We start from the raw sequence: 117092 nt of genomic DNA, 5'->3' as shown, positions 1-117092 counted from the left end.
GTTGCAGCCTCAAGGATCTCACTGGGCCCTGAACACTGCAGATGGTGATCCTGAAGCTGAGTGTGACTTATTCATGAGATAGATAAAGAGGATCCCGAGCCATCTATCTGCCAGCATACTATACAGCAGTTTTTCAAAGGTGGAAGTGCAGAAAGAAGACTTGTAAATGAGTTTAATGCTTTCTGTCACCCTTTGTTTGTCTCGGGAGCACAAAGTGCCTTTAAATTGCAACAATTTGTATGTCAAAAACAGAGGGAGGTTGGGGAGCTTGATATAGAAGAATTTCTCAGCTGTTTCAGATAGCAGCTGGGTTACTTTGGCTTTGTCCACATGAAAATTTGCAGACCAAAGGAAATGATCTTCACCTGCACTTCAGGCTTACAGCGTGCTTCTGTGTTTGCACATCCCTAGCACATCCCACCAGCACAAGGCAGTGTGAGGATACCTGTGCCGTAAATTATAACCTGTGTATTGCCAGTGAACACCAAAGATCCATCACCAAGGTCAACATGCCAGCTCCCTTCATGCAAGGGGCAGCAGACTAAGCCTACTGATAGCACACAGCTGTTGCTGGGGAGAAAGTAAAAAACAGGAATGGGAAGACAACTTTCCAAGCTGCACAGGAGGGTTGCAGAGGGTGCTTCCTCCTAACCAGGGCACTTATACTTTCATCTGAGGTCTAGCAACATACTTTTTATAATTTCTTTTACAACTTTCTAGAGCAGGTGTCTTCTCATCCAAGCACTGTGAGCAGTGTCAACTGAACAGCATGAGAAGCCTGGTATATACTGAAAAAAAACAGCCTTCTTTGAACAAGAAAAAAATACTAGTGTTACTCATACTGTCTGGCTACCTTTGATACTGGTGATCTGATCCTAGTATCAATGTCCTGGAGGTTAAAGTGCAAACCTGTCATGTTTTTCATGCTTATGGATTTTCCATCATTTAACCCTTTGTTTAGGAGAAGAAAACAGAGGCACAGACACACCAGAAGCGTTGCCCAAGCTCACAAATGGCAGTCAGGAACAGCATCCAGAATTCATCAGTTTTGGTTCAGCTTCTGAACCAGCTTTCCCTGTTGTGGTCTCTTGAACAGCTCACAAGAGTTTTAGAAGCCAGGCTATTGAAAGGATTAGCATCCTGTTCAAATCCTCATGATTTTTCAGGGTTTTGTCAGCATTTGGGGTAGAGCTGCTTAAGGGCACCTCAAACATTCCTTTACTGGACAGGTTTTAATTTGTAATTATTTATACTTCTCTTTGTACATGATGTCTAGAGAAGATTTATTTTTGGATGATGAACCTTTATTAATATTTTTTTTAAAAATACCGTTTTCAAATGCCTTCCCTCTAGAAACAGAGTCCTCAGCAAACTCAGATGCTTGGTAATGAATGCCCTCTTCTGTTTAAATCCAGCATTGCTGCTGTAGAGGAACACCCGTACTCAACCGCAGGACTGCAGAATTCTTTAAGACATGTTTTACAAATGCCGTCTTGCCCTTCTTTCCAAGTAAAAGCAATCATTCTTAGGAGAAACCAGTTGCAGAATCTAGGCAGTCCTCCTGGAGATGCCTTGACACGGACAGAACTGCAATTTCGTTTAAAAGATACTCTCTGACATGTTCCCTTTGTTTTAAGTTGTTGACTCCTAGAGATACGGCACTCTAGTCTCATAACCAATTTTGTTAACAGCTTGATTTTTTTATAGGCTCTACGATTTCCATCAGAATTCTGAGACCGGTAACACTGGGACTTGTGGTTCATTCTTCTTTCATTTATCATGGGCGACTCCTGTTTCTTCAAAGGCCTCTCCTTTTTTACTTGATTTAAACCACTTTATCAAAGCAACCATAGAAAGAGCTGTCCCTTAATTCAATTTAATGACAAATTTTCAAGACACTGGGTGGCATAAGAAGGGCTCTGACCTGTACAAACTGCTGTTTAAAAATGGCAGCCCTGATGGATTGAATATACTGAATAGTACTGTATCTCTCAGCTCCTTAATAAGCCTGGAGACTTGTGTAGCATGAGTAAGCCTAATTAAGGATGAAATAAGCCTTTTCTCTTCTAAATATTCACCCTGATACACCCTGCCTTATGTGCAGAGAAAGCCTCAAAGGGACTTAGCAGCCACCAGCCACTTCACTGTCATTATTCTTGTCCCTGCTTTCTACCACCCTCCTGCAGGTGCCCAGCTCAGCACTTGTCTCCTGTTTCCTCACCTCTTTTGGGTGTGACCTACCACCTTGGATATGATCTACAGATGTTTATAGCACCCTCTTTTCTCAGAGAGACCCCAACTTCCTGCCCTCTCTCCCCAGGAGAAGCCCCAGTTCAGCTTACTCCCCTTTTATCTACTGCCTTTGCCCTCATCACTCTCTAAGCCCTTTCCCTGCCATCTTGTTTAATGCCCTCCCAAATCAGTGATTGAAATCCCACTCCCTCCTCGCCTGTGATAGCCACTTACCTGCTGCTGGGCTCCCTGGCTCCAGTGGAGAGGGAATAGTATAGGAATGTGCAGAACCACACAGAGGGAGGGTAAATGACAGCAACATCATTCCTCCTTAGTTGAATTAGCTGCTGGAAGCTCACAGTTGAGCAGACAATTGCTGAAGTCCAGCAGTTTTAGTGTGAAGCTAAATAACAGCAAACCAGCATGTTTTGGTCAAGGCCAATTTGCTTTGTCGAACTTTGCATTTGGTAATCGGAAGAGGAATAAAGGTGAGCAACCACAGCAGCCCCTTTCACCAGTGGTGGGTTTTGTGGCACCAACCAAAAGCATTCAGCAAGGGACCTTGAAGCACAGATTGAAGCACAGCTTAGCAGTCAAGTTCTCCTTTATAGTGCCTAATTGACTCCAGTTTACTAAAGAATAACTCAGATGTATGGAGACTGACCTGCATTGCTATATTGGGTCTTGGAAGGGTTTATGTGAGGACCCAAATACTCAAGGTCAAGATGATACTCAAGATGACTCAAGGTCATCTTCCCCATCTTCCCTTTCTGAGCAAACATGGCTGGGCGCTTGCTGCCCTAATACCTGACTGTACACACCTTTTCACTTTTTTTTTTTTTTTTCCCCAATTCTAGATCTTCTGCACACCCCTTCTGACGTTATAACCGCACAGGCAGCAACAATATTCAGTAATGGCTTTCCATGAAGGGGGCAAAAACAGCCTTTACCTTTTCTCTCCAGGCAGCGGATGGCTCCCTCCCTTTCACATGAACTGTCTTCTAAATCCTGGTGTCAGCACTTGCTTTTCTACAGTAAAATCTACTCAGCATTACAGATGACCTGATAGATGAAGATTCCTCCCTGGAGAGCAGTCCAACAAGGTTATCACTGTAGCGTACCTCTGGGTATCATCTGAATAATGCCTGTGTTCTTGCTTTAAATCCTCTCTGTTCCACTGCTGGGTTTTATCTGACATTTTCATTGCATCTCCTATAGCATGACTGTGTCATTGGTCCCTTGCATGAGTAAGATCTTCCTGTCCAGGAAGATAGGTAACCATTGCTGACAGCTGTACAGCTGTGCTGCAGGGGTGCTGAGGACAGACTGAGTTCTGCTTGGAGTGTAATGGCACCACATAATATATGAAAGCTGCATGGCACAGTGCTGCCCTGAACTGTGGAATGCCATGAGCAGGCACCATCTTGGCTTGTAGGGGCACCTCTCACTGTGTCAAATCAGTATCTCACAGCCACCTTGCTTGTCTCCAGTGCCCAGTTACCCCCTTCTTCAGCTTCTCCCAGCTTTTCCTGTCCCCCACCTCAGGAGAGCATTCAGTTAATTTTCCACACTGCAGCTACTTCCAGCTTTGTTTTCAGTAGCTTACCTTGAAGGCACTTCCTGCATGGGTTACTCACAGCTTCTCTACTGCAGTCTCTTTTATAGGTAAACTTCCCCCCTGCATTAGAGAGGCAGTGGTTCTCCTCAGCCCTTCCAAACGAGCTCTGCTCACTGCCATTGTGCCAACTCTCTGCCCCCTTCCTCTTACTTCCACCACCAGCCCACCCAAATGTGGATGCCTTCCACTCTCAATGTGCCCACTTCAGATTATTTTTCCCTTGAGCTTTTATTGTTGAATATGGGTATGGAACTGAAGGCTATTCTATATTAAACCAAAAGCCATCCCACTGCAGTGTAATGCTAGACTGTACCAACCTACAACCAGAAATACCTAATGACACTGGGTTTTGTAGGATGGGAAAGCAGAATTTGAGCTGATGCTTCTTTTATTTCTATCAGCTTAAGCAGGGAGTGTGAACATCACTTACAACATGTCATGGTTGTTATTGTAAAAAATTACAGGTTGTTTTCACTAAGGAAATATCAGGGCTACAAAACAGCACATACTAGGCATAGCACATACTAGGAAACTATCCCAATAATGTTTTCATGTTTTCACTTTTATCCTAGCAATTTACCATCTCATCTTTTCATGTACCTGAATCATACTGTTCACCAATACTTTTAAACACTGCAAACTGTTTTAAGCTCTGGAAGGGGACTGTACTTCTGCTACATAACTGCTCTCCATTTGCAGGTGTTTATTGAAGGACAGAACACCAATGAAGTGAAAATGGATGTTAATTGTACTTCCCAGTTTCTCCCAGTATAACTGCTTTGCTACAAAGACTACAGCACAGGACAAGTGGTGTGGCTATTTTATACTTTAAGCTGATTCTCTGGATGCTGCCCCACAAACCTCTGCCTTATTCCCATCTTTTCCCACAGAGGTTTCACAGTTTCCCTGGGGACAACTCTTTTCAAGCAATCTGTGAAAGTCTCAGTTGTTGCCCATTATACTGCAGTATCCTAGAGAGATCGAAGGAAGTTCTCAATAGGAAAATCCATGGTATTCTTTCCCTTATGCAACTAAGGCAGGAAAAGGACCTGCCATAAATGATCATTAATGGAATGTAGTGCATTGCTCATGTCCCCCACTTACACAGAGCTCTTTCTAATAAATCACAATACCTGATGAGGCAATATCATACAGTTAATTACAGTATATGTAAAGCAAGCTTGATAAATTTCCGGTGAGGGGACAAGAAACAGCTATTTTGAAAGACAACTTTATTTTTTTAATCAATATGCAATCTTCAAAATGTTATTACAAGATCATCAGCATGGTCTGTTTATACTTATACTGACAAAAGACCCAAATAAAATTAGATTTTCCATTACAAATAACAGCACTGTTTCAGAGTTATCAAAATTACAGCTAAGAACTACTAAGTGAAGTAGTTAATTACTGTGTTTAGTCAACAAAAAGACAAATAAATGTAAAATAGAGGTGTGGGCACCAATCCTGCAGCTAAGAAGTTCATCAAGCAAAATAAATGCAACTAAAAGCAACACATGGAAACATGTTTTTAGATGTAGAGTACTTTTGGAAGATTAATATGGAATCTGGAAAAAAAAGTGAGCACAAAGGATGTCAGTGGTGTGCGAGTCACCTTCAATGAAGTGCACCATCATCCTCATTTTTCTAGAGATGCTACACAAGGGCAGCCAGACCCATTGTTCCCAATCACTGCAAAGCTTCAGCTTTGACACTCAAAAACTTTTCCTCTATTTTGTGCTCTTCTCTGGTTGGAATAAGCAAGCACTGCAGGCTGCTTACTTATTAGCATCAAGAATCTTCCACAGAGGTTTTTTTCCTGCCCATTACCACAATTCCTTCTCTTTTTTTGCTTCTCCTTTATTCTTAGAGACTTTGATACAGATTCTATTTTGTCAGTTAAAAGACTTCCATTTACTTCAATGGGTGTTTGAATATAAATTACATCAAGTACCATTTACCTATAGTAATATAATTAGTATGAGAAAGATGAACTCAGTTTGTCAGTTTCAGCAAATATGACACTTTGTAAATAAGGCAAACACACTAAGAAATTAGCTGTTCTCATTGACTTCTGTTTAAAATATAAAATATCCCAAAACCTGCTGGTCCTTTGTGAAGGAAACATGGATAATATCTAAATACTACCCTGTAATAAATGTTAGCAAAGCATCAACAGCTTAAGTGACCCAAGCAGCTGGAAGCATTTCAGGGACTGCAGGCACTAGCTGTGGGCAAAGAGAGATCAGATATGTGTGAAACCTGGTTTCTCACACAATGCCAATACACCTCATGGGTTATTTAAAGCACTAGTCCTTCTGCTAGCTGCACACTGAGCATCACGACAGCTTATAGCAACCGTTTGTCATCTCCATTCCCCTCCCCTACTACAGTTAGGCTGCTTACAGCCCTGATTTCTAAAGAATCAAAGCCAGTATGCTTACTCACTATCACCTGCTGTAGCCTTCACAGAAAATTGAGAGTATTTGTTCAGTAGGTTGTACCCAAAGGACATCAGAGAATGCAGAAGAAATATTAGAAAGGGAAAGGCAGGATGTTTCTGCTTTAGCACATTGCAGTAGAATAGGAAGTTAAAATTTGGTGGGGGAAAAACATCATACAATCTTTCATTAAACTGCAGCCTATTTTTAAATGTTCTGAGAGCAATGCATACAAACATAATCTTGAGACTGAACAGGGTAATTATTCAGCCTTAGGCTGCACTAATTGTCAGGTTTAAACTGAAAGACATGCATTAAACAGAGTAACTTTCTGTCAGTGTGGCAATATTTCTGTGGAATGAATTCCCTGTGATCCTAATCCAATTCCGATTAAAGTTAATGGCGAGTCTTGCAGGCCTCAGATGGAAATCCAAGAGTCTGCAACACAGATAAAGCTGTAGCTTGACCTTTTTACATTAATGAGTTCAGTAAGGCTGAATGATCATTTGCACCGTACCAGATATAATACAGATTCACTAGCAGGAAAGAAGACTTGTAATGTGGCTGTTCATCACTTAGGCCATTCAAAACAGTATCTCATCTCTTGAAGGGTCAGGATAAAACACTTCAGCACTACATGGGCTTCTTGAACACATCCCAAGACACAGCAGATGCCTGACAGAAGAAAAGCAGCCCTTGCTTCTGCAGGACCCCTAACACCACCAGGTACTGAATGCCCCGGACAAAGAGTCCCAGAACAGCCTGGCTGTCCCTCCTTCTTAAAAACAGAAAAGCAGGGTCAGGCAAGACAGGCTTTGGACAACAACCGCTGCTAACAGATTTATGGAGTTGATGTCAGTCTAAACAAATCACCTTCAGACAAAGGTTAGTGCAGGAATCTGCAACACATCTTTCACAACCTTTATCGAGCAAAATGATTCACAGATACATAGCTCTCTGCCCACGGACTTCAGCAAACTACAGAGCTTTGACAAGATGCCAGGTATAAACATTTTGCCATAGTGTACACTGCGCCCCGTGGTTCAGCTGAGAAGTACATAAACCAAATTTGAATATGAATAAAATAAACCAAACATAACTTGAAGGTGCTCATGGCTTCACAAGTCAAAACATGGATGGAGAATGCAACAGCTAAGATGTATCTGGATCACTGCTACGCTCAAACGCTTGCTTAGATTGATGATAATATAATCCACTAATAAAAAGGGATATACAGAGAAGCCAAAACACTATAATAAACTATTTGGGGCTTTGGCAATGCAGTACCCATAAAAAAACCTGCCCTAAGGACTTAGTATATAATCTATTACCCATTTCATTCTCAGCTTCCAAATGGGGGGAAAAGTTTATTGTGATGAACTAGGTTCATTTTATGGCCTTCTGTTTCCTCAGACTGGTGATTTTCTCAGTGCATATCCCACATATTTCTACTTTTGGGGAATAACATTTATCTGTATTTTTACACAGTGTTCATATAAACAGTTACAAGCTGTGACAAAATATAAACTTAGTGCATTACTGTATTTTTGTTCTCCACTAATTTCAGTTTGAATTCAGGATAATCTTAGGAAAACTGCAGAAAAAAAAATAAAATTAAAAAGTATCACGAGCATTTTTTTTTTAATTTATCAGATTTTTTCAGACCTGAAATTGCAGCCTGCAGAAAAGGACAAAGGGGATAATGACTGAGGGGAATCAGCAGAACCTTTCCCTAAATGCCAGTAACTTTTCAAAACACAGTTAACACACTTGTACAGGGTTAGTAGCTCAAGCTGTCTGCTGAAGTGTCACAGCTTCACTTCTCTTGTGATAGTCCATTCCTGCATTGTTTCCCCACAGAAAACACTTTTAGAGCCAGTAGCATGAAAATATCTCCTTTCCCATGCATGGAAAGACCATCTTTACAGTTATTCAAAGCAATAGCTCCTGCAGTTTCAAACCAACATCTGGAACTTGCATCTTAAAGGAGACTCAGAGCAAACGGTAGCAACCAGCCATTTCTTCAGTTTGTGGAGAAAACCCTTGGCTGGTGTAAATTCTCAAAGCTTCATTAAATGAAATGCGCCTGGACTGATTTATGCTTGCTGAGGATGAGCCCCTTGTCTCACTTGCTGCAGCAGTGAAAAACATTTGTCTAATGCTGGCACAGAAATTTCAATCACATCTGCCATATGTTTTTTTACCCAAGAGATTACTTTGAGTGAACCTATAAAGTGCTGGGGAGGAAATGCTTGCAGCCACAGAAAAATGAAAAAAAAAAAAAAATTCCCATTTTACCAATTAAATCAACCAGTTTCCAACTCACTAATTGAGATTCTTATTGAGTTTAATATTACAACCTGATCTGTTTGTGTATATCAAGGAGTGCAGAAACATGGGGGACTTAGATTTTCAAATACCACTAAAAAACATGATAAAACATGTAAAGGTCTCCTGCAGGACCTTACACAGATGCTGGTCTGCCCATAAGTGCTCTGGCAGCTTTTATTGCTGAATATTATATGTCCAAGTGACACGAACTCTTTGAGTAGTGCCATTAGGTTTCAGTATGGAGTATGAGATCATTCCCAAGTCATAGATACGCAACAGGAAAATAATGTATTACAATCAGTCAATTAAGTGCTCACATCCTGCAACTCTTTACAAGGAAACCCTATTCTTACCAGTATTCCTGTGACAGGAAGTTTACTTGAACACAGGCCAGTCAAACCAGTACTGATCTGCAGAATCAAAACTAAAAGCACTAAAAAAAAAAAAAAAAAAGACCATGTTTATCCTAAACTAGGTCACTGCTCTCCTCCTAAAAATAGAATTTGCTATGTAAATTGATTCCCACTAATATCCCATGACGATGCCTCCTGTCCTCTTTTACTGCATTAGGCAGTTGCCAGCCTTATCTGGATCCTCTCCATCAAGCCTAATCCACTTCTTTTCAATTTCAACCTGTAGTTATAAAAAACAAACAAACAACAAAAAAAAACCACACAGGTAGAATTAGCGATTAATTGGGCACTGAAAGTGTGAAGTGCAGCAGCAGCACAGATAAAAGCTTTGACACAGAATCAAAACACTTCCAGAGCAAACAGATTTCAAAACCACTACTACCAAAAATAGCTCAACTGAGGAAAAACACTGCATTTGCAGTTCTGTTTTTCAGGACCATCTTTGATCAGACAAGGAATTATTTCTTAATTATTCTTTTGCTCAAAGCCATTACCACAAGTGCATGCAAGATGTGTTTAGAGTACAAAGCACATTTGCCTTGCAAATACAGTAAGGGGGAATGGGGAAGAAGAAGAGGATGAAAGCACTGAAAGCATAGCCCTGAAAATACCTGGTAATTGTAAAAAGCTTTCTGAACCATGTGCTTCTGGGGCTGCAGATCACTCTCTATGCCCAGTGACTTGACTTTTGTTCCTGAGGCACAGGTATCATGAACAACAAACTGGACGGTAGCAAATGGATACCAGTCAGATGGGATTTCCTGGTCTGATCCAAGTTCCAGTTTGTAAGACAGGCTGTGTGGATGATCAGAACCTTGGAAAAGAAAAACAAACACACACCATCAATTAATTATCTTTTCTTTGTTTACATTACAAGGTTAATCTGCTAGCAAGAGAGCACAGCTCTATCTTGTATTAATGCAGTGCAGTTATTATGATACAAGATTATTTTATATATAATCTTTTAGTCTTGGTCATAAGGCGACCCCTTACTAATTTTTTCTCTACTTCAGCACACTTTTCACAATTGTTTATTTTACAAATTAATTTGCACAACATTTACCAGATCCTCTCAGCTGCTGATTAAGATGAGTATTACAAGCTTAGGGATTGGTTGCTAAATTCAAACTATTAGGGAAGAATCTCAGTTTTCACTTAAAAATACATTTCTTACTCTTGTGGGAATATAAAAATTGGAAGAAGCCAGCTTAGGAAAGGCAGAGATGCCTCCTTGTGCCAAACAACCACCGTTTCCAGAGCTCTCTGCTATAGGAATTATATTGGAGTGTTTATTTCAAGTAGCTATCTTGTGTAACATCATTTATTACAGTGTATCTATGGCACAAAGATAACAGTGCAGCTCAGAGTGCTGCTCAAAAAAGATATATCACAGCTGCCAGGATAAAGGCTACCTGGACTCCATTTCTAGATTGGTTTGTTATAGGTAAAGAACATAGCCCATTTCTTCCAAACAAAAGCATTACTAAAGCAACTGTCATGCTATAAAGCAGAGTCATGAAGGACTCCCATGTAGTGCAGCACATTCTAAATTACTTCGATCTAGCCTTACAGACTAGGGATCACTTGCTTTAGCATTTCTTCTATCTGGCAATGGTAAGGGAAAGTATTTATCCTTGCACACAGGAACACCAGGGTGAAAAGCCTGGTTTACAAAGAGACCGAGGTCAGCAAGCTCCCTGTGTGCATGAAAGCAGTATAATATAATATCATGAAAAGAATCCTTTATATTGCAGCCTCCTCTCCAAATTCTTCATAGCAAAAGTTGTCATTCTGTGGTTCTCTTCCTCTCCAGGATTTTAAGCATCAGCATAGACATCTAACTACCAGTCAGCTGCAGGCAGAAAAAAAAGCTGAAAAAGGCTTGGCCATATTTTGTCAAAGGCAAGCCTGGCAGTGTATATTTGGTTTTCATCCATTATACTGAAAAACAACTCGTAAGTTCAGGCAAAAATGTTCTATTCTTTATGCACCCACTTTCTCTGGTGGCAGAAATCAATTTTGTATTGGAATGAAGGAGATACTGAAGACGGAGTTGACATACACTGAGCTTTATCTATCCCATGGGACAAATCGCTACAACAGGCTCACGGGCATTTCATAGGCAAAAATAAACAAAAGAAGATACATCTCTGTTGCTCTTAGGAGCCTTGGGCCGGGTGCATCCTCTGCTCTGTGCTGCAGGTTTTCCCCACAACTTGCCTCACAGCCTGTCTGAGACAGGTCTGACTCCAGGAGATAATTTACATTTGAGCAGTTTGATGGGCAGAGTTCTGTCAAACACACAAGCCTCCAACTTCCTAAGAACAAAGTCTATTTCAATTAACAGTCCTCCAGAGTTCATTCCAAGTCCAGCATAAAGTCAGTGAAAATCAAGGTTTAAAGAGCATGAAATTCATGCTTATCTTTATCATACTCACTAAAACATTTCACATTTTGTTTTCCTTTTGATTAATTATCTAATTAGTATAAATAGTAATTCCCTCTCTCTTCCTTGCTGTGACACTCAGCAGTACAGTTAAAACTTGACTGCCTGGAAGAAAAGGTGAGGGAAGGGGAGAAAGGAATAATAAGAGTCCTTTGGAATATCAGCCCCTAAACCTCAGATAGGGAAGGTCTCCAACTCTTTCCCCCCTTCTTTTTTCCATGTTTAACAACAATACTCAGTAGCTTAAAAAGCTACTTGGTGACTGCAAGTTTTTTTCTCTCCATGGCTGACCCCAAAGGCACACACACAGAAACACTATGGACAAGAGGCATGTCACTGGACAAGTGCATTCCTTTACCATCCAGACTCTCCAAGTGGCTGATTTACAAGCCTCCCCTGCAGGCTCCCATCCAGCAGTACATCACATTCAGTCTTTATCTGAAATGCTGCTTTTTTACATAGCTACTTGTAACGGTCCAAGAAAACCTGAAATGGATTTCAGAAAAAAAAAAAAAAAAAAATGCTATATACACAGCAACTAGAGTCCTGCATCATAGGAGAGTGGCACTGGCCACAAAGTCTTCCAGATGTCTTGAAAGAAATGTGTATTACAATGGAGAGCCAACAACCATTCCCTAAATGGGACTAACTGCTGCTTTCTACCAAAGCACAGCTCTAATACATGCTAATAAGGAGCTGGTTACAGAAAATGTAGGAAGTGGTAATACAACTTGTACTCAAAGATGCAAGGGCAGATCCATGAATGGGAGTGCTAGGGATCACTGCAACAAAAAACACTGTAGGTCCTGATTTTGGGGAGTGAAGCTCCCCTAAATATGTCCAGTACAACAGCTCCTTTAAGGTGAATGGGAAGGAGTAAGTGCCCAGAAATGGCCATCACCAAAGCCAGCAGAGAGGGAAGGAAACATAACTGAGCAGGACAGCCAGGAGAGATCAGATGGAAAAAACACTCCACTCCTTGCAGACTTTGCAACCTACCTGCCGCACCAGTCACAGCATAAGACTTCATAACCCACACACAGTTAAAAAAATTACAACCACCACTCAAACCACGGCCCATGACAAAAAGCAGCAGTACTGTGACCACCTTTTTATGTAAAAGCAGGATCCTACAAGGTCCTTTCAAGGCACTAAAGTACAAAGACACTGAGCTTGCCAGCTCATAAAGGTCTTCGGCAAAGGAGTGCAACAGTAGGGGCACACAGCATGTGGCTAAAGTCTCAGGACAATAACACAATACACGGAGACAGGTAGAACTGTAACATTAGGCACTTTATTACAGAAGCAGAGGACGGAATAAAGTCAGAAAAAAGTATTACAACCACCTGCCAGCTCCTTGAGAAGGAAGCTGGAGGAGGACTGAACACATGTGAGGAGGAGATGGTGGTTCGTCACTCATGTACACAGTCAAGGGCAGATGTGGGCTTGGTCCACGATCTGCTGCTGGTCATCTCTTCTTGTGTCCAAGCCCATTTCTCCTGCACTAACATTCTCTTTGTCCACAGTTCCTCTTCCAGACTGCCTGGATATGGTGGAATGAGCTCCCTGTTGGGGTGGGCCTCTCCATCCTCACATCTGCCATGATCCCAGCAACAGTTGTGGTGACAGCAACACCAGCAGTGAAGAAGACCAGAAGCAGTACCCCATTCCACAGCCAAACTGTGAGATGTCATTCCACCTGTGGTACCACAACCCACCCAAGCTGTGCTCCCTGTGGCTCCCAGGACCTGCTCTACTCTCCAGTGGTGATGCTGGGATGCAGCTTGGCAACACACTTACTTGACCTCATCTTTGTGCTGTTTGCTGGGTCGGGATGCACAGATTGCATAAGGTCACCCACAAATGAAGGGTTCTTCATAGCAGCAGTTGCAACACTAACATATTGCATGTTGCATGGCCATGTCCTGGCCAGAAAAGCAGCATGTTCTGCCTCTGGGGCTGTGGCTGACCAAGTATCTGAGGAGAAAGGGTCGTCCAAGAGCAGTATCATCTTGTCTGGAATCCATTTGTGGTAGTAAGAAAAGGGTGTAGATCTAAAGGCATCTTCCTGTTGTAGGAGGGAGGCCTGTGGAGAAACAAGTAGCAATGGGAATTGTCTGGAAAATTATTGTCTCCTGAGAAAGGGAATTCAGAAATACCCACTGCTTGGAATTTTCCTGGACAGATATGGTAAATGTTGGATTGCAGATGTCCACTTGAGCCCAGGCATAAATGGGCCATTCCTTTTGGCCTGTTGCTAAAGACTCCGGTGTTAGACGTAGGAATGCTGAGGTTCAGTACCACACAAAACTTTAAAAAAATCTCTGGGCTTATATTCCAGCTAACCCACACCCATGAAGTGGTCTCGGTGTTGGGATCCAATGAGTTCTGTGGTCCTTTCTTTCCTGTAGGTGGTCACCTGCAAAGGCAGAGATTATAGCTTTGGTATCTGGGTAAGGTTACTGCCCTAGGTCCTCTGGAGCAGCCTCCACTGGACCCTTTTGCTTCCTTCCAAAACACAAGGTTTACCCCAGCTCATCTCCCTGCTGTACCAGCATCAATGTCAGAAAGAAGTACTCACCACTTCACTTGCAGAGAAGTTCCTGCTGGGCAGTGGTAGGAGTGTGGAGCAACTTCTTCCCATCAGCTGTCAAATGACAAAGCAATCAACCAAAACTTTGGAAGATCGTGAGCATTGCCTTAGTTTTGATGTAAAACTAGCCAGCCCTTGACATCTCTGCTGCATGAAAATACTGCTTCCCAGGTCTTGTATTACAGTGGAGTTGGAAGAAAGAGAGGCTGCACATATAAGGTCCTTTTGCCAAAAAAAACCCTGTAATGCTGAATAAGCAAGATATTGGCCAGCCGAGAGAAAAGGTAGTGGAGTGGAAAAACAAGTAGGATGAAGCAGGCATGGTGTAAGTCTGTACTGTTGCCCACTGGAAGCTAAGACAACATATTCAGATGTAAGCCCACCTGTCCAAAATATGGCCCATCAGGCATGGTGGAGACATAACCACCTGGCCTGATGGAATTGAATCACTGTTGGAAGGCAACCAGATAATCTGGGAGATAACTGAGCTTTTACTAACTAACTTAGAAGACAGAAGCCTTGAGGTTTAGGTATCTAGGCAACTTGTTAAGACTTTTGTGAATTCAGAGACCCTAGCCTTTCCTGTTTTACATCTGAAAATTTCGCTCTTATTTCCTAAATTCTTGCTCTTTCTCTGGAAAATAACAACAAAACAAACCAAACCAATAAATCAACAAAACTATGACACTAGATTCAAACCATCATTTAGCATTCATGTAGCACTTCACAAATAATAACCTAACTTTGCTGCATTTACTCATACTATTTATCCCTTACTCACTTGTATGAGTAGCATTCAAGCAGCCTTGATCTGCAGAAGGCTCGTGAAGCCAAGCAGTTTAGGCAAAAAAATGTGCTGGTTGTTTTAGTTCAGTAGTAATGCTACTTTTGACAAAATTGGTCCAGTTCTAAAAGTCTTATTTTGAACATGAAAACATAAGCAATTACTAAGAACGGATTTACATTAGGATTATTAGAAGTTAACAACTCCTGCAGCTATGTCTAAATGGGTGTGGTTATCCAACCTTCCAGGAGAAATGCACAGGAAACAGGAGTGGGAAGGTCTGCAATGTTGCTGCTGCCAGAAGGTGGCTTGGCAGGGATGGAGCCCACCTGACAAAGTCAGGGCTCAGAGTTTCCTCTTAGGCAGTTTAGAAAATTAAAAAGCAGCAGCTGAAGGTTGCCGAGACCCACATCACCTCCTATACTGGAATTCACACTCAGATGCTAAAGGCTACCAGCAGCCACAAATTCCTCTTTCTCCATTTCTTTGTGTTGCTTAATCACAGCTTCCTCGGTGTGGCTCCATGATGCAGAAGAAAAGGAGGAATAATCAGCTGAGGAACTGCTGCTTTACACAGCAGCCCAAGGATGGAGCTGTCCTAGCAGGAAACACCAAAGAGCACAAATTTACACAGCCAGAGATTAAAACACAGCGTTTTGAAATCTAGTCTCTCCCAGCTCCCAGGTGCCTATCGCTTCCCAGGGCAAAGCCTGGCCTCAGTACCATGATAAAATAATAAAATGTTCTACATTTACATATACAATGCCCTGATTTTGCAAGTGTAGAATCAATTTGCAGAAATTTCACTGGATCGACCCTTCAAAGTCTGCAGCTTTTTGCTTGCTTTTTTTTTAATTTTTTTTTTTCATTTTTTAAATAATGTTAACACTCAGACTCAAAAATCTCCAGTTCTAGATCTCAATAATCATAGGCAGCTTTTAAATATCCGGGGTATCTCACAGCTCACACAGACTTTGCTTGGCCAGCAGTCTTCTAGTGGATACTAACATATTTCAATGTCTATAAATGGAGTCACAATATAACTGTAGGAAACCTTATGTTTTCCCTTTTTTTTTCCTTCTTTCTTAAAAAGCCTTGGACAAGGGCTTTTTGAAAGAAAAAGCCTCAGCATATTTTTCTCCCTGCAGTAAAAGTCTTATGAAAGTTTACATATTTCTATTAGTTTGACTGCCTCCAGATTTTTGGCATGCCTTGGGACAACTCTATTTTTAAACTCCTAACTGCATACAGAAAACTTGATAGGTTTAAAATTTGGCAGTATTACCACCAAAATGTTTTTTCAAGCACATGAACATTTCAGGGATACAAATGATTTTGCAGCTCTCAGCCAGAGGAATTATTCAAACGTCAAAAGTTTAAGCTACTGGCAAAAAATAATGTAAAGCTGCAGAATGCCACAAAAACCGGTTCTTACTTTCAAATAACACAAATCTGAAGTTAATTGTGCACATCAAATCTTAGGGTGAATGAACGGCAGGGAATTAAAGGCTTTGGAAGACTTATAATCTTTAAAATTGCCTGATTAAATTGCTGACTTGATTTTGCAGAAGCAAACATACATTAAATAGCAAAGAATATTAAAAGCTACTCAAACACTCAGTCCCGTAAGGCTTGGGAGAACAGATGGGTCACAGCAGCACAGTGCAAATCCTTGAAGCCCAGTGTGCATGACACACGTATCTACAGATTTTAGAATCACAGAATCATTTTGGATGGAAAAGACCTTAAGATGATCAAGTCCAACCATTAACCCAGCACTGCCAAGTCCACCACTCAACAAGGTCCCTTAAGCACCACATCTACATGTCTTGTAAATACCTCCAGGGATGGTGACTCTGCCACCTCCCTGGGCAGCCTGTTCCAGTGCCTGACAACCCTTTCAAGTGAAGACGTTTTTCCTAATATCCAATCTAAACCTCCCCGACACAACTTGAGCCTATTTCCTCTTGCTCTATCACTTTTTACCTGGGAAAAAAGACCAACCCCCACCTTGCCTCCTTTCAGCCTCCTTTTCTCCAGACTAAACAACCCCAGTTCCCTCAGCAGCTCTTCATAAGACTCGTGTTCCAGACCCTTCACCAGCTTCATTGTCCTTCTTTGGACATGCTCCAGCATCAAAATATCCTTATTGTAGTGGGGAGCCCAGAACTGACCACAGTATTTGATGTGAGGAAGACCTTAGTTTTGAAGACCTGAAGAATCTTCTTCTGCCCACTGCTTCTCACATGTCTCTCCATCAACTCCTCTGCCTTCCCTGTCCATTTTCCAGTCTTCCCAACCCCTCCTTTACTACCTTCCCTTATCTTCCTTCTCTCTGTTGTCTCTCTCCCCTGCCATTAATCCTGGCTTGGCTCCCTGCCTTGGGTTAGTCTGTCTGCCAATGCTGCATCTCCTCTGCTCTCTGCTGCCCCTTGCTTGGCAGCCACCAGCATCCTCTCCCAGCAGAGCCTGAGATGATACCCAGGTAAAAAGCAGCGTGCCAAACGGAGGGCTCAGACAATTCAAGAGGAACCATATGGTATTATCCACAGGTCCAAGCTCACCACAGCTTTTATCCAAAGCAAAAGAAAGGGAAAAACAGAGATGGCCTTAGCACGATGTCATTGCTGAATCTGACCGCAGTGACACTTTTGCTGTTCCTCCCACAGTAGAGGTTTCAACAGAAATCAGAAGGCAAATTTGCTCAAGGTTTTAGAGACCTCATTGCCTAAGCAAGGCCCAGTCTGAACACAAAAATGGCCAGTATTTCCATGCACCACCATTAGTAAAAAATACTAGCCCTAGTCTACAAGTAGCCATGCAATAATTCATGCTCTCTCAACTGCCACATGAGCATGTTGATGTAGGATGCTTTTCAATGCTGTTTTAATACCAAAAGCAATCTAGTTCATATATGGGCTCAGAGTAACATTGATTTTTCATTTGCTCCCGCGTCAGTGCTTCTGTCAATCTCTTACTTCTGTCACTGAAATATCAATCGGAATTTAAGGATCAAATATCAAAGTTAAAAAAAAAAAAAAATCATGATTACCTAAACAACAGATCAGACTAAATATAATTTACAATTAGTTAAAAAATAGGGAAAAATATTCTCGGGATTTTTTTTGCCTTAACTATTTTTTCTAATAATTTTGAATGAGAACTCTCACCTGCACACACATCTAGCTGCAAGAACCAGTGAGTGGATTCTGTCAACTTAGTACTAGCACACCTGATGCCAGGACGTAAGAGACTAAATCCTTTCTGGGCATTTAAAAGAGGGACGTAGTCCAGACAGTTGGGATACTACAAGACTAGCCTAATCCATTTGTTACCACTTTCTTCCTTCTTTGAAGTACAGATTTGACAGATATTTTAGGCAAAATGTTTTAGAAGATGCCCTTCTCTTACATAGATCCCCAAAGCTTCAAGTACACAGAATGCATATCCAAGGAAAGGATCAAGTGCCTTCACTCTACAGAAGTTGAAGCAGAATAATATACTCCTCAAGAACTTTATGCCATTTAAAAAGTGCTATCTAGGGGTATTAATCTTGTAACATGACAAAGATTTGGAATTTTAAAACTGTGTATTTATATTTTCCTTCTCCCCAAAAATCATATTTTCTCCATTAGGTAAATTAACTTTTACTTAGAGGGACGCTAACAACTCCCACATGCATGACTACAGACTTAGCTGGTTTTATTGCTGCAAGTTTTTAGCGAGGTGCCACCACCAGACAGAAGGATGAATAAAGTGGGAGGCATCATTTTTTGCTGGTGTAATTTTTTCTATGAATGTACAATCTCAATACACAAACCCAAATAGGAGCCAATAGGTAGTAGCATTTGCAAAAGCACACTCATCTTGCCACAGTAAATTTGACTGTAATACCTTCTTGTTATTTATCCTACTGTTTTAAATTATGTTAGAAAGCCAAGATGCAAGTTACACTACCCCCTTTTCTACTAACTGGGTGACATGGTGTGGGTAAATAATTTCACCTGCTGGTTTTTGCTTGCCATCCCACCAATGTTCAGCTGGGACATGTGAAGCATAAACTCTTCCCTCTTACTACAGATTTCATGTTTACTCAAAACACTATGAGATCCACTTCCATGATGCTGCAGCCTTACAACTACTGACAAAAATGCATCTGTCTCCATCGAATAAGTTAGGAAAATGCACTTTAAAAAAATAAAATAAAAATAAGTAATTAATTAATAAGGCTGTATTATCTTTTCTCCAAAATGGTAACTCCAACTTCTACCAATACCACTGCACAGATAAAAATCCAAACTACTGAAGTCAATGGAGTTACACAAGCATAAAACCAATGACGTGCACCCAAGCCCATCATTTTATAGTGCAAATTATTTACTTGAGTTTTTATCTGGAAGCCTGTCAATCTTCCACACAACAGCCCTGTAGGCACTCTCGTATTTTGCTGTTCCAATTGAGACTTGTATTAGAGAATCAGATTCAACCTCGTGTAAAGAGCCAAAGCATGCTCTCCTATTCATTTTTGCTTTTAGGGACTTCTGCCTTTGGAGGTTCATAGTCCAAAGCGTTTTCACCCACTGCGTGGGAACGGGAAAGCGTATCATAACGTTTTCACAGTATTTCAGAGAAGGCAAACGGGCTGGGATCAGAGCAGTTGAAGACATGACTATAAAAGCCTGAAGTTCAACGTATGCCCCCTGAACTACTACCGCAGCCTTCACAGAAAAGGGCACCTCTTGCCCATGATACCGTGTCCTGAACCGCATCAGTTCCAGCCTATATGCATCCGGGGGAGTAAACTTAATAATTCGTGATTGCTCAAATTCCTGCACTTTGACACAGTTATGGAAATGGCAATCAAGAATATCAATCCATTTCTTCTCCTCCTCCTTCTCAAAGTAACGCTCATCCCTCCTCTGGAGCTCCAGGTCATTCAGGGTGAGAAAGCAGTCAGCACTTCCATTCACAAAACACAAGCAGTAAACATGTGTGATGACGGCACTTTCTACCAGTCTTCCTTCTGCCCTAGTGACTTTCCCCCAAAAGTTATCCACTATTTCTAGAGTAATTTCTTGCTCTTCATAATTCCTCTTTTGTCTAGAAATGGTAGGAAGCTTCATAAGCTCTTCCTCGACTGTTACAAGGAAATCAGTGAAGTCATTATAATCTGTGGTGCCCAGCTTTAACATCTGCTCAACCTCTGGCTCATGGACCACTTCTACTTTGGGATGATACCTCCTTTTCTCTGTGTAAGAAACACACTCAATCTTCACGGTATGGATTTTTCCTGAGACATTATAGCTCTCTAATTTGGGTTCAGACAGTCTACAGTGTGGCTGCAGCTGGAATTCCTTGAAAGGTTTCTCCAGGCCCTTTTCATAATACATCTGCAGCACACCTCCAGCTAGAACGCTAAGGTAAATAGGGCCCCATTGCCGAGAAGACATCATGTTCTTCTTTTCAGGAATCCTCAGCATGAACAGCCACCCATCTGCTTTCTGGCTCCTGAAGAGGCTGCGTGGGATGGCAGAGGAGAGGTTGTGCCACGCATGAGCACTGGAGATAGGTGGGCTTCCTGTGGCATCACAGCCATCAGCTTGCAGATGTTCAAGCCTCTCACAGATGTAGCTGAAGGAGTCCTGGTTCAGGCTTTTCTGATCGTGGCAAGTCTCTTTGTCTTTAGGATGACAGATGCTCTTGTCAAGCACTTTGTCCTTCCTGTGTGTGCCAACATTAGCTGGTGATGTGCCGAGCGAGCATCCTTCTGTCCAAAAGGGACTAGAAAAAGCACAGTCATTCTTGAAGTACGGGAAGTGCCCCAGTACTGATGACAACTCTCTTGACTCCTCGCAGCTTCCTGACAGATTAGGGCTTCCTTCGTCTGTTGATTTGGACACCAAAGTCTTAACTGGACGGTCATTAGGCAAGGTGTTCAAAGAAAGGCTGCTGGGCTTCTGCGAGGTTAGGGATGAGCAAGTCCCGGGTGATGGAAGCAGGTTAATGTTTGACGGCCATTCAGGGATGGAATAAAGGAGGTGAATCCCAGGCTTTGGGATGCATGGACTTACTGGGTAGTCTCTGGTAGGTGTAGTAAGTGGAGAGTTACTGGGTGGTCCAGGACTTAGGTAGAAGTCAACTACAGGAGATGAGAGTGGAGTGCTACCTGTAGAAGATGACCTACTTGAAGAATCATGCACACTAGAGAGATTGAGCTTAAGGCCATTTGCTTTACAACTACTCTGATTATCAACCAGTTTCTGAGGTGACTGGAAGAGTGGCTCATCATCGAAGGTGACCCAATTTGCTGGATTTGTGGAACACATCTCGTAGGACAAACTTGAGGCACTTGAACACGTATCACCCACAAACCATCTACAAAGAAACAACAGACATGGGCAGAAATAAATTCTCTTGAAAGACAAAACAACGAAACCCAACCCTTATGACATTCAAACCATACAAAGCTTAGAATGTGCATACAGTTCATCCAGTGCACTTTGGCTTTACCCATACAGAGACAAGCATGTAGAAACAGATAAACTGCCCATGAATCCCCACTGCTTTCCCAGGTTGGGAATCTAAGAGAATCTAAGCTTTATGGGCTGTTTAGAGCATCTCACATATGAGGCCTCTATATCAGAGAGCAGAAAGTCCCATACCATACAGGACTGCTCCCATAATACTTTACACTGTACAGCTTATGTGTAGCTTGTCATATGGGCAGAGATTTTCCTCATCTGTCAACCTCTGCTTCAGATGAGATTTCTCCCATTAAACAAACATGTTTTACTACAAATTGTGCAGCTGTTTGCAAGAACAAAATTAGGAGGGTGAGAGGGGATTATTTTTTGTTGTTGAAAAGCTGTAGCAGTTCCATGCTGACGGCAAAGGCACACGTACTACAGCCGTCAGGGCAAAACCAGCCCTGCAAGATAATGTGCATTGAGCAGCCAGCTCTTGAGGTTTCTGCAAGGCAGACATTCTCCTCCTGTGATGGGCACAGGTGACAAGGCAACTGCATGAGCATCCCCAGACCAGAGGCAGTGGAAAGCATGTTGTGGCCACCAGAAGTGGACTGTGACTCATCACCCGCTCCATGCTGCTATCTCAGGTGCCTCCTGCCAAGAGCAGGATGCTCACATTGGTCCCAGATGTTTTCCACACCTGGGTGGGAATCACTTCACATCAGTTCCTTGAACCCTGACTTATGGAATCATAGAATCATAGAATGGTTTGGATTGGAAGGGACCTTAAAGATCAAGACTGGACACATTAGAGGGGATGAGGAAAACCATTAGACTTATAAAGTTATCCCTGAGGATAAGCAGTGCATCCCTGTTGAATGGTAGGCTGAAGGCATCTACCAGAGATAAAACCCTAGTGAAACACAATCCAAGGCCAAGTAAAACACACGCATCTGCTAAGCACCGAATTGGCTGGTGGCCTGGAAAAAGTACAGGTCTTTAAACCAATTAATAAACTACAGTTCATCAAAGTACCTTTGGTAAAGAGCTCAGCTAGATGTCCTCCGAGCAGGACTGCACCCAGTACAATATTAATCTTGTCTGGATGGCAAGAAATATAAATGAAATGTGCACTGAAATGTAAATGCTCACTGTATCCTCATGCCAGATATCTTGTCCCCAAAATTCTTCCTCCCCACTGTTCCTGACTGATGAAGAAGTGAGCAATAACTTGCTAATGACTGAGGAGGAATCGAATACAATGAAGCACCACAAGGCAGATATAAACATCATTTATTTGATCACAGAATCACAGAATTGTCAGAGTCAGAAGGGACCTCTAGAGATCATGTAGTCCAACTCCCGTGCTAAAGCAGGATCACCTACAGCACAGTACTCAGGACTGCATCCAGGGGAGTCTTGAATATCTCCAGAGAAGGGGACCCCATAACCTCCCTGGGCAGCCTGTTCCAGTGCTCCATCACCGTAAGTTCCATACTTAAATGGAACTTCCTATGTTCCAGCTTGTGCCCGTTGCCTCTCATCCTGTCACTGGGAACTACTGAAAAGAGTCTGGCTCCATCCTCATTGCACCCACCCTTTAGATACTTATAGGCATTAATAAGGTCTCCTCTCAGCCTTCTCTTCTCCAGGCTAAACAGTCCCAGCTCTCTCAGCCTTTTCTCAAAAGGAAGATGCTCTAATCCCTCAATCATCCTTGTTGCCCTAAAAAAGTTTTTTAAAGTTATTCTTGTTATGTCAGAACATATTCATGTTTGCCTGAAAGCACAAGGAAGGCTGAGTTCATACAGAGAAAACTGCCTGTACATATGGTACTCTGTTAATTAAGGCTAGATAACAATTACTTAAAGCTATACCCCTTCATGCACAGACAGTCACAGTTAGGTTGTTTATTAATTGCATGACACTACAGCATGTAATCACATAACCACAAAAGCCATTCCTTAGCTGTAGTCTTTAGAGAACCGTTTGTTTCTAGAGATGCCAGAGTTCAGCCAAGTGAATTTTTATGCTACGAGTCATTATTTTTATCATGTGCCCATTATTTCTTGGCCAGTTTATATCCATTAAGAAAGTACCATTAACCATGGTATGGCCATCTCACTCTGCAGCCGAGCAAACAGGAGTTTGCAATGGAGGAGGACTCTGGTCCTTCATTATTTTTTGAACTCTTGACCTTTTTGTTCAGTAAAAATATTTGCACTATGCTAGTTATTTTATAAGCATCCTCCTCTCCACTCACAGAGAGAGAGAAAAGGAGCAAACAACTTATGAATGACTGTCATAGCTCAGACACACACAACTACCAGTGTATCCTTCACCCACACAGTCACCTCATCAAAACAGTGTAGCAATGGAAACAAAAATCACAGCTATTTCGTTACTGACTTACTCATCATTTTTTCCTCCCATTCCACACCCTCCTCTTTACCCTCTGGCTCCTTCAGTGGTATATATTGATTATTTCTAGATCAGGAAGGGTAAAAGTTTTCTGACCTTGCTTCATCTTAGCAAGCCTCACTTGTTAAGGACAGCTTATGTGACGCTACCTCGGAGCATGGCTTTTTCCTGTAACTGCCAGGACCGTGGGCTACACTGCTGCATAGGCAGCATGAGGAAGCAGCCTCTAAGGCTGCCATCCAACACTCCTCTGGCATTTACAAGAGAGAAGCAACAGCCAGCAAGAGAGCAAACCAGGCTGAGGGAGGGAAGGGGAAGCCTCTCCCTCCTGGGGGGATCCAGGGGCAACGCAGGGGGATGGGTGAAGGTCAGTGGGAATGCTAGGCTATGCAGCAGCCTGGCACTGCCCCAGGGCTCCACAGGGCAGCCCCAGCCACGCTGGTGGGGCAGAGCACAGCACCCCAAGGCATGTGAATGAAAAGCAAAACACAACATGGGAATGTAAGTATATGCCAATGCTGGTCACAGTAAAGAACACATTCTGCAGCCTGCTTCCCTTGCTCGTTTGAAACAAAGTTCTTCAGTGTCCTTTATTATTGCCAGATGTTGACTTCTTTTTCCCCAATGTCTGTTACCAATCCCTTTTTAATATGTGATGTTACAGATTATTCGGCAGGTTTTTTTTCCTGTTACAAAACCAAAAGATGTTGGAAATTCACCCGCCAAATATTTAACTTCAGTCCATAAATGAAGCAAACCACTTTGGCAGACAGAGCTCTCATCTGCAGTTGCATTAGCATTCACACACCTGTCAGAGGCAGCTGACAAAAACACGATCCCCTACTATTGCTCACTGATTCCCCAAACTAGGAATGGAGGAAAACATCCAAGTGGATCTTTAAAATCCATTAAAACATCCAAAAGTGATGTTTTTATAATGTCACACTAATAAAAGGAAGTGCACGCTCTCATGTGTCATGGGCAGCACCATTCATCAAGTATTTAAAAGAAAAAAAATTCATAGTCTTATGCTACTTTATGCAGCTTGTTCTCTAGTGCTTTTACATCTGCACACCATATATTTATCTTTCTCTCAAGTCCTTTTTTTTTTTCTAAGAAGTGCTCCAAAATCCTCCTTAAGAATTAGGACATTCTTCCTTGAAACAGCAAGCTATTTTCTGACTCCCAAAAGCTCCCATGGGACTCAAGTAAATGTAACCCAAATGCTTTGGGGAAGAGGGAAATGATACAAGATGCTATTGACGTCTATTACCACATACGTTATGCACCCAGTAACATTTAAATTATAAGCACGTGTGGTATCTCCTTCAGATATGTGACAGGAAATACCATTTTTAGAATACTGAAACTGCAAACAAAATAGCTGGCTGAAATAACAGTTGTTCCTAACTGCATCAATTCCAGTGAATCCAAAAGCTGCAACTCATCTCAATTCATCCTCTTCTGCCTGAAAAAAATCTTCCTGTTTATGACATTAACTCAGTCCGTCAGCATTGAACAGACGGTAGCTTAATTTCTTCATTTTAATACCTCAAGGATGTAAGGAAGAGAAATCCTATTCTATTACTGAGAGATTTTATAGGCTGTAGCTATTACTGGGTCCTTTGTTGCTTTGAAAATCCCAGATCAAATCTGCAGTGAAAATACTGCTTCAACTTTTCTGCCTTGCTGGGGGACACTGTTACCTCTTCCTATTGTGAAAGAGTAATAACAACTTCCTACATGCTCCCAGGTGTGATTCAAGGTATTGACTCCAGTACAGGTCCAGCTTGGTCCTCTGCTAGCTGAGCATGTGGGCCTATCCTCCAGCAATATAGTCCCATCCTGATGGAGCAGCCCTGCATCGCCTCCTCCACAGTACGGAGAAAGCAACATCTGAACCAGGGCAGTTCATGAGGGAAGCCCCCTGCGCATCTCACCCCCAGGGTCTTGCCCTAACACCTGGCAAGAGTTAAAACCCTCAAGTGCACCCCTGTGGATTTCATAGAATCACAGAATGGTTTGGGTTGGAAGGGACCTTAAAGATCATCTAGTTCAACCCCCCCTGCAAGGATAGGGACACCTCACGCTAGACCAGGTTGCTCAGAGCCCCATCCAACCTGATCTTGAATACTTCCAGGGACGGGGCATCCACTGTTTCCCTGGGCAACCTGTGCCAGTGCCTCACCACCCTCACAATAAAAAATTTCCTCCTAATGTCTAACCTAAATCTCCCCTCTTCCAGTTAAAAACCATTACCCCTTGTCCTCCCACTACAAGCCCTTGCAAAAAGTTCCTCCCCAGCTTTCCTGTAGCCCCTTCAGGAACTGAAAGGCCACTATGAGGTCTCTCTGGACCCTTCTCTTCTCCAGGCTCAGCAACCCCAAACTCTCAGCCAGTCTTCAGAGCAGAGGTGCTCCAGCCCTCTAATCATCGTCATGGCCCTCCTCTGGACTCACTCTAACAGTTTCATGTCCTTATTATGTTTAAACACAAAGTCCTTTTTTTAAATATTGGAGGAGGATGGGGTCATCCAATGGGGCATGGCAGAGAAATGCCTCCCTTCGGCAAAGCATAGAGGAAGTAAATATGATGTTTAATAGACAGTACTCACATTCAAAAACACACAGAAGAGCATAATTTTATAAATACATTCCTTATTGCTTCTAGCTCTAGAGGCCATCATGGCTTAAAACCATTAAACTAGAGGGAATCCTCTATACAGATTCCCTTTGTAACACCCAAGCACATATCTTACATGTGCAACTTCCATGGTGGGGTCATATTGGGCAAATATCAACCTTGTGGATTGTTTCAAGCTCAAAAAAAGCAGATTTACCTACATGCCGCATAGCAAAACAGTTAAATAATTCCTTCAAAATAAGCTGAGCTCTTTGCACAAGCTACTCCATTTGTGAACAATGTCTGGTCACTGTATTTCCACCCTTCCAGAATGACTGTGGACCCCATACACTACTACACAAAAGTTATATTTCCAGGAACAACACCACCCATTGCACATAGGCTACATAGAAATTGAACACAAAACTCTGTACCTTGTGCACACTGTGATGAAGCTATCCTGTAACGATACCATATGAGTTGTTACTATTCTTTGTACAAATATATAGACAACTCTTCGAGCATTTTGCCATAAAGTGTAATAGTCTCACAGCAAAGAACAAATCTTCTGCAGTTTAAGCAATAAAGCACATATGGTATATAAAAAACCCTAAACGTTTGTAAGCCCTTATCCAAGTAAAATATGACAGATTTATCTGTGTTCTACAGCCATATTCTTTGCATCACTTTTATTACTTAACTACACAAAAACCTGGAAGAATACCTTCTACATAAAATAGAGCTTGACTTATGATGATTTGCCTCAAATTTCTATTTAACTCTGCTTGATGTCTCCTAGATCCAAAAAAAAAATTCTCCAACCTGTACCTCTGAAAGAAACATAAACAAAAGGCACAACTGACGGGAAATAGGAATTTCTTGGATTCCACTTGTATTTGGGATTTATACATGGACTAAGTCTCCCATTGCATTACTCATTTCATTACTTTAAAAAAACAAGGAACTGGTGGAACAGTCAAAAATATACCCTGACTTCAAAGTGTAATGTGAACTTGTATTTATATTGCTCACTCTCTAGGACATAGGCACAGCAGGGAGAAGTTTGGAGCTCACAGCTAATCTGTTTAATTTGGAATTCCTTGCTCTTGGCCCCAGAGAGCTGCAGGAATTAAAGATTTTAGCCCTTGACAGTATGCACATCCCCAGAGCAAAGGCATTGCTCATGCAAACGCCCCTCGCTATTACTTGTTTCTGCTTGGAGTCAACGGGGAGTTTACAAATCAGGTGGTTGGTACTTGCATGCACATGAATTTTTAAAAATCAGTGTTTTTAAGGGCACCAACACAACACATCACAATGTGTTCCCAGCAGGAGACAAGGCTTACTTTCCTCACTGTGGAAAAGCATTTGGCAGAGACTGAAACAGCCTCTAGAGAGTATGGTGTCACGTGGTTTGGGACATGGGGGACCCACTACCACAAGGGTGATGTTCTCAGGAGCAATGCTACCCAGAGGTGACTGACAAAGGAGTAATGTCTGCTTCTCTGCCTCTCAGAGTCACATCTCAGGCTTTAAAAGCTGCAGCAGATACAGGATTTACACAGGAGGGAAAGCCTACGGAAAGGTCTCAAAAGAAACCAGAAGCACCAGTGCTGCCAGATTCACCCCTCTGACCACTATTCTAGCCTGCTGGGCTGTTGTTGTGGGTCTTCCCCAAAGAAGTAGCTCTTCTTGCTCACAACAGAAGGAGGTTACACAGTGAGGACCTTCCACTTCTTATGAAAATTCAGCATGGCTATTCATAACAATTCTCATCTCTGCCATGGAACAATCACCCAAACCTGAGCTGCTAAGCACTGTAAACTCCTTTTCATGTCTAGATCCACTCTAGGAGACCTTCCCTAACACTCAGATGTGAAGTCATTACAAAGATGCCTCAAAAAGACAACAAAGCAGCATGCATGACTGGTCTTGTACGTAACAAGATGAGCTTTAACTCCTCTTCCTGTGTAACTGTAAGCTCTGATTCCCACACCCTCCCTCACCCTGCTCCAGCAGTCACACCACCATGGGTGAGTCAGTCCAGCTTGTGCTTTCAGTATTTTCTTGGTTGGAAATAGAAATCAAGGTGGGAATACCTAGATAGAACATTTTATGTAAAGTTCCTGTAGGATTTTACAGGGACATGCCAAAGATGCTTTTTATAGGAACTGAGAGATTTTCATAAATCACTGCAACCCAGTCACCCGGGATCTGCACCACCATTCCTCCCCAGGCTGTTCTGCAGAGTTTATTATCACAAATCTAACTTTCAGAATGGGATAAAATAAACATATAGAAAGCTAATTTGTCATTGGGAAAGAAACTGGGATGGAGACCTGAAGCCACCCTTGGAACTTACTCAAGATCTCCCTGTCAGTGCATGCAGCCAAGCACTGAGCTGCATAAATCAACAGCAGTCCTCATACCCTGCAGCCACCTCGCTCACCTACAGAGAACTATAAAGTTACTTGCAGCAATTCCTAGTCTGCTTGCTGTGACCTAGCCAATATGCAGACACATTACAAAGCACATGAAATAATTAATGCAACAGCATTCAAACAGTCATTCAAAAGCCAATGTCCAGCTACAAAACATTTCAGGATCACAGGCTTGCAACAAGCACTAACATTAAAAAGAAAAGTTTTCCCAATCCACAGCTACATGTAACTATTTCCTATCAAGAAGACGCAATCACATCCTGCATCACACCACCAACTCTGGATGACGATAGCAGTACTGGTAACTGGTTACTTTTTTTTATTTGTAACAGTCACAACAAAAGGCGCTCATCCCTGGTATATTGCCAGGTCTAACCACAGGCATGGCAAACACCTGCATTCAACGTGTCTGAGCACCTTTCTCTGGTCCATTAGTTCTAACTTCTTAGTCAGTTCCTCCAGAAGAGACTCAGAAAAGAGTCCCACCTCAAATGTCCATAATTTTTCTCTTCTCAGGACAGACTGCCTGTCTGGGCAGGTGACAGACTGTGGCAGGTCTAAGTTTGGTAGCACATGTTTCTCTGCTTCTTTGGACCCAGGTTGGTAACTGAGGCAGTAGGACAGGGGGTACCCGTGCTCATGCCACATTTGCTGGCAAACAGCGGACAGCCAGGAAAAACCTCAAGAGGACACAATCTGCATTTTTACTAACTTGAGTGGACCACAAAATAATTCTCTATGTTGTACTGAACATCTTTAACAGAAAAAAAGTTTCTTTTCCTAGAAGAAATAATAAAAAGCCTGATCAAATCAATATTAACTACTCAGTGATTTTATTCTCTTCCTTCCTGGATATCACAGTGCCTTCAAAGACACACCACTTGTGTGCAAGATGTGATTGCATCTTCTCAAAACAATATGGTTACATGTAGCTGTGGACTGGGAATTTTTTTTTTTTTTAAATGTTAGGAAGTGCTCGTTGTAAGCCTGTGATCCTTAAATGTTTTATAGCTGCATACTGGCTTCTGATTGACTACTCTGTGCCTTTGCACTTTATTTCTTCCTATTACCTGGTTAGACAAGACATGTAAATAATTTTTAATTCTCTTCACTGTGCATATGCACGTTTCTCTTGTGTATACAACACACCTCTCCACAGGGCCTTTCTTCTCCCTACAAATGAAGTCTCCCAGTTAGAAGATGGATGGGGAAGAGGTGGAGGTTGATGGGCTGTTGAGTTGCCAGGAGCAGTGTCTGTGCACCCCTAAAATGTGCTTCTGCTCCTGCTCCCTTTCAGTTGACTCAGCCAGTCCTGCTGTATCCTCTCTAAATCACCCTCCTCTTCAGCATCACCACAGTGATTGCAACTCACACTGTAGGCAGATTTTGGAGAGCCAACAGACAGTTGCAGAAGAGCCTTATGTGAAGTGTTTGTTGATACTAGCTGACATTTTGCTGCTTAAAAAAAAAAAAGTCAACAAGCCCTCAGCACAGTGCTCTGACCTGGAAGAGGCAGGAAGATAAATCTATTTTTATTTACAGTACTTCTGCAGGTCACTAAGTTAATGGAATGTTACTGCATCTTCTGAAGCAATCTTTAACTGTGTTTAGGAAACATTTTTAGGAGCATACAAACAACCCACAAAAGTACTCTGGTCATAGTAGCATTGCAGAGGGCTCTGGCAAGGAACTTAACATCCTAAACCCCTCCCTCTTCCCAGCACAGACAGAGATTTTTAATATGCCACCAAGCAGCAGAAATGCAGCTAGGGGGTGGCTGTCCCACTTGTGGAAAATCAACAGCCTTTTCTTTTTTTTTTTTTTTTTTTTTTTTTTAAGGATTAAGCAGCTCTTCTGATGAAAAAAAAAAAGCAAGTCTGAAGGCTTTGGCACACAGATCACAGATCACAAGTCAAAACACTAAGCTGGTCATGGTCAGAAACAAATTTAAACCTGGTCCTCATGTGGTGTTTGTAGTTTTCAAAGGAAGCAACAGATTAAATGCCACAAAGAATTCATGTTGCAAAAGTACACTTCAAAAACTCTTGCCCACTAATCTCAACAGTGAATAATAAAAAGCAGGGAAGCTAATGGAAATGCTATATTTGGCATATTCACCGCTCAGCGTAATACTCTTATGTTACGTTCAGAGTCAGTTTTTAAATCCACATTTAAAAGTAGCTCATGCTTTAGAGCCTAGTAAACATGAGTGAGTACTTTCTCAGAGACTAACAAATGACATAAGATTTGCAGAGCTCTTCTAACCCAAAAAGTACTGCCTCACAGCTAGCAGTAACCCCTTCTGACACCACTCTCTCCTCAACTGCAGGCTACTCCCCTTCTCCTGGACTTAAAGCCTTATAATACTAGCACTAACAAGAAGGAGGGTCACAACTGAATCCTTCTTTGTTCATTTGGATTGAGGTATTTTTAATAGCGTCTGATGACAGTTAGGACAGAAAATATAATTCATAACGTAGTCACCCAAAAAAGCCTCATTTGGGTTCCTCTCCAAGAGCTAGATGTGTGGGCAGCCTGGCTTTCTGAAGCAAGAGAGTTCAGTTCATATTCATACAGATCAACATTATAAGAAAAGGAGCCCTGGACTAGAAGAATCTTGATTACCAAAACATGAAGTAAAACACTGTCCTTGATATTGCATCACTATTCATGTAATCAGGTGCATTTCATGTTGGATTTAACATTCACACACAGAACAACTTAAAAGTTTACATTAGTTTGCTAAGCAGAAAACTAATGCCAAATGGAGATCTGGATTTGGGAAGCAGCATCAAAAAGCTGAGCCACTAAGCCTACAAATCACAATAATTTTTAAAGTGATATAAATTAATAATCTTTATTTGTGCAGAAGAAGATGGGGAGAAGGTGAATAATGAAATCCGAGCACGAAAACAAGGAACTCCTACCTGCCTCTGGGCAGAATGTCCCAGTGGTATGATTGACAGCTCCAAGATCAGTTGAGTATAATCTCCAGCCACACTCTCTCTTGTACAAACTACTTCTGTGCTCCACTGCAACTAGTTATTAGTTACTAGGCTCTCCTCTGCTCACACCTGGAGTCAAGGAAGTAGCTAATCTAACAGTTTTTCCTAACATTTTATCATGGCAGTTGTGCTTTCAGTGCACTAAACCAGGCAGCTCAACAGTTTGCTTTCAGATCTCTTTTCTCCTCCTCCCTTACAGACCCTGGAAGAGTCTCAGCCTCTAGTTACAGAAATGAGTTGACAACAAAACAAACCATTTATATTTACAAGTTTCAAGCTCCAAAACTTCTGTTCCTTCCTCCCCAGAGAGTCATTAGCACTCTCCCCAAAAAAGCTAAGTCCTATTTGCAGAGAAATCAGTGAGGGTTTCTAGGGTGTTTCACCTCAGAGAAAAAACATCTCTGTCAGGTAAGGTAAGGGGAGACTTCTGTAAGTTAACTTTTGCTGGGTTCCTACAAAATACCCTCATCAGCATTTTCCCCAGCACATTTCAGAAGCCCTGTTATCTGCCAAGAGCTTCAGAACACCTTTTTGGTGGGTTTTTTTTTTGCTTTTTAAAAAAACTTACTTGAAGTCATCCCTTCAATGAGAACTTATTTGAAAAAACAGAAAGTGAAAACTTTCAATATTCTTTCTCACCTGTGATACACTGGAAATACCACCTCTAGAGCTTGTTCTGAGGGTATATATGGTAAGTGCAGTCTAAACATTTCAGCCCTGTGAGGCACATCCTTCTGCACCCGCTGCAGTCGTTTTTCCAAAGCCCCACTTCTGTACGTATGACTGCAAATGCCGTGAGCCTACGTGCATTGTTTAACATCATCAGCTGAACCACTGAGATGAGAAAGGCTCCAGGAATTCATTTCACTTCAAGTACTAAAAAAACCCACCCCAACAAACAAACAACCAAAAAAAAACCAAACCAAAAAAACCTTCTCGATCGCTCCGGTCTCCTCCCTAACAGGACAAAAGTCATGGGAACTTCATCCTGGGGGATGCCCGTCACCCAGACCCCACCGATCTGCACAGTGGTTCAAAGCTCGGTACCCCGAGTAAAGCCATCCCCCTTTCACTTCTACTTCAAGATTAAAAAAAAAAAAAAAAAAAAAAGGAAGAGAAAAAGAAAAAGACAAAAGAGAGAAAAGACAAGAAGAAAAAAAAAAGGGAAAAAAAAAAAGAGAGGAAAAATAAAGAGGAAAAGAGAAAGATAAAAAGAAAAAAAAGGGGCAAAAGAAGACAAGGAGCAAAAGAAGAAAAGGAGCAAAAAGGAGAAACGGTCAAATATTTGTGTATTTTTTTAATCCCGTTCTCAAACCAAAACAAAGCCAGCCCCATCCACCGGCCCGTTTCAAGCCGGGACTTCTGCCTGCGCCTCAAGCACCGGGAAAATTCCACTTCGGACGGACCCCCCCTCCCCCTCCCCCACCCCCGCCCCCCCCCCCATACCGCGACCCCAGGCACCCCGCTCGTCTCCTGGGGGGGTCAGCACCGGTCCGCCCGCCGCCCGGGCCCGCTCCTCCCGCTCCTCTTACCGGCAGTCACGGCCCCGCCGCCACGGGGACCCGCAGGGGCAGCACCAGGCACCGGCGGGGCAGGGCGGGCTTTAGCCGCACCCCCTCCGCCCGCCCCCCCCCGAGAGCTCTGCTGGGAGGGCTGGGAACGGGGCACGGCGGGCAAGGAAAGGCGCCGAGCGCTGCTGGGTGTCCAGATGTTCGTTTTGCAAGAAAGGGACACCGCGAAGAAAAAAAAAAAAAAGAATAATAATTGAGAAGTACCCGCGCTTTAATGAAGATGAGACTCGCAGGGAGTGACTGACAAGTGGGTTTGTTCAACCTGGAGAAAAGAAGGCTGGGAGGAGACCTTATTGCCATGTTCTAGTACACAGTCCAAGTGTCCTCCCGCAGAAAAGTGGCATGAAATTCAACAAGACCAAGTGCAGGGTCCTGCACTTGGGCCACAATAACTCCCGGCAGCGCTACAGACTGAGGGAAGAGTGGCTGGAGAGCAGCCCGGCAGAGAGGGACCTGGGAGTTCTGGCTGGCAACCAGTTGAACATGAGCCAGCAGTGTGCCCAGATGGCCCGGAAGGCCAGTGGCATCCTGGCTTGTATCAGGAATAGTGTGGCCAGCAGGAGTAGGGATGTGATTCTCCCTCTGTACTCAGCACTGGTGAGGCCTCACCTGGAGTACTGTGTCCAGTTCTGGGGCCCTCACTTCAAGAAGGACATTGAGGTGCTGGAGCAGGTCCAGAGGAGAGCAACAAGGCTGGTGAAGGGACTAGAGGGAAAATCTTATAGGGATAGGCTGAGGGAGCTGGGGTTGTTTAGCCTGGAGAACAGAAGACTATGGGGGGACCTTATCACTCTCTACAACTACCCGAAGGAGGTGGTAGTCAGGTGGGCTTTTTCCGGGCAACTAGTGTGTGTGTGTGTGTGTGGTGTGATTAGACATTAGAATGGACTTCCCAGGGAAGTGGTGGAGGCACCATCCCTGGATGTGTTTAAGGAAAGGCTGGATGTAGCACTTAGTGCCATGGTCTAGCCATTATGGTGGTGTCGGTCATAGGCTGGGCTTGATGATCTTAAAGGTCTTTTCCAGCCTTGGTAATTCTGTGATTCTGTGATAAAGAGTGGCTACCAAGAAGATGAAAACTGCCTTTTTACAAGGAGTCACATGGAAAAGACAAGGGGTAATGAGTGCAAGTTACTGCTGGGGAGAACTCAATTGGACGCCAGAAGAAAAAAATTCACTGTGAGAACAGTCAAACATCAGAATAATCTCTCCAGGGAAGCAGAGGATTTCCCAGCACTGGACACTTTCAAGACTCAGCTTGAAAGGGTGCTAGGCCATCTCATCTAAACCGTGTTCCTACCTAAAAGGGTTGGACCAGGTGATCCTTGGTGTCCCTTCCAACCTAGCATTCGGTGATTCTATGAGACTCAACCCTTGGGAAAGACGTATCTGGCCAAGCCTTTCTAAAACACAGAAAGGCAATGGCAAAACCAAGCTGTGGTGTTGGAAGATCAAGTCCAGGCCAGGTTTTGCCCTCTATTCACCCTCTGTGGAGCTCTTCCACTCTCAGACCAACCACCTCCCAGCTCCAAGAGAGGACAGCTTACCTCATCCTTTGAAGTTCCTCTGGAGAGAAGAATTCCTTCAAAGAAATACAGCATGAGGCTTGGCAAATGGCTTCATTACCAACAGCATAACCCAATTTCTTCTTACCTCTTACACAGGTGTCTCTAGACTGCACCTATCAGAGGTGACAAGGTACCACAGGGGAAGTTGGCTCCTAAAGGGTCACAACACGTAAATGGAATGGGTAAGATGAAGAACTATAAAACCCCCTAGAGCATTCATGAGGGCATGGAGCAGAGCTGCCACAACTGCAGATACTGGAATTGCTCATATGAGGAACCGTCAATAGCAACAAGAGCTCACATACAGCCCTGAGCTCGTCTCCTGTGTCACACATCTTTGTAAGGCATTTTGTCTCCATTTCAGCTCCACTGCTTGTTCTGCTGGTAAACTTGCCTTTGTAAATGGCTTTCATTTGTCCTACTGATCTGAAAAGTTTTCTCATGTTTTCTCTGAAAACTGAGCAATCCCATATCTTTGCTCTCTGCATGGCAAACACTATTCAGGGTCTGGATGTCTGCATTTGCAATGCAAGTGTTCAATACAGTCTCCCCAGAAATTAAATTCCTCTGTAAGCTTAATGCCATTACAAGAATTGCACTAGGGAAAAAAAAAAAAAGAAAAAAAGACATTATTTGGTTTTTAAAAATCCATTTTTATTATCTTAATTAAAAAAAAATTCCAGTGTACAGATCTTTGTTCATGAGTGTTTATAATTTCAAACCAGGTAGGAAACTAACTCTTAAAATTATGCTCCAAATGAATTTTACATTGATAATACATAATTTCACCTGAGACCTTGCTACCTACCAGCTTCTGACAGAACGATGCTGTTGCTCACATTTTCATCTCAGTATGGCATAAGGGACAGCAATGGTTCACACAGGAAGGATTTGAGGATTTCCTACATAGATAGGAGAGGGGAAAGAAAGGGCACTGGTGTGGTCTTCTGATAGCCTGGAATTTTTTCACCATAATTTAACATGGAAGTTGCAAGCCAGGGAATCATTACATTTTTCTATCTTTGAACATGTATCTTCAGTACTGCCAGCCCAAGGCCTCCAGGCTGCAATGGCAAAGCCACAGGCTGCCACCCTGCTCCCAGTATGTAGCCATTGAGGTGCCAGAACCTGATCCCAACCTCTTCCCTCTGGAACTCCATCCCTTCGAGTCTTCTGCCTTCTGCCACAACACACCCAACATCCTGGCAGAGGGAACCAGAAAATCTGTTTTGCCAGAAAGCCAGGAAACTAGAAATACTTTCTGATATATAGGATTTTTAGTATTCAGGCTCTCATGTACTCCTGCACAACATTCAAGCTTTTTGCCTGTTAGCCCTTTGTAATGGTTTTCAAGTGGAAAGGGTATACATTTATCATATTTCTTTATCAAAATCGGCATATTGCCTAAAAATAGATCATGTTTTTCTTTGCTGAGACAAGTATATACATTTTCAATACAAGATTGTTCTTCTCCAGTAAATACTATTATTCTCTCTTCCCCCAGAATAATTTGGTGCAATATAAACTCAAGCAGCAGGGAGAAATTAAAAAAAATCTGATATCAAGACTTTAAAGTCCTTAATATAGTTTGACTTTAATGAACAGCACATGCAGAACAAATTAGAATTATTTCTACTGTAAATACATTTTGAAGAGTATTTCACATAAAGATACAGTATTATATATTGCTATATGCAGTTATACTCAGCATTTTACAATGCTAACAAAGTCAGCTCATGCTGCTGATTCTATTTACGTTGATCTTAACATAATTTGCAGAATATTATTTCTTTTTATAAAATGTTTACTGTTTATGACTATGTTGTCAAAAGTGAAAACTGTCAGTCTGTATCTCAACAGAACCAAAAATTCTTCGTTAGAGACAGAAAAGCACTCATTTCTAGACTGACTTTGTCACTTGGCTCTACTACTTTGTCTTTTATTTTAGTAATGAATTTCTGCAAAAGTCCATCTTAATTGAGAATTCAAACCAAAATGCAAAAGAGTCAAATTCTTCTTTCCCTCTCATCTAATAAATTCACATTTCACTTAGTACTAGTGCTATAAAAAAGACTTCACAAGCTTAGTATATTCAGTATTTAAGCACTGTAATAATTAAGTATTTACTATACATAACTATTCACTACATGTAAATTTGATATAAAAATTTAGCAGTTGTGTTCTTTTGTGAGAGACTGCTTGTTGGCTTCTCATGCTCTTGACCTCCTGGTCTAGATTGATAATTTAGGAGAAACTTGTTCTCATCTAGTTGTTTCAACTGAAAATAACCCAGACCTTCCAGATCTCAAAAGAAACTTTTGGTAAAATTGATTCCCCACAACCCTCCAAGGTGAGTATTTGCTGTGTCCAACATGACATCCAGTACATGCAGTCTGAAAGTCACCAAGTAGAAGGCAGGTAAGGGGTGCAGCACCAGTTCCAGTATTATGGCTGTACCTTGTGCCAAAGGCTGCAGTTAATGAGAATGCACTGAAATTCTCAGTACATACCTTTTCAAGCTTGTAACTTCATTAAAATAATCTTCGTATTCAGGCACAAATTGAAGCCTTCTAAGTCCAAGAGGAAGGAAATGTGAAGCTTCAGTAGGAAGAACAGAAAAGGATGAAGACTCTCTTTGTAGTAGAAAGGGGGGAGTGGGGGGTGGAGATTGAAGGTCCCCCCTACGCTTACTTCAAGAAACTACATGCCCCCACAGACTAGCTTCCAAGTGAATTCATGAAAGAATCCATAATGCCTTAAGTGACTGGAAATTACCTGGACTCTTAATTTTGTAGTTTTAACTCTTCTTGGGACCAAGCTGTGTTGTATATGGGGGACCAGAAATAGAATTTTGACACCAGGTCTGGATTTCATTTTCGTAAGTTTATAAAGTTTTGGACATAAAGGGTGAATTACACTTAAAACCAGTACAGAAAAATTACTATTTCTGCTATTGTGCATGTAATTTTACATATTAAAAGTTTAAAACTATAATTCTTATAGTGCTGTTAGTATGGTAGTTTGATGTGCAAATTAAGCCCAACAAGAATCATATGCTTCTTATTTTGCATTTCAGCTATTTAACCTCAGTATTGCAACAATTCAAGTACACACACTCGAGTGATTCTGAATTAGCACTGACGTGTCTAAAGCTGCCTACACACACAGCAGAGGCAGACAATGAGAACTGCCCCCAGGCAAGTTTCCATGTGGGGAATTCCATAGCCCCACTCAGGCCTTGGTTTATAAAGGTCCCTGAAAGCCCTCTCTCCCCATCTGCAACCAAGCTACCGGTTCTGCAGACACAATTACAGTTAAAGCAAGTTTCTAATTCTGTTTAAAAGAAATATTCAGGAATTAGGGCAAACATGGCCTCTTCTAAACAAACATGATTTTAATTCACTGCCAAATAATACTGCAAGTAGTAACAGAAGCAGAGAATGCATTCCCAATACGTCGGCATTTGCCTTTGTGGGAGGAAATAATCAGACCTCTGGTAGCAATTACAATATTTACTGCACTAAGCTTTATTTTTATTATGACCCTGCTGTTGCTAAGATAGTGCTCTCAGATTACCATACACACATACTGTATTAAAGAACAACAGGTCTGCCCAGTTTACAGGGCCAGATGGTTCTCCAAAATTTAAAATAACATTGGATTTATATAAATAATTAAAAAAAAAAGTCCACCTTGTTCAACCAAGCCAGTTACTTCCCAAGTCTCAGGATAGGTGACATGTGAATAACAAGTTTATTTCCTTTCCTGATTGCAACTGATCCCTTGTATATCTGAGCATAGCAAGCACTGTTGAACAGTGACAGGCCCCTGCTGTGCCCAAAGTCTGCATCAAGGAAACATGCTGGGCCAAAGACCTTTCCTCACCAAAAATTAAACTCATCTGTCCGTGACGGAAGCTAGAGCAGAATGAGCAGCAGGGCTACAAGTTAGAACTGAAGCTGGCTTGGTAAAAAGAGAAAATGGTCTGTACAAGTAGCCAGTGCATTTCAACAAAGAGAGGAAAGCAAAGTGTTTCAGTCCTGATACCAATGCTGCTTGGAGTGCTACTAGATCATAGAGAGAGTTTGAATATCCTGGCACCACTATTATTGAAATGTTGAGATGGTTAAGACTTAATCTGAAGAAATTAGCAAACGACTTCACAAACATGACCACTTTAAAATCAACATTTAAGATGATCAGTATTTAAATCTCAGATGTATAGTTATGTATATAACAATTTGAAATGATCACATCATTATTTAAACCGCAATGAGAGAACACCCCTGCACAGCTTATGACAATGTCGGCCTAAGACTCCTGTTGAGAAGTTAATTTTTCAGGTGGGGAAACCTCTGACTTTTAAGAGCTTAAGGCCTTTCAAAACAGTCAAAGTATTTAGTGCATCTTGGGTACTTTCAAAACTCATGAAGCAGTAGTTCTTAAGAGGGCAAACTTGAAATTCAATTCATTCTTGATTATAGGTAGCATTTATTTTGAACACACTTAAGATTTACTGGGACTGTATTTTCAGAAATCTAGGATAGCTAAACATTTTGAAATATTTGAAAGTGCTAGTATAGGTTTAATACAGAGTTCAGAAAGAATTTTTGAAGATGCAGTTATTAAAACTATTAAATAGGAAATAGTGCTGCTATCTGAATTGGTCACTTATTTATGAGTAAGAGATTATTCATGAGGTGCTCAACATTATGAAGAAATTAAGTGCTTCTTTAAAGCACTCTAAAAATGCTTTAATAACTTGTATTACAATGAACTGTACATTAAAAATAAAACAGCACTAGGATTTTTCTTCAACCCTGGTTTTACACTGTAAAAAATCTTGCTCTAAAGATTTTCCTGGTTTACAACAGGTTGTCTTTAGTTTCCTGATTAATCAACTAGGAAGCTGGGGGTTCACACTGTAAGGTTTTGTAAATTCCAGTATTAGTACAATTTATTTACTCACATTTTATGCATTCCATAATGATCTGCACAGACCTTTACCTATACACAGTTAAAATTCATATTTATGGAAGACTTTTGTCTCAAAGATGATTTTTGACTGCAATGCTGAAGATAGCTTTCAGCTTTTAATAGCATAGCATTCAGTAACAATTTCAATATTTAAGATAGTTTGAGATATCCAGGAACTGCTTCAGAACTACCTAGTTAGCAGATAAGCACAAGCTGGTTGGGCACTACCACTTGTTTATAACAGTTTATAACACCACCAAGTTAAATGTAACACACTACTTCCCTTCACAGCATTACTACAACAGCATTCAAAACACTTTTAATTTTTTTTTCAATTATTCTATTTTTGTATATTGATAGTTTATGACTGTCTAGAACTTACTTGAAAACACATCCTTGAAAAACTGAAGGCAGTGTGAGAGATCAAAGTTTTCTCTTCCTGAGCATGTTTACTGCTGACTGGTGAGGGGGACACGCAAATACATTTCCAAATAGATACTGCAAGCAAAAAATGCTGATAATCTAACATATATTGGAATTGTACCTAAATGTATACATTCTATATTAATTCCAGTTTTGAGGTTGGGGGTATAACTCCGTTGTAAAAATACTTTGAGGTAACAGATACATTCAACTGGTTCAAAGAGAAGCACTATTAAGAGTAACTAGACTAGTATAAATACTCACGCTCACCTCACCAGGAATAACTGCTAACGTCTCACCACAATACCACACTGTGCAACCTGGGTATAACCAGAATCAAGAAGAAAGCCAAGCTGGTTTCGTGTAGTTGAATTTATTATTACATACTAATAATACATATCCACACAGCTGTTATCAGAGAAAACCCTTAAGGGACAAGTGCCATAATACAAATTATGGAACAGAAGATCAGTGGGAAGTGGAGCAGCACAGCATCAGACTAAGTTAAAAATCAACGCTGTGAAAACTCATAGTATTAAACTTCACTTAAAAAAAAAAATCTTAGGAGAGGCCTAAAGTTCACAAACTTCCCAACACATAGGACAAGCCATGTGCATTCCCTCGGTGAATCCATCAGGACTTAATGCCATGAAAACTTTTTGCAAATTCTGTGTTGAAATCTTCTACATATTTCATATTCTTTACTGTGAAAGAGCACAGGAAGCTGATCTATTCTACATACATATATTGCTTTACTCTTTTGAGGCACATTATGTTTACAATTTCCTCTAGCTTTAAACAGCTATTTCAACCAATATATATACATATATGTGTAAACAAAATGCCAAAGTAAAGGCTTAAAGCAATTTCACAGAAGTATGCCAATTCAGCTGTTTGTGCTCTTCAAATCCAAAGTGCCAAATACAAGCAGCAAAAGTTTCCACTATTGCAGTCTAAAAAGAAATAGTGATCCCATTTACTTGTGGCTTTAAATGATTTCTATAAATTCACACAATTCCAATTCATTCAAAAGGGCTGCGAATGGGATAAAGACGTTTACAGTAACTGCACAACTTGCATGGCCAAAAAAGTCTCAAAATTATTTTTTTACACTGTTACTAATAAGTAAAAGGAATGTACACATGTTGGCAATTTAACATATAACTCAAAAAGAGACAACTACTGCACTGATCCACATTTGCTAATGCAGAATCATATTTGAAAATATACAAAATCTCAAGTTATTACATGAAATCAAAACTTGGTTTTAAAAAGTGCACAGTAAAAACTGAAGGTAATTACCATATAAATTATCCACAGAGTGTGTATTTCCTGGTTGAGAGCCAGCGTTAAGTTCTGTTTCATCTGTTACAAGTTCTAAATATTTTAAAGCCATTTACAGCACCAAAGCAGTTTGTACTAGACCCAATACCACCTGTGCTTCCTGTGACGAACAGGAATTGGACAATATATGTTCAATAACTTCATCCTGTGCAGCAGCAGCTTCTGAAGACAGTTGATTAGCTGTAAACTATCGATTTTTGTTCTTTTTAGAATTTCCCTGCAACAAGAAACAAGTAAATAGAACATATAATTCAAATAAATTCTATGCAAACAACATATAAAACCTGATGTCTGGTAATATTTGCCTATAGCAAACAAAGAAAACAAGTCTAACTGAAAATAAACTGTCCATAGGCTTGTAAGAATCATAGAATGGTTAAGGTTGGAAGGCACCTTGAAGATCATGAGATTCCAACCCCTCTGCCATGAACAGGGACACCCCACACTATACCAGACTGCACAAAGCCTCACCCAACCTGGCCTTGAACACATCCAGGAAGGAAGCGTCCACAACCTCCCTGGGCAACCTATTCCAACACCTTACTATCCTCATGGTGAATAATTTCTTCCTGATGTCTAACTTAAACTTCCCCTCTCTCAGTTTAAAACCATTACCCCTTGTTCTACCACTACCCTCTCTGGTGAAAAGCCCCTCCCCCAGCTTTCCTGTAGCTCCTTCAGGTACTGGAAGGCCACTGCACAGTCTCCCTGGAGCCTCCTCTTCTCCAGTCTGAATAGCCTAAGCTCCCTCAGCCTGTCTTCATAGTAGAGGTGCTCCAGCCCCTTGATCATTTTTCTGGTCCTTCTCTAGTCCTCTCCAACAGCTCCATGTCTCCTGTGCTGAGGGCTCCAGAGCTGTGCACAGTACTCTAGGTGCAGCCTCACCAGAGCAGAGTAGAGGGGCAGAATCCCCTCCCTGGCCCTGCTGGTCACACTTCTTTTAACGCAGCCCAGGACACAACTGGCCCTCTGGGCTGTGAGAACACTGGCGGCTCATGTCAAGCTTCTCATCTACTACCACCCCCAAGTCCTTCTCCTCAGTACTGCTCTCTATCCATTCTCCTCCCAGCCTGTATTTGTGCCTGGGGTTGCACCAACTCAGGTGCAGGACCCTGCACTTGGCCTTGTTGAACTTCATGAGGTTGGCATTGGCCCACATCTCCAGCCTGTCAAGGTCCCTTTGGAGGGTCTCCCTTCCCTCTAAGGGTGTTAACCGCTCCATGCATCTTGGTTTGTCAGCAAACCTGCTGAGGATACGCTCAGTTCCTCTGTCCATGTCACTAACAAACATCTCAAACAGCACTGGTCCCAATACTGATCCCTGAAGAACACCACTCTTTGCTGGCATCCACTTGGACACTGAACCATTGACCACGACTCTCTTGGTGCAGCCATTGGAACTGCTTGCTCTGAAAATCCCTCTATCTTTACAGGCATAATAGATGAAACTACCAGATATTTCAAGTAAGCACTACAGTACCTTAATGCAGTTGAAATTTGGGGGGGAAAAAAAAAAAAGAGACATATGAGTTATGTCCCAAGACACCCATCTGTATTAACACCACTAATATTGTAAGGGCAGCGAAGGCAAGTCAAATAATTCACCCGTAACTGATATTTCAAATATAAACATCATAGGATAATTGCCTCAAATTAAAATCAGTTCTCCACCCTGTCAGTTTGTTCCAAAACAAATTTAAGTTGTTCTATGCAGAATATTCTTAGTTTAGAAAATGATCTGTTCTATAGCTAACCAACTCACATTTGACTTAAAACAATTCCACAAAACAAACGCGTAGCTTAAAATAAACTTTTGTGCAAGTTACTTGCTGGCAATTCTCCATCTTCCTGTTTCTTTACATTAAGATTTGATTTTAATCTAACCAACTCTCTTCAAGTGATAATGGCTTTAACTGCATCATTTTGATTTCAACCAAATCATCTTCTACATTTAGTAACATTTGAAAATCCCTGTCTACCACTGTGATTCTGAACTACCTCCTTACAGACAGAGGACCACTTCAAGTCTTAAAAGTATGACAAGTGAAAAATTCCAGAAGACATTTTATGAAAACATCAAGTGCTATTGTCAGTATTCAGCTGGGAGCTTCCCTCTAAATATACAAGAGCTTACACACCAAAAAGTAATTTTAAATATTACAATGCCAAGTCAAAACACTCAGACATCTGAAGAGAAACAGTCCCATCCATGGGGGGAAAGTTTACTCTAACAAATAAAAATAACCACTATGGGACCCTTAATCAAAACATGGATTTTAATTAATTTATTTTTAACCTTTCAGTGACACCTGCTTCCATACATTCCACAATTAAGGACAACACTAGTTTATTAGTTTCACAAGCAGAAAAGTGAAGGGGAAAGGCCTTCACAAGATCTGTTTCTCCCTAGAACTGTCAGAATAAGACATATGATGGTTTAATCACCAACTGTTCAAAACAGCAGATTTCTGTATTTTTCATCATTAAGTTAAAAACTTGTTTCTGGTAAATGGACAGACTCCTTGCTTGGAAAATAATTCAAGTGTGCATTTCAAGTTCACAGAAGAATCTAAGTGGCAACTTTTTAATTCCTACATATAAGAGACAAGCTAGGACATGGAAATAAAACAGAGCAAAAGAACATCTGCCAAGAACAGAGTATGGCACAACAGAGAGGAATATAGTAACGACACTCCTACTGGTAAGTTAATCATAAGCACCCAGTATCACTTGCTGGATTTGCGAATGGTTTCATTTTCACCACATACAACAAAAAGGTGCTGATCTTCCAGAGGGTACGCCTTGAAAGCCTACTTTGAAGTAGTCACACAAAGTCTTCATTCTTTCCCACACACGTTTTGCAAGAATTTTTTCTTCACTGAAACATGCAGGACCAGGTTTGGAGTTTGCTTTCCAACTGGCCGAGAATAGCAACTATAGCTTGTGAACTGGTTTGTTAAAGAGTAGTACTGCAGGTATGCAACCAGTGCCTAATGTCAATACTCAGCAACTTACCTTACAAGTCATCTTTAGTGTATCAATTTCTTCCCTTTGTTTAGTTAAGGTTTCATTCATACTGCAGAGATGATCACTCATCATACTTAACTGATCCTCATAACTTCTCTTTGTCGTCATCAATTCATCCTAAGGAAAAAAAAATAATCAGAAGCTTCTGCTCAACATTAGTGGCAACTGGCAAAGCAGCCAACTTCTATCTCCACATACTAAGATACACTTTTGATGCTGAATGTGTTCAATTAAGCTAACTACTGAAAAAAAGCAACAACTTTCTGAAACAAAGTCAATAGCTATTTCTATTTTATCTGAAGTCTCATACATGGTCTGTTACTCTTATTTTTGTGGTTTCGTTTATAATTTTTCCCCCTTACTTTTTATGGCTTACATAAAAGTCTAACAGCTAAGTTCTCCAACATTGTTTCCAGCCAAGAAACAAGTAAAGTTTACACAGTTTGAGCATGGCCTGTACATGTAAACATGTGGCATATTAAGCTGAAGGAATCAGAAATCCACATGCAGTTGCAGAGCTATGAACTCTTTGGGATTTGAGAGACATGATGGGATACTGTGCATTACTAGAATGCAGCAATGAAGGGACAGACACTTTAGGAACAACAGGATAGAAGGAATCCAGAATCATGCTTTATAAAAAGGAGTGGTTTGAAGACAATTAAAATCTCACAGGCAGGGATCTGAGAAAAAAAATGGCAGGCATCCGCTACAAGCAAATAAAATTTCTCAACCCCAGACTCTGATCCTCATGAGGGATTTTAACTACTCTGACATCTCCTGGAAGGGCAATGAGGTAGAATGCAAGCAATTCAGGAAGCCTCTTGTGTGTGATAAAGAACTTCTTGATACCACTGATCAATATGCCTAAGAGGGGCTCTCTGCTGGACCTGTTACTCACAAATAAAGATAAGCTGGTCAGGGATGTGAAAGCCAATGGTAGCCCTGGCTGCAGCAACCATGAGTTAGTGTAATTTAAGGGAAGCAAGCAAGATAAAGTCAAATTACAGCAAGCTTAGATTTAAGAAGAGTAGATGCTGGCTTTTCCAAGGTCTTCTTGGCAAGATCTCAGGTAAAACTGCCCTAGAAGTTAAAGGGGCCCAGGAAAGTTGCATAGACAAAGGACAGTCCAGTGCTTAGGATGGTGAGTGATTCTGGCAGAAGGCCAGCATGGCTGGACAAGAAACTCCTGATTCATCAGCTTGATCTGAACTCTCTCTGCTCTTACTAAAGGAGAAGACCAGATTACCTTCAGAGGATCCTTCCAATGGAAAATTATGATTCAATATTATGCAGACTACTAATCATATCAATGGTGTGCCTGCTATCTTTTCTTAAGTAGTTTAATGTATAAGTAAAGATTAACATTAACACTGATTGTGGAATTTGTTAAAAGAACAGATCAAAAGAGCACTTTGTGCTTATTAACAGTTCTTTTAAGTGTATAGTGTTATATTCACTGTCTGTATGGAGCATTCTAGGTACTCACCATCTCAGACAGGTAAGCAATAAAGATACAAAGTAAATACAAAGAAAACAAAAGCATTTAAGCTCTGAATATATATACACTTTGTATTTCTATTGTCTCCTTCCTGAGCTGTGTGGAGGGGAAAGACAAAGGGACAGGACACCTGGCATAAGAGTTTATCATCTATTGTTAATGATGGCTTCTTAAAGATTATTCCAAAGTTATTTTCACTTAATATTAAGCTATCCATCTCAAAAAAACACCGAGACATTTCTTAGACTTTCAATCCGTGGTGCTAGAAAGGATGAGTTCAGTGTATTGTCTGGGAAATTGCACTTTAACCACTTTCCTAGTCCCGTTTCTAAGTTAAATGGACTGATGAGTAGTCAGCCTTGTTGGTATCACATCTAACTCTGAGGAGCAGATGCACAGACTGGTTGTACACAAAGCAATCCTCCCCTTGCAAAAGGAAACAAGCCACCCAGGAAAGAGGGAAATCAGTCAAACAACCACACCTTTTGACATCAAATCAGCCATTTTCATAAAATGCCTTGACATCAAATGTGCTAAAACACAGGCTTGGCTACTACAACCTTTTCCTTCCAACTATGTTCCACTTCAACTTTATACCTGAAATGTGAAGTGTGATATTTAAATTTCTTCTCTACATACCACAAGAATTTTTATATCACATAAATAAGGTCCTAGCAAAGGCATGACCATGCTCAATGGTTGTAATTTTTCTACTCCAGCTTCCCCTTACACACACTTACAAAATGCATCTATTACATCATTTAACATTTTACTTGCCTGTAATCTACTGATGTTTTGACTAGCTACTTTCAGCTCTTCCGTGAGCGATTCCTTGGACTTCTCTGCTAAAGACAGTCTTTTGGCAAGCGCGCGACACTGGCAATCAGAACGGGACAGGAAGGATAGAAGGGAGGGAAATTATTTTGAGTATAACCTTGTGCTAGCTTTAAATGATTGCTTTGCATTCTTCCATCTTTCCGTAATCCTCAGATTTCAAGAAACTTAGAGCTTGTGCGCATTTTTAAATGCAAAGGCAATGAAATAGTAAACATTAAACTTTTGTTTCATTTTACAGAATTACCATATTACCAATAATCTAAATCTTGTCTTTTTCACATTATTGCTAAGAAAGCTTTAATAAGTAAAATGTAACACAAACAGCTCACTTCATACGCTGCCCAAATATCAGAAGAAGATGGTTCCTCCATCCTATAGAATCCAGTATTAAAAATATTTAAGAGGATTAGCTCTACCAGCCTGAAACTTTGGTATATTCCACATTAAGTACGCAAATACAAAGGTCACTACTTTCAAGAAAAATTACCTCATTATTTGAAATAAAAACAGGAAGTCATAAATATCATGAATCATTTTGTTAATTCTTTGAGTACAACTAACACCCAAGAACCAGTTTCTCAGAGGAAAGCTGTTTCAATCACTTAATGATACACTCAGAAACTACCTTGGGAACTAAAGCCAGCTGCCTCAGCTTATATGAGCACACCTACACATGATACACATTGTACTTCTTACTACACTCAGGACAAGGCTACCAAAATATTTTTTTTAAAAAATCAAACATTTTTATACATAATTAGACCACAGCCAAACAACAGATTCCAGGAACCTATTTTTATGAAACATTATGTTCCATATATTTCAACTTACTGTCATAACACTTGCCTGTGCAAAGTTAAAAAATGGATTTAGTATTTTCAGTATAGACACTGCCTGCACGCTCACCTCTGCATGAAAGTGAACTGATTTGCTGTCAGCAAGCTGCAGATGGGATGTAAGTTCTGCTATCCTTGCCATATAGTGATTTTTTATCAGGTCTTCACGAGACTCAACATCTGGAGCCTAGCAAAGAAAAAAGTTGAGGAGACAGGTATGTATGTTTAGCAGACTGAATACTTACATCACATTATCCACTATCTGGACTGCTTCACTCCTGAGGCCTGACTGCTCTACCCAAAAACATTAGATTCTCCAAACACCATAGACAGATTACAGCAGGTCACACTGCCATTTGTCACTCTGATGGTGACTTAGTGTCAGACTTCCTTAAAGGACAAAGAGCTGCCTGAAGATGTCAGAAGTTCACTTGATTTAATGTATCAAGTCTGTGATGAAGATCAAAATCCACTGCAGAGGTGGAATGAAAAAATGGACTAGAAAAAAAACTTACTAGCTTTTCCAAGCAAGGAATAATTCCTTTACATAACTGAATTTCAGAAGATTACAGCAGTCTGAACTATTTATTTTGTTGCATGTTCCAGAAATCTGTTCAGACATTTTAACTTTATAAAAAAAAAAACAAAGCAAAACCAAAACACAACAAAATGCAACTCACCAGTTTACTGTAAGTCACAGAGTAACCCACCAGAGGCAGCTTTCACATGACTTGTCACTGCCTTCAAGTTCAGCACTATGTAGTAGCATTTGAGAACTTGTATCAATTATTACCTAGCTCCCACCTCGTTTTTAATCATACGTTCAGAAGAAAAGAGAGAGTAAACTAAAATACGTATTTGGTTCCTTTCAGTGTCAGAAAAGAGAAAGCACTGAATCTTTCTCTGCTACACTCCTGCTGAGGAAAGTGTTATGCTACAGTAGTCCTAAATGAAGAGCTGACATTTAGTCTGACAGCTAGTCCCAAATTTCTTTCAGTATGACCTCTAGTTTGGGATAGCCTGTACTTCAGTGTTAAACACCAGGCACTACAGTCAGTGACTTTTTTCCAGCCTAAGCCCTTCCTCAGGAGTTAATATTTGAGGCTTGGAATGCAGTTAGAGTTACTGAAGTACAAACAGACCAAGGCTTTCCTCAAATTACACAGAGCAGACCTGGACTGCAGCTCCCACAGCTCCAAACTGCTTATATAAATAAAACAGAACAGTTCACTAAACAGAAGGAAATTAAGAAATCCATGTCTTTCTTGAAACTTGAAAACATAGTCACTACACGAGTGACTCATGCCACTATCCCACAGTGTTCTTGGTAATTAGACCTTTAGAATAAGTTCAACAGAATCAGAATTTTAAGTAGTTACCAGATGTACTTGGATAATGTTTAAAGCAGATTACCTTTTCATTATCAGTAGTTACGGTCAACATTCCAGTCTAGAACAAGGAAGAAAATACACTTAAGTGAAAACTGCAAAAAAGATACCACAGGCACAAATCATCTCTGCTTCAGTCATAGGACTTTAACTTAAAAAAAAAAAAAATTGTATCTTGCAACAGTTAAAATTAAACCCAAATTTAAGCATTTCCCCTTCTAACATAAGGAAGGGTAATAACATACATGAATACTCTGAACAAAATTATAGCTAACACCAGCTCTCCAAATATTAATAGCCTTTGCCTTGCGATGTATACAGGGAAAAAGCCATAAAATCAACACAATGCAGCTAGCTTGTATGATTATGTAACTGCTTGAATACATGAAGCTAATTTAGAGGTATATTAGTACACTGAAACATTACTTTCCATGTTCAAGAGCAAGGAAACCCATCTTTAATTTTCTTGAGTACCTTCCAAATTCCTTTCTTCCCAGTTTGACTAGTAAATTACATGGACAGTTCAGTGAAGCACTGACAGAACTCTAGCAGAGCAGGGTATGTGAATGACTAGTTTAATGGAATAATGTCTTCACAGTGAGTCAAGAGGTCTTCTCTGACCTCAATAGTACTAAAGACTTAGGTTTATGGGAAATACTTACACATTGTTGACCTGTGAGCTACATTAAGCACTGTGACTAGAAAAAGCCATGCTCCTCAAACTCCTAACAGGCCAAAAAAAGGACCAAAAACTTAAGGTGCCAGTTTACTTAAAAATTGGGGATTTCAGAACAATCCACAGGTCATTTTTATCCTGGAGCAGGAAAGCAGGGAGGGGGAAAATAAAAATAATAAAAATAAATAAATAAAACAAACAGAGTAACTTAAGAGTGCTAGAGTAGAATATTGCTTTCTTAAAGATGACATGCCTATAATAACACTTCAGAAGTGGCAACGCAGAGGAAAGGCCAACATCTTGAATACTAGCAATTAAAAGGAACGACATTTACTTAACATAGAAGAGCAAGGGGAGAATGCATATATCAAAACACAATTGTTGAGCCTAAGCTGTATGTGCCTATAAAGGTTACATAAAATTAGTGCGTCAGAGAGCACTGAAAACTTGAATGGCTTCTTCAAGTTAAAATCAAGTTATACTGCATTGACTTGTACATTTAAAAATACTCATTACCAACTTCCATTTGCTTTAACATACCTACAGATGACTAAAGTACTGGGACATCAGAGCCAACCTGAGATACTACTTTTCCTGACTACAGTCAGGAAAACCTAGAAGTTAAGCATCTGTTACTTCCCTCCTCAGTCACGCAAGTACAGAACTACAAAAATGTCTCTATGATACTAAAGTTGAAAAAGCCAAGACAGCTCCAAACTCTGCAGAAAGTATTAGAAAGCAGCTTTGCAAGTGAGAATGCATTTCAACACAGTCAAAAGTTTTCATTATTACAGTTCCACTGTTCAAACAGTACTGCTACTAAAGAAAGTTGATTTTTCTCTCTTGAAGGAAAAAGGTCCCTTACCAGACTAGTACTTTTAATAGGTTCCCTTGGACTCTTTTCTGTCATTTCCTTCTTTTGTTCAGCTACATTTGGCAAAACAGAATGTTCTTGTGTAGTTTCAGATAAGTGTCCACTAAGAGAGTTCTTCAATTTTTTGTTTTCTTTCTCTAGCTTTATTTTAGTTAGCTGAGCCTCCAACATCCAGTGTTCTTTCTCTTGTTCAAGTTTTGTGATTTTCTCCAAACTCTGCTGGACCTTTAGGAGAGAAAGTTTACAGTCCAGGTTACTGAACACAAGGGGGGAAAAAAGTCACACACAGGAAATGTTTAAAGACAGTATTATTTTAAACCATTACATCAGTGAGCTAATGAATAATGCAGCAGCTAAACAACTACTGATGAAAGCTGTACACTTAACTGTGTTCATGTGCAAAAAATGATCATGTTATTTAATTAGTCTGAAACATGCCTTAGAATTACAGCTCATAGAATTCTCAACGTTGTATTATTTGAAAATGAAAGCAGGGAAGAATTTTGTGAAAACTTGGAAGATGTGTGCCTGACACTAGTATTGTCTTATTCTATGCTAGTAAGACAACTTCTACCCTTCCAGCTGCTCCCCCAACACAGACAGTAGAAGCCACTTGTCCAGATAAATCAACTATGTAACAGTCGTATCACTCCACACATTTCTGTTGAAATTCACCCCATCCCTACTAAAGCGCTTTGAATCTTAGCCACTACCAAAAAACCTAATCGAGCCTTCTTGTTCTGTAAAAATTCAATTATAGTGACTATAATGAAGAAATTTTAGTATTAATTAGTCAATTTCATTCATAGGAAGTGGGCAAACTGTCTATCTGTTCTAAATATCATTTAACCTCACTCTTCCTCACCTTCCAGAAAAAAAAAAAAATGTAACACTGCAAGAATGATAAATTGTAATCTATTAACTTCAACTGAACAGATGAACTGAAACAAACAAACAAAAAAATCATTGTTCTTAACCAGACCTAATAAATCCTACGTAGTCCAAAAAAGCACTCAAACCAGTACATAACATCAGAAATTAATACTTCAGTATGTCTACTCTTGTCTTTATTTTGCACTTATTTGAATTATTAAAGATTGCCCTCTTTCTTGTATTTATAAATCAAGACATCAATGGCATGATCCTGTCTCTTGTAACTTCACATACATCCTGCAGATTCAGGAGAACAAGCTTGGGATAACCTAGCTCGACAGGGATAAGCTATACTTTCAAAGCTCTACAAATAAGACATCTATAGTCTAATTTTAAGATTCAGTATATGCCTATATGTGCACAATCACACATAAATGTGGCGATTATTTGATACTACTTTACCTTTATAAAATACACTATAATGTATGTTAGTAACATTTATACCGAAATACCTGTTGTGTAAGACCTTCTCTACTTTCTGTGGAACTCAGAAGAACTCTGCGATTGGCCAAAGCCTCTTCATAAGGCACTGAATCTGCACAAGGCTGCAGGATAAAAGAAAGCCCAAAACATGTTTCACAGTAGATCAGAACATGCATTCTTACATTTCTTATTGCCCTCCTTCCTGTACTGACGGGAAGAAAAACATCTTCCAAGTGTTTCCCATCCAGCAGAAAAAATGGTTTGAGTTTGCAAAAACTGCCACTCCAAAATGCAGACCTGATTAAAAAGTAATCAGAAAACTCCAGGTACTACTTAATGATCAAATGCATCTTAAGGTCCACTTTACAGAGATTGCAATAAAAAGTGATTTAATGACAACTTAAGCACACCATCACTTAATTATTAATTTTAATGGAGATAACAGGGAGATCTGGCGGTGTTCAGTCTCTTGGTTCAGCACTTTTTCTCCAGCATACCTCCTTCTCAGCTGCTTTCTTTTTTCCTGCTGCTTTCCACTGTCTTCCAGTGAATGCAAGCATAAAAATATGACATTATTCACTCTGTATTCCTGGCAAATATGGGAGGAAATTTAAATAAGTGGCTACCTCCTTCTCCTTGGAGTCTTGGCACAGAAATAATAACTGGAAATGGGTAACAGCAGAATTGGCTCCCTTGTGAGAGTGACTATGCTCTCTGAATGTTTCAATAGCCTTACTACTCTAAAGGTTCCATTTCCTCAGCCAAAGATTCTCATTCAGAGAATCTCAACCATTCCAAATACTGAAAATCCTTAGTTTGTATTCTCTTTGGCATAACCAGCTATCAACTGTGCTTTCTCTGTACAAGCATACTAGTTGAACAAACCTTCTTCAAAGACTTCATGTAAGCAACTGCCTTTTTCTTGTACTGCAACATACACTCAGCTGAAAGAGGGCTGATGAACTCGGTTCCTCCTTTAGGGCCATAGCTCAATGAAGCAGTGAAGTGATCCAAGTTGTTGCTAAAGAACGAGGCAATCTAGACACATCAATAAAAGTTTTTTTTTTAATTAAGCTGACCAGAAAGATTCATTAGAGCAATTACTCTTTTGAGACAAAACAAAGTATTTAGTGAAACTGGACTGCACAACAAGAAATTCAAACAACCTGCAGGCTCTTGCACACAACTTAAAATCTTATTAACCACAAAGCATTCTCTTCACAGTATCTACTTTTATCACCCATTCCTTTGTTTTAACCTTGTACTCTAAAAATACCTTAGTACAAACATGATACCATTAATTATTAATCAGAGGCACACCTAGATTTCCCAAATCATTCAACTATGATTTAAAAAAAAAGAAGAAAAAAAGAAACCTGCACAAGTTAGGGCATTTTATTGAAACAAAAAAACACATTACCTTGCCCACACCATTTATTAAAGCCACAAGAGAGGATAAAATACAGTCATTTGTAGTTATGAGTTTCTGTGTGGCAGTTGGAAGGTCTTGTTCTAAAGTAGCTTTCTGACTGTAGTGCTTGGAAATGTCTAGAAATAGAAAAAACATGCTTTTGTCAAATTACATTTTTTGTCTATTTAAGAAACCTTTTTCAAAATCAGCTTATGACCTCAGGCTTCAAACACTTTTCCCCTCTTTAAGTGAGATGTGTAAAAGTTTATTCTGGATACTCTTAGTTCTTTGGTATACTGAATTAGACAACTGTTTGAGACCATTACCACAGAATCATAAGGAATAGACATTATGTCTGTCACACAAGGCAGAATAAAGGTGTATATTTAAGTGTACTCTGTATCCCAAAAATTATAGCTATATAGGGGATCCAAGCTCACACTGAACTAGCACCTCATTTCACAAGCATACTTTCCATTTTCCTATCTTTACATCAGGACACTAAAGGTAGAATTTCTAGTGATGTTCAATGTAAGTCCTAAGCTTACATGACTTAGAAGGGAAAAATATTTTTAATTCTGCCAGTGCAAATTAAAAAAAAACAAAACATGCAGAAATTTAGAATGCTACTTCCTATATTCTAAAATTATTTCAGACACAATTAACAGAAGCCTTGAGTGAGAAAAAAACCCACAAAACTTTTTGAAAGTCATTCCCCAAAATAATTAAGCTTAAATATATGAATTAATTTCAACAGCACCAACATTTAAAAAAACTCAAGTATTAATCACCTAAGAATATGTCAAATTTGGCCTAATTAAAAATAAGTAATATTTGATAAAGAAACATTTTGCACCTATTTTGCAATGAAGTACTATTGTACAGAACAGAGAAAACCCCGTCCATTGCCATAGAATTTATAACTGGAGGTAAGCTTAAGCTATTGGAAATTAGGGTGGGGTGGGAAGCAAGTGAGGACAGAAGTGAAAAATGAAGTATTCTGGCATATGGGAGTGTGAAGTATTAAGCACAACGTTTCTGCTGCTGCTCTAATGAATTACCCAGTTTTATTCAGTATTTTGCTACTATTTTCTTTCTTTTTTTAAAATAAAGTATAAAAGTTGGGTTGCTTTTACATCATAACATATATATATTATTTTCACATTATACTATATTGAGAGGCAGAAGGTATTTATCAGTAGTCTTATCTATGTTACAAAACTCTTGCTTTAGTGTCTCATTTTGTCTGTGGTACAGTCTCTGATCATGTAATTTTATGTTTTTAAAAAAGGGACACTGCAAAATGGGGCAGTGCTATTGATACTACTAAAAGAGAGAAGAAACAAAATCATTTTGCTTAAAATCAGATAAGCCTAATGTTTAAAATAGCTGACTAGTATCAAAACAATTTAGATATATGAATTATATTCTCCCTGGAAACAGCTACATGGTACAGAAATTCTAGGATATACAATGTTTTAAAACTCCAAGTTTTAACCAAACATCACTTCATTGAAAATATATTGAAAGTATAACATATCCATGTCCTTCTGATAAAAGGAAGGTAATCCATTTTCAAGTTTCAAAAGGAAATCAGGCTTCTCTGTACGCTTTGGTTATATATTCCACCGACCTAAAAACTGTAAGGGAAAATTCCGCTTTGAAGGTGGGTACTAGGTCAATAGTACAGAAATGGAGGAAAATATGTATATTCAACAGCATTCCATTCTGTATGCTAGTTCCACTAGAGCATTGCAGTTCAGTAACTAAAGGGATATTCCTCAGGAATATCTAGAGTGCCACAATTAAATATTCCAGTAGCTTAGAAGAACAAAGCTAACAGGATGGACGAGTGAGAAAATGTGTATGCATGTCCAAGGTTTAGTTTCTTATCTTAGTTTAAAAAGGCAAAAAAACCCAGATTTATCACGTATTACACATTTAACATTGTTGCAGAGAGTGCACATGTGTTATGTTAAACAGAAAAAAGCAAAGTTGAAGCATACCACAATTTCTGTACTCTCACCTTTTAAAATGTCATGAAATCCATGAAGACTTGTAGCAATGTTTGCAAACACCAAGTTGTAATTTGTCCTAAGAAGTCCTTTGGGTTTTGTACCTAAAAGTACAACAAGGAAAAAAAAATTTCACCACAAGTGAAAAAAGTAAGCTTTGAAAAATCATCCCATTTCCACCTACTTGAAACATTTGCATGGAGCATGATCTTTAGAACTAAAGAATTGTAACACAGTCATTTACTTAAATTTTCCCTTCCTTTAATATTAGGGAAATACATATCAGAAAAATTTTGTCAGAGTAGGCAGATAAAAGACTTCTAAGGTCCCTAAATTTCATTCAGCTTTTATGAGTATCAAATTAATTTGGTTTCAAAAAGTAATTATGCATGCAGAAAGTTTTACATGCTCACTGATGTAGGAAGGAACCATTTGGGTCCTTCTCAAGACTGAAGACTGAAATAACCTGAAGCTAGACAATAACCATTTCCTCTTATTATTTACAGTACGGCTTTTGGATATAATTTCTCCACACATACACACTGAGGTTTTACCTTATTTTATTTAGTAATTACCACGGGAGTTGTAGTTCAATAGAACAGTAGAAGCTGGAAGTGATTATCAGTAATCAAATGCAGTTCATTAACAATTTCATTACTAAAAGATTAAAAAAGACACAAAGTCAATTGCATTATAGAGATATACTTATGTAAAAAGTGGTACACGTGACTGCTCAGTAACTTGCAGGCCTGTACCATGCTCATGTCTACTCAGAAGGAAGAGCACAGAGCACTGAAGAAATGCTCTACAGTACACTCACTCTCCCAGCCTGGATCAAAGAGGGTCCAGTATGGCAGAGCATACTGCACAACACACTTGCCTCATAGTTTAGATTGTACTAAAGTGTAGTGTTAACCTTGTTTTCCTCTACCATAGAAGTGAGAATTTTTGTGTGTGCAGTTTTTTGGTGTGATGAGGTAGGGGGGGGGGAAGAATTGGTTTACTTTTTTTTAAAAAATAGGTCCAAAAGGAAAACTACACCTTCCAGTTGCAATGTAGCAAACTGAGCCAAAACTGGCACTTACTTGGTAATACAAGAAGACTAACATAAGTATGTAGCTTCTCAAAGACTGCAGTCAACCTCTTCATGTCTCTATGTAGCTCCATATTTCTAGTTTTTAGAGCAGCTGTGCAAAGAGAAGACTCACACTCTTCTTCCAAACTAGGAATATATGAAGTATTTTATTTTAAAAGTTTTATTTTATTTTAAAAGTGAGCAATTATCTTAAAAAACAAGTTCATGAGTTTTGGAGTAGATAACTAATGTTCTCTACATCCCCAATCCAAAGCAACAACAGACTAGTGATTTTAGAAAGGTTAATATATCAGAGGAACTCAGCAACACATGACATATCACCGCATGCTTGTACTATCCACACTCTTGGAAGTTTTAGTCACAAGCCAGGAACAAGGAACTGATTGAATCAGTTTAAAGAATTTTCCCTCTAATATATATAATTTTTATTTTTGCTTCCTAAGGAACTGGAGAAAAGATACGGAAGCAGCATAAACCAAGCTTTTCCTTTTTCCTGAAGCCAAAATATCTTTTTAAGCAGTCCTTTGTACTAATAATCCACCTCCCTTCAACCCACTCAGGAACAAAGATTTTCATTGCAGAAGGATGTGTATCTGGACAAATTTACATTGGTATATTTACTGCATAATTATCTTCAGACAGGCACAAGACATGAACAATTTCAGTGTATCAGAACAGTAAAAATGCTACTGAGTAACATTAAGAAATACTAAAAATCTGTGCAGCTTTCATTGAAGTCTCTGGGAAAAAAAGGCTTTAAAACACATGATTTTAGCCCAGCTGAAAAAAAAAAAAGCAGCATAATCCTAAGGCTCAAAACCTAGCAGGCAACAAAACAAAAACTTCTGCCTTTTAAGCCAGAGTGCCTTAAGGGTTGACTTAATATTAAAGTTGCAGACGTTGACAATGCTGTATGCCTGACAATTGGTGCCCCTTTAATTTGATCTATCAAATCCAAAGTACCTTTTTAACTGATAAGGAAGAATCTTTCTTAAAAAACTTAAGTAGGAAGCTAAATGTTCTGAGAAGACCTTCAATTTCACAGCTGTTTCCTGGAAGGAAAAACAACACATAAGTATTTTTGCTCGGAAAAGATCTTTTTCAATACTACAAATAAGAAATCTTACCAGAACTGTCACAGTATCTTCTGTAATACTCTCAAACAACTGAAGCATTCCTTCCTCCAGAGGGCGAACGTACGAAGCATTTTCATGAAGATACTGTGAGAACTGAGTACAGAGAGATTGGTGCTTACGATGGTGCTTACTGAAGTCTCTTGCAAACTGTTTCAAGTTAAATACCGAACAGTCCACTTTAGCATAGCAGCTGCCATCTTAAATGACCCCCAGGACGTCAATAATAAGATGCAAGAGTCAAGTGATGTACAGCAACCCCTTCTAGAGGACACACACACCTTGAGGGAAAGTGAGAAATCGTAGAAGCCTACACCAAAGTCCAGGCAAAATCCCATCTAGAGCCTTGCCACAGCATCCTAGCTCATTTTAACTGCCACATACAGCACAAACCCCTGCTTTAAGCATTCTTGCATTCCTTGCTCAACTCTATCAAATTAATGCTAGATCCGTGCTCCAGTAAGCCATCAGAATAAACTATCCTATCTGACTTTGCATATCAGCCCTCATCCTGTGCATCAGCACAAAAATTTACACAGCTATGCTGTGCCAAGTACTGAAAAAATAGAGTCAAAACTGAGAGCAAGAGCATCTTTATCTATATCCTGTCCAGTTTTCAACCTGAATGCTTACACCAATGCAAAGGATAGAGCAGTAACTAATCAAAGGAAGAACTCTTATTTTCAAGAACTTCAATTATTATGAAACTTTGGCCTCATAAAACAGCCTGACTCTGCTAAAACACAATTCATTTCTGTGGCTAATTATACCTTCAAAAAAAAACCATACCTGAGAACAAGGTTGTTTATTCTTCCTCACGATCAAAACCTAACAGTACAGTCAGCTTGCAATTTTGATACCACAGTATTATGAAAAGCTTTTTCCACAGACTGCCATACGTAGTCAAAACTGATCTTGGGTTTTATTTTATCCCACAGAAAGACACCTTCACCTTTGATTATTTATACCACAATAGTAGCTAAGGATCCCAGACAAATAGGGTATGAGAAATTTTAATTATTTCTTGTATTATTACAGTGCAGTAACACAGTGTTAACAAGAAAAGAGAGATGCCAAGCTCTCATTCATGCATGCACAAATCTGGATGGAATTAGGGAAATTCCTAAATCTAAGGAGGAAGAAATAACACATGCAGAATGCTCCTGACTTGTGTTGCAAGAAAGAGGACTGCAGTTATATGGCACAATGCTGAAGACCCAGCAGAACCCAGCAATCCAACACTTAAAGAGAAAAGGAATACTTGAACCTGGAAGGGAATTGTCGACATCTACTTTGAGTGTTTGGTGGGAAAAATAACTTGAAAGCGCCAGACAAGACCTGGAGTTGGGGAAAAATAAATCAGTGCAAGTGTGCTAAGCCACTACCTGATGCTTGTCTCATTTACTGTACTAATGGGAGGTTTTTGAACCACTCAGTGGAGGAGCTAAGATCACACTGAGAACACTTGCCAAGTAAATAGATAAATTAATAGAAAATACAGGAGCAACAGGAGCTTCAGTAAGTGATAAAGGATGCTTCCACCACTAGAAAGTCAAGGAAAAAGCACCAAGAGGTAGTGTCCACTGAGGCAAATAGGTTATGAATACACAGGCTACAAGAGATATAATTATAACAACAAAGGCTGAACTACTGAATCAGAGTTAATTATCAGAAAAGGAGAAAGAAATTGCAGTTCTGATTAAGTTGCATGTTTCAGCTGTGTGAAAGCACCTCCCTACTGACAAGCAACAAAGTGTTAATAAGAACATTAAGAAAAAAATGCATGAGAAGTGATGTCTAAGAAACCTGCTTTTATCCCCTTAGTGTATACTGCAGTAGTGTCTGTAGAATCTAATCATTACATTGGACCACATAAACAAGGAGACAGTTCCTGCCCCAAAGAATTTGGAAGATGACAAAACCACAGTTTTCAGAAGAAGGACATGCCATTTTGAGTACACTTGGTGACATAACAAGAAAATATAATTCCCAAACTAAGATCTATGCTGAATCTCTGTAAAGGGCATTCTTAATTCAAATAGTTGAAACAACTAGGAAGGTAAATAGAGTGGGATTTCTCTAGTGGATAAACATCTCCACAAGCTATTTGTTCCCTGCAAATAAATTAAAGGAGGTCTTCCCAAGAAGAGGAAAGTTTTGTGATTGTTAACATTACCACTACATACACTGCAGCCATTTGATGTATGCAAATCACACCCATCCCTGCAGCTTTAATCCGAGCCCTTCAAACTACTGAATTGAAATTCCAGTCTGAATTAGAAAAAAGAGTTTTCCAGCAACTTCAATGCATACAGGTCCACTCGCACTATGACATCACCAACTCTGATGCTAAAGCAATTTCATTCCAAAGCATAGATATATGCATCCCCACACAAATCCTTGTGCAAAGTTTTTTTCCATGCTTCATGACATGGAAAGAAAAAGTCAAAAGATGCAGCTTAACAGCTCTTAATGTCTGAATGGCCTTCCCATGGAGTTGCATGGAAAGAGACAGGTCAGGTTTCACATAATAATTTCAACATGCTTTACAGACTTGAAGCTTCATGAACACTTACAAGGAAAGACCTTTAAACAAATAGTCCAGAATCAGATTATAAAGTTGTTTTTTGACAAGTGACCCAAGTCCAAGTCCTCTCCTTCACAAGCCTATTTTACAACCAGTTTATTTCACATTATGGTTAACACTTTAAACATAAGACCTTCTGTATCCACATCTCCCATGCCCCAAAGAATTAACTAAGACAAGCATCTATTTAGCAGTGCAATATTTGTGTATTTTACAATAAGCTAGCTGAACTTGTGACAAATGCACCTTAATTTAGCACTTAAAAAGCAAAGCCTTGATTGGACTATCATACTGCTCTTGTAGAACAGGCACACGGGAAAAGGATTCTCTGCAGTTACACCTTCACCCACGTTCAGAGAAATCACACAATGGAAAAGACTTCTCATGCAGGAGAGGCTGCCTCTCAGGAACACAGTCATAGCATTCCAGTAAAGGTGGTAGAAGATTCCATGACAAAGATTATTCACTCATGAAAGCCTACATAGCTGAATATATTCTTAGCTGAAAATCTGTAAGCTTTACCTTCTGATTTAATGGTGATATACTGTCTGTTGCAGAATCAACGGGAAAGATCTGTACCTTCTGCTCAGTGTATGTATGGAAGTTTAAGAGAGCTGTTACAAGTTCTTGAACAAAAGCCAGTGCCTGGCCAGCAAGGTCTCGCAACTTCAGCTGCAAAGATAGTTATAAAATTATTACATTTTACATGTACCTATTTATATATGAAAACAATTCTATGACTGAATACAAAAAAATATTGTGAAATATTTCGTTTTTGTTACTAGTTCAGCCTAACACATAGCAGCAATTATCTTTAACTTATTTTTTAAAGTTTATTCAAAGAATAATTACAACTACAGTGCCTCTCAGAAGGGCATGTTTTTCTATATCGGCAAAGTACATTTTTATTTCATAAAACAGGTGAACCTGTACCTTTGTTGCATTTCTCAAATTACAGGCCACAAGAACACTTAGAGGTTAGTACAACTACAAAAAACACATTTGAAATTAAGATTTCTGAAGACCAATAGACTAATTGCTGACAACAGCTCAGTTCTTTCACTGCAGTGATAGTAGGAAATTTTTAACACCTGGCTGTAAGGAAAGCTGAATTGAATTATTAAAAACCATTAAGGTTTTCTCCCAGAATAACAGGTTTCTGCTTCTCCAACCAGTAACACTCAATTCTTACTTTCCCACCTGGACAGAATTGAGGTGCTGCTAATTATGAATAAGGCTGTTCTGTGGCTTAAGTGCAGTAGGAAGGTATACAAGAAAATAATCCAAAAACAGAACATTCTGAAAAAGCAAAGGCGACAGAGAAGACAACCACACTCTGTTGTGATTTATAAAGGAGAAAATAAGGTTAAAATTACATTTCAGCCAAGAATTACTTATCCTTTAGAGACATATTCCTAACACTTCACTGAAGTGTTTTATCAAGTGAACCTTGATTATTTATCAGGGATGGTGGTGAGTCATTAATGCAGCCATTATAGTCAGTTTGTGTATGTTAATTAGCTAAGCAAGGAAGGAAAACAGACAATATTACTGTTTTGCTGTCCTTTACACTGCAGCCGGAGCTGATATACTACTGTTTTGCTTCCACTGGCAAAACCAGTAATAAAAATGTCCTGGAACATTTTTAAGACTGGATCGTGAAGCATGAGACTCACTGGCATAGAGATAGCAGAAAATAGTGAAGGGAGAAACTCTCCATGCAATTATTCAAATTTTTATTAGTACTCAGCAACAGGATGATTTAAGGCTACTTCCATCACAGAACTGGCAACAGGTCACCTGTTCTCACAGTAGACATATTAGGAACAAGGTCTCTTGACAGGCACTTCTGAAGAATGGAGAAAGCAGCTATGTGAAATCTTTCTACAGTGGCATCTGAACAACTAACTTGAAGATTCAAGACATAACATACAAGCAAAGAGAAAAAACACCAACTGCTATGGAGCCCATCCTCAGTAGTAGCAAACCAGGAAAACTTCGAATGCATCAAGGTATCTGATGCTCATTTCTGAATACTGACTACCCCACATTCCCAAGGAAATCGATGAAATTACAGTAATACACAAAAACTCTTAAAAAATGTAAATGAATAAGGGTGATCTGGCTGCAAGTAACAGGTGTTTTGGCAAGAAGTATCCCATAAAATAGGATCCCATGCAGAGTTCTCAAAGATACATGATTTATTCCTTCAAAGGATTATGACTACTAATAATATAAAACTAACATAGGACTCTAGCATACTCACTAATGTATAGTTTACAGATGCAAACACTCTGGGGCTCAAGCGGTGCAAGGAAGAAACTCAAGAATTTAAGATACCAAAACTGTCTTTTTTCAACAAAAAGCTCACGACTTCTAAACTAATGTTGTTTTAACCAACTTTAAAAATTAAATGTCAGATTTCTAACTTACCGCAGGTTGGCACAGTAAAATAATGTAACAGAGAGACAAAAATTAAACCTTTTTGCCATTCTTTTTTAAAAGGCATGCATGAGTTAATACTACATGATCATCAGCCAGGAGTCAATGGATTAGCTCTAGTGAAGTGAGGTGAGCAGACAACAGCCACAAGAATTACTCACCTGGTATCTTCTGTTGTGTAATGGTACATTCAGAGCATTGTATCGATTAGATCCTACAGGAGAAAAATTGAGTTAAATGCACTTATTAAATAATGATTTTTTAAAGAGACAGTTATGATAAATTGCGATATTTTTATATATAAAAATTGCAGTAACATTACAGTTCATGTAAGTAATGTTAACTAAAAAGATATTGGCTTCAATAAAGTAGGTGTAAACATCCTCCCGAAAGAACTGTTACTGTGACCAGGTGGAGAGAAAATGCTTCTATGCTTGCCTCAGACTGTAAATCAAATCTAACCATCTGAACACCCTGAGTCTTACAGGTACAAGCAAAACCCTCTTGTCCCAAGTAACAGCATTCATCACTAACAGGAGTGAAAATCTTCAAAAGAGAAAATTCCCTTAAGATTGAAATTTGACGATCAAGTCGAAATTACATTGATGGGACTGTCAAATTAGATGAAAGCATTTTTAATAGTTTGCATGTTTAAAAAAAGCTCCTGTGTGTACTTGATTAATTATAATTTAGAATAAGATGTACTCTCCACATATTTCAGCATTCTATTCCAGTTACAGAGCAACTAGAATGATTATTGCATTACAAGTGGGCACACTTTTTAAAGAGGTAGAGGGGTATTTGTACCTAGAGAATGGCTTACAAATTCTTACATTTTTAAAAGGTATCACATCCATCCTCAGTTAAATGGAATAATAACTATTTTAGTTTAAAAACTGCACACAAATGAAGTCTACAGCTTCTTACTTCTTTTGTACCTTCCACATTTGGCAACTAACACATAGAAGGAGACAGCTGGATTCCTAACAAAAAACACCATCCAAAATTACCAAATCCTACTCGTAGGGAAATGTTTCAGAAAACATTTTTAATATCTTTCTAGTCTCGAAATCATGCTTAGTAGTCAACAACTCGGTTCATTGTTACTGAAACTGAAGACAGATGGCTGCTACTTACACACCTGAAACCAACTACAGAACCTACAGCAAGATATTTGGAATCCATTACAGACAAACCTTTCCTGACTCTCACTCTTCTGTCACTAAAGAGCTGTCCACTATTTACAGTGTTTTCTACACATGCAAAAATATGGTGCTATGGCAGCTGAGTGAGCAGATAAACAAATCATTTGCATCAAAGTCCTCACCAAAATGATAACCATCTGTAAAAAAAAAAAAATTTAAAAAAAAAAATTGGCTAAAGAAACCAGAGAAATAGAAGCAGGCAGCAGATGTCAGGCAAAGTGATCTTGTGGCAGGAATGAAGTGAAAAGGATATCAGCTAGGCACCAACACCTAAGCATACCATGCTGTATGAGAATCAGCATTTACTAAAGAGAAGATGATTTTGTGTTTCCAAGTCAAGACTCACTGGATTGACAACCCAGTGGAGAACTTGGAAAACTCACCGCTTCAGCACCCCATTAGAACAGCTTTTAGGGAACTATTTAGAGAAGCTATTAAAAACATTGTCGCCAAGTTTTAAATGGAATGAAAAATGCAAAAGTTTCCAATGAAACATATCAGAAATTCAATAGCCTGTTTTCACTTCTCTGCTCCCTGTCACTACTTTCAGCATTTTTCACTATTCCAGACCCTCCTAGTCTCATTGCCAGAGGAGTACTTACAATATCGCTGACATACTAACCGATTCTGGTACCAAAGCAATGCAAAAACTAGCATTCCTAACTTAATGGTATCCTCTGTACTTCAGTCAAATCTAGTAGCAGTTGGAAAGGAAGCAGAAAAAAAAAACTGCTCCAGGTAAAATTCCTCAGATTCAAAGGGTTCCCTGAAAAGAACAAGTCTGAGACAAATGACAGATAAGAACTAGTCTCAGTGTTCTCTGATCAGACACGAGAAATGCTGATGGACTTCCTACTAGTATTAAGGGTAGATTGTTATTGATGTAATGCATGATTAAGTCAACAACTCCGCAGTCCCTAGTTTATCCCCATCCTAACTTACTGTAACTTCTGAATATATGCAGCATAAAAATCTGAAATGAGTAATGGAAGAAATTTTTGTGGAGAAACCAGTAAACTGAAGTGTTCCTCCATCTTTTACAGTATGCTGTCAATAGTAGAGCAAGATGAGGCAAATTACTCAAAAGTCTTCAAAAGTTTTAATTTTCACTTGAGATAGATATAAACATGAACCCACTGTATTTTAAGATCACTAAACAAGGTGATGACGAGTATCATGAATACTTATTACAATTACCTTCAAGTGTCTGTTCAGATGTCCATTTCTTACAGCGAACACGTTTTAATTCATAGAGAACTTCATCCAAATGGATACCCAAAATTAAACAAGAAACCCAGACCAAGGCAATACGTACTTGTATCATTAAAAGGTACTTTTTCATTGATTATGCATAGAGATTCTTCCAGTCTACTGCCCAAAGCTGCTTGAAGATTCTTTAACTGTTGCTGGCTAAATAACAAAAAGACAAACGAAAAACCACACACACACACATTGTAAACCTTTAAATTTTAAACTGCATCACCAGCCATGTTTTTAGAAACGGTTTTTAAAAACTCACATATCTGTTTCATACAAGCTCAGTAGTTTCTTTAATTTTTATAGCACTACAGGCTCTTCAAGCTTTCATCAACTTCACAGCTTTTTAAAATACCTTGGCAATGGAAATGCTCTTCCTGAATTCCACAGCTGAATCTGTGGAACTGATTGTCTAGTTACAAACTCAGAAGAAAAAGGGGTCTGACAAGCACAGTCTTGATGTTAATGTGCTGTTGCCCAGTATTTTGAGCTATATCAAAGTTGTTTGTGTTTTCTTTAAGGTATTGCTCTCTAAAAAATTCAGTTTATATTTTACAGCAGTTATTTCTTTAAATTAGTTTTTCATTATATTAAATAAAAACACTTACCATTCTTCGGTTCGAAGCCTACAGTCCTTAGCTTCTCGTTCTAGTGTCTGAGACTTGATCTTTATGCAAGAAGATAATCTCACAATGTAAGTACTGACACAGCAAGACATTTTATTTCAAACATTTTCATACTTGCAAGTTAGAAAAAACTCCTTACTTCTAATTTGGCTTTATCATTTTGCAGCTTTTCTATGGTATCCATGTATTTTCTCGTTAAACTGTCCACCACAGCTTGATGCTGGGCAGCATCAGTTTCCAAAACCTCAAGTCTAGTTCTCAGCTCCGCTTCTAAACGTTTGTGCTGCTCATCTGCTTCAAAGAACTAAAAGGAGAAAAGCAGAGCCCAGATGAAAGCTTTATTTTACAGTGGAATCTAGTCCTAAGAGTTATATCATCTTAATTAGCCAGTCCAAGCTACTAACAGGTATTAGTGCTTAGACAAATAGAAAATCATGATATTTACAAAAAAAAAAAAAAGATTCAGGAACAGTGTTTATTATAATTTTGTAGTACCAAGTATACCTTAAATACACTGCTGCTTAACAGCAAACACCTGAAAAATTAAACTTGACCCATTAGGCTTTTCTTCAAGTTTTCTAGACCAACACAAAATGCATTTATTTCAGTAAAGTAATTCCTGATTTAATTACAGCAACTTTCAGAAAATATTTTAAGCTTTAAGGAAATTCTGAAATGGTGAACTAAAAAGAAGTTTCCAGCCAGTATCAACTATGTGGCTATTTTCCATAGAGTACCTAAGTATCATCAAAAGAACACACATGTTACGCAAGTTATTCCACATACTGCTTTAAGAATGTGAAGTCAAAATACTTTTCATTTGCCCAGTGAACATCTTTCTAAACAAGCTATCCAACCTAATCTACTGTTTTGTATACATCTAAGCTTCTAGACCCACTAGCTTTCAGATGCCATTTTATCTTCTTACTTTGTTCATTTGACCAGTTTTCTGAACTAAAAAGAAAGGCTAGAAAAATTTCACTCACAAGTATATGTAGTCGTTCATTCTCCTCTATCTTCTTCTGAAGATCTTCATTGAAGACACTTTTCTGCTCTTGACTCAACTGAGATGAGGATTCTGCACTTTTCTAAAAGAAAGAAAATTCAGTCATTATTTCTAAGTCTCTGGCAGGATCCCTAAGACCATCACCAAGTATCTGCAAATACTTCCCACTCCTAATTCCCAGTAGGGGCACGTGAGTATACATCTTTATTACATTGACTAATATATCAAAAGTTATGCACATTGAACACAGCTTAAGCCTAAAAGCAGCATTTTTATCTTCACAGCATTGTTATGTTATAGTGGGAGAGTGCTAATTCTATAAAGACTCAGGAAAGCCTCTACTCAGGCACCATATCCACATACACATTAAACTGCTTTGACGTGCAGGTGCCTGTCTGACAATTTGATTCTTGCATTATTCCACGCTATCAGGAATATGAAACCAAATGCAAACAGGCTTATTTGGTGTTAGAGCTGTGTGTAAGGCACATCTTCCCCCATGAAGTGTGCAGGTGTAAGCTGACCTGGTGTCAGCAGGGACCAGAAATAGTCACCAAAAGTGCACTATCCCATGGCAGGCTGTAGCACAAAGCAGCACTGAAAAACAGCATCTTCACTGTCCATCAGCTTCCCTGAGAATACAGACTGACAACCATTTCCTCATTTTTCATCCACAAGATTCTGAGACCATCAGTGAATCCCACACTGCTCCTCTGCTCTATTGAACCACTGAACAAAGGTAGTACTGTCACCAGACAAAAGGGAGACTGTTTACATTTAAACTTAACACCCAATTTTAAGTCCTTAGGACAGCTAGGAGAGCTAAGCCACCTCTGCATTTGATGTCAGCCTATGAATGACAACACCAGAGATGTGGGCATATGTTCTCCCCCTTCTAAAAGAATTGCAGTCTGCCAAAGATCATCTACCCAAATCTTAATCTAAGTAGATTTAGATGTGATTTACACAGTCTCCCAATGGCAATTCTCTGAAGTAAGGGTGACATGCGATTTAATAGGGGTATGCTCAAGCTACATAATATGAAATAAAAGAACAGAAGGGTCAAACTGTATTTTGAAGTACAATCGACTACAGTGGACAAGTAATGTAAATCAGAGGTACTATGCTTGTCAAGGAACTGGATAGCAAAAAAATGCACAAGATTCTAGGGAAAAAGTAAATAAGCTGATCGTATTACAAATCAGTTGAACGATTTCTTTAATGTCAGTCTGGATAGCTACAACACTTAGTGAACTAACCAAAAAGAAAAAACAACAGTAATTAAGAGGGGTTTCCTCCTAAGATGAAGGTTGCAAAGGATGCTTGAGAACTATTTAAGTCCAGACATACCAATCCTGGAATTCTGGTATTACCTACAGAAGACACAGCTGATCTCAGACAAAACATGCCATAACCAGGTTTAACCAGCAAGCATTTTGGCACAGAGATATCTCAGTACTGAAATTATTCTATCATTTTGAAATAACATAAGGAATATGAAGCACTTGACAAGGTTCACATAAGGGCCTACTAGAAAAGTTACAATCATAGGCTGAAGAGTTAACCATCAACATCAAAATTACAGAGCAAGGAGGTGAGGACAGGAAATGATGGGTGATCAGTTTTCTTCAAAGCAGCAGGTTTAATGACAGAGCCCCAAGATCTTTTCCAGCTGTTTCAACACTTGAAAAATACCTTGGAAAAGGAGACAGTAACTCAGTAGCAATTAGCTGATGCACTAGAAAGAGGAAATAACTACTTGACATATATTTACCAATACCTGCTTCGTGGGTCTTTTCACTAACATCAGCTAGTAACACAAGTTTAGACAAAAACATTCAACTCAAACCTGGACACAAAGTAACTGCTGCTAGAAATCAATGGCTAGACACATTGACAGGTGAGGAGCAGACATCTGCTAATCAAGTTTTTTTTTTTACTTTAGCACATACCTTATTCTTCTTGCCCCTAGCTTCACTTAGGGCAAGTTCATCTTGAAGTAACTCCACCCGCTTGGCAAGTTGTTGATTTCGAAAGGTCAAACTGTCCATTTCTTGTTGCAGTTTTCTCAGTGATTGATCCTTCATCTTCAGTTGCTCCTGAATGACCAAAGAGTTTAATATTAGAAATTTCACACTTACTTTCACACATGCTTTTAATAAAAAGTATCATAAGAACACATTTTAAAAATTGCTTTCTTTGCTATCTGAACACTGAAGAGACCACATATTGCTTTTAAACTAACAAAACAATTTCATTTCCTTGAGCTGCCCACAGATCACACTCTACGAATTAACCAAGAAGCAGCTTTCCACTTTTACAAAGGCAGAACTTCAGAGAACAATGAAGTCTAGTTTCAGAACAGAAATCCTTTTACTAAATCAAGTTCCTTCTTTACTCTTTTGATCACAATACTTCGAGTAAAATATTCTACTACACCCTTCCCATTTACCTATTTTGTCAGTTTCACACATCTGACACGAGCAGCTTTTAGAAATTACCTTCAGAGAAGCTGAGTTTGCTTGCTCATCTACGACCCCTTTTTTCAGAACTTGGTTCTGAGCTCGAAGCTGAAAAAGAAGAAATGCCAGTGATTATGCAAGACAAAGGAAAAAATAAAAGCCATCCATCAGAATGTGCATAAAACATCATGTTCTCTCATGAGAGCATCAGACATGGACACTTTTTGAAGTATTTTGTTCAGGCAGATAGTAGTGGTGTCACACTGAAAAAAATACCTAATTCACATCCTGAATCTCCAAGAAAAAGAAGTTATTTTAACATCTGAACATTTTTGTCAAATAGAACATAACTGTGACTCAAGAAATGCCTTTAAAAATTAGTTACTTAAATACAGTCAAAGTTTGAAGAACAGTGAACAACTATGGAAAAGGTGTAACTTCTTCCTTGACTAATCAAGTTCTTGCTCTTATTCAGTGCTATTTCTGTCTCTCCGCTCTTCTCCCCCAAAATGTTTATGACTGGTTCTGGTACTTGAGCAGAGCTCACAATAAAGTAAAAATCTGTATCAACTCAAGAAGAGCTTAACTATGCTCTAATGAAGAAATACTTATTACTGGTAGCAGCAGATGATCCAGAGAGAACAGCTTGACAAATATTTCAGGAAAACGCATAAAAAGCATAGAAGATAAAGCCCTCCATGATTTACTTATATGTCCACAAATCTGAGCTAAAAATCACTATGGTGAGAAGTGATACTCAAGAAAACTATTTCTCAGTCACTTCACATAGTATCTCTACCCTGCAGCAATGAGGATACCGACAGTTCCATCTTCCCATTCCTTGATAATTGCTTGAATCCTGGTTTCTTCACTGGCAGTTTGTATTCATTTGACATGTCTGAGTTCAGCTGTAGCAGATATAAATTAAAAGGGTTTGTATAGTGTTGGGAACACCTCTGGCAGATGCATAAAAGGCAAGATTCAATGCATAACAGCAATGGCTAAGTTTTTCATACTTGAAAAAAAAAAAAAAATGAGTTGGCATTGCTAAGCACAGGCTTTTGCACTGCAGTATTCCCACGGTGCTGCTCAGGCATCACAAAGGCATGAGAAGAAACATCCACGAGCACCACAGAAAGAGTTCCCAGAACAGGGTGACCCTAGCAAGAAAAAGCAGTATAGTACTTTCCTACATCTTTTTTTTTGCCACAGCTACTAAAGAGGAACGTGTCAGGTGCAATGATAGAACGCAGAATGAACTAGCTCCACCGTGCTTCACTGAGATACCTAAGCTGAAGCGTGAGCTGTCACAAGCTGTAAGAGCCTTTTGACTAGTACCTTCCATCAGACTGCACAGGAGAGCCAGAAGCTGCAACTCCAGAGGAAGAAGATACAAAAACACACATCCTTTATCCGGACTGTTCTGTGAACAGAGACAGAAAGCAAGCCTTTGGCAGGTACTTCCCTTGGAACTTCTTGAGTCTACCAAGCTCTGCCTGAACCCTTGGCTTTATATGAACCAGCACTAACTTCCCACGGCTACGCTCTGCTTCCACCCGCACACAATGACCAGACAATGGAACAACTGATCATCTGCACAACAAGGACAGTTAACTGCATAGGGGATCCCACAATGCCCTGAACCTGTTGCACAAGAAGTGGAATGAGACAAAAAAAAGATCCCACAAAGAATCAACAACACATCACAGGATGTAAGTTGCAAGATGAAGTTTGAAGAAAGCTTTTAGACACCATGATACTAGAAGAAACTGGATCCAGCAGCTGGAACTTTCAGAAACTATACTCAAAAGGTCCACATTGCATAGTTTCATCCAGGAATCAAGCAGCAAAATCCCTCAATTACCTTAACCTGAGCCATTTTAAATCTCCAAGATACAGCACAGCCACTGTAGAAAGTAACATGAAATATGAACTCTGTGACCTACAGAGCCCCAAAGTTAGTCCAGTTTTCTGAAAATAATCTTGTGGACGCATTAAAAAAATAAATACCTGTATCTGTCAAATATTTAAATTCTGAATGTTTTTCTATAGCAGTTTCAAAGATAATAGTATTGAAAGATGCATCATTCTGCAACCTAGGGAAGGGTATCTATAATACAGTGAAGTGCCTTGTGCCAAACACTCTGATGCTGGGCTACAAAAAAAACACGTTGGCTTTCTTTCCTGAGGCTGTTACGAACTGTGTCATTTAAGACCAGTGGTTTCCTCTTCCTTTTAGTGAAGGAACAAGAATGAAGAATTCTGTATTAAGCAAGACTCCACCATTCAAGAAGTTATCTCAAGCACCTTGGGAAGGAAAAGCATTCTCTGCTACAGGCCAGAAGTCTTTGCAAATACTCATCCAGCACCCGAAATGGGAAGCAAAGTCTCTTAGGGCAGCTGCAAAAGAATGGGAACAGACACGAGGAAAGTGTGGAATCAAGTGTCCTCACTTTCAAGATGCTGCAACACCACTGAACTTCCACACTCACCAGTGAAAGCAAACTCATAGCCTAGGCGTAAGAGACAAGACCAAGACCTCAACAAGTGTTCACACCCAAAAAGATAACTAAGTCCCATGCCTGACTAAGGCGTGGAGAAGCAAAGGAAAGCATAGCTAGTTTCACTTCCCTGGCGCAGCTGATCCCATGATTTGCCCTACTGGATGCTCTGTAGATGAAGCCACTTTGCGCCTCACGCCAGCTCGCCCAGACAGCTCTCGGCAACACTGTATGACCTCGGCACCTGCACACACGTACCTCCCCTGTCTGCCAAGTTTACCTTCACGTCAAGAAGAGGTGACCTTTGGGCCCCAAACGCTTCAGGCCGCCACAAAGATCAGCGTTTCAGCCCTGACCAGCCCCCACTCAGCGGCAGCGCCAAAGGCAGCCAAGCCGGGCGGCAGAGCCCAGGGCCCCGCCGCCCCACGGCGGCACCGGGGCAGAGCAGCTGCCGCCCGCCTGGGCAGGGTCGAGCCGGCTCGGCGAGAGCAGGGGCAACCCCGCAGGCCGGGCGGGGAGGACTCCTCCCCTCCGAGCGGCGGCCAGCGGGGAGCGGCAGCGCAGGGGGGCGGCGGCCGCCGCTGGCGGAGCGCGGGGGCTGGGCCCTGACGCCTGGTACCTTGGAGTACTCCTGGGCCAGCTTCTGGTACTTCGCCTGCAGCTCCGCGGCGGCCGCCATCCCCCCGCCGCCGGCCCAGCCCGGCCCGGCCCGCCCCGCCGGTCACGCCGCCGCCGGCCCCGCGCGCCAGCCAAGCCGAGACGCACTTCCGGGCTCGGGCGGCGGGAGCGCGAGAGCGCCACCCCCCCGCCCCGGCCGCCGCGGGGAGGGCAGGGACGGAGCGGGGGCAGGACCGGGGGAGGGCAGGACCGGGGGAGGGCAGGAGCGGGGGCAGGACGGAGCGAGGGCGGAGCTTAAGGCGCCGGCGCCGCCATCTTGACGCCACTTCCAAGATGGCGGCACGAGGAAGGCGGGGCGGGGCGGGCCACGTGACGCCACGAGGCGCTCCCGGCCGCCCTTGTTGCCACAGCAACGGCGGCCGGGCCCTTGCGCGGCCGCCAGGCTACGGGTCCCCGCCCCGCCCAAAACAAGGTCACTGGCGGCTCCCGCCCCGGGCACGCGGTGCCGCTAGGGGGCGCGCCTCGGCCGGGCCTGCCGGAGCGCGCGGCGGCGGGAGGGGCCGTTGGGCCCGGGGCCGGTGCTGGTGCCGGTGCCGGGGCCGGTGCCGGGGCCGGGCGAGGGCCGCTGGGTGGGAGGCAGGTCCTGCGGCACCGCCTGGGCTTGGGCTGTGCCGCCGAGGGAGGGGGCGAGGCCCGCGGGCCGTCACCTGCCTGCGAGGGACGGGGCCTGCGGGAGTTAACGCCTTCAGAGGGCGCTGCCGCCGCTTTCCAACGTCATACCCACCGAACCGGAGGCGGAGGCAGCTTTCGCGGGTCCGTAGGTGAAGAAACGAAACAAAGGGCTGCTGAATGCTTTCCCGCGGTCCGTGGCAAGTGGGTGGCAGGGGCGGGATGGGTCAGTGCCCGCGCTTTCCCCTCCTGCTGCCCTCAGCGCCATTACAGCCTGAGGAAGGGGAACACGAGTGCTGCTGCAGCGCTGTCGGCTTCTTCCTGACCTGCCGAAGCTCCACCAGCCCGGGAGTCGTTTTGAGTATCTGCACCCTCTGTTTCCCGGGGGGGTGCTCTGCTGTTTCCAGCCTTATACATCCCTTCGTTTAAGAGCCGCCTTTCAGCTTCACCACTCAGCCATTGTCCATCAGAGATCACTTAGGCTGTGCTAATTATCTCCTGTTTTCTTCTTTATTCTCAGATTTGCCAAACTTTTAAATGTGTAGGCACCATCAGCACTTTTTAAGCAGAATCTGAAGACGCCGTAATAGGTGTATTTGGTCCTGCCAAACATCCAGCCAATGCAGGATTTTGTTTCTGAACTGGAAACGTGTAAGGAGAAGTATAATACAGCAAAAATGTCATGATACGTCACCGGTCTGTGCTGAGCATCTGGTGATTTGCAGGTTAAGGGCTTCCTGGTCTAGGATAGAGATGTAACAGCAAATTATTATTTTTATTCCGTTTCCATGGTGGAATTTTTTTCCACTTGATTTCAGCATGGTGTCTTAGTAGCCTTTCCTCAGTCGTGGGTAGTGCTAGAGTTGCTAAATCATCATTTTCTTATCTGTTTCTCTTTGTTTCACTTAAGAAGGTAGATAGTAGGTGTCTGTAATGGAAGCTAATCCTTTTCCTTAGTCTTGACACTCTGATGGTCTGTGCTATTCTTTTGCTTGTCACAGGAGTAAGAGTTGGCAAGCACTAAATACGCTATGGTGGCCAGATTACTACATATGTTTGTATCTCCACAGGAAGTCTTAATGTTGGAGGACATGTTGCTGATCCATATTGCCAATAAAGGAGACTGCACATTTTTAGGAAGTCTAAAAGGGGAAAAAAAGCAAAGCACATATTGTCACTATTCATGCAAATGCTCTTGCTGCTGTTCTGCATGACCAGAAGAGCTTAAATAACAATACTGGGATAAGAAGGAAGGTCTAGTTTTTTACATAAAAGCCTTGATAGATGACTATTTCCATTCCATTCTGTATTACATAATTAAGTTCTTAATGAAGTAAATGGACTTTGCAATTGCTGTTCAGCACACCAGGATTAACAGCAACATATGTTGCATAGTATGTCCTCACATGTCAGTGCAGTAAATTTATACTGGAAAATTAATAGAAACATATACAGTTGATTCTAAGCCTGCATTTTTAGGTTTGCATTTTCTAGGGTATGTATTTCATTAAATGTTAGATCAAAATTATTTGAAAATACTTTGGAAAATACAGTACTCCCTGTTGGTGCTGTGTTCTCAGATTCACCCTTTTGGTTTGTCATTGCAGCTGCAGTGCTACTTCTCCTACTTTAAACTGAAAAAAAAAAATGTCTTTACTGTGCTGTTTCCTTGCAAGTACTTTCTTAATACTCATCTGTCCCCAGAGAGCAAGGTTGTCCAGCCACTGCACCAGAGAGGTGCACAATGTGTGGTGTCATGCTTGCTTGTCTGTGAGTCAGTGTGTAATTTCAAAGGACTGATCCTGTCATCAGAAGCTCAGAGCAAGAGAGGTCAAATGAGTGCAATGCCAACCAGCCTGAGGTGGCTGCTACAGGACCCCCAAAATACTACCTTCTGCAAATCCACACATGTGAATATAAGTACACATTACAGCAGCAGAGCTTAATGCAAGATAAAACACGATGTGTTGAGCAAAGAAATCCCTTACAAGAGTCACAGTGGTTTTGCTTGTCTTGCAGGCTTTCACTGGGGAGAATGGAGAGCAAAGGATATAGAGTGGAACAGAGGCTGTCCTCATGTCTGTGTTCAGCAGCTGGTATGATGGGTGTTAAATTTTAGATGCTTTCTCAAGGAAAATAATTTTTTTAAGAATTACAGTTTTGATGTCCTCTGTTTTCAAGCTCATTTATCCACCTTTCCCTGCTCAAACAGTTCCTTCCCCCCTGTCCAATTAGTCAGAACTTGTACTCATGTGAGTACTCCCTCACATGTGAACAGGTGCAGGTAGAGAAATAAAGAATAAATTTTGTATCATCCAGGATTTTTTTTGGTGTGCTTTGGGAAAATAAACTTCATTGTCATCACTTATGTGCTTACAAGTGTTCACAACAAAAGGGTTTCTAAGACCTGGAAAAAAATCCAAACATTTTTGGAAGGGAGCCATCTTCAGCCATCAGACTATCACAAGTGATGCATAAACCACATCCTGGGAAGCTGCAACACCCTAAACCGGTGTTTGTTTCTGTTATCTTAGCAACAGCAAAGTGTGAACAGCAGGGTATGTGCTCACCACACGCACTCCTTGTTTCTTTCTCATGGTGACTCTGTAACTGTTATGTATAACCTTTTCTCCTCTTTCAAAATCTCAGTGTTCTGAGAAAATAAAAAGCCAAGTAGTCAAGAGAAAGTACAATGCATGTACAGATGATGTACTTTACAGAACAACTGATTTTAATTATTTGTAGTCTTCATTATCATAGCTTCAGTGTTTCTGTAGCATTTAAAAATAGACATATAAACAAGTTTCTGTCTCTCGCATCCCTTCCCAGCCTATAGGAGAAATGGCTTATGTCAGCTATAGGGCATGTATGCTTGGCCAAGGAAGTGGTGCCTTTGTGAAAAAGAAATTGCTGAGAACGAGAAGATGGAAATACTGAGCAGGCAGCTGTCTGTGATAATTCAGGGTTGACTTTGCAGCTCACGTTCCACTTGAGTGCAACACATCCCAGCCCTTGGTGCAACAACAGCAACTTCTGTATCTTCAGAGCAAATCCTTAGCAACACTTGCTTCATAAAACAGCAGAACAAGTTTGTTTCTTCCTTTTTTTGTTGTTGAATGCAGAATATCCCCCTCTTCCAGGAAAAATGCAACCTCTTCCCTAGCTCTGCCATCTTTCCTTGAAGGTCTACACATCTTCTACAGCCTCCTTCCCTGCTTTTGTTCTCTTCATGCGTGCAGGGAATGTATCTGAGCAATGGTGGCCCAGCTGAAATTGCCTGCACTCTTGATTCTACAGTCTTGAACATGTGCTGGAGAAGGAAAAATTAAAACCATTTACATTAAATCCCAAGAGGCATGGAGACTGACTTGAGGAGGAGCACTACCAAGATTGTACAGTGCTCTTTCAAGTACACCAGTTGTGGACACAGACCTGTAAGCCTTAGAAAGAAGTCCTGACTCACCCACCCGCAAACCAGAATCGGTTACTGGCAGCAAAGATGGCATGGATTTGTCTTCATTTTCTCAGACCTCCAGAGACAGGCACAGGAGTGGAGAAAGGAGAGACATCTGGCAGAGTTACCAGTAGTTGAGGAAACATTTTAGTTGGAACTATTGCTGTTCATAAGCATTTTTATTTTTCATTTTTAAAAATATTGTAGCCCCTCTAGAAATAATTTGGACTTTTGTTATGAACTAAAGCCAGGTGTTTGGCCTGTAAAGACTGTAATGGAAAAAGAAGAGGGATGGAGGAGACTTGGGGCAGGGTTCCTCATTGACAGAGCACAGGGAGAAGGCGCAACATGCCACGTGGAGGGAAAAAGCAATAAACAGTTATTTGTACATTGCAAGCCCAGCAGTAGGAAACATGGACTTGGAGCAGTGGAAGGGGGGGATGCCCCAGAAGGATCAAAAGAAGCATGGGAATATTGTGATCAAATTCAGTGCTGGAAAAAGTGCCTTGGCAGAGACAGGTTTGTCTTTGCGGATTAGTTATGAACTGGAAAGCAGAAACAGCATGAGGAGCCACACTGTGTCAGTTTGTAATTCTAATAATGGGAGGAGGAAGAATTTTAATGGGGGGGTTATGAAGCTGAGACAGACCATGTTAGCATTAAAAAAAATATTAACAGTCCAGTCTATTTTTTTTTCCTTTTTTTGTTTACATTTTATGGGGTTTTTTTTGTGAAGTTCTGTTTTTTTCTTTTTGTGTGTGTGGTCATGATACTCGGCATTATTTCAGCTGAGTGGAATATCACATACCTTAAGAAGCTCGCAGTGAGCTTGAGTGGGCTTACAGGGACCTGTGTAGTAATTAACCAAAGACTGAAAGAGCTAGTCAGAAATACTTTTTTTTTTTTCCTTTGGTAAAATACGGAAGTAGGCTTCCAGGCCTCTACACTTTAGATACGTAGAAAAGTATTTACACAAAAAAAAACCCAGAAAAACTCTGTAGAACTTCATAATGATCTGTAAATATTCTATGTATGGATTCAAAAGAGTTAGTTATTTCCAGTATTAAAAAATCCCTACATTTCAAAATTACAGTAATTTGTTGGAATTATTTTAGATATGACAACAAGCTTCTAAACCTAGATGAAATTCAACTAGAAGAGGACACAAATTGTTATTGACAGCTACCCAGCCATAAGCATTCATTCATTTGAAGGCCAGCATTCCTTTCAGAGAAAGTAGGTGCAAGCTGCTTGTGTGAGCCAGCAAAGAAAGATTCACACAATGACAATAGACTATTTTCTGCCTTTACTTGCATCCCACATTTCTATATATGAATCAGTACTAAAATGAAATTTGGTAACATGTTCTACCAGGGGTGCTTGTTCTCCTCACTATGAGCCACCACGTATGAGAAATAAAACAGCAAGACTACCAGAACCAGGGTATTTGCAAAGTTGGACACCAACAAGTAGGGATTAACAACCACATTGGAAATAATGAGCCTTGACAGATCGAGAGTTAAATAATTTAAAATTAGATCCTGCTGAAAGCCAAATCTTGTTACTTAGCAACGGCTGCATGGGATGCTGCTGTCACTCAGTGGATGCTTCTCTGGGGAGTTAACACTATGCTCACAGAAAATGGGTTATGATTGGGTCAAGGTGACATCATGCAGCACGGCAGCATCATTTTTTTAAGGTAGCATACACCATGATCGCATGTGAGTTAATACCCGGATTTGTGTAGCCAGTCGGAGATTTAAGGGAAAATCCTTTCTTTGGAAATGGATCAACTCTGGCTACACCTTACCTGCCTTGTGGAAGGGCTCGCAGAGTCTGCGCAAAACAGCCGGTCATTTCAGCCAGCCCACCGTAGTTAAAGTCAACAGGTGGATTTTTAATCTTTTCAAATTACTCAGAGCCAAAAGAAAAGCAAACTGCCTGTAATTTGTGGAGGTCTGTGTATTCAGAACGTGGACACCTCCATCAGCAGATCAGAAAACACGCACAAAGCTTATGAGAGAGAATAATACGTATCCTTACTGAAAATAACTGAAAATATAGTTCACTGAGCCAATTTTAGCATTCAAAAAAAAAACCTGAGGACCTAGTGGATCTTAGTAAGAAACCAAGATACCAAGTTAATTAAATAGAAAAAAGTATTTGAGGCAGAAAACCTATTTTTTAAAACAAAGTTGCGTAATGGTTGATACAGGCACCAGAGTTTTTTCTGAACACCTACCTGCCAACTGCAAAACACAAACACATAATTGCTTCTGAGGTCAGTCTGATGGGGATCAACCTGCCTCTCTAGGCAAGAAAATACCCAAGTGCTTAACAACTTCCAGCATCTTTGGAATGGACACAGAAAATAGGTATTTGTTCCAAGTTAGTATGCTGCCTGTTAAGGCTTGGAAGTCAAGATACCATGGAATGGAGATTATGGCAACCAGCATAAAAGCAATACTTGGGTAGACATACCTAGTTTTAAGAAACTGGATGTCCTTCTCTGAAGGTTGAAAGAGCACTGAGAAGTACTTGGCTAAGGATAGTCACTCCGATGACTCAAATGAAGTGTGATGATGGCAGAGGTAGCATTTCCTATTAAGACATGAGGCAAATGCACCTTTGATCTGTACCCACTGTTTAAAAAAAAAAACAAAAAACACAAAATAACCAAAAAACAAACCAAACAAAATACCACAACCCCCCCCACACACACACCACAACCCCCCAAAAAAAAACCAAACAAAAACAACCAAACAACCAAACAAAACCAACCAAAACCAACAACAAAAAAAACAATCCTGCAAAATTAGCTGAACATCAACATGCATTGATTAAACACGTATCACTGTGGCAAATCTTGCCCTTCCTCCTTTATTTGGAGAAGTTGTGCCAAAAGGGAGTTCTTGGAGAGCAGGAAGGTTACCAGAAGAGATCATGAAGAGTCAGGATCAGGACAGATCTTATTAAATCAAGTTCCAGGTCACAAACTTTTTCTGCCAACTGGGGCCTCACTGTTTGGCAGTGATGGAAAGAGAACAAAGATACAGATGCATTAATTGGTAACAGGGTTAGCTGACTATGTGTCAGTGGTCAAGGCCATGACAAATCTAGGACATACTATGCAAGAGTGGTGCTGCAAAGTCACGGAAGGTATAAAGGCCAGGTTATGAAAAGTACCGGTACTCTACAAGAGTGTTTGTAGCTCTTATCAAGACCTTGTCTTCCAAATGGAAACCAAATAATCTTGGCTTACTAAGTCAAGAGCCTAAGGAGGGAAATGATTGCTTTTTTAGTGATGCAATAGGAAAACAAGCACTCTGATGTTTAACAAAGTGCTGTTTAACAGTGGCAGAGGGTAGTTAATAATCTTACATTAGCTGTAAGTAGTTTTTAACCCTAAGAGCAGGAAGCTTTCAGGAGAGGCTAGGGGAAGAAAAGGGAGAACAAGAAACCTGCTGAAGACTCAAAATTCAAGTGGGGGCAATACTGCTTTGCTGTCTCAGGTGCAAGAATGACTTTCTCAGGTAAAAACAGGGAAGAGAGTCTCTATGTCCAAACAGGCTGGGAAAGTTCACAGGAATATTCCTATGTGATTTCCTCTATGCATGTCATATATACAAGGACTACTCAAACTAAGAACGCTTACAGGTATGTGGAAGCTCCAAAGCCATGAAAGTATAACCATACTCTGTGTCAAATTTAGCCAGTCATTTCTGCAAAACAAATCAAATCTATTAAGTATTTCCTCCACAAATGTCCTTAAAATGCAGCTGGTGTGAGTGGGTAATTGCTTCAGTGAATGCTTTATTTTGAGAGTCGTGGCTCTATACAGGAGAGGGTAATTTCCAGTGAAGTAGTAACAGAGGAAAACACTCTTGGGAAATTTAAAAATGAACTTAAAGGTCTCTTAGCATGATATAGTGAGTAACAATTAGAAAGATATCATTAACATATGATACATAGCTGTGATTTTGTCCAAACTAGTTAAAGCAGTTGTTCTCTTATCAGTGTATTAACACTAAAACAAACTATATTAACACCTCACATATATTCTGTAATTTGCAATTTAAATATTATTTGATATGGTGATGAAGGCAAGTCTTAGTTAAAATATACCATATTACTTCAAGTATTGCAAAAGAAACTGTATTTCCATCAGATCCTACAGAGGAAGATTCAATCAGTGACACTACTAGGTTAAAAAAAAAAAAAAAATGGACCAATGTCTGCTTTTAAGACAGGTGTCATGTGATACATTGTTTCCTCTGATACTTCTGTGTCTCAGGCACTAACTAGAAGGGCATGTGTGTGTGCATGCACTCCAGGGGAAAGCTGGCCTGGACACAACAAGCTGAGGTAAGTGGAAATTGGGCTGGGGAGTATTTAATTCCTCCTAATGAAGAGGGAGAGTTCCCACCTATGTGCTTTCCCTAAGGTCTTATGTATAAAGACCCAACAGATGTTGTAAATCACATCGGAAGAAAAGTAAATACTGAAAAAATACCAAACAAGACCTATGCAGTTTTATCCAGGGACACTTCTTTAAAATTTCTGTCCTGTATACTATGCTGCTGATCTTTAAGCATCATACAAGCAACTTAGCTGCAGTGATATGGATACAGTATATAAACACATCAGAAAAAGATTCAAGCTATTTCTGTTTAAGCAAATGGAAGACAAAAGGTATGCAGCAGTATTTCAGCAAGATACCAAAACATACCTCAGCTTCCAGGTTAAAGGGTGACATCTTGGCCTTAATAAGATACAGGATAGCTATGGATGAATCTGACTGTAAGCAAATCCTGCTATGGATTGAAAGAGTTGTTATTGTACAGATGACATGCACATGCATGCAACAGTCTTAAACAAGCTGAGACCTACCATGAATTACACATTTGGCTTTTTACACTAGCCCAGTCTTATGAAAGTGATTTAAATGGCAATGGAGGGGACTTGGAGCACCATCTGAGACAAGGTCTGTAGATAAAGAGAGAACACAGCGCTTTCTGTTTGCAATGCTGTTTATTTTAGAAAAGCCCCTTTGATCATCTGAATGAAAAATGTGGGCAGAAAAGTCACAAATGTTATAAAACAAAGTTTATTCTGCAATATTTTGTCATAATGAATTGCATCTCTTTGGTAAAAATAAACTTTATAAACATTTTAATTAACAGAGATTAGCATACAAAAAACTAAACTTCTGTAAATTGTCTTTTAAAACGGGTAAAGGACTAAAATGGAGAAAAAAGGGTTAGAACTGGTCACCTACTGGCAAAATTATTCTAAACAAACCCAAGGACATTGCTTATGCTACATTAGAAACAAGCTAACGGGAATGGTTTAAAAACAACTCTGGTTCATTTGATCAGAAAGCATTGTTACAACTCACTTTTAAATAAATAATAGTTACAATGAATTGGCAATTATAAAATGTTTTATATCACTATATGGCAGTAACATAATACTTTCAATTATGCACTTTTTAGTTTGAAGAAATGTACATTTATAAAACAGACTTGATAATGGCACTGGCAGTTAGATGTGAAGAATGTGCTTTAAGATATAATGGCAGGTGCAACATTTAAAATATTCTACCTTTTCTTTTCAATAAATATTTTGACTACACCATTATTAACATGTATGAGTGTACTTTGCTTTCACCAAAGCTTGTACTTACTTTTCAGGCTGATAAAAAGTAGCAAACCATACAACCTGCATTTGGATTTTAAAATGTTTGATGTGACTTTTGCAAAAGCAGTAGTTTAATATTGGGATCTGGAAGGCCAATACAGTATTCGTACAGTATTCACATCAGATTTATCCTGAACAGAGCAGCCTCCCTTGTACACAAGTCTCATACACTTCTTCACTGTATTTAAATAATTGAATGTGGTTCATTAATACTTTTCTTGCCAAAATATATCCAAGTCAACCATTGGCAGGAACATTTTACATATGTCACTAAAAAAACAACCCAAAACCAAACAATCAACATAACTTTTAATTATACTCCATTTATACTATATACACCAGGGTCTCTTAATTGAGGTGGCAAACAAACCCAAACCTAGATAGGTAAGTGGAAGGAAGGGCAGCTAGTCTCCCACTACCAAGAGAGGTGCTCTGCAACTGGGCTGGCAGCCTTGGCCTGCCAAAATGCCTGGGCAGAGGTGTGGGACAAAGTGGTGGGATACATCAGGGGCAGTGATCAGCTGCCTTCTCCCTTGGAAGAAGAGAAGGAAGTTGGCAAAGCATGGAGAGCGTGGCCCTGCTTACCCCTCCTTCCACTATTCCATTTCTTCCAGGCTGAAAGCTGTACAGGTTGATGCAGCTTTCACCAACTTTTGATTAGTATGGTTTTATTGCTCGTTGCGTATGGTAATTAAATGCATTGTTAGCATCCCAACCACATCCCTTCAGAACTGCTGAAGTCATTATAACTAACTTCAGGGTTAACAGTGGCACAACCACACTCCTAGTAAGTGTTAACCTTCTCAAATTTTATGAGACAAAAAAATAATTTAGAACCAAACCACAGAGCCAACTATGACCGCAGTTTCCAGAACACTTGGACCTTGATCCAGCTTTCACTGGAAACTACAGGAAAGCTGCAGCCACCTTCAGCAGGAGGCAAGCAGCACCCCTCTTCAGCAGCATGCAACTGAAATCACGGCACCAAGCAGAATCCTAGACTGCTAACAATATTTGCGTGGAGCTGAATCCTCATTTTTGCATTAACACAAACTCTGCCCTTTGCAGTTTTCCATCAAGGATCAAGGTACAAAAGCAACCCATGAGCAAAAAGCAGTTCTACTAAGCCTTCACATGCCCACCTCTCAAAATCCTAAGAACCACTGTGCTGGTACTTAATTTTCCTTTATATAGCAAGTTTTATCTCTACTTTATCCATCAGTAACACTTTTTGATATCAGATCTAATTGGCTAATGCACCACTTGTGATATCCAGAAGACATACACATCTGCACACACCTTGCCCTGTTATGGGTGTAGGCTAAAAGATGCTCACACAAAGCAGGAATGCAGCAGAGTATTTTCCTTCCCTTTCAAGACAAACCAAATCATTCTTAAAACTCAAGTAATTGGGGAAAAAACAACCAAACAAATCATGACTTATTTTTCTAGTGTTTGTGGGTTAAAAAAATAATATTGGCTTTAAATTCCAAAAAACACGAAGAAACTCAAAGAATTGAGGCTTGATCCAACAGCCATTGAGTCAGTGGGAGCACCACTGTTGTCTTCAAGAGGCACTGGAACAGGCCCTCAGAGCAACAGACCTTCAGCAGCATGGCTGTGTTTGTATACAAAGTAGACAGTTTATGGCAGTATTCATGAAGAGACTGACAAATAAGAAAAAAAAAAAAAAAATCAGAAAACCACGCTGATCTAAGCAAGGCCTCCAAATAGCCAGAAAAATACCCCTTTGGGGAAAAGTTAACTTTTGGCTGATCCAGTGCTGTTTTCAAGGACCAAAGCAGTTGACATTGGTTTCCTAGGTGGCTCTGTTCCTAATTTTCAACCAACTTGCCCAACATCTGCTGGGAAGAATAGCTTTATGTGTTAGGGAGAACATTTATGGCACATCATGCTACTTTTTGGAAAGGGGAAAGATGACCTTTGATAGTTGTATACGGTTCTGCAACATACTTAAGGCATCCTTATACTTGCAGTATTGTTAAAACCTACTCCAACAGAACTGCTTACCCATTTGTGAACAGAAACCTTAAAAAAAATCAGAAGCCATCGTCTACAAGAGGATATAAGCAATCACTGCTGATTTTAAAATAAAATAGCTTTTTTAAAAGAGGAAAAAAGCTTACTGTAACTTGAAAACATTTTTGGCCAAAGGATGTCTGGGAACTATAAAGAGATTCTTTTATTGCAAAAATGAATTGTGAAGGAAATTCTTCCCATAACAGAGAGGTCCTCCTGAGCTACAATGTACATCCAAAGACTAAAGGCTAGCCTTGCTTGATAGATGGATGCAGCAGGAGACTGACAGGACTCACACAGCACAAGGCACAGTGATCTGGGAAACTAAAGGTAGGGACAGCCTATGTGACAAAACCAACAAGCTTTGGGGGAAGGGGCAAAAATCACAAAAGCAACTCAGGGTTCACTAATCCAAAAGGAAGCTATTCAATTTTGTATCAGATTAGTTCCCTTTTCAGCAGTCATTCAACACGTAGGCCTCCTAAAGCCTCCACCTAGTCCATGTTGTCACCACCATTAACTGTTGGCTTCTTTTTAACTCCCCAGATTGCTATAGAGGAGCAGAAGGGTAGATGTTGCAGAACTGCACAGCTACTATCTATACAACAGCGGTGGGAAGACAAGAACATCAAACTTGGCACATGGCAGCTTTTACTGTTGGCTACATCCACAGTGCATGTATGCATGTGTGCATCTGCATGAAAAGGACACACACCCCCCAAAACCAATTTGTCTTCTGATGGGAAAAAAAATTAGCTGTTTTCCTTCAGGAATCTGACTTGGGGGAAGGAGGAAAAAAAAGAAAACTGTGAGTGGCACCCACCTCAGCTACCCCTTATGCCCACTCTTCTGGTGGTACTTCACATCTTGCTGAAAGCAGCTCCTGGAGTGCTGTAGGTTTCAGCCATTATTTCAGACAGGCTGAGAACTGCAGCTGCTCAGAGCTGCTTCACCAGCGCTTCCACAGGACCTGTCTCAGAAGAGTGAAGAGAGGACAAGTGGGAGGAGGCAACCAAGGCCAGGACATTTGGGTTTGTTTTTTTTCCCTTTCTTATTTATCCTCCTTTTTAATTCTTTACATGAAATTAGAGTCCTCAGGGCAAAATTCACCTCTGGAGATGGGGCCAGCAGAGATGCAAATATGAACCACAACATGCATCTGAACAAACGTATCTCTAGGAAAAAAACATAAAAGCAAATATTAAAAAGAAAAAAAAGTGATCATTAAGAAGTATGCTTTCAGGTTTTCACAAGTCACGCATCTCTTCTAATTTGCAAAGATTAAATATTTTTTTTTTCTTTTTAGGCAGTGATTTAAAAATAAATGGCTAAATTATAGTTGGTGCCAAAAATAAAAAAGCAATGAGTCCTCTTATGGCTTTGATCTCCCTTGTGAAGGGTAAAGTAGAAGAGTATTGCCACAATTAAAAAAAATATATGTATATATTAAACACTGAGAAACATACTATTTTTTCCTTTGCTTGTGACAGTGGGTCTTTGCAGTACTTATTAAGGAACTCAAGCACGTTTGGATGCCAGCAAGGTGGAGCAGAGACCCTGCTGCTTCTTTTAACTCCTCATCAATTTCTTGACATAACTCCTGGAACGCTTTGTCGCTAGACTGACTTTTCTCAGAGGTATCTACACAGGGTTGTGATGCATAGCCACTGTCTCCAAGAGGATCATCTTCATAGTCAACGTCTGTATCCACTTCACTGTGAAATCCTTCACTGCCATCGCTTCCATCATGGCTGGTCTTGGAGATAAATTCATACACCTCGTCAAGGGAGGACAAGGAAGACATGCTGGATCTAGATGCACAGCGCTGGGAACCCATGCTGCTGGCACTGTAGTTGTGATCCTCCTTTGGATCAATATTGGTGGCGGCAGAATCATTTTCTTGCAGATTTATGGAACTGGGAGAATTGAACGCGCTGCCGTAACTCCTCTTCTTAGATGTCTTCAGCGGCTGAGGTTTCTCACCTGTTTAAAATAAAATCATTCAGCAAACAAATATTTCAATGAGATCACCTGCAAAATGGGCACGGTATGGCTGGCTGACTGCAAAGTAAGCTGAACATGAGCGTTTAAGAGTCATAGTATCTTGTGCACATCTACTGCCACCCACAGTATACCTGTCTTCAGGTCATCACAACTAAGAGCAGGAGAAACAGAGAATTAGCTAAGAAAAACTCCTTACCATCCAGCACAGAGGGCAGGGGAAGAACTTTGCAGAAAAAACAAAATTAACTGGGGGGAAAAAAAAAAAGAAGAAGGTGGTTCTCTAAAACTCTGTGATGCTAGCAGAAAGAATAATCAAACCACAATTGCTTCTTGACTGCTCTTACTATTTGGGAACTAGACCATAATAATTTCCTGAAACTTGTTAGAGAAAACATTTAGCTACTGGGTAGAGAAAAAAAACAGAGTAAAATGGCTTATGCTTACAGTCCAACATCCCTTGTTGAATGGAAGTATTTAACAGCATCATTGCAGTAGCAGCATCAATATCAGATTCTGTGAAGGAGAAGCAGCAAAACATTAGATCTCAGGCAACTCTGACAAAATTAGGTCCCTAGAACACATGAAGAATATATAATTGCATATATTTGCATACACATATTGGTTACATCTCAAAAAGGGCACCTTGAGGATATTATGGCAAAGAGTGACATTTCTAACCAGAATCAAGAGAAAAGGAAAAAAAACAAGCATGCCTTTCCCACTCATTTCATTACACACTCAGGCATTTCAAAAAAAGAGGAAATCCAAGGCCACCCTTTCCTGACTTCAGCTCTGGATGATGGAAAGACAGCCTATATATTCCTCTCCTTATACAGGAGAGAAATACGCAAGACTAAATATATATGGTGGACTAACAGAAGAGCAGAAGAGGAGCAAAGAGATGGTAAGCTTTCACAAGACCCATGGTGTCTCTGCACAAAAAAGGACATCCAAGGTGTTCATAATGTATGTATGCATGTACATATGATCAGTAAGTGGAGAAGTGGGGTTGGAAGACAACACATGGAAGGTGCCTGAACGGAGTAGAACAGGCTCTCAAGTCCTGCTAAACTGGAACTGGTGTGGGAACTGCTCAAGAGGAACATCAGCAATGTCATTTTCAATGGTATTTCTTCCCCCTTGGCCACCATCATATGCATTAATTATGCTACTGAATTTGAAGGGAGGGTTAATACTGGGAGGCAAACTACAGAATTGTCTATTTGGCTTCCTTATCTTGTATAATTATCCCTAACATCATCCATGGTCAAGGACCCTACCTGAAAGGAGGCTGTTGGCTGGAATAGGCTGCCCAGCTAAGTTTGAGACATACAGATGTAGTGGTTAGAAATGTGGTTTAAGCACTGGATTCAGTTGAGTTAGTTTAATGGTTGGTAAAGTTAGGTTATGGTTGCACTCTATGATCTTAAAGGTCTTTTCCAACCAGAATGATTCTGCTTCTATAAGAAATTTGAAGCTTACACCACCTTAGGAACGCCGTACCAACATGTAAAGGGGACTGAGCTGCTGTTTCCACCATTAACTATTATACATTAACAATTCCCCTTGTTTTCCCTCTCTGTCATTTTAAACCCAGCATATTTTAAGGTCTGTCCTATTTCACTAATGAGATTATTTATTTTGCTCTCTCTTTCTTTAGCTCCAACAGAGCCCCTGAATTTACAAGTCAAATGTACCTAACTGACAACAAGAAATTTAGAAAAGCACAGTTACTTTCTCCCACACTATCATAACCTGAAAAGGAAATATTCCTATTTCTTACTTGCTATCTATCACAGTTTATTTATATGTTGGTACATAAGCATAATCTTGTTACAATTACAAGCAACTGGATGCATTAATGCAATGCAACACTACCTGCAAATAGCGTTCCTGCATGTTACCCTAAAATAGGAGAGGCACTTCTGCAGCAACTTCTCCACAATGCTGTGTCACTGTTCATATGCTTTGGCTTCATTTGCAATTGCTCTCTTCCACAGAGCAGTATTTCCCAAATGTATACTATCCCAGCAGAATGGTTGAGGAAGCACCTTATTAAAAGGAATTCTTTCATCTGTACCACAGCTGCCCTATGCAACTCCCCGCAACATTAACGGCTTGTCTCTAATGCCAGGGAGATGCTGAACAGGTTCACCAAGTTGCAGAAAATGAATGACAGCAGATACACAAAATTATTTCAGCACCTCCAGTGTAGCAAATGGGAATAGTTAGCATCAGATTGGCAATCTCCAAACCTGTCACAGGACACACCAGCAAAATTATTACAAGGAGGGAGATCTCTTGTATTCTCTAACAAGCCCTGAGAATCCCAGATCTAGCAGTCCTGCAGCAGCCAGCCAACCCAGGATGCTTCTTTGCCACCTGGGTACCACCTTAACAACTGTCTGTGCGCATGGTAATTATAACATATGGACCAGACAGCTGCTCTGTCTTTAAAAAACCTTGGCTTTGCTAACTAACCAATGTTCCTAGTTTGTGGCTGAGAACTAAAAGCTACCTTCTCATCTCAAAGCCAACCGCGCTAATAAAACCAGTCTGCTGCACTGCTCAAGTCCTGCTTTGTTGGTGACCTTTTTATTATCCTTTTCAAAGAGCTTTAACAACAATTCTCTGCAACAAATGAACACATGTTCACTTTTTCTTGGATTCAGCCCTTTAAAAGATTGAGCATGGCATTACTCACTTTTCAGCCCTTTCAAAAAAATTATTATTTTTGACGAGGACAGGTCTTTGGTGGATTAAGCTTTATTTCTGAGGTACAAGACCTGTGTTCGACAGGCTTCTTCTAAAGCAATGCTGCAGTATTCCAGCATGCTGTCTAGCTCCCTCCTGATACTAAGACCAACTAAAATGTATTAACATGAAAAAAACTTTTTAGAAAGTACATATGGGAAAATTAAGTAACCATCTTCTGTTCAACACCTGTTGGTACTTCCACTTGCATTTGACTGTCGATGAATAACAGATTTTCATCTTAACTTTTTTTTTTTTTTTAATCTGAAACTGGCTGGCTGATTTTTGTCATGGAGGACAAAAGCAGAAATGCCTAGGGCAGAGTTATGGCAAAGTCTTTATTACTCTAATGCCCATTCAAACCTTTAGAATAGGTATATGCCAGTGGGCTAAGGAAGGCAGCACGAGAAAAACAGCAATGCTGCACTTCAGCAGTGATTCCCTGAAAACAAACAGCAAAAAAACCCTAGCCCAAACCTCTGTTCTTTCTCAGCAGCAATACCACCTCAGGTTTGTCCTCACTGACATCCCCTGCTCAGCTTGCACACTGCTGCTGCTGCCTATCCAAACCCTCAGGCAGGTTTACAAGTGCCAAACAACTGCCCTAACAGCAGTGACAGCTACTGCAGGGACAACCACGAGGGATGAGCATCTTTTGAAACATCATCTACAAATACATGTAAATTGCTAGATGGGGACAAGCATCATGGTAATGAGTTTCTGCCATGGCTAGAAAAGGTAACTCATCCAGAGTTATATTCTAAGTATGACTCGGTCCTATCGAATCTTTCTCCACTGAATTTTGGAGACTATGGTTAAAATAGTATCTATACAGCATAGAAGCTTTTGGTTGTGAACATGACTTTTTTCACTGCACCTGCTTCATTACTTGTGCAGGAAACAGAGAGGGATACAAACTTGATTGAGGAGCAGCACTGCAGCCTACAGTATCGAGACCTGTATTCGGAGCCCATATAGGAAACCCATCCTACTCTTCCCTCCCAAGAGTTAAAATGAACATTTTGCAATTTTTAAGGTGATAACTTAAACTAAAGAGACATCACAAGGCTTTTCTGTTTAACTGGGTTAATATCCAATACTTAGGTCTTCCTCCACAATTACACTGACAACAACACCAGCTCAAGCCCACATTTTTGGCAAATGAGTGAAGAGTACCAAAGAGCTGTAAAGTAATACTCTGAATTGTTCCACATTCCCCTGCACGTCCTGTCATGCTCTCCCAGCCACCTGTATCAAACAACCAACTTTATGGCACTTCTATGGCCACACCCCACAAGTTTTATGCATTACAATTTCCTGCCTTCTGTTCTCAGTTCTTGGTAACCAATAAAACTAGTGCAGAGGTATGTGGCTTTCAGATGGGCTTTTTACTGAACTATTAATTCTTTAAGTAGGACACATTTGGGAGTGATGTGTCTGCTAAATAATTTGGTGGCAGAACAAGACAACTCCTTTTACATCTTGAGATTCAACTTAGGGATTTAAAATTAATACACAAGTAGCTAGTATAATGAGCATGTATATCAGGGGCTATTTTGTAATCTAGAGGACCCTCCGGAGCAGGTCCGTGAACAACATCAGCTGGGCTTCAGTACATGCTTGCAACTAAACCCAGGGGAGCAGAGCAAAAGAAACAAACACTTACCTTTGAGAGACCGGCCATGAGTCTGCTGAAGGACTGAGGCTAGGTAGTGAGGTGATGCTGACCTACTGGAAAGAAATACAACAGGTCAAAACCAAGTCCTAATTAGCCAAATTACTTGTACAAAGTATAGTAGACATAATACCATGATCACAGAAATATAAAACCAAAACCACTCAATCACCACAGTTTGGTGGGCAAGCAATTTCTATTGCCCTCAATAGATGGCTTGACACATTGGTTGATGGCTTACGTAGCACGTCAGCATTTGGAAAACATCCCCAAACACATACACCAAGCAAAAATCTTGCTGGACTAAGCAAAAATCTTGCTGGCAAGAGATACCAGTTTCTGCAGATTTTATGTACCTGCCTACGGGCTGGATTGTAAACAGAGATTTGTATTTTTCAGTAAGTAAAATCTATATGTGAGCAAAATATTATCTTACACAGGGATTATTAGAGCCCAGAAGCATCAGAATAGGTAAGGACTACTTGTGTCTGTTTGCCCTTAGAAACAATGGTTGGAGGTTAACTAAAACAAAAGGTAGCATTATGCAAAAAAGCAGGTAAGAACCAAACCCAAACCAAGTTATCATATTATTTTAAAGTTATCTGAAGCTGTGCTGTTTTGGTGACGCTGTCTGCTTTTCTGCATTATCAGACCAGCTTTGCACCAGAATAAAGGTGCAAGTTAAAGCTTTCACATGGTTTTCTACTACACAGCCAGCCCTAATTATTCAGGTACTAGAAGTCAGAAACAGTTCACAACTATTAAAATTGCATAAAACATAGCGATGTCCCATCTTTCATAGTATCACCAGAAAAATTCAAAAAGGGTGACAAGCAGAATTTTCAAGCCCAGCTTGTACCAGCAGCCTCCAAGGATTAATGGGATGACTTCCATCATTAAGATATATTAACTTTCTATATTTATCATAATTATAGGCAGTTCTATTTTCCAAAATAAGTCACAGCCACAAATCCCCTCAACCCCAAAACCACACAGCTGCTATGTGCTCTTTTAAAAAAAGTAAAAAATAAAAAAAGTACTGGTCTAGATAATAAATTAAAATTAAAATGAATTATTTCCACTTTTAAAATATCTTTTTAAAACTAAAATCTTCATGCTTTAACAAAATATGTTTCACTGAGTGGTGCTGTGGCTGCACACATCTTAACAATCCTGAGATGGGTTACTGTGCACAACTATTTTTGAGGGATTCCTGTTTAATACTCTGGCTGCTCCAACTTGTCATCATAGTATCCAAACTCAGCTGGGCCATTGGTAACACCTCCAAAGGTTGGTACAGTACAGGAGGAAAAAAATTTAAATATTAAAAAACATTTTAAAAAAAATAAAGAAGAGGTGGCTTGAAATACATCATTTAAGCTACGTAAGGTGCTCTTGCAGGACTGTAGCCTGGATGGCACTGGCAAAAAAAGTTTCTGAAGATTAATATTTAAACATCTCCCAGTGTAGGAACCGATGTGAAAAAGATCCAGTGACTTGAAAGAAAATGTGCAAAAAATCGAATTCACTGTCTGGTATGTTTTCTTGTGGGGGTGATGGAGTGCAAGCGAAACAGAACCAAAACAGGAGGGGAAAAAAACAAACAAACAAAAAAACCACCACAAGAAGTCACAAGCAGACCAATGCCCCCCCAACCAAATGTCTGGTTCTACAGTCTGCAGGCAAGTTGTCCAAAAAGATATTTAACATCTTCATCCTTTTGTCTGAGCTTGGAACCCTCAAGAATCATATCCAAATAGAGCTTTCCTACAGCAAATTTATTCTTAGTATTAAGACAAGTGATGCATATGGATAAGCTATTTGCAAGATAAGGACCCCGGCCATCCCCAAAGCTGAGGGATATGATACATGTAGTACTAGAACCAGAACGCAGCTAGAGGCCTTGCACCAACTTGTTGAACAAGCTGTGCAGGAATAAATTGCACCAGTGATGCCAATCATCTATGATAATACAAGTTTCATATTTCTATTATAATACTAGACACAGATTACAGTTTTGGAAAGCTTCTGCTAAAAGTAACTCCTTAAATTTTATTTTCAAGTGCTGCTGAATGATGGGCATGTTCCCCATAAACACACTGTAAAACAATTATGAACACAAGCTCTCTCACAGAAAAATTCTCCTTTCAGCCTCCCTCCAGTTGTACATCTAGGCTTCTCCTTCTCTCCAGACACAAGTTGGTCCCTTGGTGGCCATTACCCAAAATCAGGCCAGAATTTAAATCTAATCCAAGACTTTTTAAATGTGGAAAACAAACAAACAAACAACCGTTTTTCTGTGTGTGACTGAAAGTTATACAAATGTTATTTATTATTAAAGGAAAATAAACCAGCTTTCATTAGGGAAAAGTTGAGCATCTTAAAATGTTGGGTTTATGTTGTTGTCCTTATAAATACAAGCACTGCTAAATCTTTCACATATTGAAGTTGGTAGGAATTTTGCCATGTGGCTTCATTAGGACCAGGATTTCCTTGTAATTGTTATTGCTGGCAAGTGTGACTACTTCTTCAGTGAAGCAAAAAAAGCTACTGAAAACAACAGCTTCCAACTGAAGTCCTGATCCTGCAAGTCCTTCAGTGTTCAGACAAAATCTCTCCTTCCCTACACCTAATTTCAGAACGGTCTAATTTATACAAGCTAGGTAAATCATACTTCAGTGCTTGTATTGTTAGACTAATCTTGAAGACCCTGGAAATATTAAAAGCTTAACTGCTGAAGGCGCTGAACAACCTGCCCTAGGCTGTGTCTGTCCTGACCCTTTGCTCCTCTGGCTGCACAGAAAACATACAAAGGTCCCTCCCATCTGTATTACTCCTTACAATTTGAAGTTTGACTGTGTTTACACAGACAGTGTAAAAAATAAAAAAATTAAAATTAAATAAGTAAATATAATTTAATTAATATGGTTAAATATAATTAATATAATTATAATGAAAATATAATATTTTTTAAACAAAGCTTTCAAGGACCAAACCTTCACTTGAGTTGTACTGAAAAATGGAAGTTCATGCCCTTTTGTAGAAACATGAATGCCTGTAAAAACATTATCACCAAGAGTCCAATTACATTGTTTCAACAATCTTTGCTTCCATAAAACAAAGCCTGACAATATCACCAGCCATTTCGTACTTTCCAATTTATTTTAGTAATGCTCCTGTTCCAGCAGAAAGCTGGAAAACAGGACATTTCTGCCTGAGATGACCCTTTATGGCTCAAGAGAGTTAGAAGGTCAGAGAACACTTTTGCATCTCATAGGTGACAAGCCCACCTGGAAGAGCCTACACCGTGCATCCAGCTGCTGCCAGACAGCTCAGGCTTGCACAGGGCTGCCAGCTCTAAGGGTCAACGTCCACTGGACCCTTGGAAACATCTGCTCAACATTATCAGTTCTACATCTGTTCCAGTAATCCCAGTTCCTCCTGTTATGGAAACTCCTCACCGTGAGGCTAAGACAGAGGGCAATGTACAGAGACCTTAATTATCTCTTATCTCACCCAAATTCTTTGCTGAACTAGATAAACCAGCCACGTGCCTACCTAACAACCAAGCTCACCAACAGCCACACATTCCTCACTGCTTTCTGTCCTCTCCTCTCTATCCTGCCTCTATAAGCTGACCCAGCTGCCCTTCTTCTCCTTCCACTGAGGACGTATGATAATGACTTCAAATTCTCTAAAAATCTATTGTCTCATCTTAAAATGTGTTGGATAAGGAAGTGCAGAAGTCTTCATTTCAGAAGTCATGCATACTCCACCTCAGAGTATGTTTATAGTAAAGGCTGCTCTTCCCACCCCTGCAGCAAAATGCTAGCAGAAGAACACCCCCCTTTGTCCAGGCTCTCTAAGCACTTTCAGGTCATAAAAAAAGCTGATTATTTTTGACAACAGCATCAAATATATACATTTTATATACAGATGAGTGACTTACAGGAAAAGACACCTCTTTCCAAGATAACAGCACCAGGCACCCTAGGTCAGTCCAGTGAATTGTGCTTGAAGGAGGATTTTGCTCCATTTCCCAGGACTGCCTGCCCTCCAAAAAAATGGGGCTTACCAGTAAGCACCCAGCACAGCCATGACCTTTTTTTAAACTCTCCCACAGCTACAAAGATGACTGGGACAGGAACCCCAGATCTGCTATCTGGGAAGCCTGAACTTAATACATGCCCCCCCTCATCTAGCAGTCCCTCCTAAGCCCCACTCAAATTCTTCTCTTGGGTGGCAGCCAGTAATAACACATCAACATCCACATGGGCATTTCTGCTGCTAGGTGGAACAAGCTAATCACGCATCCTACTCAGATGAGACAATTCACCTACCTTGGTGGTGATGCTGGCGGAGTATAAAATGCAAGTGCTGAGGAAAAAGGCTGCTTTTTCAATGCTTGGACAAGATTAGGTTTATACTCCGGATCAACACACCATAATGAACCTTTTCCATTCACCTGCAAGAAAGAAGTGCTGCAAGTTAGAAAATCCAGGTGACAGGCTGTCACAGTCATTCCTAATTTAATATTCCCAAACTGCAGCACAGTGCAATGATGTTGGCACCCCCCACTGCACAGCTGATGTACATCATCCTCAGGCAGCTCCACTGCCTGCATGGAGAACAGATGCTCCCAAACTAAGTGTATGGTTCCAAGACTGTTACACAGTATGGAAACACTTATCTTGCAGCTTGAGATAGCATCTCCACAGCTCCTCTTCTAAAGCCCCATTTCCATTCAAATTTGGCCACAGAAAGCTGTAAACCTTACTGAAATACTTTTTAAATATATCTCTAAACTTAAGTGTCTTTTCAGGCATTGTGAATTGAACAGTATTCTTTTGTTTAACAGGTTTCTAAGAAAGAAGCCAAAGTGTTTTTCCCTTTGTTTAGATATAGCCACATACTCATTTAATTTCACACCACTCTGTCAAATCCACTTGCTAGATGCCCAGTTACAAAATGGATTATTCCCACTTGTTCAAAATTTGAAAGTCTAATTTATGCATTTTTGATGCCCCAAATGATGTAAACACCACTGTGCTAGTCATTCTTTATATTAAATTTGATATGCCAAAAATTAAGCAAGATAAAGCACCTCCTGCTCCACTCAAGAGTTTCTTCACATATTTACTCTAAAAAGGAAAAAAGTATTTCAAGACTGCTAGTTCTTGCAACATAAATTTAAAAAAATTAAATAGGAAAAGTGAAAACAATTCTATAATTTCTGAGCTGATAGATCAGTGAACAGCTCTACAGCTATCAGCATGTGCTGGTTTGCTTTGGTGGGATTTTTTTTGGCACTGGGGGAAGGGCCCCAGGGGTGGCTCTGGTAAGAAGCTGAGAAGCTCTCCCTGATCCAAAACCAGCCAAGGAGCCATCAGAGGGACAATAGATGGGCCTTGGCCATTAACATACAAAAGAACTGAGATAACACCTGAGCAGAGCAAGCAGAGAGGGGGAGAAGAGCTGTGGCAGAGGAGAAGAGCTGTGCTGCGGAAGGAGAGCAGCGCTGGTGGTTGGTGAGGAAGAAGGGGAAGAAGGTGCCCAAGCAGAAGTTTCCCTGCAACCCATGGTGAGATGGCAGCTGTCCCCCTGCACTCATGGAGGAACGTGGTGGAACATTCCCTGAAGGTGCCAGGAGGGGTGAACTTGGCCAGTGGACTTGGATGTTGTGGTTAGCGGATTTGCTGCCAGTGGACTAGGATTATGCAGTTTTGGAAGACCCCGGCACCAGGGGAGGTGACTGTTCCCAAAGCAGCCCCTGACTCTGTGGGAAGCCCAGGCTGGAGCAGCTCCGGACCTCGTGGGAAGGACTCATGAAGGAGAGGTTTGTGGAGGACTCTCTCCCATGGGAGGGACCCCCTGGGGAAGCAGGGCAGGACTGTGAGGAATCCTTCTTCCTGAGGAGGAAGGAGCAGCAGGAACCACCAGCCTGTAACCTGACTCTAAACCCCATCCCCTGTCCCCCTGTGCTGCTGGGGGGAAGGAGGGAGAGAAACCGGGAACAAAGGGATTTGGGCCTGGGAAGAAGGGAGGGGTGGGGTAATGCATGTAAGCCCTGCTCTGTGTGTTGTCTGTGTCCTGTGTGTGTTTAATTAGTGTGAAATTATTATTTTTTCCCAAGTTGAGTCTGTTTTGCCCTCGACCTTAATCGGTGAAGAACCCTCCTTGTCCTTTGTCTCGACCCAGGAGCTTCTAGTTGGCCTTTGTCCTCCCCATCCCACAGCAGGTGTGTCTGTGTTGGGGGTGGGAAGCTGAGTGAGCAGCCACGTGGCTATTTCTTTGTTGTCGTGTTAGGCCCAAACCACGACACAGCATCAAGTTTTTTGGGGGACACATGTTACAGAGGTGGTCATGCACATGGCAGAAGGCTGGGGCAGCTCTACAACTGGACAGGGAGATGTTTTTATAGGAGTTTTTGGGGAAAAGTCTCAGAGCAAAAATCCAAGCTTTGTGGAGCACATCCTGCAAGCCCACAGAAGCCGAGCTGGCCTTCTCCTGCCAGTACCAAGGGGGTATTAACAACATTTTATGGATGGATACTCCATGACTTATTTAAGACTGCAAAGGATCTACAAAGCATGTAAGTCTGTGGTCCTACGTAAGTCACGGGACTTTTCCTGAAAAGAACAAATCTTTTGCTAGTGAAATAGTGAAAAATCAAATCAGAGAGAGCTCCATCTGAGAAGGAGAGAAGCTGCTCCGTTATTATAGTTTAGCCACAGCCTTTCAAAAAGATCTCTGGAGCTGCAGCATCTCTGAGTTACTTATTTTTAACCTCAATGTTATACTCCCCTTTCAATGCTAAAACTGAGGACAGCCTGTAAGATACCTAACAAGAAGGTTACTTTCAATAAAACAGTCAATTCTTTCACCATAAGAACTGGCAGGATGATTTGACCAGCTAGGTACTAATAAGGAGTATCCTCCCAACTGATTCCAGCCATCACCACAGTGACAGACTAATGTCCTGATCCCTTCCCCACACATCTCCCAGAGGCAGGTCTTTTCCCTGGCTAGCAAGCCAGATCATTATTTGTCCCTTGTAAAAGATCCTTGTCTAACTCTGGCTTTTTGTTCCTCCACTTCAGAAGCTTTGAGGCTACAGCCCTCACTGAGCAGCAAGAACTCCCCAGACCAGCACATCCCTACTCCACATTATTTTATCTGTTACTTTAGGTGAGCATCCAATCAACACTTGACACCCAACTCAGTTCCACTGTTGGCTGCAGCCAGAAGGGGGTTAGTCTACCTCTTTCACCTGCACAGCCAATTTGCTGCCCTGATAACATAATACAGTGACTCTGGGTGGGCATTGCAACAGCTGGGACACACCCTGAAGCCATGCAGACACTCAACTGAATGCAAAAGGCCATGAACAGGATGACTTCTTTAGGCAGTAAGACAGAGTTAGGTGTAAAGCCAAACCATGCTTCCACCTACCATTACCTGTACTAAAAGGAGACATTGAGCAAAAGAGATTATGCCTATGGGGCTGCTCCTTTCACTCATTTGCTGCTTAACAAAGACACATAGTAGAAAGACAACACAGTCTGAAGTTAGCTACAGGCTTTAGGGGAAAGCTTCAGGCAACTGAAGCTGAAAACACCATAAAAGATACATCCAGCTTTAAAACAAATCGGCACTCTAACCACAGCAACAGAAAGAGACAATCCCATTTCTCCTAGCAAAGACAAAGGCTAAGTGATCCAAAATGCTAAATCATCTTTGGAAGTGACTATTTTATGTCAACAGTGGGGCAACTGTTGATGTGCTAGCTAAAATGTAGATGTACCTTTTGTTTACCATCTACCAAAGTGTCCCCTCAGAGTTAGTGCAGAGCAGCCACCAGACCATTTTGACCCTCCATCTCAAAAGGAGCGGGCAATTCAGTTGTTCGGAGATTATTTATTTTTGGTGTTAACTATCAACTTTTCTGCATCCTTCTAACATTTCTTGTTTGACTTGCAGGATTTTATCTAGCCAAATAGAGAAAATCAGGAAAATAATTTGTGCCTTTTGAAGCGCTGAACTATTTCACAACAACAGTAAGTTCCCAGTCTCCAGCATTCCAGGGCTCCATTATAGCAACATGGGTTGGAAACAAGATGCCCCCTATGGTGCAGCCGTGTCCTTTACCACCACCCAGCCACAGTCCCTCCTCTGCTAGCAGCAAAGTATGACCACTGAGTACCACCAAACCAGTGAGGCAAGCTGAAGGAGTGTCCAAAACAGAGCAACTCAGCCAACACAGGTGGCTCTGGCTCACTGCAGAGGCAGACACATGTCCCCACACTGCAGAAAGCCCTCAGTGAGCTTCAGCCCTGGGCAGTGGCCCTGGATCTACTGGGTATGGGCAGTTCTCTCCAGCTGCTTCCCCTTGACCTAGGTGAACCACTGAAAAATACTGTGCATGTGCATGGAGCTATATTGTATATTCACCTAAAGGTTTGTAGCACTCTCTCCCATCTCTACAGGTTTATAGACAGGACCTGCTCTTTGCCCAAATATTTGAATAGCCACACAGATTGTTTACCACCATGTCTTGTCCAAAAAAAAGGCAAACTCTAAAAGAAGAAAAAACCCCTTCAACACATATCTACCAAAGAAAAAGAGATCTGTTTGAAGATATTCAAGCCCTGTTCCCCCACCCCGACCTCTAGAGGAGACAGTGGCAGGGCCAAACTGATGCTTGATGCAGAGGTGCCACTCCAGTCTTCTTGCACCTTTTCTTCCCAGTGGTATGAATTAATTAAAAAAATGCCCAATCCCACAATTGGAAAAACAAGTCTAGCAAAGAACAGGGAGACTCTTCAGGGCTTCCAACTCCAAAGCAATGTTCACTTCAGGTCCTGCCATGCTGTCTATCGGACACTGCTCCCTCAAATAGAGCAACATCCCCCTGCAGAGCTCTCTCCCCCTCACCTCAAGGCTGCGTGACAGTATTTAAGAAGCAAAGAGCATTAGCAACATCTTCTGAGGATCACTAACCCACAGTCACACCTTCACATCTTTGGGGGCACCAGGGCTGCAGCAGGTATGCTAGAAGGCAAACGGGTATCCCAGCTTTCCATCAGTTTCAGCTCCCAACCACCATTACCAGAAAGCCACTGAAATCTCGTCTCTCTGGATGACTGCAGACATGAGCTCAACTGCAACTCTAATTAGACTTAGGAGCTGAAATACCCTTTCTATCAGAATCACCAAGGCTGGAAAAGACCTTTAAGATCATCAAGCCCAGCTTATGACCTAACATCACCACATCGGCTACACCACGGCACTAAGTGCCACATCCAGCCTTCCTTAAACACATCCAGGGACAGTGCCTCCACCGCTTCCCTGGGCAGTCCATTCTAATGCCTAATCACCCTTTCTGTGAGGAAGAGCTTCCTAACATCCAACCTAATCCCCACCTGCTGCAGCTTCAGGCCATGCCCTCTTGTCTTGTTGCTAGTTGCCTGGGAGAGGAGCCCAGCCCCACCTGACTACAGCCTCCCTTCAGGTAGTTGAAGAGAGTGATAACCTGAAGGAGCTGGGGTTGTTTAGCTTGGAGGAGACTCAGGGGGGACCTTATCACTCCAACTAGCAACAAGACCAGGGTAGGTTTAGGTTGGATAGTAGTAAGTACTTCCTCACAGAGAGGGTGATTAGACATTAGAATGGACTTACCAGGGAAGCGGTGGAGGCACCGTCCCTGGATGTGTTCAAGGAAAGGCTGGATGTGGCACTTAGTGCCATGGTCTAGCCAATGTGGTGGTGTTAGGTCATAATCTGGGTTTGATGATCTTAAAGGTCTTTTCCAGTCTTGGTGATTCTGTAATTCTGTGAAAAATCAGGAGATTCACTTTGAAATGTGAAGTCCAAACCAAAATATTAGTGTTACAGCAAACATGAGGAAGGACTCTTCCTACTCTTGCTGCCAGACCTCCAAGAGATGGCTTCGCAGCTGATGGCTGACAACAATAGCCAGGGAGGTGTCAGAAAGCAGCCTGCCCCAGGATGGGGGGGAGGCACAGACCCACCCCTTCTGTCAAATATTTACACTCTTCCAACATGAGAGCGCATAATCATTTGAAAGGCTTTAAAACCCTTCTTACTCTGACATTACAAAATAAAACATGCTCCTCTCAAGCAACATGCCACAGGCACCTCTGCTTCCACGGCCACCCCAGAGAGAAGAAAGCTGACTATGTACTCCCTTAGAGACACAATTTAGACGCCATTAACAAAGAAAAAAATGGAAGAAAATAGAAAATAACCTTGCCCTCTCAGAGAGGCACCCAGAGGCACTCCTAAACCATGGTTACAGGCAATGCCATGGAGCAAGGCAAGCTCGAAAGCTACAATGACTCACTGCAAGAGGTGACACCTGAGGAGCTCGTCCAAAGGGGTCTGCAGCATTCCTGTCATTCCCCGTGGAGTCTGTGTGCGCCATGGACTTACTTTGCAGGAAAAAATTGGAGCAGTACCCTCACACGGTCCTTTTTTAAGCAGGACAGAGGGTAAAGATTTAACTACTGTGTGTTGGAAAAAGGGAAGCTTTCCAAAGTGCCAGGAGGGGCTTTTCTGGGGTGGTTGTTTGGGTTTTCTTGGTAAATGCAGTTTCTGTTCTTAAGAATTAGAAAGTTCTACAGCAGCATTTCAGTTACTCCATTGCAGCACCCGGAGCCACATTAAAAGCCCATCCCAAAACTCAGAAAGACTCTGCTATGGGGGAGTTACTGGACTTGCCACACAATAGTAAAAAGTGACTTTCAGTCGAGGTTGAGGCAGTCCTTCCTGATGCCCCCTCAGCTCCAGGTCCTCTACCTATAGCAGGAGGCTCTCACACACACCAGGCATTGCACGTATTTTCTGGTAACAAGCCTGTTACCACTTGGGCTGACCTCCAAAGCCCAGGAGACCAGGATTTATTTGTTGACTTTTGGTATGTGGTTTGTTGGTTTAAGTCAGAGGTGGCTCTTTGAGAAATAGGATGGGAAATCAGAGAAAAGGAAAGAAAGTAACTAGTAAAATCATACAAAACAGTACGTGAAAGAATTTGTACAGAAAAAAGTAACCTTGACTTTAAGAAGTGAAGCTTGTGTCTGCACCATGTAGAGACACACACTGATATGTTATGACAGATGTTAAAGAAATACTAAAAGCAAGCATTAAGATGGTTATTCAAAAGCTAGAGCTGTGCTAAGCATAAGAGAAGATCACAGGTGAAAATGTCAGATTAATCTTCTCAACAGCTTTGAGACTGAGCAACCCTCAGCCACGTACATACAGTGTGTCTGCAAGCAAGGGCACCCAGCAGAAGACTGCATCTGCACCCAAATGGGAAACACCCATGCTAGCCAAGCAGGGAGCTGCTTGACACCCCACGATCTCTTCTGCTTCCTGATGCAAAGCCATAGCTGTGCTGGAAAAGCAGGGACAGACGAGCACACCCCAAAATTTCAGCATGGGAAAATAGAGAGAGCACAAGTTTAAGAAGCTTCAGCAAAAAGACATCCTAAGACAGATGCCTGAAATGTCAGCCTGATTATTGCAGGCTAACAAAATTATACATTAAGTGGAAGCAGAGCCCTTTGCAATAGCATGTTAGCTGGGTTTAAAAAGGATGTGTTATAGGTAGCTCTACCTAGGTCAGTACTAAATAACAAAACCAAGAGGCTTCTGTCATCCTGTGATTTGTCAGAAGTGGCATTTCCAAACTATCTCCCGCTGCAAATAAAGTGTTAGAGAACTTGGAGGGGAAAACAATACCAAACAAAAAGTCCTTGAGAACAATAGAGTTTTCTCCATTTCCCTCTGAGTTTCAAACTTGGTCCTCCCTCCTGCCAAGTCTCACCTTGCCATGGCTTCTCTCCACCTTTCGGAAACACTTGTTCAAGGAAAGGTTGTGTCGGACTGAGTTCTTCCAGCCAGTGGGTGCTGTGGCAAAGTAAGGGAAGCGCTCCAGGATCCAGCTGTAGATTTCTTTCACTGGCAAGCTCTTGTTGGGGGAATGCTCAATCGCCATGTAAATGAGAAGGCTGAAAGAATAAGGGGGTTTGGAAGTGGAGGATTTTTTTTCAGGGTTCTGGTAGCAAGACGGCGAGAAGGATGGCACACTGTCACCCTCAATGTCATATAAGGGGCTAACGATGGGAAGACCCTCAGTTCCGAGGCTGAAGTTTGTTAGAAGATTAGTACTTTCATGAAGCCAGTTCAAATTTGTGAGCTCGTCATCTGACGAATCTCTGTCCACCACAGTGGCCTTTGGCCTCCCAGCATCACCTGTATCAGGCAAGCTTCCCATTCCATGACACTGCCGTAGTCCTGCAGCTTTTTCTGCTCCTGGCGTTTCAGCTTTCTTATCTGGAGTCATTCCAGTGACTGGACCCATTTAGCTTTACTGGTCTGTAACAAAGGAGATGGTCAGAAATCAACACAAACCTTCAAAGTCACATTCAGAGACAGTCCACCAAGCTCACAAGCAGGGCTGTACCATCCACACACTGTGCAAGAATACTGTGGTCACTAATGAGAGTCCCCCCAGTAATCTCAGGAGCACGTGTTAACTCCTTCCAGTTGATAACCAGAACTTAGGGTAAGTACTTGGAAACTGCTGTATCTACCCTGAAACACCAATATGGACACAGAAATACTGGCTATTTTGATGTCAACATCTGAAATCTGCAAAAGACCCTAACATGTAAAATTTAATCCATTCAGCTCTCACATTTTAACTTTGTTATATTACTATATTGTAAATTGACCCTACTTATAAGCATTTGCCATTGGTGCCCAAAATGCAAAAAAAAAAAAAATAATAAGTTGCAAATCTTAAATCAGTGTAAAGCGAAGGTGTGGTCTCAGTGCAAATGAAGTCTTTAGAAGTCACAGCCATTCCCAAGTGCTGCCTCCTGTTTCCATCAGGGAAAGATCTGGCCAGCCCATTGGTTCATCATCTGGGGCCCGCAGAGCTGCCCAGGTCCAAAAGACCTGCTCTAACAATGGCTCTCCTGCAGAGCATAAGGTGGTGAGACCAGCTCTCAGCAGGAAAGGACCATCTGCTGGGGTGGCACCTCAGACCTGTTGCAGCAGTAAGGGCTGACTATTTGCTTTGAATTTTTACCTAAATGAAAAAAAATATAAAATTACATCTATTTAAAACTACCACCCAGAATGCATGGTCTAACAGGCTACCCATGCTTTAAGAGGCATTACACTAACAAAAAGCACCTTCTTGCTCACAGTTTTCAAAGGTATCATTATCTAGCAAACTATGTTATGCTAAGAGCTATTTTTTTTTCTGCTGGTGTGACCATGTCAGTTTCACTGTACCTACAGCTTTGGCTAACATGACTGTACCAGAAATACAGGCTGATAAAACTGCTCTAAGAATGTGTATATATGTACATACACATACATACAGAGGCTATACCAGCCCACTATAAACATAAAGGCACTCCAACTATGGATGCAGTACACCAGCAAACCTGAGGTACACATTAACTGAAAAAAACCCACCAAAACCAACCAACCAAACCCCCAAAAGCCCCCAACCAACCAACACCAAGCAAAAAAACACCCATATGACAAAAAAACCCCCACAAAATCAACCAAAAACCCCAAATATAAAAAATCTAAACCAACCCAGTTCCATCTCCCAGTACATGTGCTATCATTCTGGTTTCAGGCTCCAGCTCCTACTGCAAGAGCTTCATTGCAAGACTATGACAGGTTCCATATCATATCTCACCAAACAGCTCCATGCAGTTACTGGATATTTCCTTAACAACAGTTTTTTAGTAAACACGTGGCTTTGCATACTTGCATCTTCTCCGACTAAGCGGAGACAAGAAGTTGGCCAGCTTGCGTAAATGGTGTAGCTGTCCCATCTACAAAACCACAGTGGTTCCATCTCCATCCTGACCACCTCGCTGTGTCCACACAATTCCGCTGCCCAGCCTGCCTGGAGATGCATCTGCCCAGCCTCCTTATTTTGGAGGAGGGGAGCGATGTGCATGATGGAGGCATGATGAGGTGAGACAGAAAGGCCCCAGGATACATCCATTTTATGTTCCCCAACAGGAGCCAGAGTCCTGACAGCCCCTGCCTGATGTCAGGCAGACATGGGGTACTGAATTTGTACCTCCCCCAGAAAACACACTGGGTTTCCCACGAGCAATTTCTTCTCCTCTCTTCATCTGCTCATACACTTATGCATCAGCTATTGCAAAGCTGTTTTGGCAGTAACACCTGCACCTGTGCTTACCAGTACTGGAAAGCATCCCCAAATTTTCTATTCAACTGCAGGGACTGGCGTGATTAACTACCAGCTCAGTCATTAAAAAAAAAAAAAAAAAAAAATTAAAGCAAAGTGAACAACTCAAATAACCGATCAAAAATAGCTTTGCATCTCCCCCAAGCCATCAGAACAGATTTATATCAGCAGTCAGTGATTGCTGGCTTGAAAAACAGTGATATATACATATGCTTTTGTCACTTTTTCAATCCTTTCTTAAATCAAAACACAAACAAAGAGCTAGTGATAAAATTAATACACTGAGATGAACCCCAATTCTGCTGCAACATAAGTTGTGTGGTTTTCCTTATAATTATTAACTCTACCTCCTTGTTCAGCACCTCTTTAGCCAGCTACATACTATCTTACACCTCTCTGTCATGTATTAGTAATTTTAGCACTGGGTTCAAGTTGCATGGAATATCCCTTTGCAAATCTTCAGTCAGCACAGCAGATCAAAAACATGCACACACACACATGCACGTTTTAGGTCACGATGTTTACCCCTTTGGTGAAATGGGGCAAATAAAATCTGATTTACATAAAAAATATGGCCTGGATACACTCAAAGTGTTCTCAAAAATACAGGGGAAATAAAAACATATTAACTTATTAAACTGGCAGTTAAAATCAGGTAGGTTGTGTGGTGTCAATGCACTATTTGTACACTATTTCATGTTAGCAGAGAATTATTAGAATAATTAATACCCTACATTAAAAAATATTTGCAAAAACCGTACTTACAGTAAATAATATAGGCTAGTGTCATGTTTCTCTTAGTAGATGCATTACCAAAAAAATCACATCTCATCTTACCTTCCTAGTGCCTCGTTCACCATCTTACACATCTTCTACATGAACACATCAGCAGAAATGAAAATGTGTTTTTCTAGAAAGCTACACAGGCCATTATTAGACTATTCTGGTCTAATAAAAAAAAAAAATCATAGTTCCATAACTACATGACTAACTGCAGTTTTCAGAGGGTGTTCTCCATTGGGCTGAACTGCATCAAGGATAACTTAAATATAGAAACAGCAGAGTATGCAACAGAACAGTTATTTTAATAAAGTAGTACTTAACTCCATTGCAATCGCAATAACAAGTTGGTAACACTGAGGACCATCCACTGGTAATTTTGGTGCTGCTGGTTTTCCTAGACAGCATAATCTCAGCCCCAATTATATAGCGTGTCTTATACCATGCTAATCTACCCTTGCTTTGCTTGATCTCAGAATATTGTAACTTCTAATTCTGTCCAGTTTACTGTGGCCTCCTGATGCATCACTCTGAAGAAGAAACCAACACTGGCAGCCTTCCTACTGCAAAGGACTGCAAAGCAATCAAAAGGTCACCCTTCCCCTTGACAAAGATCAACCACCTAAGCTCCAAGGGGTACCCCACAGATGGGCTCAGTAACAGACACGTTTATGTCTGTCTCACTTCTCAAGCACTCAAGGGTCATGTGGATCACACAATCTCCTCACCTGCTAAGCACCCAAGCCCCATAGGACCATCTCTAACTACTCAGCTGAGACAGCACTGCTTTCTGCCTGTAGCAGCCTGGTGGGGGGCAGGAGGAGTGCCACTGCAGTGTATCTGAAGGCACACAAGTAATCAGCTTGCGTGCTCTCCAAAGCCCCTTATTCATTCATACAGACCCTTAATGACATCCAAAACTCACAACTTCTTTTTTCTCCATGTGTGCTCTGCTTGGCCATAAGCAGAAGGGACTATGAGAACAAATCTTCAAAGCTGTAGTTTTCCATACTACCACGTCCAATATTTGGGGTTTAGTATTTTATATAGGTCATGCGATTCACCAAAATTGTCTTTGCTGTAAGCTAGCAGGGTTTTGTGGACAGGGATGACCAAGAAGGACCACCGTAAGAGCAAGGAGAACAGACTGTGTGAAGAAAAGACACAGTGCAGATGTCATGATAAAATTGTATACATTTGGACTTTCAGGTTTTTTTCCTATTGTTTCTCATGGTTTCCAGCTAGAAGGATTGATGCAAACAAGGTTAGAGGTGGCCACTAGGACTTGCTCTCCACAGTGCTCCCAGCCAAGCTAAACTAGCAGCACCAATGTGGAACAGGGAGAGAGGGGAGAGGGAAACCTAGCAGAAAGGCAAGGTTAAGAGTGTACATGAGCGTTGCCAGGCCACAAAGTGAAATTTATCTTCCACTCCTTTATTCCCTTACTGCCACCTTCCCTGCCTCTTCAGCTACTCCAGAGGCAGAAAAAGCCTTGCAAGGAAACAATCTCCAAATGACAAGCACCTGCTCAGCAGCTGAGACAGGCTCTCTGTCCCTCTCCTTCAGCTCTCCCCCAGCCACTTCGTACCACAGGGGGATGGCAGATGGCAACCATTGAACTGACCTCTCCGGCTGGCACGTTTAATGCCCAGAGACTCACAGCAATTTCCATGGGGACAGCCCAGCCTTGCAGGCAGAGCAGGAAGGCAATCTCCAGCCAGGAAAATGCAGAAATATCAGTCTGTAAGCACACCTCTGAAAAATGTGCAATGGTTTACACTCTGTCCCACATGCTTTGCCATACCAATAAGTACACAGTAACACATCACACTGCTGTTAATTAGTATTAACACTTGCAACTGAAAGCAGAAGTATTCAAAGCTTAAAAGCACCATGCATCCAAATCCTAAGAAACTGAAGCATCAATCTCCTTCAGCACCTTCAGAATAAAAGCCAATCAACACATCTGCTCCTCAGAAGTACTGCAGTACTGTGCATGTTATTTTGCATGGCAATGATAGACAGAGGACTATGATTCTAGGGTAACAAGATTAAAAGCATGCCAAGTCAATTGAAGTTGCTCAAATAAAAGTTAGGGCACATCAGAAATTAGGTGACAGAGAAAATCCTCTTTCCAGCAGTTTTGTGATTCTTGGCATCGCTAGAGTGCACGGAAAAGCCAGGAGAGGAGCTCCCTTCCAACAAATGCCTGTCCTGCACCCTAAGCCCAGTGAAGTCCTGCATTTCCAGACCACTTGCTACCAGGACAGCGCAGCCCAGGTCTGAAGGGGCTGATTAAGAAAGACTGCATGGGTCTTTAGGTGACAGTCAGGTTCAGAGAAGCCCTAACAGACCCAACAAGGAGATTCAATGTCACAAGACAAGACAGTATTTTATGCAATCTTCTTTCAAACTCACTGAAGAGGTAAGTTTGGGAATGATTATGGAGACTGTAAGTTCCTCAGCCTAGTAGAGCATATCTGGGGTTAAACCAGGTTTGCACACCCCATTTACATCTCCAGCTACAACTTCATTTTGACAGACCTTAAGCACCAATACGTGTTGTTACTACAGAAGTGAATGGTTTCATGCTTGAGAATTTTATGAAGACAAAGCTGCTTCAACCTAAGGCCAACTGTTCAACACCACTGGAAGATCACTTGCGCATATCCTCAGGCAAGCAGAGAAACCTCCTTTTTTTGCAGCAGCCCTTCTTGACAAAGGCTAAGCTCCAGCAGACTCCAGGTCCACAAATGAAGATATAGCAGATACCTTCATCCCACCAAAAGTGACCTTCTCCAAAACCTAGCATCACTGCAGGTAACGGTGAACAGTCATTTTATTACTATGGTCACCATACCTGGACTCACCAACCGAGCAAGAAAAAAATCAGCCTTTTTGTTAAGAGATGCCACAGCCTCATCTGTACCAAGTTAGTGCAACAAGGTCAGGGAACACAACCTTCATTACAGAACTGGGGCATCAGTGTACTCCACACACAACTTAAGTACTAACATATACAGGCTCCGAGTGTGTATTTTAAAAGATGGGCATGAGTTTTCATGTGCAATAGCAAACTCTTCTATTGATATTTCCTATTCCCCTTGCATTTACAGGAAGCATACTGACACCAGGGACTGTTTCTTGACTTAAATACCATCAGTGTAGGTATTTTGTTGTTAAAACAGCCCAAGAATTACACCAAAAAATGTCACTGCTGGCCTACACAAGTTTAAGATAAACTTCCAGGCCAGCATGCGTGTGGCACAGGACCACAAACAAGTTTTTGTGTTAGAAGGAAGAGCAACAAAAGTATCTTGGCTCAGCTAGTGAAAGCCCATTGATAAAAAGGACCACATCTGCTTGACCAGGGGGTGTTAAAAGCCTGACACCAGACCATTTCCCCCCCTATTAATTTAACATTCCCCCCATCCCTCATCTTCATCTGGGGCTGCCCTGCTCCAACCCCTGCCCACCTCACACAGAGGTCAGCCTGAAATTCCCCCTGCCCACCCCTGCAAAAAGCCTAGATTTGATTACAACAATATATGATGTCACGTATCCAAGACAACTAAAGGCATTACGGTCTCCCGGGAACAAAACCACCTCTCAGTCATAGATTCCGGTGAGCTGGTACCTGTTGTCTGGGGAGGAGAAGAGAGGGTAGCTGTACTCCCCAATAGAAAAGGCACCCAGAGATGTTCCCCATGGGCAGTACCTACAGCTGGGGGGAGAGGGCTGGCCTTCCCACATATCTTGGCTTGTAAGGGTGAGGAGAATTAAAAGTAATTATTTAAAAACCTATTAAAAAGGCAGTTACTGACTTCTCAAAGCCAGTCTGAAAAAAAACCCCAACAAACAAACCAAAGACTGGACAAGCCATAAGCTTGGGGGTTTCTTTTAACCTTGGAACCAGTAGGTTCAAAGAAGAGAGGGTTTCCAGGTATTTGCTGAAACACTTCAAGCCTCTCTGTCAAAGGTTTAAGGCTGGGCTGGCTAGGACAACAGATGCTCTCTATTAACCCTTTTCCCTCCCCAGAAGCAAAAGAGAGAAAGGGAGAGAGACTTATTAGCTGGGAAAAAAAAATTAAAACAACTTTAATGAAACAGTAACTATGAAAAAAAAAGGTATAAAATATTAATGGGAAAATAATGAAATATATACAAAACCAATATCAAGCTCCCCAGATGGCAATCACTTCACCACTGATGCTGCAGCACAGGCACTGGGGAAGTCCCAGACTGGACTCAGCACCATGGGGTGCTGGATGGGAACTGGACTCAATAACGTAGAGATCAGGATTAAAGGCAGAACAATGCACAGAGTCCTCCTAGGACACCAGCCATGGAAGAAGAGCACCTGACCCTCGTAATCCTTCAGCTTTATACTAAGCATGACATGTATTGGATGGAATACATTACTGGTCAGTTTCGGGTCACCTGTCTTGTCTGCTCCTCCCTGCAGATGTGACCCTTTTATGCCCTTTCACTTACAGCACCTAAGAAATTTAGCAGTGACCTTGCTTTCTATAGGAATAAGTATAAGCAAGAGCCTTCCTGCATAACATGCATACCATTACCTCTGCAATAACTATAAACATCAAGAATTGTCAATTCTCGAAGCAGACACTGTCTGAAAAATATGTCATTAACTTCAGAAAGTGCAATCACTAAGAAGAGACTCAACTGAAAAGAGAAATTATTGGAATAATTGGTTCCGTCCTAGTTCAAACCAGGACACATCTGAGACCTAATCTGTATGAAAAAAGTTTTCATATTTTTACTAAGTACACATATAGACACAAACAAGTGGGTTTTCTGACTGAAATAAACATCCAAAACAAAAACAGTATGTCAACTCATGGACAGGCCCAGACCCCAGTCCAGACTCTATGCATGGCCTCTGGCCCTCTGGGTCATTTATTCCAGCACTGCCTGAGGGAACTTGGAAATCATGAAGCCAAAGGCTACAGTCACTGCTGAACAGGTCCCTGTGCTTCAGATTTAACACATGCACATTAAAACATTCTGAGAAATCAGGAAGTGAAAAAAACAAACACAAAACAAAAAATACACACCCCATCAGTGAAAACTAAACCATTAAGAAAACCCCTTGAATCCCTCAGTGTCAAAGAAAGGCAGGTGGGAGGTCATGGGGAAAGTGCTTTTTAGAAAAATGCTTCAACACTAGCTTTCCAAATATGCCTTCAGGTCACGTTCCTTAAATTCAGTACTTGCTTGTACCAATTTACCAACATGAGAAAACATAATGATCTCTTTTCCATCCAGCTTTTCTTCCTTCTTCAGCCTTAAAGGACCAGAACTCCTGATTTTCAGCTGAAACCCAACAACTTTAAGCTTTACCCCAAGTGACCCTTCTGCAAGATCTAATCTAAAGGCAACATCAGAGCTGTAGCACAAAGCCACCAACATGTTACCAGTGACTTTGCAATGATGAAGCTGTCACCGATTGCTATTCCCCAGCTCCTGCTCCCAAAGTACAAGTTTTACTCCAGAGCCTCGGGAACAGAAAAGCCAATGCTCTTCACTGAGCTGACCTCCTCGGCCAACTTGGTCTTAGTTTTTCTCCAAACTTGGCTGTTTCAAAATTATATCAGAATCATCCCGCTGCTCATAATGGCTATGGCATAAAGTTATATTTTTTTCTATATGGTGAGCCCACACCGGAACAACTGGACCGAGCAGGTTTCTTGTATAGAAAAATAGCTTAATCTTGCAGGATCTGTATATTAAGGTTCACCTTCAGATGGAAGGCTATAGAAGATACTAATACTAGCTTTTCTAAACAGGGAAGAAAGGCACCTGTGCTAGTAAAACTAAGCCATCAAAATACAAAATGCCATCTGACACTTCTCATATGGCAAGGTCAAAAGCCCCAAAGCATACTAGCTCATACTTTTGACTAAGCAACTTTCCTAAAGCAAACCGATAACTGGTCTGGTGATGGTCCTCACAGGCCAGAGGATGAGGAATAAGCAACTGCTGCTGCTGCTGCTTGACAGCAAGCTTCCCAGCTTCCACTCACTCAGCTTTACTTTGCGCAACTTTTACAGTTGCTGAGCTCACTCCACATCCATTAATTAGCTTTAAGGTGACCATACGCTTGCACCAAATCTAAGAACAATGCAATTCAGTGAGACTGTTAAAAAGAAAGCAAGCAGGAGCCGCATGTGAATCGGGAAACTAGAGGTAGTTATAAACTGCAAGACAGGAAGGCACTGAAAATAGTCAGAGAGAAGAAACAAAGCCTGAGTGTGGTACCAAAACAAGCCGCTACAGGAGATGGGGTTTGGGAATACATCCAGTCACACATCACCATGTCCACAGTAAAATTATGATGGCGATTCATACAACGCACACTGGTGGGACGCCCAGATGCATAAACAAAAGAACAGGAGGACTGAGTAGCATCACCTACATACCACCCACCCAGTGCTCAACAGATGGAAAATGTGGTCACACTGATGAGGTCAAAGGCACCTGATGCTGCCATTCAAAGGCACATCAAGGTGTGTGGCTCTATGGCTCTAAGGCAGAGGCTAGGTCTGTCACCAGTCACAGGGGAAGGCCTGCACACGGCCATCAACCCCACAGCTGGAGGCTGTAGACCTGCTCCTGACCCAGGCCTGCCTTTCAAAGCCACCCCACCAGCAAGTTCAGCCACCTCAGACCACAAATGCCATCCTGTGAGGCAGCCCACATACATGGGTACTGCTGACCCAAGTAAATCCTATTAGGATTTTCTGGTGGTGGGAACAGGGTGAAAACATTCTCAGTTTACAATCTAATCCTCACAGAAGGTGCAGAAGAGCAGGAGTGGGGGATGATTTCTGCAGCAGCAGTAGTCAATTTAATGGCATCCCTAACATGCCCTAACCTTGGAGGAAAAGCTAGGGAGCTCCAAGTCTAGTTTGAATATAACAGAAAAGAACTTGAACACGCTAGGGGTAAAAAAAACAAACATAAAAGTAAAAAATACACATAATTGACTTTTGGTATAAATGTTCTTCTTTGCACAAATTCCAGGCTTCTCTTGAATGGTCCTCACACACAAGCAACCATTTGGTCACACAGGTATTTCTACCCCAGACACAACAGCTAGTCTCCCAGTTGCCAGCCACGCAGACCTCCAGGCACTCATCACTGAGAAGCACTCAGCAGCACTCTCCAAAAGTGAGTGTAACCCAACCGTCGTGCTTCTGCAGCCATAAGAGTTCTACAGGGTGGAGGCAGAATAGCTAGGGTCATAAAGACACTGGCTGGCATCAGACATCACTTTTTCCATATGATGTAATTTATTACCAAAGCACAGGCAAGCTGTCTCAAACTTGAGGCCTTGAATTGTATTTCACAAGTACCCAGGAGCATCGCTGTGTGCTTTTACCCAACACGGTGAGGGTGGGATGGAGAGTTCATCATCACACAGCATGCACTAAGTCAGAAAGCACACGTAACGCAACAGGGAAAAAATAAAATCACACATAAATTTCCAGCCAGAAAAGAAGTGCAGAAGCATCTCAGGTTTTTCTTGAAGACACCCTTTTAATCTCAGAGTGTCTTCCCTGGGAGCCAAGGAAGCTGCTGGATCTGGGAAGGGACACCACACCCTGAAAGAGACCCTTTCATTTGCTGTGCTGGGATGTGGACACGGTTTGCAGTCTGCAAGCATGCACTTGTTGAGAGACAGAGCCGTGTGCTGAAGTGAGTCACCCAGCGCCGCTGACAGCAGCGTCTCAGCGCAGGAAGTTGCCCAACACCATTTCAGTTGTCAAGTGAGCGGTGAGGCACACGCGCAAGGATGAGGCACCCGCTGCCTCCATCTACTTCCTTCAAAAAGGTTACAATCAATGCAGTGACATCCTATATACACCTCATTAACAGGAGAGGGAGCAACAGCAACAACCATAAAAAGGAAAACTCAAGAAGCCAGATGGAATGAAATGGGCAGAATTTACACCTGTTCTAAAAGGTAGAGAGTATGCATCTGTATTGCTCACAGCCTTTACTTATGGGGACTAAAGGCTGCTCTGCATTCATTTACAGCCAGGAAAGGAAAGCTGTATTTTACACAGCTCATTCTGCACCACAGCAGTGTGGTAAGTCTATCCCATGGAAGTGAATGGCCTAAGAGATGCACAGCAGCAGTGACTGTGGGCCCACCATCACTCCTCTCAACAATCCTACTGTCACCCCACTAGCTATAATCGCGCTGTCTGGCTCGTTCTGATAAAGTAACACAAACTTGTATTTGGAAAAAAATCTTCTGAGTGCCTGGGATATTTCTTGCTGCAAATAAGAGTTCCTTTTAACCCCAATGAGAAGCTAAGGAACAAAGATGGGGGAAGAAGGTGGAATTACAACCCTAGGGAAAGCAGCTCCAGAGCTTCCACTGTTTATATGGGAACCGATGCTTTCATGGAAGAACTGCATTGCTTTCTCATCAGTTAAAACTAATCTATACAAAGATCTTCAGGTGCCAAACTGTCTCGCTCACCAAAAAAATTTGGCTTCACTCAATGTGTCAAGTTTTGAAGCCGACTGCATTGAGAGAGCACAGCCTACGGTTAATAAGCCTCCGTCTTTCCCAGGCACTACAGTCCTTCACCAGGCAGTCCTTTTCTAGTCCAACAGGACCATTACACATCCCTGTATCTGCTCCATTACTTACTGGACTGGCACATCCTGACACTGAGATAGTTGCTGGCAACGCTGGCATCTTCCATCCCAAGCTCCCTGGAGGACACAGGAAGGCTTCTTAAGCAGGAAACCTATGGCGATCGGAGCTGCTGAGGCAGCACACTTGGTGTCCATTTTGGATTAAAAAAACCAAAACAACCTTACATCTGGGCTGAGCATTCTGTCAAGCTTTTGGAGTACAGCCTCGGTGGCAACACCCAAAGAATTCACAACTTCATCCTCTGGGCAAGACAATGGAGATATCAACCATGTTTTTTCCCAGCAAGGTGCCCAGAAGCCTTCAGGGCCTCACTCCTAAAGCAATACAGCGTCCATGCCTCCAGCCCTCAGCAGCTCAGGGCTTATGGAGCATTTGGGGTGGGGAGGAAAAATACTAAGAGCACCAAAAGGTCCTGTATATTTCTTAGGCAACTTAAACATACAAAGCGAGAATTACCATCTCCTCACTACTTCTACAAAACTCAAGTCACGCAGCTGGACAGAGTGAGCCCTGGCAGCAGCTGAACCGCTGCAACTGAACTCAGAAATAACATACCCCAGCACTCGGTTCATCGGCTCAAGCTCTGTGCCACATTAATTGCTACTATATAGCTTTCAGTTCAGAGCTGGTATGTCCAGCTGTCTTCCTCAGAGCTTGGGAAATGTCAGTGGGCACCTGCCAAGAAAAAAATGAACTGCAAACTAGTTCAAGTTTTCTAGGTTCATTTATCTTGCATAGATGTAGCATCAGAACAGACTTTTAGGAGGTAAAAGACCTCAAACCAAGAAACACAACAGATGTGATTTGCACGTTGATACCTTGCAATGCACCCGTTACCAAACTCCATCTAACTGCAAGTCCACCAATAACAAGATTTGGAATGTGTGTGTGTATATATATGTAGTATGTTATATACAAAATTATCCTGATTTCACAGGTTACCCACAAACCTAATCAAGTTACCTTCACAGCATTCGAGTCCAACGTAATTCCGCATTTTTAACTTTACGTATAAAATCCACCCTGAGGCAGGCACCAAGATGGAGAGATGAGTTAACTGGGCCCTTCTCAAGGTTACTCCTTATTCTCTGGTTTTACTCTTTGTTCTCTTTATTCTTTGTTTGGGCCTTGTCAGAATCCAAACCTTTATGAACGGAAGCCAGCTTCTGCTCCCACATCAACTGGGAGAGCGGGAGGATTTGTGTGTCCAAGCAGGATGAAGCCAGGTGGGCAGTCGGGTGTTGCTCCTCAGACTCCACCGTACTTCCCTGCTCAACTCCACCAAAAAAAAGCCCCCCAAAAAGCCGGGAAACTCCAAAGGACCACGTGCAGAGCCCAGCCTTGCTGTGTTCCAGCGGGAACCCTGTGAGGCGTCTTCCCGCTTCCCCCCTCACCTCGGTAAACCACACGCCCTTCGCACACACCTGTAGGGGTTTCCCACCGATTTGGGGAAAACGGGCAGCGCCGAAATAACGCCAAAAAGAAGTGTTTACTTGGTTAAATAAAGCGCTGGAGGGTTAACCCGGCGGCGAGGGGCACGGCGGGGACCCTGCTTCCGTCACCTCCGAGGGAAGCGCGTAAAGAAGCGCGGGCCTCTGTTGCCGCGGGAGGTCACCCGCGTAAAACGCGCGGACAGACGGGATCTCCCTGGGGAGGAGGAGCTGCGGGGAAGGGGGGAGGGTGGCCCCGCTCCCGGCACTGTGACCCGCGGAAGGGTCCCCACCCGGCGCGCTCACCCCCCTCGCCACGCACCGTCTTCGAGACCGGGCGAAGAGGAAAAGCCGCTGCCGCGCGTTTTCCCCACAGGAGGGGAAAGGAAGGGAGGGGAAGGGAGGTCAGGGGGACCCTCGCTTCTTCGCCTCCACGCGTGCAGGGCACCGGCCACCCCCCCTGGCACCCGCGGGACCCGCCGCCCGGCTGCCCGCGCTTTCCCATTCCCCCCCATGAAACCCTGAAAACAAAACTAAACTAAAAAAAAAACCAAACAAACAAAAAAAAACACCCAACCTCAAAACCCGAAAACCTCAAAAACGAAAGGAACAAAAAAAAAAAAAGGAGGGGGAAGCAACACAAACAACAGGCGTGGGGAGGAGGGAGTGACTTGGGGGGGGGGAGGGAAAGGGGGGGAGAATCGCCGGCTCCACTCACCGCGGTCATGAAGCCGTGTGGCCGGCAGCGCGGACACAATATGGCAGCGGGGGGATGTGTCAGGGAGCAGCTGCTCCCTGCGCAGCGGCGGCGGCACCGCCCTCCCTGCCTCCCCATGGCAACCGGGAACAACCCACCCCCCCCCCCGGCACGCACACACACACACACACACACACACGCACACACACCCGCCTCCTCCCGCCGGCACCGCCTCCCGGCACCGCCCCGTGGGGCCCGGGGGGGCGGTGCGCGCTGCCATCGGCTTCCAAGGCTCCTCGTCCCGTCCCGAGCATCCTCTTCGGCTGGGAAAAGTTCGCATTTCCCCCCCGTAATTCCCCACCCTCCGCAAA

At 41.3% G+C, this 117092-nt stretch overlaps 3 protein-coding genes across 9 annotated transcripts; all 3 read right to left on the bottom strand.

The window, feature by feature from the left end:
* Positions 1-5065: 5065 nt before the first annotated feature.
* On the bottom strand, positions 5066-33389 carry STON1 (stonin 1). Of its 3 annotated transcripts, none has more exons than XM_051614052.1 (4): positions 33347-33389; positions 19240-21233; positions 9647-9849; positions 5066-9255 (listed from the first exon to the last, which is right to left on the bottom strand). In XM_051614052.1, exons 2-4 carry the CDS (start codon positions 21182-21184, stop codon positions 9181-9183), a joined length of 2223 nt encoding a protein of 740 aa, XP_051470012.1. In that variant the 5' UTR covers positions 21185-21233; positions 33347-33389; the 3' UTR covers positions 5066-9180. The 3 variants fall into 3 exon arrangements, with proteins under 3 accessions (XP_051470012.1, XP_051470013.1, XP_051470014.1); XM_051614053.1 differs by lacking the exon at positions 33347-33389 and adding an exon at positions 33261-33323; XM_051614054.1 differs by lacking the exons at positions 5066-9255; positions 9647-9849 and adding exons at positions 12757-13900; positions 14063-14128.
* A 7318-nt stretch (positions 33390-40707) lies between these two features.
* On the bottom strand, positions 40708-73355 carry PPP1R21 (protein phosphatase 1 regulatory subunit 21). 4 transcript variants are annotated; one of them, XM_051613562.1, is made up of 22 exons: positions 73336-73355; positions 69472-69540; positions 68923-69069; positions 66951-67052; positions 66104-66268; positions 65947-66005; positions 65397-65491; positions 63038-63090; positions 60957-61106; positions 57842-57943; positions 57678-57766; positions 56704-56840; positions 55630-55722; positions 53613-53740; positions 53078-53230; positions 52222-52314; positions 50828-51061; positions 49312-49347; positions 47969-48085; positions 47003-47101; positions 44713-44841; positions 40708-41914 (listed from the first exon to the last, which is right to left on the bottom strand). In XM_051613562.1, the coding sequence occupies exons 3-22, from the start codon at positions 69055-69057 to the stop codon at positions 41885-41887; spliced, it is 2199 nt and encodes a 732-aa protein (XP_051469522.1). In that variant the 5' UTR covers positions 69058-69069; positions 69472-69540; positions 73336-73355; the 3' UTR covers positions 40708-41884. The 4 variants fall into 4 exon arrangements, with proteins under 4 accessions (XP_051469522.1, XP_051469521.1, XP_051469524.1 ...); XM_051613561.1 differs by lacking the exon at positions 73336-73355 and adding an exon at positions 72553-72722; XM_051613564.1 differs by lacking the exon at positions 73336-73355 and adding an exon at positions 72214-72249.
* Positions 73356-81765: 8410 nt separating this feature from the next.
* FOXN2 (forkhead box N2) lies at positions 81766-116782 on the bottom strand. 2 transcript variants are annotated; one of them, XM_051615198.1, is made up of 6 exons: positions 116743-116782; positions 102696-103246; positions 95188-95312; positions 90839-90903; positions 86863-86931; positions 81766-86397 (listed from the first exon to the last, which is right to left on the bottom strand). In XM_051615198.1, exons 2-6 carry the CDS (start codon positions 103230-103232, stop codon positions 85880-85882), a joined length of 1314 nt encoding a protein of 437 aa, XP_051471158.1. In that variant the 5' UTR covers positions 103233-103246; positions 116743-116782; the 3' UTR covers positions 81766-85879. The 2 variants fall into 2 exon arrangements, with proteins under 2 accessions (XP_051471158.1, XP_051471160.1); XM_051615200.1 differs by having other exon boundaries at positions 90839-90900.
* Between the last annotated feature and the right edge of the window lie 310 nt (positions 116783-117092).

This window comes from Apus apus, chromosome 3 (genome assembly GCF_020740795.1).
Source record: "Apus apus isolate bApuApu2 chromosome 3, bApuApu2.pri.cur, whole genome shotgun sequence".
Taxonomy (NCBI): Eukaryota; Metazoa; Chordata; class Aves; order Apodiformes; family Apodidae; genus Apus; species Apus apus.
The sequence above is the reverse complement of the archived record's forward strand: the minus strand, read 5'-3'. Positions and strand labels throughout refer to the sequence as shown.

Coding starts and splice junctions, on each gene's coding strand:
- STON1 (XM_051614052.1), bottom strand. CDS start 21,184: ATGTGTTCCACAAATCCAGCAAATTGGGTCACCTTCGATGATGAGCCA. Junction 9,850..19,239: donor GCTTCCAGATAAAAACTCAA/GTAAATAATTTG, acceptor TTCTTTTCCAAG/GTTCTGATCATCCACACAGC. Junction 9,256..9,646: donor AAGCTTTTTACAATTACCAG/GTATTTTCAGGG, acceptor TTATAACTACAG/GTTGAAATTGAAAAGAAGTG.
- PPP1R21 (XM_051613561.1), bottom strand. CDS start 72,612: ATGGCGGCCGCCGCGGAGCTGCAGGCGAAGTACCAGAAGCTGGCCCAG. Junction 51,062..52,221: donor GAGAAGGTCTTACACAACAG/GTATTTCGGTAT, acceptor TCTCTCCTAAAG/GTCCAGCAGAGTTTGGAGAA. Junction 49,348..50,827: donor CTATTAAAAGTACTAGTCTG/GTAAGGGACCTT, acceptor TCCTTGTTCTAG/ACTGGAATGTTGACCGTAAC.
- FOXN2 (XM_051615198.1), bottom strand. CDS start 103,232: ATGGGTCCAGTCACTGGAATGACTCCAGATAAGAAAGCTGAAACGCCA. Junction 95,313..102,695: donor TGGAGAGAAGCCATGGCAAG/GTGAGACTTGGC, acceptor TCTTTCTTGCAG/GTGAATGGAAAAGGTTCATT. Junction 86,398..86,862: donor TCAACAAGGGATGTTGGACT/GTAAGCATAAGC, acceptor TATTTTAAACAG/GTGAGAAACCTCAGCCGCTG.